The 144,179-nt window shown below is 39.8% G+C and overlaps 3 protein-coding genes and 1 long non-coding RNA gene across 11 annotated transcripts; all 4 read left to right on the top strand.

The window, feature by feature from the left end:
• Window positions 1-16,936: 16,936 nt before the first annotated feature.
• Window positions 16,937-35,255, top strand: PLSCR5 (phospholipid scramblase family member 5). The gene is made up of 13 exons (XM_031596205.2): window positions 16,937-17,095; window positions 18,901-18,993; window positions 20,163-20,456; window positions 20,605-20,658; window positions 22,075-22,169; window positions 24,316-24,389; window positions 25,426-25,674; window positions 26,240-26,465; window positions 28,348-28,499; window positions 31,847-31,889; window positions 32,692-32,912; window positions 33,937-34,098; window positions 34,992-35,255. Exons 8-13 carry the CDS (start codon window positions 26,453-26,455, stop codon window positions 35,253-35,255), a joined length of 855 nt encoding a protein of 284 aa, XP_031452065.2. The 5' UTR covers window positions 16,937-17,095; window positions 18,901-18,993; window positions 20,163-20,456; window positions 20,605-20,658; window positions 22,075-22,169; window positions 24,316-24,389; window positions 25,426-25,674; window positions 26,240-26,452.
• Window positions 35,256-47,615: 12,360 nt separating this feature from the next.
• On the top strand, window positions 47,616-60,311 carry PLSCR1 (phospholipid scramblase 1). Of its 4 annotated transcripts, none has more exons than XM_031596275.2 (9): window positions 47,616-48,640; window positions 52,185-52,216; window positions 53,011-53,112; window positions 54,622-54,782; window positions 55,800-55,842; window positions 56,904-57,124; window positions 57,577-57,738; window positions 58,773-58,934; window positions 59,893-60,308. In XM_031596275.2, exons 2-9 carry the CDS (start codon window positions 52,210-52,212, stop codon window positions 59,950-59,952), a joined length of 918 nt encoding a protein of 305 aa, XP_031452135.1. In that variant the 5' UTR covers window positions 47,616-48,640; window positions 52,185-52,209; the 3' UTR covers window positions 59,953-60,308. The 4 variants fall into 4 exon arrangements, with proteins under 4 accessions (XP_031452135.1, XP_031452136.1, XP_090003475.1 ...); XM_031596276.2 differs by lacking the exon at window positions 47,616-48,640 and adding an exon at window positions 48,648-48,947; XM_090147349.1 differs by lacking the exon at window positions 47,616-48,640 and adding an exon at window positions 49,041-49,487.
• A 17,821-nt stretch (window positions 60,312-78,132) lies between these two features.
• PLOD2 (procollagen-lysine,2-oxoglutarate 5-dioxygenase 2) lies at window positions 78,133-126,580 on the top strand. Of its 2 annotated transcripts, XM_031596279.2 has the most exons (20): window positions 78,133-78,448; window positions 93,072-93,163; window positions 94,503-94,639; window positions 99,684-99,847; window positions 101,186-101,298; window positions 102,947-103,010; window positions 103,737-103,834; window positions 105,226-105,327; window positions 109,373-109,498; window positions 111,194-111,315; window positions 115,865-115,969; window positions 117,371-117,496; window positions 118,616-118,757; window positions 120,181-120,243; window positions 121,574-121,687; window positions 122,072-122,137; window positions 123,110-123,214; window positions 124,082-124,228; window positions 124,449-124,574; window positions 125,396-126,580. In XM_031596279.2, the coding sequence occupies exons 1-20, from the start codon at window positions 78,346-78,348 to the stop codon at window positions 125,549-125,551; spliced, it is 2,271 nt and encodes a 756-aa protein (XP_031452139.2). In that variant the 5' UTR covers window positions 78,133-78,345; the 3' UTR covers window positions 125,552-126,580. The 2 variants fall into 2 exon arrangements, with proteins under 2 accessions (XP_031452139.2, XP_031452138.2); XM_031596278.2 differs by lacking the exon at window positions 120,181-120,243.
• Window positions 126,581-133,060: 6,480 nt separating this feature from the next.
• On the top strand, window positions 133,061-143,893 carry LOC149916609 (uncharacterized). 4 transcript variants are annotated; one of them, XR_016469635.1, is made up of 4 exons: window positions 133,061-134,065; window positions 134,784-135,710; window positions 140,391-140,784; window positions 141,048-143,893. It is a non-coding gene; the product is annotated as an uncharacterized LOC149916609 (long non-coding RNA). The 4 variants fall into 4 exon arrangements; XR_016469636.1 differs by lacking the exon at window positions 134,784-135,710 and having other exon boundaries at window positions 133,075-134,065; XR_016469634.1 differs by lacking the exon at window positions 133,061-134,065 and having other exon boundaries at window positions 134,098-135,710.
• Window positions 143,894-144,179: the final 286 nt, after the last annotated feature.

Raw genomic sequence — 144,179 nt, 5'->3', positions numbered from 1 at the left:
AAGGCACGGTTAATCATTTATCGTAATCAATCTGTGCAGCCTAGCAGATGTGTGGGGAAACTATACATAAATTGCATATATTAAAAAAAAATATATTTCACGTCTTAAAATGAAGGAAATGCATGCTCAGAAGTTTTTTTGACGAGGAATGTTGGGTGAATAGAAGCTCAATCTGCTGAGTGTCCTTTTGTGGCCTTCATTTTTTCCATATTTTTGCATAGTGCAATTGTAGTTCAGTATCTCATTTTTCACGTTTTTGATATTGAATACTTAGTTATTCCTTTGATGCACTCTTCTCTTGGAGCATGTTGGAGTGCTACATCCACAGCTGGTTGGAGCTGCCGAGCTCCCTGTTGTTCCACCATATCCAGCTTTATTTATTCACCTTGGAATCAGGGCCTGAAGTCATCTTTTTTTAAGTATGAACATAATATGTAAATGTTCTGGCATATATTAATGCTAAAGGTCACCTGGCTGATTTTGTTCTTTCTTTGAATTGCAGCAACCGTTTGAAGAATGTTAATTGATTGTAATTGTTTTAGTTAATCAATTTCAGAGTATCAGGAGCCTATTTTACATGCAGGAGTTGTTTGCTTTCAGGCAGTTCACAGAAGTAGTGAAAACTATCCTAGGTCAATTGTTTCTTTGCTGGAGGAGATTGTGTTTTGTATGTATGACTGTAGCTGTGAGGGTAGTATGCCTCCTCATATACAAGTTGAAGAAAAGTGTTCTCTGACAATAATTCCTAAAAGTTTAAGTTTACTCTGAGAATAAGAAGTCAAAGATATGGAGAGCATTAATGTGACTCTTCTGGATTCAATTTCCCTAAAGATGATTTATTCTGTTTTTTTTTTTTTTATTGAAGAACAATAAAAGTAGAAAAGAGGAACCCTCTCCACCTTGTTTCTTCTAATGTTTAAGGCTGCTTTACCAGTGCAGGCATCAGTAGTTTACCAGTTTTAAATCATCAGTCTTGTTCCTTGAGTGGAAATCTGCAGATCTCAAAATGCTTTCATTGGAAATCCAAAAGATTTCTGTACAAAAATATACTTAGCCATGCAGAGCTGTTTATTTGCTTAGGACTATACGTGAAAGATTTTGCAATGTGTTTGTGAAGTACAGTCAGGTAGTAAAATCTAGGGGTGAGTTTTTGATAAGCAGATTTAATCTATTCCATCTGTTAGTCTAACATGTCTTGGAATAGAGGAAAAATATTCTTTCCTATTTCTCCATTGCATTTTCCCTGTCTGCAAGTCAAAGTATGTTGGCTGAGAGAGAAGATGCTAACTAAAGCACATTGAAAGTAGTGTTGTATATGAAATTAAATAGAGCTTCGTTGTAATTGGAAAGTGATATTGCTTTTAAAAGTCTTTGGCATGTGAACATTTCCATCTATCAAAGATACTTGCCCCAATAGGATAAACTTCTTGGTTTCTGTATTTTTATTGAAGTCCACAATGTAACCAAACAGTCTTTATGCCTCAGGCTGGAACTATGTACCGTAGTTTATTTTTTTATTTGTGTGAAGCTGACACTTATTTAATAAAAAGCAAATAAGCTGTTTTCTCCTTTCCCAAGACTGTATATTCTGGATTTCATTAATTGTTCTTTTTTCCTGTGACTTTTGTTATCTCTGTAGTGGCTTTCCAAACTGGCAGATGAATTAAATACCAAAATTCTGAAGGGAAACAGAAAAGCTTCTGACAGAAGTATGGGTTGCTCAGTGAGGGGCATGCTATTAGTAGAAAATGAGAAGGAAGGTGGTTAATGCGAATCCCAGATTTCTGGTAGGAAGAGAAAAACAGAAGTATCGATGGGATGAAATTACCCAGATACAGAAATCTTCAATGGTAGGCAGAATAACATAAATATCATGAAAGGGGGACTACAAATTAAAGGTAGTTAAGTGTAAATTTGACCACGTAACTGAAAATCCCATACATGAAAGCGGGGGAAGATACAGAAAGGATTGACATTCTCTTTAAGATAATGAGTAAAACTGAAAGGTATGCACTGCTATGTAGGAAAGGACAGACTGCAATGGGTACATTTTCCAGGGCTGCTGAATCCCTTGTTCTCCTCGGACTGCTGTGGTCACAAGGCCCAGGGGCTGGGCGGAAGCTGAGCTTGGAAGTGCTCAGTGAAGGAAGGAATGGCTGTACCTGGGACCCATCTCGGTCTTTTTTATAGGAAAAAAAATATTGCGTTTTATGGGGAAAAAGAAAAATTAAACTGCTTCTAGTCTGCTAACTTCCAGAAACAAACAGGAGTTACAGCAAACCTCCTGTATATTTCTTCTGAATTTGCCTGCCTCAAACAGTCTCAGGTGCCTGACTCATTTTATATACCTTTCTGTTTTTAAGACAGGCAGGAAATTCAAGAACAATATAATTGTCAGTATGATAAATGAGAAGGCAAAATACTCTTGAGCAGTAGAGGACACCGGGTGTTATTATGGCCTATTGTTGCTATGAATAGAACCACCCAGACACCAATTAACATCTCATTGCTATGATTACTTGCCATAGTATCTATTCCACTAATCAAACTTGCACCTTTTTAGTCCATATTTTGATTTCAAAAAGTTATACTAAGAACAGATTACATTTATCTCAAATGCAAATAAATGTGAAGCTTAAGAAGCTAATTAAGTTTATAACCACTGAGAATAACATTAAAAAGAAAATTAAATTGCTTAGTTTGGAGGAAAACCTTTTAGGAAACATTTGTTGAATAAACATAAAAGAAATTCTCTTAATGTACTCTTATGCAAATAGTGTTCTGTTTATATTTTTCCATATGCCAATCATATATAACTCATATAATTTTTCCTTCAGTAAGCATTCTTCTTTATAGGAATATTTGCTATCAAACACACAATGTGTAGTAAGTATGAGAGCTACATGACAGCAATCTGCTCCAGATTGCCAAACTTTCTGAGAACAGTTTCAGCTTTATAAAAATAACAGCATTAGAAATATTTAGCAAATAATGGCTGTAGGCAAGGGGACAGAAATGATGTTGCAAGCACGTGAGATATTCCTTCTCTCATTTTTCTGTCTTTTTTTTTAGTGGTCATAAAAGGTACTAGATTGAAAGCCCTGGAGGAAGGAAATGCTTTTTATGCATAGCACAAGTAGCAGTACCACAAAATTTCTTGGGCTGGGCTCCATCTTCTGAAGTGCTGTGATGTTGTTAGCCTAATAGCTTGCTGAGTTGCAACTCAGTGCAACTCTCTTTAGTCAGTGGGAAAACAAGAGTAGTTGAGCAGACCGGTGTTTTAGTAGGTTGTGCTGCTCCTCTGCCCCAGGACCTACGCCTGCCTTCTGCTGGGAGCAGTCCTGGCAGGTACAGCTTTGGCAGCAGCTTGCTGCCCAGGGGACTTGGCTGAGCACCCAGTGCTGCTCTCATCCTAAATGGATTAGCTGCTCTCAGGAAAGAAACTTCTGCTTACAAATCATGCCTCCACCTGGTTTGAGGACAAACAACTTTTGAAGGAGAAATAGTAATTCATACTCCAGAAAACAAAAACCAGGATTGTCTTGATTTCTCCTTGAAGAGCTCTTCTGTCAAGGGTATTGACTCTCCTTCTGTTGCTCCTATTCCTCATTTCTCACTGCAGGTAAAATTAAAATATGTGCAATATGCACCCCTTCTTTGCAGAGAGGAGCAAAGCAAGGCTTCTGTGTCGTCTTTGTGAGAGTAAATCCCAGGAGGCCAGGATATACCTTCCGTCTTGTCCCTGTGTACTGGTTCAAGATTTTTTGGCAGCAGAGTTGGTCTCAAGGAGAGATGCCAGTACATCTGTCTTGTCCTATGGGGTCTGGGTGATCTGATAAGCTAGGAGGTAGTTCTACCCTCTGCTGGTAACATCTTCATTCTTGTGAGCTGGGCTCTATGCATACTGGGAGGAGAATGTTGTGGTGGTGGTGATTGTTGTGTCATTACAGAGGACTTGAAATTATCGTTTTGTTAATTCTTAACACGCGAATTTAGCCTGCTAGTGTACAGATAGCATTCCTTTCACTGAAAAGGTTTCAATTACAACTAGAAAATTTTATATTTTGAAATGAGCCTCCAATGGTCCACCACTCATTTTTAAGGCTTTGGACATGGAAGACCAATGTTGAACTTGGAGCTTGGATGTAGGTATAATTTTTTTTATAAGGCAGCTGACAAGTTTGCTGGATTAGTGTTTATAAAACTTATTGACATCCCATGATACCTTTCCATAGCTGAGCAGAGTTTAGATTGACTCTGGAGTATTAGTACTTGATGAAGGTAATCTGTTTCCTTGGCTGAAGCTAACAAACAAAGCAGTTAAATCCCCATTACAAATGGCTAAACAGGGACCCATTAAACTTCTTATAGGCCTGTCTCATTTCTGTAGCCCCTGAAACATTTATAAAGGGCACTGTTAAAAATTTACAGAACCTTGAGATAGTTTCTTAAGCAAAGCTATTCTTTGCGTATTACCTGAAATATGCAGTCTTTCCTTAAAGAGTAAAATAGAAGTCGTTAAGAAAAACTTTCTCCCTTTATCCTTTAATCTGCAGTAACTGTTTTGGCTTTTAATGCTTTATTTTAAAGTTTCATAGAAAAATAAGTCTTGCAGTAGAAAAGGCCAATTCATGCTGAAGCTATCATAGGAAGTAGTGGTTATTGGGATTGGTTATTGATAATCAAACTGTCTTTGCTAATGTTTATTTCAATTATTATTTCTTCAATCACCCTTCATATGGAAGTCACTCTGGAAATTGCTGGCACCAAATTTGTGATGAATATGGTAATAGTGGATGTATCATGTTAATGAGAATTCTCATATTAAGAAGTATAAGAGACATTATTTTAATGATTCTACTGGCATCAAACGATGGAAGCCACAAAGTTGTTATATTTTTTTTAATGAATCAATCCCCACAGGCCTAAAATAACTGTGTAAAAACTGTTTGTTTGGTTTTTAAATAATTCTGGTAAAAGACGACCCCAAATTGAAATTATATTTTCACTGTTTTAGTCACTGTTTTGCAATAACAATACCAGGTATTTTGTAAACCTCAAAAGACAGAAAATGCTTTGCACAGCTCTGAAGTGGGGAGGTTGATTCAGGCCTCCCAATGCATGTCAATAAAGAGGTGATAATTAGAGAGAGAAAAAGCTAAGCCTTCATTAGGCCCCAGATTATTTGAGTTGCATGGGCAAGCTGTCAAATTGAGCTCACCAGGGATGGCAGTATCTTGTGAGACAGCCTGTACCTTAGCGTGTGGGGATAGTGGCATTTGTTTGTATAATGGGGACATGGTACTGGGAAGGGGGAGGGGATGGCCAAGGATAGAAAAGCACTATTGTCTGGTTTGGGTCATAATACTTTTATTCTGGTCATCCTTTCTAAGAGCTTAAACTTCTGTTCAACTATTTTAAAAAATAAATAAGCAAAAGATTCTGTCTTTCTAAATATGGGAGGTGATGCAGGAGGGTAGGGAATAATGAAACCACACTGTGTATATATTTTCTAGTTCCTGTGAATTTTGATAATTTCCAGATGGTGACTTGTAAGCATATTCATCAAACGCGAAGAATGGTTTTACAGACCACAATACGTATTCTAAGAATATGTTCAGAAACTTTGAATCTTTAGGAGCTGTTTTTCTCTCTACCCAACCACTGTTGTTGCAAGGAACAATAATAAAGAAGTGAATATGATAGCGTACTTTTTATTTACATGGATCCTGAAAATATATGCTAAGCCATCTGCAACATCTGCTCCAGTAAGGTCAAAGACCCAGCTGTACAAGCTTTAGGAGTAAGTACTGTAGAACTGATATTTTGTACGGGATGTAGTTGATTTTTAAAGTGATTTGAAGCAAGCTTTTCACAGAATTCAGGGATGCAAATAATGCATGCTAGTCTGTTCCTTCTTGTGACATCTTGGTTGAAAAATAACAGACCTCTTTACCAGGCCCTTAAGGAAGATGCTAAAAAGTTTACATATGATGCAAGCTGAGAGATTAAAGTGGCTTGTTCCCTTTACAGTATATAAGGAGGGATCTGCTGGTCCAAATAGTCACCTAAATGTCCATCATCACTTAGCAGAGCAATCTTCTAGTTGAACAGTTTCTACATGCCCATCTCCAGAACACAGACCAGTTCAAAATGCAGCCCTGTGCTGAATTCTTTTCCCTTCATTTTGTGCTGATCTCTGTCAATTACTCATTAGCCAAGCAGAAGACACTAACGAATTATACAAGCCCTTACAGTGCTTATCTTTGTTCCAGGTACCTGTTTCATCCCTGTGTCCTTTCAAGCAGATAAGTCAGACCAAGTCATCAGACAGAGGACCAAAAATATAGGAAATTAGTATCAGCTCAACTAAAAAGATCCATTTTGACTATCCTTGGCCTAAGAGAGTTAAATGTCCTAGAATATTCTGATAGGATCATCCTTATGCTAAGCAGCTTGTGTTATTTTGACTCTTCTGAATATTTTTGGGTATAAGGCACAAAGAAAAAATCACAGTACTTCACACCAGTTTGATCTTCTTTTATATTGTCTTGAGTAGCTAACATCCTAGAGGATCCTCTTCTCATGTTGCGTTTACTTTCAGAAGCTTAGTGACCCCAAATATTTTTTTCCAGAATGGTGAAGTACTTTTAACTAGAAGAATATTTCCACAAGAGCATCATAGCCTTGTAGACAGTCTATAATAATAAAAAAGCACATCTTGAGAACGTGACAGTTGTATGTAAAATTAAAGGGTTAATCTCCTGTTCTCCCACAGACTTTGTGGCTTCTCAAGTTTTTCTCAAACATCAGCTTTCAATTCCAGAATTTAGAGGAAAGCCAGAAAAGCTCACCCATTTCTATATATCTCCTCAAGTGGGCACTCATAGGTATTACCAAGCATGTCAGTGGTTATTTCTGACAGTCTACACTTGAAGGCAATGATGAAAACAGCAATGAAAATACAAACAAAATTTAGAAATAGTACTGAGGGAGAGGCAGGGAAAAGAGCCCTCACATACCACAGCTTTATTGTTCTGTCTGTTTAGCAGTTATGCCAAGTGCCAATATGACATACCAGAATGTTTCAATCATCAAATTATTATTGTTATTACCGAATAAAGAATTTTAAAAGCATGGCTTGCACTACTTCTTGAAATGTCATCATAATTGCGTATCTGATGAAGTGCTATTGGTTTTGTACTTGCAGGGCCATACTTAGACAAACACTTCTGGGAGCTGAGACTGCCCATTGGAGCACTATTTTGGTACCAGTAGTAGTTTGGAATAAGCCACTTGAGTCCTCTGTGCATTCTTCTGCAAATCAAATTACCTACTAGCTGACTGAGAGAGCAATAACAGAAGCCTTTGTCTGAAGAACAAGACATAGAGAATGATGGGTGAAAGGTACTTGGATTTTAGAGATCAATCAGAACTTTCAATCCATTTTTTAAATTTCATGTCAGAAATGAATTTTCAAAAATTACAGTTTTTGAAATGATGCTTTTCAGAAAACGTTTATACCTCTAGAATGGAGTTTCACAAGAACTGACAGTGCTGTCCCAGGAGGTAATTTCCCACATGGTTTGCCTTCCTTTTCAGGAGGAGGAGACAGCGCTTCAGATTCCTCTCTTCCACCTTAAGTTAGGATCTAGACTAAGAGTTCTTAATGTCTCTTGTATTGCACCCTTTGAGCAGACAAAAACAGGTGTAATCACTTTGTTTCTCCTAGGATTCCAAAATTCTAGGCCTGATCCAGAGTAGGAATAGCTCTGGGTGGTCACAGCTGTAGATGTGCCCAGGGGGTGGTCAGGTTTCCTTCTTTGCCTATTTGGCAGAGATGTTGATGTTCAAGCCCTTACAAGTCAAGAAAATTATTTCCTATGAGTTCTCATTTCATTCATGTTGCTCTTTTTCAATAGAAAATAACACATTCACAAGTGAGTTTCTATGAAACAGTTCTTAATGCAATTCTCTATTTGGGGAAAGGGGAGAGGAGAGTACGTAGTGGACACCTGGCTTAGCTTGTTAATGGAAGATTCTCAACAATAGCACAGTGGGAACACTCAAAGTATGGTGTAAGTTACTGTAAATTTTGTGGTTGTGCCTGCAGTCTACTGGAAAATATCCCAGACTCCCAGCCTGTGAATTTTTACTGCTGTGCTCTGATTAGTACTGTAACCATGAGGGTTCATAAGAATCCTAGTCTGGCTAAGCCCCTCTGCTGTGGTCCCAGGGAAGACAGGGGCAGGTACCACATGCTCACCCAGCCTTGAGCATCTTTCTGCACTTTAGGGTATATTTTTCTGCCTTTTTTTTTTTTTTTTCTGTTGTTCAGGTCATGCTTGCTTACCATTACCCCAGTGCACAAGTGATTGATTTGTGTGGATGTAGTTAATTTCTTTTCTTTTGCCATTCTTCTCTATTTTCTAGATATTTCAGTATCCTTTACAAGCAGAACAAGAATTTCCATTTCCCAATTCATGACTGCAGGTGCTGTGAAGAAGTAGGAGCTTTTTCTGGTTATAAGATACCTACTCGTATGAGAAATGTGCATCTTTGGCAGGCTGCTAAAGATTGCTGCTTAAATCTATTACAAGGAAGCACAATTTTCTGTAACTTAATTTCCTAAGCCTAATGAACCTAGTAAATTTCCTTTGATGTCTTCCCAAGTTAATATGTTAAATCTAATTTATTTGGCAAAAAATTGGACAAATTTCCTCGTAATTGAATTAACCTAGAAAAAATGTATTGTTATGGTAATCTGTGACTAATAATTCCTGGGTTTGGTTCAATTCATTTACTAGCTTGCAATTGCTATTTTTGTGAGCTGTAATTTAAATAGAAGAAGTTGACTGATCCAAATATGTATTTGAAAAGTTTGATAGATGATCCTGAATTACTTATTGCAATTTAATGTTGCAGAAGGTTTTCTGTCCTACATCATTATTTACATACTTAGTGAATATTATGTTCGCTCATTGATTTTCTTGATGTGTTACTGGTATTTTGTGGACAGTGCTAATGATTTGATGATACATTTTCATCAGCACTAACACATTCTTAGTGCAGAGAGAATTCCATCTGTTTGGCTTAATTTTTTTAAAAAATGAAAGCATTGAGCAGTTCCATCAAAAGCTGAAGCAAAACCACAATTGGGAGAATGTCCTGGGCAAGGTTCAGTGGCAAGACAAAATATGAGCTTGTCTATACATCCTTACTTTGAAGTTTTGTGAAGCGAGTATATATGAGATAAGAGTTCTTTTCTACTGGAAGGTGATTCATAGTCTTCATGCCAACAATGATGCTCCTCCTTTCCTGCCACTCATTTGTTATGTGTGGAGAAGTACGGGATGATGTAAGCAGTAGAGCCAAACATCTGACAAATGTGTTCCATGGGCCAATAATGAGTGCAAATCCATGTATGACCTTTGGAGATTTGTGCAGCTGTTTCCACCCTCAGATGTAGCTCACGCTGGAGGAATCTTGATACCTGATGGTACAAAATGACTAGGTATATCAAAAGAATAGGGCTGGTTTATTTTGTTTGTATGTTTCTGCCAATTTCAAAATTGCTCAGGACAGAGTTTGGCTTTGAAATCACAGGCCAAAGATCTTCCTAACATTCTTGTATTTTAAATTGAATCTTAGTGATATCCAGTAATATTTGTAAATGGCCCAGGAGTTTTTCTGCTGTAAATGTTTACCCTGATGCTTATATCTTTTTCAGCACATCTGCAATTGCATGAAAAATAGTCAACAAGCTGCAATAGTAAGGTCAACAGTTTTAGTATTAAAATCAGTTTACAGTATGTTTGCTTGAAGAGCACATAAATTCAAAGAGGCAATAAGTATAAACAGAATAGCTGATTTCTTGGATGCACTCCAATATAATTATAGCTATTCACCCTTGTGACTATTTGTGTGTGTAGCTTAAAGCTATTTGCCTGCCCTAAGGTACAGTAGCAGTATTTTTATACATCTTCGTATCTGATTGAAATGCAAAATTCAGTAAACCTGGAAAGGATGCTTAACAAGCTTAAAGAAATGCATGAGTAAAATGAACCAGCAGATTGACAGTGTGTTTTGGTGTTTGTTAGCAGCATCACCCAGTTCTTGGTGCAGGTACCTCTCATTCGCATTGGTTTTGTAACTGAGATATCCCTAAAGGATTTGTCACCAAAATAGTGTATTTCTAATAGGCAATTATGAAAAAAAAAAAAATCATCATCAATCACATTTATTGCAAACATCTCATAAAACAGTAAAACATTTATGTGGCTATGGAAGGCAAGTATGTTGCCATGTAATATACTAAGATTTGCATATAAAGAACAGCAGGCAGCAAACAAGTATCTTTTCCTTTCTTATTCCATTTATATGAGCGCCTTTGATGCAATGCATTTATTTAATTCACATCAAAACATTACAGCTGCAACACCTGAGTGATATTAACTGCCATTAGGTCTGGGAAGCGCGCAACATGGAGGTGGCTGGTAGCGCTGCTCTCTGCAGGTAAGGTCCATCAGGCACATTGCACCTTGTCACAGCCTGTTTATCACCGAGCAGGCAGGGTTTTGTCTCAAGCTGATGTGCACCTGTCAGGGATTTTTCTCATTTTTGCTCTCTCCCTCCCACAGTGTCACCAAGGATCATTCCTGTCAGGATTTTGTTTTCAGGCTAATTCCAAGGCTGTTGGGACTCTGCGTTGTTTCCATGTGAATGAGAATAAAATGTAGTTGCTTGGAAAGACACAGGTCTTGATTTGGGGTTGAGGGAAGCTTATGGCAACTGACTGTCAATACCAGGATCCACTAATCTCCCCTGTAATCATGTGTGCCGTGTGCTCACAAACACTCAGAAATCATTTTCTTGAAACTTTTTTTAATAGCGCAGAGTGCGTCTACTGCAGTGCTGTATGATACAAAATGACTACTCAAATGTGAGGTTATTTGTGTGTCAGAGCTGGTAACAACTGTCTTTATCTGTTGTGTTTTTTGTTTTTTTTTTTCTCCTGCAAGCCTCGAGGTAAAATGAAGCAGGCAGAAAAGAGAAATGAATGACATCACATTGTATAAATCTGTGGGATTTTTTGACATTTGACTTTCAGCTATCATTTTAAAAAATTCTGCCTTCTATTTACTTGTCAGAGCCAGATTTAATTCTTATATGCTGCAAGGAATTCGCCATGTTAAGATATTGATATAACAAATTGCTGAATGTTTTAGAGATTGATTCTTGCTGACCAAAATGGGCTTTCAGATTGGAAGTCTTTTTTTCTAGAAGACACCTGCTGAGATAGAAGTCTGAATGCTACACAAAAGAAATATATGGTTTGTTTAGTCTGCTTCTATCTAGCAATTTAAGGATGCTATCAGAAATTGCATTTTTTAATGAAAATTACCTAAGGATTTGGCAAAGACCCTTGGTTAAAATGGATGGAGTAGCCAGTGCCAGGTGAGTATTAACATACTGATTGGTTGTTACTGCTGTCAGTCTTGTTGCAAAATTATGACAGGCCACACAGCAGGGAGCAAATGATCATTAATACTTCATCTTCTGGGACACAATAAACTGCCATTCACTTGCATACAAATAAAATACGTAATGCTTGTCAGGCAATGTGACAGAAAGAAATGCTTTCTCAAAATGATTTGTACTATAGTGGGATGTAATCATTTAAGACATATTTTTATATTGTACAGTGTATGATCTTGGTAGCAAAGTATTTGAATTTGTTCCATTCAAAAAATATCCTTTAGTTCTATTTCCTGGTGTTTATTTCATTAGAAGACCACATGATTTTGAACAGCGTTCTCAGCTGTACAGTGGAAAGTTAACAATACCTCTTGCAGACAGCAACGCTTCTGTATTTAACTCAGTTCCCGAAATAATCCAGACTCTGTATGTGTGCTTGTGTATGCAAAGTGAATGCAAAGTCTGATGCCAAAGTTGCCAAATAGAACAGATATTTCCAAACCAAAAGAAGCTGTTCTAAACTTGAATAAGCTGCTTCCACAACTTTTTTGTTACTGAAAACGTGCTATGTTGTATTATACTCTTGGTAAGGGCTAGAATTTGAGGTATTTGTTTGGCCTGTGCTTCCAGTAATGCTGCTTCTGTTCTGGGAAGTGCACTGAGAGAAGATAATTACTGATTTATGAGGAGATTTTGCATGTTCTGCCTATAGCATTTTCTGTTTTGCTTTTTTTTTGACACATCCAGCAATGAATTATTAGCTGGTTACTGCACTGAAAGCTTTGTGCAAGCAAAAGGCATAGGATTGCTTAACCAGGCAGTGTGGAGCCTGGTAATCTCACAGTATTGGCAAGGAATTCCTTAAAATTTGCTTGAAAAAAACAAGTTCTCTCACACACTTTAAATGTTTCAACCCATTTTCCTGCTTTAGTACTTCCTGTAACTCACCAAAGGCAAGCATTTGGTGGAATGTTTCAGAGTTAGCTTCTGCTCAGGGTTTTATTCTCCTGGTCTTAATGGCAGAAGTTTCACTAATGAATGTCCTCTTTTGATGGAGATAGAAGTAAGAAATATTGGAAGTTTCACATGAATGCTTTGCAGATCTGTTTGTGTTCTCTTGGATTTCTGCTCCTTCTATGTTCCTGTTAGTGTTTCAGTTTCACCTATGTGACACAGTGCTGATTAATGATGATGAATGGTAGAACCTGAGAATCAAGCATGTGTGCCACTGAAAGGGATAGTGAGGAATCTCCCAATATTGTGTAGAGAGAAAAAGTTAGATGTTATTGAATCCACAGGGTGGTGTTGTTATGTGTGTGGTTCGGCAGGCAAGGAAAAGAAAAATAGTAAAATACTTCTTATATCGCTTGTGTAACTTCTCTAGATCCTGTTTTTGGATTAAATTATGAGAATGAAGCAGCAAAACTAAATAGCGCTCTGGAAAAAATAGGTGGAGAAAACTGTGATGCAATGTGTTCTGCTTTTTATTTTTGCCTGCAAAGTACATGCATTGAGCACTTGTGGGTTGTTGCGTTTCTGTTATTTAGAAACAGAAAAACGCTCAATTGTCTCGAAGACAGAAATAAACCTTCTGTTTTGATAGAATGTTATCTTTTATATAGACTTTTTAATACGTTCTGATATTTAAAATCAAAGTCTATATTAAGGGGTAAGCTCCACAGGGCAAACTGCAAGGCTGAGAGCAGACTGTCTGAATTTTGTATGATATGTCATTAAATATCATGGTTCACACTGCTTGGAGTTTATGAAGTTCAAATGAAATCAGTATTTTTTTTGGCACAGTAATTTCCCTTCACCTTCCTTGTGTCCTATTGCTTCTGGTTTGTGCATGCTGAAGCATGAAAGTTAGGACTGATGAGCTCGACTGGCACTGCAATATCCCAAGAAAAATACTATTGTTAATGAGAATTGTGCAGATAACCACCTGCGTACTACGATGACAATTCACTCCCTATGACTCTGTCAAACATTGCAAAAAATAAATAAACCTCATAACTCAATAATAAATAGCTCAGGACACTTTAAAGAAAACTTTAAAATGCAATAGCCTAAAATCCCCCTCCTGGCTGAGTCCTCCTCTCTCACTGAGTTCAGGGCAGATAAACTGATTTACAGTGGCTGGGGAATTAGCTGGTTGTGAGTCAGACTGCAAAGTATGCAAAGGTTTTGGGAAATTCAGTTGGAACATGGATGGAAATGAATATGGGGGTTTCAAATGTTAAAACAAAGCACCCTTAAACTACTGCTTGAAAATCCTAAACTACCACTGCATATGTTCCAGTAATTTGTTCAGCCATGCATTATGCTGTATTCACTGAACGAAGGAAACTTCTCATGAGAATGTTTGAAATGTCACTGAAGTTCAGTGTGGATCAGAGTGCAGGTGGCTCTACAAAGGCTTTGCGGAGAGGATGTGTTTATACAGTTGCTGCTGACGGATGGTATTGATTGGTTAGGCAACTAATAAAACAAGCCACTTCACTTTCATCTTTGTGGTTTCTGTTCCTTCAGTACATAGAAAAGTGGTTTTAATTATTCACATCATCCATTTTAATATATATATATTTTATTCTCATCCACCCACTGTCTTACAATCAAGTCATGTTCTTATCTTCTGAGTATTGAATGAAACTTTCAAAAGGGTGGGGAGACAGATAATGCATTTTTAAGAATAGGAACTTGTTGCAGCCTCGTTGGTAAGGTGAGCAGAAATCTGCTCACATGAGATCGTTCGGGCAAGCTTTAGGATGGCAGCTCTTGACAGCAATTCGGATTTTGGCATCACTGTAGGTTCTCAAGTGTTTTGTGTATTTGTGACCTGTATTTCTCAGTCTTATGGTTCTACATCTGACACCATTTCTTCCATAATATTGCATGTTTTTCAGCTTTCATACAACTTGGGAGATGCGTACAGGAAGGTGAGGTCACTCAGTGTTCTTGGGTTTTGTAATGTCTGGTTATCTTCAGAATAGAAGATGTGATCCATACCAGAAAGGGTATTAGAGACTTTCAGTTTTAATTGTCCATTCTTTCACTAGGTAATGGCTGCTGAGGAGGAGATGTAATGTGCACATGTGCAAACCAGCAAAAAATGTCCTTTATTTGTTTGCATTTTTTTAGTAAAAGGGTGAATATATTCCTTTAATGTTTATAGATGGAAAATTATCGCTATTATTCTTGAATAAAACAGTTTACGGGCTGATTTACATCTGTCAGCTTTAGTTAATGTTGATGTCTACCATCATCACAACCTGCAGGTTTTAATGATTTTCACAGTCTTAGAAGGAGCAGAGCATGGACATGATGGTTAGGGCTACTTGCTGGTTCTGTCCTACAGTGGATCTGAGTCAGACTGTCTGATAGAAGAGCACTTAACATCTTCTGAAGTTGTCATACTTTGCACGTATACATTTCCCTGCTAAAAATAAATAAATGCATTTATTGGAGCACGGAGCCAAAGCACAGTTGATTTTTTTATAAATGTTTTGTATAAATATGGGCCTTTCAAAGTTTCAAAATCCTTGCTGCTCTCTGGGTTTGTAAAAGACAAATGAGTGAAGTAAATAAATCTGATAAGCCTTGTTGACAGCTCCAGGAAAAGGAAAAGCAGAAGATGATGAGCATTTTGGTCTCTGAAGTGGCCCAGCAGAGCTGTGAAGAGATTTCTGGCAATGAGCATCTGAGATACATAACATAAAAATACACAATTATGCTCCAGTTCAGAAAAAACATATGGTGTATGTTAGAGCTGCCTTTTAAGCACCTTGGACTTTGCCTTATTTCCCCGCTAATTATTGTTTCTGGTACACTTTTTGCCTGCAAATCTAAGTGCTAGGATAAGGCTTTCTATCTACTGTTCTCTTGCACAACAAGTAAAAAGAGAAAGCATAGATGGGAGAGTTCCTTACTCAGCTGTTGGAAAGAATTGTTTGGAGAAAGCACTGCAGTGATGACCCTTTCTTTTTTCTTTTTGAGATGCTCATTTTTCCTTCAAGCTAATTTTAACTTTAAAACATCTGTGATTATTTTCTTTTTAAATCAGATTGGGCTGTATGGGGAAGGAAGGGTGGGGAAATGAAGCCCCAGGGCTCAGAGGTGGGGTCTCCCACTGCAACAGCCACTGGTGGGCACAGGGTTGGGGTGGGGGGGGGTCACCGATGGATGGATGGCAGCACAAGCTGCTTCAGTCTTCCCATGATAAACATGGAAGCAAAACCTTGTTTTGTGCTTCCTCCATATTTAGCAGCTTAATCTTGAGTTTACTGGTAGCAGTTCACGCTAAGTGCATATTCCTTTTATGCTTTTGTTTCCTCTGTAGCATCAGCCTGTTTCTCAGAAGTAATAATTTGAGTGTGAAAGAAAGAGCTGAATTGATTGCAGAGGATGCATACTCCCTATCCTCAGTAAAATAAACTAGGAACCCATGGAAATGAGGCATACAGTTTAAAATGAATTGGGCTGATCATGATAATGTGTTCGAATGTGTCTCCCAAAGTTCATTAACTTAATGTAATATACAGCAGCAAGTATGACACCTATGATTACTCCAATTCAAATGATAGTTCTGTACTTTTCCATTAATGCTGTGAGAACAATGAAACACCTCATGAATGCCCCCCAGCTGCACAAGTGGCAAAGTGAATCTTCTAGCTTGTCCCACACAGCATTGGGAATGACAGAGATAAGGGCTGTGGTTGGGTGCTGTTAGGGCATAGCAACACCAAGGCAATACACCTGTGATAACATTGTTCAACAAGTTATTAAAAAACATAGGGAAACATGAAAATATAAACTCTTAAATGGAAGTAAAAGAATAAAGCAAATAGAATTAAATATGCCACTAAGAGAAGGCTGTAAGCAAGAGAGGAGTGCTCACCATCCTGCTCAAAGGAAGTGCAGGATTAAAGTCGTGCTCTGTTTTGAGCTCACTGCTTATTAATAAAGAGTGGATGGGAACTGAAGAGATGAAGGGACTGTATTGTGAGACACCGCAGAGCACCGAGTATGTGATGTTACTTCTGAAGCCATAATAACCATTTGATTTCTGACCCTGAGGTGAATTTTGTATACTCATATGCATGAAGGAGGTGAAGGGATGTGCACTGAGATATGCCCTTCCTTCCAAACGGTGTTTTTAGAAGTGACATAATTGAGGTATAAATAAAATAACAAAGAAGCCTTTTTCATATATGTATGATTATTTCAAACTACCAACAGTTGTCTTCACATTTGCTGGTATTTTAGAGTCCTGAATTTTAAATGGCACAGCTCTCCTTTACCAGTTCCTGGAAAATGCACTCAATAGAGAATGCATCTTAAGGGAAGGTCTATAAGGAACAGTTCTCAGAACTTTGCTGGAGTTCCCTGCTCGTCTCCTATTTGTCCTGTGACATCACTGCTAGAGAATACAGAGCCCTAAAATTGGCACTTGGCAACAGGCGAGTCTGTATCCTTTCCCCAGATTTAGAGAGGGGACCTAGTGCACGGTAGTTGCCATTATGTGGGATGCCAAGAGGCCACCCCCTGCTGTTTTCCATTCAGATGAATAGGAAACCTATGGATAAATTACCACCTGCAGCGTGCGATAGCGGACATTGTAAGCAGCTGTCACTGTAGCTCTGTAATTATGCAAGTATTCTTCCAATATTATACTATTAGATGGCCCCATCTCTCTTTCTTTCTCTTGATGATGTTTTTGTAGGTGTCAAGAGCAGTGAACTCTCTCCTTTTTCGTTCACTTGAGCCTCGGTGCAGTACAACCAGTGCTTTGCTGATGGCCTTAGCTGGCATGCCAGAGGTTGTCTTCTGCTGCATTTTCAGTACTGCATCACATTTTTGCATTGTGAGACAGATGAAAATCATTGAAATAATCATCAAAGAAGTTGCACCTTACCTTTGTGAGAGATATTGGGCAGCATTGGCTGATAGAAGCATGCAGTTGGCTTTATCCTTGTTCAGCAGAAACTTCTTGGAAGTATTTTTGGCTGAAGCAGGTTGTGGGAGATGGACCAAAAAGTATTCATGCTTTGTTTATGTGTTTGAGGGGTTTTGAGCTGAAAGGACAGGGGAACTGGCTGGCACAGAACAAAGGTGCTTTTTCCAAAGTAACAAAATAGAGTTCAGTTCTCAGCTGGGGGAACCATCTTGTTAGCAAATGGTTAGTTTGTTCCTTGAAGCTGGGCAGAAAAGCATGTTTTACTACAGAATGCTTCTGCCTTTCTCATTATGCTCTCCTGTTCCTTTGCTTAAAATGCCAGTCTATAATTAATGATGAGCTTATGAATAATAAAAACATGCATTTTCCTCAAGATTGTTGTTAAAAATGGCAGGTATTTTTATTTTTCCCCACCTCTACTGCCATGTTTCAATCTCATACTTTTGATTTTGTCCATTTCTTCTGTATAGTGTTTCTGCAAGTCTTTATTTGAACAGGAAGGTGTGGAGATTTCTTGAGTCTGCACAGAGTATAGATTTCCATCCTCAAGAGGTGGTCTTGTTTCTGCAAGGGTCTAAATATTTATTGTTAAATCAAACTACGGAATCTGCTGAATTTTTGTCCCCTGTGTCCTTTAACTTAAGGGAAGTCTGTTACAGTAGATGCGGATTTGTTCTCCAGTGGCAATCAGCCTTTTTTTAAATTAGACTGAAGTCTAAGGTGATTTTAGATTCAGCACCGAAGTTGGTAATTAGTACTGTTTTTGTTTTTTTTTTACCTAACTTTGGACTATGTCCCAAAGAATATTTCATCTGAAAGCCTTCCTTTTTTTTGCTGCCTTAAAGAAAATTCCCATTAACAAAAATTGTGAGCCAATTCTGAAACTGCCTTTAATTCTGCTGTTTACAAGAGCCTCAAAAACTTGTCTCTGCAGAAGGCATGCAAAGATTATTAAACTGGGCTCCTGAAGCAGCTGTGCCGATTAACACATTAACCCTCCCCACGCACTGACATGGCACCCAGCTGTGTGCTGTACAGCCAGCTCTAGTGCAGGCTCAGAAAGGTTGTACTGAAAGCATTGACAGTACAGGGCTGTGCTCAGTGCTGGTTACACGGCCACAGGAGAAGAGAACAGGGATAGTGACGTTCCAGATCACTGTTTGTGTAGGAACAAATGTGTGTCCCTGCCTAAAGCCACCCAGAGTGTGTCCTGCTGTGAGTCCCTGGGGTTTGTGCTGGCGGTGATGGGTGTTCACACCTGGTGGTCACAGAGAACCAGAGGGATGTTTGCAAGGTGATGACAAAGAAAAAGCAACGTGTCTGGAGGTTGGATGGGGCTTTGGACAGCCTGATCTGGTGTGGCAATCCTGCACTCAGCAGGGGAATGGAACTGGATGGTCTTTAAGGTCCCCTCCAACCCAAGCCATTCTATAGCTCTGTGATCTATATTCTATTCTATGTTGCAGGCTGCAGGTTATCCTGCTTGTGCTGTTCAAAGGCACAGGTAGATCAGGGCCATCCCACTCCTTCCCACCATTGAAGGTGCTGCTCTTCTCAAGGTAACAGTGAGGGAATACTGTCATGCTGTGATATTTTTGCCTTTTTTATCTCTTTCCATGAGTTCGACTCTGGCTTGTTTTGTACATTCACTCAACATCGTGTTTTGGGGGACACACATTACAGATTGATCTATTTATGTTAGAGTATGTAAACAGATCTTTATTAAGTTGCAGATAAGAGGAAAGAGTGGATATCCCATGTTTTGAGTCCTGCAAAGGATATCTTAAAAAGCAGAATATGTAGAGTATAATTTCTGCATTTATTGATTGATTTTGTGCAAATAAATATAGGGTATCTAGGATGATGAATCTGATGATAACAGAGCATCATCCCAAACTGATATATTAGAAGAAACCACGGTAACATAATGCCCCCTATGGTTTACAAAGCAGTATGTACAAAAGCAGTAAGAGGAATGCTTCCCTACTTTTCTTCAGCTGAATCAGAGTTCCTCAGCTACAGAGGAAAACAGCTGGCTAGGTTTTCCTAATAAAGAGGTCAAATGCTGCTAATTTAGGAGCTCTGATTCTCCTCTTCCTTTTTGGAGGCTGAAGGCAGTCAGGATCAAAAATGTCTGTAAGTGGTGGAACAGCCAGCAGCATCTGGGCAATACATTTAGGTACCGGCCAGGGGTCTGATGGAGGAAAGCTGAATGCCTGCCCCAGTGGGAGGATGCTCTGTAATTGAGTAAATGGCCACTTGATGGCAACATTTTACCACACATAAGTAAAGCCAGCAGAATTTGACAGTAGAAACTATAAACCTGACAAAAAAAAAAAAAAAACAACGAACAAACACTGCCAAAATATGTTTCCTCAAGACTCAGTTTAAAAAAGCTCCAGGTATTCATACAGCACTGCTTTCTAACACCTCCTGCAAGTAAGACCTTTTTATCCATCATATCTTGTGTATGTCACAGCTATGTGTCCTTGTAAGTGTTCTCTTCTTAGAAGACCTCATTTAGCAAGTTAGTGTTTCCTTCAGCAAGACAGCCCTTTCAAGCAGAAGTAGGTGTACCATTAATCACTTTGCAGCTTCAGTAGTAAGTTATGCAGAACATCCAAGCACAGACAAGATGTTTTGCTGTTGAATTAGCTGTTTTCTGTTCAGTTTTTATCCTTCTTCGCTACATCCAGTCTAACTGCAAGTCTTCCACTTGCCCTACCAGTTCCTATGGAATTCCATGATCTCAACAAGAGCAGAAGCACTACTGTACCTGGGAGAGGGAAGCAGACCCATCAGACTTCCTGTGGTCTGCATGGCAAGATTTTCTGACCTGTGTGACAGCAGTTTGAGTGGGAACTGTGACCATGACAAGCAGAGCTAGCCAGCTTACCCAACACTGGAGTGGATGGAATGGCTCCTGCCCACCTCTGAGCTGTTGGGGGAAAAGAAACTCTCTGATTCTTGTATGATGGTGAACCAGCAGCAATCAGGGCACAATCATGGGTGCTGTGATAAGGTATGAACAAACATACTGTTTGCTGTCATCAAGGGTCTGAACAGCATATTGTGAGTTGGTTATTCAAGTCAGGTAGTGATGTGGCTGCAAAGATGTGTCTCCTAGATCCAACATTTTACGTCTGTCTTGTATTATTCTGTGTTTTCAGAATTGATGACACCTTTCCTCTGCTGCGGTAACTGGAAAAGTTGTGGTTTTTCAGGTAATTGTCTTTGCAACCTGGGTGGGAGAGGAAAATGCAGGGACAAAGTGGAGCGACTTGCTGCATTTGGCATTTTGTCAAATTTTGCTTTTCTGCTTTTAAGCTGGAGCCTAGGTAGCAAACTTAAGTTGGCTGATTTAGCAGAAAGTGTATTTAGAACTCAAGAAGTTCACTTCACTGACATTACAGCATGAATCCACTGGCTTCCACTCAGTGCCAGTGCTGGAGTGGGGAGTGTCTCCTTTTCCTCCCTTCTCCTGCAACACCTGCTTATCTACTGGACAAGGACTGACACCCACTGAATTCACTGCTAAATTTGCCACAGCTAAGGTTAAACAAAAGGCTATTTGTTATTTTGGCTATTCATCCATCGGTGTACGTACAGTTACTACTTAAATTCCACAAAAGTACATGTTCAAGAGGCTTGTGAAAAATGAAGCAGTTTTCCTCCCTGTGATGGCAGGGATCTCAACTGAGTTGTGCTGTCAATGGGAGCACAAGAGGTTATCCAGTTTTCCATAATCTATAAAGCTTCTTCAGACTCATGTCATTAGCTTTCCTGTGGTAGCACGCAGCAGAGCTAATAATGCAATTATGGTTCATGTAGTTAAACTATGCTATTGATATTTTTTTTCCCAGGAGGCCTTCATTTCTAGCAATTCTAATCATCTTCATTGTACAGCTGTATGGATTCTACGTTTCACTATGAGGGAAATAAAATTGCAAATAAATACTATCTTTCCTAATGTCTCTGTAAATGCCAGATTTAGTAACCATTAACCAAATGTTAGAGTCTATAAAATGTATAATTCTTTGCCTAAAAGAATATAGAAGAGACTACATTCATATCCTAGTCACCAGAATAAACTGTCTTGCTGGAGTAAGCGAGAGCAGAATTTCATCCAATCCTTGATTATTCTCATTTTTTGCTGTTATGATTCATTACATTTTTCTAGTTTTTGGTATCCTAACTTTTCCCCTGTCTATTGTATTTAAAATGTAAGTATTAGAATAAGTTAGTATGATTACTGCATGAAAACAGTACTTCTGTTCCTCAGTAAAGTGGGGAAAATATTCAGCCTGTCAGTTTGAAACCTATCTAAACAAAATGCTACTCAGATGTACCAATTGGACAAGTTGTGCATAACTTACTGCTGGCCTCTCTTGCTCCAGTTTGGTAACAGATCATAGAATCACTAAAATCACCCAGTCCAACCATCAGCCCAATGCCACCGTGCCTGCTAACCACAGCCCTCAGTGCCATAGTGCTAGGGGAAAGAAACAGGCTGTACTGGGGCAAACAGTTCTGAAATGGTGAGCATCCATTTCACCTGTGCAGAATTTTTCTTATTTTGCTAACCTAAACCTTTGGCAGTTAGCTAATATTTTCTTCTCCCTTCTTGTTTCATGTAACAGAAATCTGAAAAGAGCTTCACAGTTATCTAAAGTGCAGATTTATCACTTCTGGCAACTGGAGAACAAATGGGAAAATTTGCTCTGATTTTCCACTGGTGAGTGAACTATGATACAAAAAGACAGAAACGTAAAACAATTTAGGGAGAAAAAGATTCAGCTATCCATATCTAATGTTGATTTGTGCAGAAGAGTGGATTAGCATGCATACAGAAACGTGATTTGAGCGTTAGCATTGCAGCCTTGGTGACCACTGAATGGGCCAGGTAACCCGAAATGCAAAACAGCAGCTGAGAAGCTTGTGTCCCTAGAATTTTGTAAGTGCTGTTTTGTGAGTTTGTTGGAAAGAAAGCAGTAAAGAAGGATTTTTAAAAATCCATGGCTTATCAGTTTTAATAGTAGGAAATAATATGAGAAATAAAAACAACTGTTATCCCACAGGAACTGTTTTCTTTGGTAAGCAGACCACGGTCATCCCTTCAATAGAGCATAAGAAAAACAATGAATGCAAAACCTAAAGGTTTTCAAATTTAAAATATGAGCAATAGTTTTGCTGTAGCATCGGATAAAAAATTTAAATGTTGCTACTAAATGTAGAAGAAAAATTGAATGAGATTCTTAATTCCTTTTATTCTTTCTACATTATGAAAAGCTTTATTAGAAATAAGTTCATCCAAAACCTATTATTCTTTCAGTATTCTAATTAATAGAGCAGGATTGTGAATTTATTAATTAAAATAAGATACCTCAGGGAAACTGAAATTAATTTTGATGTCCTAATAGAGTTACTGTTATGTCATTCAATTTTGTGGATATCTTACCCCTTTCTCTTCTCTATTCCCTCACATTTGTTTTAATTTGAATTTGGAATTTGAATGTTGACTAGTGACTTTCTAAGGATGCAGTGGAGATTATCTTAGAATGTATAATTTTAATTTTACTGATAATTTTACAATAGCTGCACCCTTGCGAGGGTGCTGGGGCTGCACACCTAATGAACACTGAGCGTGCTCTAAAGGAGTTTGGTACAAGGTACCTTCAGGTCTTCCACACTGCTCCTTTATTGACTTATTTTTGCTTAAATCACATCGGTCTGCTTAAATAAACTAACATCTTCATGGTCACATTTTCTCAACCATGTCTAATAGGATTCAAACTGAAATATTTGGGTCTGGTGTTGAGCTCAGTCTTTTCCATATATTGGGTCACTATATGGGCATGGAAGCTACTTGATGAATTTCTAGTTGGTTGTTGAATTTGCTGGCATCTATAGGTTTGCTAACATCTATACTTGGACTCTGACCCAAATCAACATGTGCTGGAGGTAGCATTAAAATTTCTAATACATTTTTCAGTGCAGAATGTAATACTAAGTAAAAATCTGTAGGTTGGGGCTTACTGCACAGTCACATTTGATTCTTGCACTCACACAGTATTTCTTCTTGTGCTAAAGGGTAATCTAAGAAAGAGATGGAAGGCCACATAATTTCCTATAAAAATGGAAAATGACAATGTAAAGCATTAAAGCTGGTGACAATAGATATTTTAGGGAAAGGAAACTTAAAATGGAAATTGGCGTTAGTTATCCCTTTTCCTAGCAGCCAGGAAGCTCTGGAATTGGTGGTGATGCAGAGTGAACTGATGAGAGCAGGCAAAGCACCCTGCACTCTGCTTTTGGATGGCACAGCACGTCCTGACCTCCAGAAACAAACAGCTTTCTCTTATATTCTACACTTTGCCGCTTTCTCCTGTTTTTCTCCTGGCACTTTGGCCTGGTGGACACAGCCTGTGAATGTGTTGCAGGTGTCCAGCACCTTCACCCAGCAGAAGGGAGCAAACTCTGTTCCTATTATTCAGTCTCCCTGCAGTAGAAGAAATGTAGGCAGTGACCCACAGTGTCTTCAGTGGGGGGCGATAAGGCTGAGCACAGTGTCTTGGCAGAAATTGGGTGCTGGCATTTGACTTCTGGAATAAAAGTCAGCTAGAATTAGTTGTATGCGATTAGTTGTTTGTATGTCCCTCCCTTGCTTGTCGTTTTTCCCTATGTGTTTTTAAATAGCACCAAAGGATGGCTGCATTTGTGGATAAATATGATTAAGTCTTCTGTTCCTGCAGTCCTTAGCGAGGCTGCCTTTAATCACAGCTGGAGCAGATTTTGACCAACATGTGGGTGCTTAATATAAAAAATAAATAAACTGAGATTAAATAACATAATTTTAATTGTAAAGACTTATCTCATTACAGGACTCGTTTTCAGATCCTGCAGAAATTGATTGATATAATCTACTGAAAGGATTGTTTCAGTCTAAAACAATAAGGTAAGAAGGGGGCATTGTGAAAGATATGGAAATTTGTGAAAGAAATGGGGGAAAAAAAAAAAAAAAACACACAGAAAATTTACTTCAGGCCAAATTTTATGTCTTCCTATTACCACTTACTGCAATTTTGTGAATAATGCCAGGAAATAAGTTCTTTGGGGCAAAAACACTCTAGGGAAATGTTTATTTTATGAGTAGTGGAACACTGAAGCTTGGCTCCTGCTCACATCTGGACCTGCCCCTGCTACCATGGTGCTCCTGGAAGGAGCCCACACATGTGCCTCAGCTCTGCTCTCCTTTCCACTGCCCACTGTCCAGGTCAGGCATCCCGCTGCAGACACAGTGTGGATGTGGGGATGGGCCAGAGTGCTGTTTGGAGCTCACAGAAAATGCTGTGAATATTTGAAACTTTTCCTTCGGTATGTATCTCTTAGTGTGTGTTTTTTGGTTGTCTGTTTGTTTGTTTGTTTTTGTATTGGGCACGTTTCTCGAACTGCCCTCTTGCTTTATGCATTGACAAAAGTACCGGGATGTTTTTGGAGTGGTTTTCTGAGAGGCAAAGCAGACTTTTTTCCTTGTTAAGGCTGGATGTCATACCCAATCTGCCTTTTGAAATTTTTCATCCACCACTTTCAAAGTTAGGTTTATGATATTTACCTGGGGCTTTCTCTCTCCCTTTCTTCTTCAGGAAGTTTGTTGGAGCTTTGTGCCTGCTTCCCAGGTTAGATCTTCTGCTCTGAAGAAACACATCTTTGACAAGGAGAAAGAAGCAAAAACTTTTAGTCATTCCTAATCTTTATTTCCCGTGATGGGAACTTCTTCCCAATCTGAAAGGATTTGTTCAGTGCAGAGTTGTTCAGCAACCAAATTTCCTGTGTCTGTAAATAGGGCTGTGCTGCTCAGTGACATCTCAGTGCCCAGTGACAAGCTCCCAGGCAGTTTTACGCAGCCAAATTTTCACATGTTCCACTGTGGGCTTTGCATTTACTAATATACTCAATACAAATTGTGTTCCTACTTGCGTCTATTCTTTCAGAGATCCTCATCAGTATCTCCCTCAGCTGCACCCTCCAGAGATAAATCTGCTCGGTGTGCTCCTGTGGACTGCTCCAAAGTGGCAGGACCCGCAGCAGCAGAGCAGAAACGCTCCCCAACACCTCGTCCTGCTCCTCCGTGCGCTCTGCTTAGGCTCTGCCATTTTGCAGCCATGCATCATATCTGTCTGCAGCTCACATGTGCATGATCTCCATGGCGACTTGGGCACTTGAGGTAGAAATATGAGCTGGTAAGTCAAGGTTACCCCCCCCCTCCTCCCTCTTTGCTCTCGGTGCAATGCGGGTAATTGCGCGTTATGTGTTGGCATGGACGGTGCTTGCCCGCAGCAGGACACAGGCAGCCCATTTCACTTCCCATGTCTGTTTAAGCACTTCTCAGTGATCAGCAGTGGAGCCCAAGGGGTGTGGAGGGGCTGCATGGGGCTGTTCCCGGGGGTGAGGTCTTGGGGAGGGGAGACTGAGCCCCACAGGAAAGTGCAGGGAAAAAGCCCACACAGCTCATCCTGTTCTGAGCACGGGATGTGTTGAGTGGGTGCCAGCAGTGGGGAGATGCAGGTAACACCTCCTCTGTCCTTGCAGCATACCTGCAGAAATGGAAACATAAATATTGAATTATAAAGGCAGAATTTGTATTGTGCAGAATACATACATATATTATAAAGTGGAGTTTGAGGTTTAATGCGTTCTGTTTCCCAGTGGGTACATCGAAGTTTTACCTCTTTGTATGCACAAAACACTTCTTCTTTCCATTGGTGCAAACGACTTGAAATGAATAATGTTTTTCTTGTTTGCTAGCATCATCTCCCCCTGTTGTCCATCGACATAAAATGCAGTGTTCTGGAACATGAGAAAGGCAATACGTTTCCTCCAGTTCTTTGTAAGCTGATATGAAGTAGACAGACACCTTCTGAAGTTTTGTGCATGCTGTGCTCTTTTTTTCTTTGCTGCAACAAGAAAAGCCTTTTCTTTTAACCTGGCTTCCTTTGAAGAAGTAACTCAGGAAGCTTCATGGCCTCTCAAGGTAAGTGCATCTATAGTCTGTATTTTTAGATCATGTTTACAGAAAACTACAGTCTCGTACATTTCCAGCAATCAGCAGTCTGATGAAATGAGAGTTTCAGGCTAAAACCACAGCAGCCAAAGCACGGTTGTTTGGGCTTCTTTTAATTTTTCAGTATTCAAGAGGCTCCTAAGGAGACTAAAATCTATAATGGAGTGTTATTTGAATAAAGTGCATTACAAAATGTTTGCATCTGCAATCAGTCAGGAAATGGTGCTTGTATCTTTGTGCTTAAACCTGTCAGTATGGGCTGCATGGGAAGGGCACGTTCTGATCCAAGATTCACACAGATTTCGCACTTCTTTCCTATTCCACTTTAAAAATATGAAATCAGCAAATGCTTTTCACTTTCAAAACTGGCTAGAGTTTTGCAGGAAAAACAAATATCTGAAGAATAAATGAATCCAACCAGATTACTTCTTTCTGGGTTCATTTCTGTCACGTATTGTCTTTGAGCTGCAGCGCTTGGCTGTTCAGGGCTATAGATAAACACGGGAGTATGCTGCTCTCACAAGCCATCAGCATTCATTTTTTTTCCATGCAGTCAAATCCTAAAGCTAAGCAGAAGGACACAAATCTGTTTTTTCTTAACATGAATGCAACCCCACAGGGATTGCCCTGGTGTGACGTACGGAGGCAGATGCTGGCCCAGGGAGCTCCAGCAACGTAATGCTTACCCCTTTATTCCCCCACCAAATACTTCAGACATTCAGTATTTACAGCACTAGAAGTTATGCAGCAGGAAACAGATTTTAGAGCATTGTTGTACTCTTGGAATATACGTTTTTCCCCTTAGGGAAAAGTATACATTTCACCATGTAAAAGAGATCTGGTTCTGTATATTTTAATGCACAGTAATTAACAGGAGCAACAAAATAGTCATGTTCTGTAATGCAGTTTTCATAATGAAGGAACTTGGTAATATGCTTCTGTTAGGAACCAGTACCTCTGCAGATTGCTCACTGCATCATGTCATAACTTTCAAGTTCTCCCGCACTGTAAATGAAGTAGGAAGCAGCCATGAAAATAGACAAAGCCTCAAAGTAGCTTAGGTTGTCATCAATATTTAATGCATCTACTGTTTGATTTTTGTATACCTTAAAATTTGACAGGTAGAACTGCAATTTGTTGTCTTTTTTCCTTTTTATTATCTGAGAATAACACTAACACTCGGCCACTTCGTGGCATTTCATGTAACAACAAGAGTTACGGCAGTAACAGAACCCTGTGAGGTAAAATGATGCAGAAGAGCATATAAAATATTTATCCGCCAGTTATACATTTTTAAAAGCCAGCTACAAATTCAAAGGGGTTTCTTCTTCCTCCTGTGGTCTCTGGCTTTGAAGGAAAGCAGTGGCTGCAAAGGCAAATTAAGATCAAAATATGATTAAACGATGAATCAGCCACAGTGGGTTCAAATAAAGCTAAAGGACCTCAATTAAACCCACAACTGCAAAAGGCAGCTTCAGACCTAAACCCAAAATTACTTCTGGAGCTCAGACCATGCTATACCTGAGTACTGTCACGTAGGAGAAAAAAATGGTTGGTTTGGTGGCTGTTTGCTGCCGAGGCGTAGGGGCTCAGTTAATGTGAGGGCTTGCCATAGATGTGCTGAGAGCTGCAGCTGGCACATGCTGCACGAGCAGAGCCGGTGTTATTGCAGCAATGGGAAGGTGCTGGCACTGAGACCAGCTGCAGCAGACGGCCAAGGTGCTTGCTCCTCATCCGAGCTCAGATGCTGGTATAGGCACAGGCAGAATGTGATGCTGGTGTCCCAGTTCTACCGGCTGCTGTTTGGCACTCCTCATTTCTTTTTTTTTTTTCTTTTTTTTCCCCCCTGCAGAATCTGAAGGACAGACAAACCCAGTCTTTAAGGACTACCTCCCTGGTTCTTCTGACCTGCCGGAGCAGGACAAGCCTGCTGAGCCTGCAGGCCCGTGGAAGCAAGCCTCACACACGCATAACTTACCACCTGGACTGGAGTACCTGAACCAGGTCCAGAATCTTTCCCAATGCTGGAACTGTTCTGTTTCATCATGGATTCCTTTGGTATTTGGGGGGTGGGAGTGTTTGGGGTTTTTTCTTGGGGAGCGGAAATTAGATATGAAGAGGCTTTTCTGTTGTTTGACATTTACTATAAGATAAGGAATGTACAAATTATAAGCTCTTCATTGCTGCTATTCATCTCTGCAGAAATCCATTTGCTGTGCATGCAACTCTCCTTGCCCCCAGACGTGATTTTTTTTCTCTCTAGGACTTTCTCTAGTTCATACTATGACTACTCTCATTGTCCCTCCAGTTTCTTTCCAGCTCCTTAAATGAAACCAGTGCCAAAGCCTGGCTGACTTCAGAACTCGTCTGGTTGACTAAAACCAGCAGTGTGTGAGGGAATCACACCCCTCTCCCTGAGGAACATGGAGGTCTTTGGAGCAAATTCCTCGTGCCCACAAGGACAATATTCTCCAGCTCAGAGGGAGAAGCAAGTTCTCAAGAAGACCAAGAGAAAGCCTGAGCAGCTGCAAACTTGCACCTCTGTTTTGGGCTGTGAGGCAGAAAAGGGGCAGTGCCCAAGCAGTGTATTGCAGAGAAGTGGGAGCTGAGGAGTAGTTATGAGGCTGTGGTTCTGATGCATGACTTGAGGGCTGTATTTAAAATATGCTTTTCTGTAGTTTTGTATGGAGGCAGAAATTGAATGCATTTTCTATTTAGAACCTAAGACAGTTAACAAAACTGGGAGACCTTTCAGAAACCATCTTTCATGTGGAGTTATGATTTTCATTTCATGGAGCCTGTGCACAAAATGATATGTGTTGTCAATTACAGGAGCATTTGTTCACAGACTGTGGAGCTACATTTTTTAGTTGAAAAGTGATTGTGATAGTCAATACTTGGCAGGTTACATATTCAGCTTTCTGCATGAACACGAATTACACCTTAGCTTTATCTGTACAATGTGGGCAAGCAAATTCTATTACTCCATTTTATGGAAGGATTACATCTGACATAAAGTCTTCATTCTCAGCTCAATAACCATGTGTCTGTGCTGCAGCCCTTACTAATTATTCTCAGTTTGCTCCTGAGATGACTTCTGGATCCTTGTGTGTTTGGGTCCCTATGAGGCTGCATTTGTGGGGGGAGGGCATCAGTCTGGCCCTCAGTGTCCCCTTTTCTGGCCAGAGGAAGTCCTGGGAATCCATGGTCTGTGTCAGAACTTGCAGGCAGAACCACTCATATAAATGGTGGAAGGTATTTTCTAGATGAACTGGGGATTTTTGACGGAGCGTACTGTGTTTGCTTCTGGTTTTATGCGCGTTATGGATGTGGGTTCCCAACTGCAGTGGGCACAGAGAAGTGCCATCTAAAGGGCACAGGGAATAGAGAACCTGCTTTAAAACAAGACTGCAAATTTTTCATTTTTAGATAAAAATAAAATGCTATCAGAGCAGGAACTCTGACAGCTGTCATCCTTGGAAGTAAAAACAACCTGGGGGGGGGGGGGGAAGGCATTTAATTTAAAGAATGATTTCAACAGAAGAAGGATTATATAGAAAGTGGTTGTGAATAAATAGAAGATTACAAATAGAAATGAGGTTCTGGGATTATCTCCAGCAGGAGCAGGGAAGATAGCTGGATAGATTTATTTGAGAAAGTTGAATATATTTCTTAATAAGGCCGTAACACGCTTGCCTCTGAAAGCAGGATCCAGCCCCAGTGAATCTCATAGAGATCCCCACAGTCTTATGCTAAACAGGAACTCAAGGGCACAGCGTGTAGCACTGGATGAGAGGAACAGAAAACATCTGTCACTATGCAAATGCACGCTGAAGTCAGTCGGGCTGAGGAGCGATGCATTTGGCTCTTGGAGGTGCTTCAGAGCATGGCGATAAACTGCCTCTGCCCTGCTGGACTTGCTTTCTGTAATCATCACAAAAGTGACACTCTACGTAATTTTTTACAAAATGGGTTACCCCCCAAAAATGTGATCAGCTTCCAGATCATAGCTGTAGTTCTGGGAATTGTGTGGAGCCCATCATAAAAGTGGGGAACCTTTGCCCAAAGAAGGAATAGATGGAAGAGACCTGAGAATTTTCCAAGCAGCTCAATGTTGTGTTGTGCAGTAATTCAGGCTTTACCAGTTTTGTAAGAAGCTTCTTAGTTTAGACTTGGTCAGACTGATGAGTCGTAAATTTAATGCCCACAAAACTAAATGCTAAGGGTTAACTTTGCATAAGGAATTTTAGCACATTCCTAATGTGCTAAAAAGTTCAAGAGGACTGAGACCCATGTAAAGCAAAGGGCTTTCCATGCTTTCAAATGCAAGCACAGAATTCCCTTAATCCACAAGTGCCTTAATGAAAGATGCATCAGAATGGCTGCCTTGCAGCAACAAGGCAAAACAAGCAAGTCTAACAAATGGTACTGCCTGTTGGCTAAACATTGCCTATGCTTTGTTCACAACAAACTGGTACACAGTGCAAAATCACTCAAAGTTTTTAGCAGTTCAGGCTCATTATTTTTCTTTCCTCCGTGAAAGCCTGTGTGGGGGAAAGAAATCCATATTAAAATCAATACTAAAATATTAAAATATCCCTGCCATCTTTAACCTGTTTATTCATTTTTCATCAGCAGAGCTCTGCACTAACTTCCCATGAGCTCCAAGGCTTCTCATATCTCATGAAATCTAAATGACAAACAGCAAAGCTTCTTGGGAGAAGATTTTTAAGTCCAAATATTTTTTATTATTTCAATTACTGGCATGCACATTTTAGAGATTAATGAAAGGGATCTGGAAGTTTATCTATTACCAGCTTTTCTTTGCTGTCTGAACTAGCTGCAGGAGATGACTGGAACTGATAAATTGCTGCAACAGTTTGAATGTGTACAAGAAAATATTTATCAATCGTGAAATATACATATGCTGGAGAGCTGTGACGTGCAGGTCTCAGATGTCTGTCGTGAGCTTTCTGTCTTCAGCTGTGAGTAATGGCAAAATTCAGTATCAGGCGTCTGATGCCCATCTGGAATTTAAGAAGAAGAAACCAGCAAAGGCTGAATTGTCACATGAAACATGCATTAAAAAGTCACATAACACTGAGAGGTAGGCTGAAATTAAGATTTTGCAATAGTAATGATTATTTTCTAAAGCAGAGCATGTCAGAGGGACAGTAAGCACAGAAAAGTGGCAGTTTGTAACCAACTGACAGGTGAGGATGGTTTCAAGCAGAGGGTTTCTTTGGGGAACTCTGGAAGGAAAGGAATGCAAAGAGACAGGTGATCGCCAGCAGCCCCAGACCTTCCAACACCCACTAGTTTATATTTTTGTTCTTTCTTTTTTGAAACAGCTTGACCGGATCATTATTCATCAGCAGGTGGAGCTCCTTGAAGGTATGCTGCAACTCTTGTGCTCCAACTACTGCTGTCTCTAAAGGGCTTCCAAGCCCAGCTTCATGCTGACCTTCTATCAAACCTCCAGCATGGTGTTAGTGTGGTGAGATGATGAGAGGAAAGTTAGAGTGCTCCAGCCCTAAAATCCTTCCCTCAAAGTTACTAGAGATTTAATTTTTCCATGGATTGGAAAGACGGTTATTGTTTTAAACAATGATGAATGTGCTACAAGTGAATAAAGAAAGGAAGGTCAGGAAGCATTAAATACAGCATAATAGTTTGATTTACGTGGTTCTTCAAAATTTCAAAGTTTCATGTTCAACAATTAAAACACTTTAAAATGTATTCCTTGGTTGTATTTCTCCTTTTTGAGAAGTTTTGGCCTGGTTCTTGGGCACCTCTTTGAGTGAAAGTTGTGTCATGGCAGTGGGATAACCTTGTATCAATATTTTTCCCAGTGTGCAAAGTAAGAAAAGCCAAAACCAAAACTCAGTGTATGAATTCTGTTTTGTGATATATATACTGCAGTTTACAGCAGATTAAAGTATTTGATCTAAATGTTCTTTCAAAATAAAACTTGGCATTATTATTTCATTATTATCATACCTTTTCTTTATCTCACCATTTAAAAACATTTAAAAATTTTTAAACAGTCTCTGTTCATAGTTTTTTAGAGTATATACCACAAAGAAGACTGGAGCTGTAAATCTGTATGCAGAGCAGAATTCGGTGAGTCTTGGCAGAGGCTCTCTCTAATCTAATCTTATGCTAAGGTAACATCCAACTTGTTTGGCTTTTTTAGCCATACTTGGCACAGAGACCTGCAGCAAATATGAGATAAAAAACCATTTGGGACAAAGAGTTTACTTTGCAGTGGAAGAAAATGGTTGCTTCAATCGTAACTTGTGTTCACCTATAAGGTCTTTCACCATAAGGATTGCTGATAACTCTGGCCGAGAGGTGATTACAGTGAATAGACCCTTGAGATGCAACAGCTGCTGGTTCCCTTGCTTCCTGCAAGAGGTGAGTGTTGCCTAATTGCCTTTTGTTCGAGCATCTCACTGCATGTGCTCTGCGTTAATTAAGCCTTGCATGACCTCGGTGAGGATGGCAGGAAGGAATTTCCAGCCGTGACCCAGCCTGGGCTGCATGGAGGCAGCTTCTTTTCTTGCTTCTGCACTTGCTGATGCAACACTTTGAGTGAGAGAAGAACCCAAAGGCCTTCATTTAGAAGCAATTATTGATAAACAAGGCCCTTTTAGAAGTAATTTAGAAGTAATGTTCCCAGCATGCCTCTGATGGGCATCCCAAATAGAGTCCTGCATCTGATAACACAGATCTCCCTCCGTTTAGGGACTGCCCTGAACCACTGCTCACCCTGCTCAGACTGACATCACTTAGTGCTGTGGATGTGCATCGCTCACTGCAAGCACAGAGTGGGAAGGAGGGACTTTTCCTGGGGCTGGCAGTGCAGGCTGTGGCTGTGAAGCAGCTCTCAGGGGAAGCTGGTGTATCATGTCAGGGCTCCACCTCTCCAAGGCCATAGAAAATTGCAAAAAAAAAAAAAAAAAACTGCTTTGAGTGAAAAACAGACCATATTGAGAATAAGATCTTTTCTCCTTATTTTTGACTTTCATTCATAGATATTATTTTAGGAAAATGTTTTATAGGGAGACTTTTCTACCTACGTTCTCGGTTCTGCATCCACATTTTCAGAAGAAAGATTCCTGGGTAGCACAATGACTGCATAAAATAACCTATGGGATACTCACACATTACAGGTTTTTTGTTTTTCACCACAGCATATAACTTTTATCAAATCTTACATTTGATGTAAGATGATAGCTTCTAGTGCAGCTTTTGGGTTCTCTATTGTTCACTGTATTTAAAAGCACCATTAGATGCAGTGAGATGTCCAGTTCATGGTTTGGTAAAATTATACATAACTGCATTAAATAGTTTGTAATTACATAAATGATAAAGTGTTATGGAAAAATGTGCAAATACAAAATTAGTTTGTAAGATTTGATTCTGTTTTGTTTGTTAGTTAGAAGTTCAGTCCCCCCCAGGTACAGTAGCTGGTTACGTTGTACAGAACTGGGACCCATTTCTGCCTAAGTTTACAATACAGAATGAAAGTAAAGAAGATGTACTAAAAATAATTGGCCCATATGCAACTTGTGGCTGTTTTGAAGATGTTGACTTTGAGGTATGTTACGTATGAGTGTTAAAGAATTTTACGGTTTTGCTGCTTTGAATAAAATTCTTAATCAAAAATCCTGTCATTCTACTCTTAAAAACATTACGTACATTGCAGTAACTTGGGAACAGAATCACAATCACGTGCACTGGAGTTCCAAACTTCTACATGCAGATTTCTGCAGATGTTTTCTGGATGGGATTGATAATTTTGCATCCATTTATCTTCATTTGTCAGGGCAAAAAAAAAAAAAAAGAAAAAAAAAGTAATTTGGAGGAGCCTTTGAGATACTTAGGGCATGAAAGAGAATGAGAGACTGTTGAAAAAATTGTGAACAATTTTCTGATGTAAACAAAGCTCTTCCTCTTAGTTACATAATCATAAGAGAACTTCTGTGTTTCTAGTCACATCAGAAGACTTCAGTTGGTAATGTTCCTAATTTTGTTATTGTGTGAGGAATGGGGAGATGGCTGTGTAATCAAGAACATATCCGTCAGTTGTAGGAGACAGCAGACCACAGCAGTGCTGCTGCTGTGACTTGGAGCATATCTGAAACTGAAAAAAAAATCCCTGTGAAAGAAGAGCAAAAGTGGTGTAAACTTTCATAATTGCTTCCCCCCATTTTTCTGTCAGCTCTGAAGATTCTGATGTCTCCAAATTTGCAAAAGAGAGCCTTTCTTGAGTGCCATTCCTAAAGGCAAATCTGACACTCATAGAACATTTCAACAACAAGAAGAAAAGAACAGCCTGACAACTATAGAGTACTCTGAATGTCAGGGCAGAGTCATTAATTCTGTGGAGATATAATCAGTGCGTATTTGATTTATTTACATTTAGGCTTATTCCTGTTTTTTTTTGTTTTGTTTTGTTTTGTTTTGTTTTGTTTTTTTTAATTGGTGCAGGTAAAAGCCCTCAATGAAATGTCAACGATTGGCAAAATTTCCAAGTACTGGTCTGGATTTGTAAACAATGTCTTTACCAACACTGCCAACTTTGGGATCCAGGTCCCAGTAGATCTTGACGTGAAAATCAAGGCAGTGATGATTGGTGCATGCTTTCTCATCGTAAGTATGAAAAATCAAGAGGTAGTCCCAAGAGCTGGACAGACTGGGACCAAAGAGGTCCTTGCTGTTGGCTGTAACCCTACAAAGTCATACACGCAGTGAAAAGTCAAACCATTGCCTAAAAGAGAGCTTGTGCTGCTTTTGACGCTAACATGTTAATATTCGTATGCAATGGCTTCAGCCATCTAGAATTTGTACCTCACAAAATATACATAAAAGGACAAAACTATTTAAATTATTCATTGCTCTAAAATACCAGCAACCTATATATTTTGGATTTATTAGGTTAAAAAAAATAACTCGTGTTAGTAAAGATTTTTGGATTGTCCTCTGACATTCTTATTGCTCAGTGGCAGAATAATAGAAAATGATTGACTAATCTAATTAATTTATGTAACAAAAGCCTACAAGCACGACTTCTGATATTATTTGTTGCATTTTTGTACTTCTGTTACCATTCACTATTTGTTTACTTGTAGGACTTAATGTTCTTTGAAAACTCTCTGGATGGCTTATAACAAGATGACAGAAACAATAAAATATGCAGAATGTGTTTCAGTAAGTAAAAATGAACATAAATTGATCTTCTTGCTTTGAAGACTTATATGTTAGATACTTTCTAATTCTTTTTCATTTTCTTCCAGAAATCTCTTGAGCTTTGGACATGATTTTGAACTGCGCAAATCCTTGTTCCTTATAAGAAAAGAAAGAGAGCTAATGATGTTGTTTATTAAAATATATGTCTTGTAAATAATAATTTCCCACTTACATTTTACATGCGTTGTAGCTAAACATATACTTTTCCCACAGAGCACTGTTCCAAAGGAACAGTGCTATTCTCTTCTTTCTCTTTTGATCTTCCTGCATGGGAAATCATGAAAGATTAGACGAAGGCTTGCAGCGTCACTGATGAAAGTCTCTGTTTAAAGAACTCTTTGATGCTCTGCGAGTGCTGGTACCAGTTACTAACCACATGAGGGTGTGTTGTGGGGGATTTGGTTTAGCTTTTTCATAATTTTAGAAGTCATTTTCTGATTTGTTATTTAATTAATAGTAACAAACTGAGTTTGAAAGCAACAAATATAAAGACATCACCCAATGGGAAGTTCAAAATGGTATCTATTTCAGTGAGTTGAAAGAAGGGAAGTGATGTTTGCTCGCAATTTATTTTATGGCAAAGATTTATTTAATGAGCTGTGGCCAGAAATTTGGCTTCCAATAGTAGATGGGGGAACTTAAATTCCATTCAGAAAATCTGGACTTTTGCTGCCTGTATTGAAAGCAGGCACTATGGTTTGAGAAAGTCCCCTATGTGCACACAAATCACTTAACTTCTGAACTATCCACTCAAGAATTTCATTAAAAGGTTTTTTTTTTTGTTTTTTTTTTGTTTGTTTGTTTGTTTGTTTTTGTTTTGCTCTTCGTAATATCTGATGGTTGATAACTTCTCAATTGGCCTTGCATGAGGCCATCCGAGAGCAAACACCTTCTTGGAAAACAATTATCTTTTTTCTTTGGGCTCAGGTATTCTCTATGGTAAGACTGTGCAATAGGAGTATACGAGTTTTCTGTTAGGTAAGTTTTACGTAACTGCTTGCTCCTGCAGTCACAGTATTTCATAATACTGTTCCTAAGCATTCATGCCAATACAGGCTTTTAGGGACAACCTGGGGATTAGGCCCAGCCAGCACAGATTCATGACAGGCAGGTCCTGATTGACCAACTTGATCTCCTTCTTTGATTAGGTGACCCACTTACTGGATAAGGGAAAGACTTTTGATGCAGTCTACCCAGACTTTAGCAAAGCCTTTGACACTGGTTCCCACAGCATTCTCCCACAGGAGCTGGCAGCCCATAGCCAGGTGTACTCTTCTCTGGGTAAAAAACTGGCTGGATGGCCAGGCCCAAAAAGTGGTGGTGAATGGCGTTAAATTCAGATGTTCCTCAGGAGTCAGTTTTGGGGCCAGCCCTGTTTAAAGTCTTTACTGATTATCTGGGTGAGGGGATTGAATGCGTCCTCACTAAGTCTGCAGATGCCACTAAGTTGGGGGAAAGTGTTCATTTGCCTGAGGGTAGGAAGACCCTACAGAGGGATCTGGGGAGGCTGGTTTGTTGGACTGAGGCCAGCATTCATTATATACATGCAAGACATAAACAAAAACATTTTGTTGCAAAGTATTTCCCGTATGAACTTACTTATGCCTCTCTCAAAAACTTCAATGGGTTCTTCAAGAAGCAGAGAAGTACCATAAAATACTGGTGGTAAGAACAGTTTCCAAGGGGAACACCTTACAAATCGCCTGGAATGCTAGATTTTGTAACACAAACTGGTAATTCAATTCTTGTAAATAACCAAACACATCAACGGAAGGGAGAGGAGATGATGAATAATTCATAACAATGAAAAAGAGCTAAATTTATCAGGTGATTAATTCTCAACAAATATTTAGACTAATTTTAATTTAATGTTCACGGGTATGAATTCAAACACAGTAAATCCAGGAAGCTGCAACTAACGTTCCCATAGTGAAATTAACTCAGGAACGTTCATAGATTTAAACAGTATGTTTTAGATTATATACCACACTTAGGTATTTATACAGATTTACATATGTCTTGAAAATAACTGCGGTTAACAAGCTCTGACAATCATCATTATTTGTTAACCGTTTCACTACCAGCTCTCGCTATAATTCCTAGCAGCGGCTCAGGCTACGATCGGCAGAACAGGAGAACTGCGGGGAGCGCTGCTGTTTCCTTTCCCTGTACACTAGCAGTGGGCTTCGTGGGCAAGAAGCTCCCTCCTGTGGAAATCTAAGGTTTTGCAGAAGGACACAGGTGACGCCAATTTGCTTTTCTCACTAGTGTAATTCTGTTGAATTCAGTCCTTTCACTCCTAAGTTCCCCTAATGCAAATTGAGAAGAAGACCCAGATTCCTATTTTATTTTATCCCTTTAAATCACTTTGCTACCTTAGACAGAAGCAGCTGTTCTTGCATCCAGTCTTGCTTCTCACACCAAACCATCTCTTGCACTGATGCTGTGCGTAGCCAAATGCAGTGCCTGCTGAGACCAGCAGCTCCCCTATTCTTTGCCACTTTTCACCCCCAATCTCCACTCTTCTGATAGCCCTTAACAAGTCAAAGACATCTTTGAAACAAATGTGTCCAACTCACGTTGAATCTAATAAAGCTGTCTTTACCTACAGGGCTGAATTTGGCCATCAGTGTCGTAAGTGAGCAATGTGTGCTTGCATACGTTTTGTTATATATTGCAGCCAGATGATGGTATTGTAGTTCTTGCACTTAGTGACTTGGTTGCTGTTTTTGTGCGTTAGTCTTCTTTATTCTTGGAAAACAAACAAACAAACAAAAAACCAAAAAAACACCACTTGCATATGTGTATGTATGAATGCCCTGTTTAAACCCAGTGGCAGCCTCTGGTATGACCCAGAACTGCCTCAGCCTCTGGACAAAGCAAAGCATGGGGACTGGGACAGCTCTTGCTACCAAGGAGAACTTCTTTGGCAGCCTGCTTGACCTTGGTCCTACCCCTCAGTATCCTGGCAGAAATACAGTGCCAATGCCAGCACTTTTTCAACTAGAATTTTATGTGAGGATGGGAATTCAGGCTCACCAAAGATGGAGTTTAGTGTGTTATTACGAAAGAAAATTAACATTATTAAAAAAAAATAAAATCTGCAGCTGTACAAACTTTCTTACTAACAGCAATGCATTTCACATTTTGGGTGCTCTTTACAAAACTCACATTTCTCTGTTCCTCAGTGGCTCCAAACCCCAGACGAGAATTCAGTATTTCCCACAGGGACAGGTACAGTCTAAAGCAGATTCACATCCTGAACATCTATACAGAAACACTTTTGTTCTAGTGAAAACCTTAATTCAGCCAACTAGTTCCCCATTCTATGGCTAGCTGCTGTGTTGATCTGCGTGATGTGTAGCTTTTGTGCTCAGTAGATGGCAGCAACAGTTCGTTAATAGAATGGCATTCACAGATCACAAGGTGTGCTCAGGACTCTGATTAAAGTTCAACACACTTTTAACCTCTTATTTCTCCCTTAGCTGGAGAATTTTTTTTCTTTGTTGCCTGATATAAAACCTTTGGTGCAAGATGCTAGCTTGTTCTTATCGCCTGCTTTTTACAGCTGGATTACAGGTGACAAATATCTCATGAGGTAACATGGGCAGGAGCCAGTCTACATCAAAGAGAGCATTTCCTTTGGACAGCCTCAAACCTATCTTCTGCACCCGGAGTATCTCTCAATCTTCCTCGGGTGGATGGAAAAGCTCTGATTCCAGGGCACTCCCCACCTTCTGCAGAAACAAAGTGCTGTGTCTAAAAGCAGCTGCTTTGTGGTGTGCTCCCTGAAAGAATAGGGAGTTTCTATGGGTGAAATACCTTTGTTCCTGTCTCATATCATCATGGTGCATTGCAGTGTGCTGTCCTGGGGCAGAAGGTGGAAACCCCCAGTACTGCCACAACCCAGATGACAACAGTACCTGGGAAGAGAGTGACAACACAGCATCTCTGTTTCAAATGTTGAAATAGTGATCCCAACTCAATATTTTCTAATTAAGGTAAGTGCTTCCTGTACTGAGAGAAAAAAATATATTCTTCCTATTTGACTCTCTTCTTAGTTGAACTGCTTTCTTTTCAATTAGGATGATATATTCTAAGTTAGAATCATACATATTACTTTAATTCAAAGAGCAGCTCCAGGTTTTTATGTGTACTTTTCTTTCCTGAAAAGTGGCACCCTTGGTGGGGGTAGGGGGGACCTAAGCTTTAGATCCTTAGGAAAAGTTATTCCGTATTCTGTGAAAGGAGATTTGTTGGGTTTTTTTGAATGCAAAATGTTTTGTTAAACTCAATCTCTCTTAGGAATAGCATCCTCAAAGCCAAATCACTCCCATTAGCAATTGCCATGAGACTGACTTGCTTATTTATCAGCAGTTAATTCCTTCACTCCTCTCACAGTGAAGCTAAGAAATAAGTTTACTAAAGAGATGAATACTTATTTTTTGACTGAGGCAGCCCAGGCTAGATACAATTTCCTGCTTTCTTTTCCATATTTGTTAATGTTCTTTTATTAGCACAATACTAACCTTTCACAAAATAAAGTTCAGGCTGACGCGTGCCTCGTGATTGTACCTCGAGTACATCAATTCCTTTAACTAAAAGGATAGGAAATTTTTGGCATTGTGGAAAGAGACCTGTAGGTGACTTTCTGATTGTGCATCTCCAGAATTGCCACTGAAAATTAATCTAAATTCACAATTAGGTCTTGCATTCTACTCTCTTGCAAAAATGATAACAGAGATCTCTCATCCCCATCATCTTCTGTTTCCTTCTGGCAAAGGATTAGTATTTCTGTAGGAATCAGAGCCCTGACCTCAAGTACCCTGATAGCCTCAAAGTCTACTTGAAAGCTTCAGATTTGTATTGAACTTTCTGTGCCACAAATCATGTCAACAGGATGTGTTACCTCGGTGTGTTTCTCCACACTGAGGTACTTCAGGGATTTTTTTTTTTTTTTTTACTCTGTGACAACCACATCAGGTAAGTGCTCTACTTGCAGTGCAGTTGTTTTGTATTAAAAGAAAAAGACACAAGCTACCATTGCTCCATACAGAAATACTTCCTGGCCAGAAATTGCTGGATACCAACAAGCAGTGTGAAGGAGTAACTTGAACAATTCAGGACATTCAAAAATGTAAGAGACCAGAAAATAGCTGGGAATGGGAAAGGGACTGCAGGGAACAGTGCCTGTGTAAACAGGCAGGGTGTGTCTTCTGGCATGCTTTGTTCCAAACAGTGGAGAACCTGGGGCCGATGCTGAAGTGAAGCGTGCCAGTAAGCGTAACACCTGAAGAAAGAATACATATGCAAGTCACAAAAGCTTTTGTAAGCTAAAATTGTTTGCTTTAGCTGCAGGAAGCAGAAGTGGTGGCACACAGCCATTTTGCCTTGATTTTCATGTGTTTTTCAACAAAGAAGTCATCTCCTCTAACAGTTGTGTGCATGTGATTCCTGCAATGAAACTGGCTGGAATGCTATCATCATAAGAAGATGCAGTTACATGACTAGGAGAAAGACTCAGCATACATCAGACTTGACCCCATAGTGACCTGTTTGCACAAGCAGCCTCTGCTTTCTCTGAAGCCTTTAGGTCAATTGTTCTGTCTACCCTTGTCAGAACTGGATTTGGCACATTTTAGGAACAGTGTGTTTAGTTTGAGCTGTCACCACCCTGGTTAGCATTGTCCCAATGTTATGAAAGGTGGAATGACTAGGAAGCCGAGAAGCACTTGACCAAGATGAATAATTGTGAAACAATAGTGTAACTTCCAGGAAAGACTGAGACCATCACAGCACAGAGTGGGCAGGGAGTGCAGAAGGACACGGTGAGAATGAAATATTTATGGCAAAAGTAAAAGAATGCTTTCAGCTACTTGTCAAGTCTAATTACATCCTTAAAAATATAAGCTCAGTGGAAAAAATATGGCAGAGATTCATTACAGAACAAACATCTGCTTGGTGAAGTCATTTTTCTAGTGCACTGCTGATCTGTTCAAGCCATAATACTCTGCTCTTTTGTACTTAAGAAATATCGCTGAGAGAAGATGATGAAGAAAGAAAAAATGTTTTAAGAAAATCATTGACAACTTGCAGCTCAACAACTGAATCAGGTACTGGATGGCAAATACTATTTATGATACCATGTGTTGACCAAGACCATCAAAAATGTGAGTAACAAATCTGACATTCTTAGTTTAAGAACTAATAGGACTAAATTTAAATCTCCTGTGCTCAGGATTTCTAAAGAACAGGCCCAGAGTAAGAGAGAGGTTTCTGCTTTGATAAACAAGTGGAGAGTTGTTAGGGTAGTATGGTTAGAGTAGGGTAGTATGGTTAGGTTGTGGTTAGACTTGATGATCTTCAAGGTCTTTTCCAACCTGGGCAATTCTATGATTCTGTGATAAACAATCTCTTCACTCCACATCCAAAGTAATTCCTGAGATAAGAGAGTTCACTGTACCTGATGTTGACATCTAAGTAAGACTTAATAGTAAATAGAGTTTATGTCTGATGTAAATATTTGTTTTCCTTTCCAAAGTTTTCCCCTTTCTGGCCTCCTGTATCTCTTAGCTCTTGTCCTGGATTTCCTTGAAACTGGCTATGTGTTCAGGTATTGCAAAATTCACACTCGGGCTGATAAAAAGAAGTGAGTGCACAGTGTACATTATGGCACAGCCCTATTAGCCTCATTTGTGACTCTTCCATGTTTCAGCACCTCCCTTACTGACCTATGGCACCTGATTAACTATCACATCATATAGTAAAATCACTGAACAGTTTGGGTAGAAGGGATTGTAAAGCCCATCTAGTACCAACCCCTGCCACGGTTGGCTGCTCACCACCAGCTCAGCTGCCCAAGCCTCACTCAACCTGGCCTTGAGCACCTCAAGGGAGGGTGGAGCATCTACTGCTTCTCTGGGCAGCAGTGCCAGGGCCTCGCCACCCTCTGAGTAAAACATTTCTTCCAAATATCTAAATCTCTAATTCAAATGTCCCCTGATTTAATTTAACAACTAGTAATGTCAGAGTGAACTGTTTTTTTTAGAAGCTCAAATTCAAAAACAATGCTAGGATGCATAAGAGTAGCTAACTGTAAATTAAAACAGGCGTGGGCTGAATGCTTTCAGATACTCTTTGTTGTGCTGGAACAAAGTGAGGCTGGGCAGTGGAGGAGAACTGTATGCAGACCCCTTCATGCCTAACACCAACCTATTCACTGCAGCCATGCACCCATGTGGTGTGGATGGCTGCTGTCTGCAGTGCTTTTTTTCCATGTGGCTTTCAAAAATGGAGGTAAATGCAATTCAAGGCCCCAGGCAGCCTAACAGAACTGACCAGCTGTGATTCCCTGTTTGTGCACTGGCAGTGATGCTGGTTCTGGAAGTATCTGAATGGCAGCAGGGCAGCGCGCAGGGGCACAGGCATCTTGTCAGTGCTAGGAACTCTGAGGGTGCCTACAACAGAGCCTAAACAGAAGACCTCGATGGTGAAAAAAGCTTAAACACAAATGCAAGCAACTCTAAACTGCCTGGAAGGCCAGAATGTGCACTTTGACACACACACTGTGTGCCTGCAGGATGGGGAACAGGAGCTGGCTGGACTTGACTTTCCTGATTTATTGCTTAAACCTGAATTACTTACGCTTTTTAGGTAAAAAATCATGCCTATGGGAATGTTGCTCATAAATACCTATTTGCAGGATAAGGAACACTTTAGCAGAAAACAGGATTTACTCAGGCTGCATTTAACATTTGTACTATCCCAGTTAATCCTAAATGTTGCAAGCTGTAGCGGAGTATTTCTTTTTGCCTAGTTGTTCTTTTCCACTCTATATCCTGCTTTCCTACTGTAAAGCAGCTTATGCCCGTTCATTTGCAATGCTGGCATTCAAAATTTTGTCTGGCTGGCAGCAGCAAAACTTCATTTAGCCTTCTCCTCGGTGTAAGAAATGGGTTTGGCATAAAAACATTTAGTAGCAAAATCCACTATGTTGTGTTGATTCTTTCATTGTTCTATTGTTGTTTTTCCCCTTGCATTCAAACATTTTGAGAAAAGATACACACCAACACTTGCTTGTTCACTCTGGGAATTGCTTTCCCTGTTTAAATGACCGTCCCTGTCTGCCTGAGTGGACACCTAGCAGGTCAACATGGAAGAACCAAGCAATTCAGAATTCTTATCCATACCACCCTGTTACTAGAATGCTGATTTAACAAAAAATGCAATGGTGTTAAAAGTATTTTCTCCATTTCCCTTCTCAAAAAAGAACCTGAAAGTGATTAATCAGACTGCAGGTTTGACGCTGACCTGACATTGTTAAATGAAATCAAATAAGCCAACAGTCCTGTTACCACAGCTACAAATCTTTAATACCGAGTTAATGTGTTAGCTGCATCTCTAGTTTTGTGAATACATCTTCTATTATCTTAGTCAAGGCCTAGTTACTGAACCAAAAACAGAGCACAGCTGGGACGTGGGAGACATCGGCTCATTTCTCTGTCTGTCAGCTGTTGCTGCGAAGGAATCTGTTTGCCCCAGTTCCATACCAGAGAAATAATAGTAATTGATCTGTTTTTCATATGTTTAGATTTAAGCTGCTTTTTGCTACATGTCCATCATCTCTGACACACTGGTGGTGATCTGATGTTACTCTCGCCATGTTTCATCAACAGGGTTGATGTCTCATCATTACGATTGGGTACTACAGGATCCACCAAGGTGCCAGAGTTTAGGAGGACTGGAGGTTGAAGTGGCTGTAAGTGATATTCTGAGCACTCTGAATGCATGCAACATACCTCAAAAATGGGATCAGAAATCTACAAATAATGTTTAATTCTAGTTAAACATGATAAACCTAAAGAAGGAGCGTGGTGCATTTCTCACTTCTTTTGAAGCAATTCCAACTTCTCTCTCTCAAATGTTTAAGGCACTGATTAAATCTGCTCACTGGAGCAAATAAAGAGGCACTATGTGATCTAACAGACAAGCACTGACTGCCTGTTTTGACTCCAGTGATCCCAGTTGGAGAAGAAAACAAGCTGGGTATTGTTCTGTATGGCAGGCTGGCCATTTACTCTGTGCTGTGTAAAACATGGCATATTTCTTCTGCCCCTGCAGGTGAGTAGGTTTCTTCCAGAAAAATATCTGAGAGAAAAAGGAAGGGGTATGCTGCTGTTCTCCTTGACAGGACAAAGATATCCTGATTTAGAAAACTACATTCATCTCCATGTCAAACAGACATGTTTGTTGGAATAGAGTATTTAAATCTCTGCACATAAGTCTGAACTGAGCTAACAGCTTCATTCCTGTTGAAAAGCAAAAGTATTATCATATATATATACCATATATTTCTCATTTTCCAACTGTATGAAAATATACATATACTTATTTCTGACAAAAATTGGTGTCCAGTACTAATCCTCTTAGTGCAAATATGTGGAATAATGACAACTCCAGATTAGATTTTTATGTACCTGATAGAACCACCAAAATAAAATTCCCATATCTCTGACTTGCCCACTGACTAGATGAAATTCAAAATATGGCCTGAATAATATATATATATTTATTTATACAAGTTGAATATTCAAATGAAGACTTTATTTTGGGAGATAGAGAAGGGCAGCTGTAGAATATACAAGGTTAAAAAGTGATCTTCATTTACTCATTTCTCTTCTGTCTGCTAAGGATTCTGATTTAATTTGCAGTCTTGGGATTCATGCATGCACAAATTACTGTGAATGGATGTGTCTGTTTTAGATTAAGTGCAGCTTGCTTTGCAGAGATATAGATGGAAACCAGCAGCCCTAGCATGGATTACAGGAACTACAGATCATCCTGAGTGCAATCACACGGCATGTGCTTTGTGGCATCAATCAGGGAATCAGGGAATCAAGCCCAGCCAGCATGGGTTCATGAAAGGCAGGTTGTGCTTGACCAGCCTCATCTTCTCCTATGATGAGGCGACCCATCTGGTTCAGCAAGACCAAGTGCCAGGTCCTGCACTTTGGTTACAAAAAACTCAAGCAAAAGTATAGGCTTGGGGCAGAATGTCTGGAAGGCTGTGTGGAGGTCTTAGTTGATGTTCAACTGAACATGAGCCACCAGTTTGCCCTGGTGGCCAATAAGGCCAGTGGCATGCAGGGTTGCATCAGAAATAAAGCAGCCAGCAGGAGCAGGGAAGTGATCTTCCCTCTATCAGTTCTGGTGAGGCTGCATCTTGAGTACCAAGTTCAGCTTTGGGCCCTCACTTTAAGTATAGCACTGAGGCCCTGGAGCATGTCCAGAGAGTGGCACTGAAGCTGTGAAGGGTCTGGAGCACAAGTCTTATGGGGAGCAGCTGAGGGAACTGGGATTGTTCAGTCTGGAGAAGAGGAAGCTCGGTGGAGACCTTTTCACCCTCTACAACTCCCTGAAAGAAGGCTGTTGACATGGTGGGAGTCGCTCTCTTCTCCCAGGTAACAGTGATAGGATGAGAGGGAATGGCCTCAAGTTGTTCTAAGGGAGGTTCATTAGGAAGATCTCTGAAAGAGTGATGAGGCACTGGCACAGGCTGCCCAGGGAAGTGGTGGAGTCTCTGTCCATGGAGGTGTTCAAGAACCCTGGAGATGTGGTACTTAGGAACAGTGTTTAGTGAGAAATATATGTATACATATATATTTCTTTTTTTCCCTAAGCAAAAAACCAAAATAATTTCAGCTATCATTTATTTCACTTTTGATGTGGGCATACAGCTTGAAGTTATTATCTGTACTTAAAAACACATGGCCCAAAGGTGCTGCAAAGGTGTTCAGAGCTGTGAGATCTGACAAAGAGGTGACTGTTATGCTGCTAAGGTGATGGTGATGCCATATGTAATATATTTCAGAATAGTGCTACTTCTTATTACATCCTAGACACACTGAAGAATCAGTTGTAAGAATCAGTTAGCTTGTACTTAACATAAAGGTGCAGAATATCTTTTTCCTGCTTGTGAAAAAATGCATTTTTTTTCTAGTGATTTATCAAACAATTACTTTCTATTACTACTTGTCTGAAAATACTCTTAAGCCTTCTGAAGTAGGAATGTATAATGAAAGAAAAGGATTGTAGCAGCCTAGAGATGGAATATGTATGTATGCTGCATGCAGGCTCTTGTTACTGTGCTTTTCGTACCTCTTACAGTTTTCATAGAAATAAATGACCTACGTACAACGACCTTTATAAAACCAGCCCTTCCATAAAATACATCCCTGGCTTATCTATGTGACATTGATGTTAACTGCATCTTCGGGTAACCTTTAACCTGAAAACATGTGGAACATACAGCATGTTTTGTAACAAAGCAGCTTCTATAAAAGTAGCTGAGCTGTAAGGAAGTATTTAACGCTTTCCTGTCTAGATCATCCTCTAACAAATTTTGATGAAATATAACTGTCGTCTTCCTTTTTTCTTCTTCCTTTTTTTTTTTCTTCTTCTTCTTCTTCTTTTTTTTTTTTTTTAATTTAAATATAGGCATGGCAAGCCTTTGGGCCCCAAACTACAGCTGCTCTTATGTGATAGACCATTAGCAGCTCCCCTGGTACACTTTTTGAGCTTCCCCATTCTCCATCACCAATGGGCTGCTTATGGATTAGGGACGGTGAGCGGTTCCCCAGGGTCTACAGGGAAAGCACAAGAATTCAGGACAGCTTTAAAAATTACAGGAAAGTTTCCAATACTCTCAACCTGCTCAGACTGAAGAACAGCATTTCTCCAAGCAGCATAGATCCTCTCTGCTATCTGTATTTCTCCAGCTGGTACCACTGTATTGATAAGCATTAATGTGCTACTTATCAGACATCAGAACAAACCAAAGGCAAGCCAATCGCTTCCTTAAATCAGCAGTGTTTTCATAGAATCATAGAATGGCTTAGATTGAAAAAGACCTTAAAGATCACTCAGCTCCAGCCCCCTGCTGGGAGCTGGTTGCCACCCATCAGCTCAGGCTGCCCAGGGCCCATCCAACCTAAGCATCTCCAGGGCTGTGGCACATATCACCTTGATGTCTTTCCCACAGATATGGGCACGTGAGTATTAGGTCTCCCCACAGCCATCTCTTCTCCAAGCAGAAGCAACTCTATGTTCTCTGCCTCTTCTCACAAAGTGCTGCAGCCTTGATTTTCCTGGGACCCTCTCGTAACTGCAGTCTAAAGTTAGGAACCAAGGTCCTTCTGGCACAGAGCGGTTAGGGGCAAAGCCAGGCACAGCATTCCAGCTTGAACCTTAGAATTACGAAGTATAGGAGTGCAATCACTGCCCTCCAACTACTGGCTGTGCTCCTGTTAGATCAGCTCAAGATGCTCATAGCATTTTTTTCAGGAAACCATCCAGAAACAATGCATTCAGGATAAGCACTAATCAACACCAGTTGCAGTTTGTTTTCTTCCTGAGCAATGTTTCCCGTAAACCAGCGGGTTTTGCCAAACAGTGTTTGAAACAAGTAGCTGAAATGCCAAACCTCCTTAAAGAGCACCTGCGTTACTTCAGTTCCAGAAGTTACACCGAGGGAGCTATTACCACTTTAAATTTCAAGCCGTGCAAGGCCTTCTAGAAATACTCAGGGTTTTTTTAGTGTTTGCCCTCGCGCTCCGCCACCAGCGCCGAGCTCGGGTCAGCGGCGGGCCGAGGCCGCTCCGCTGGGGAGCCGCGGGCGGGGCCGTGACGCACGCCGGGCTCCGCACACGCGTGGCCGTGCCCCTTCCCGGCCGCGCCGGTCTCTGCTCTGCTCGGGGGCGGCGGCGCTTCCCGGCCGCACCCGCCCCGCTGGGCTAAGAGCCGCGCTGAGCGCTGCGGCAGTGCGGAGCGCTCTCCAGGTGCTGCTGGGGCGTTTGCTCGCCGCGTAGGATTTCCCCCGGGTGCTTCTGAAGGTATGTATTTTTGTCGCGGGGGATGATCAGAAGGGCCACGTTTTCCCCTGGGGGATTGTACAGTGAAATAGAAAATCACTGTCTTCGAGGATAGCCGGTTGTTAGAAGTGGCACAGTAACTCCTTCCGAAGGTGGGATTATGGAGAGGTCTCGTTTCTGGCAGTGCTGAGGGTGCGTGGTGGTCCCGGCGGCACTGGGGGCTCGGTGGTACCTGGGTGGGGCTGAGCTGGGATGCTCTGTATGACGTCCCTGGGGCTGTGTGCTGCAGGGCCCTAGGGGTCAGGGCAGTGTCTGCGTAAGGGAGGAGGTACGTCACTGCACCAGAAAATATTTTTTTGTCAGCTTGCAGGTCATTAAATTCCATCTTGAAAAGCTACTTTGTTAATTTTGACAAAACAACAACAACAACAACAACAAAAACCTGTTTAATGAAGTAAACAGGATGATTTTTAAGTCTAGTCTTTTGAAGTCTAAGTCTAGTCAAGGTTAAAATCCAGTATTTGAACCGTGATAATAATGCAGTGATGGAAAGAGGTGCCATAAAGCTAGCTGGGGTGAACTAATGCTTGCCTTACGGCTATTTGGCTCCTCAAGTCTGTTTTCTAAACCACGTGCTTTTTCAGAAAGGGCCTGTTCGGGTCTGTAAGTGGCACTGTGCATAGTGTTCGTGTCTGGGGACACGTGTTAATGTGCTCTTGGCAGCATTGTGCACAGCTGGGTCAGAGATGGAGCTGGTGGTCATGAATGGAAGCAGTGCCGCTTTTCAGACAGAAAGCAGAAGCCCTGCAGTTAAGTGAATTAAGGGGTCTTGAAAGCAGTTGCATCATTGCTGCAGACATGCATCAGGGTAAGATCTAGAAACTGAGGCTGTGTAATGCAGTTCTGAAAAGGAGTAAGGGGTGGGAAGGCAGCATGGGCATTGTGCGGCCCATTAAAAGGGGGTGGTCTCAGGGCAGCGTTCCCATGCCATTCTCTAAACTGGAACTGCTTTGTTCTGACTTCCTTCAGAACAGATAATTCCACAGTTTCCTTTCCAAAAGTTTTTTTGCTGACCTTAGGTGCCTGGGCTCAAACTTCCCCGAGAGGGAAAAATACAGCACCTTGCACCTCAGTGCCACTTCTGTGGTACTTGTTAATGATTTGAGAAAATAAAGAACAGGTTGGGTGTGTTGTTGTTGGTTGACACAGTTTAAGCTGTGGAAGCTCCTGAAGCATCATGTCAGAGCAGAGGGAGAAGCCTGGGAGCTCCTGCTGTGCAGGCAGGTGGGCAGCACAGTGCTTCAGGGCATGGGCAGTGAGTGAGGCTGCTGGGCCTGGTCCCTTTCACTCCTGAGGGCACGGAGCCTGTTCCTTCCACCCTTGCTTGGTGGCAGGACTGGCTCTGCCTGGAAATGTCAGGTTGCCCAGTGATCCAGAAACCATTTTCATGGGTGTCATTACTGGAGCCTGCCAGCAAAATCACTTCTGCTTTTCTCTGGGTAAACTGAACCCTGAGATGTCTCTCCTCTAGCAGGGGAGGATATTTATATCCCCTGTGAGCCCAGAGCTATGAACTCCCGTGGGAACCTCAGCCAGGAAAGGGCAGTGCTTGACCAGAACGGAAGAGGTCTTCCGGGTACATGGTCCTGTTCCCTGCCCTGGCCCCAAATAGCTCCAATGTGGGGCAGACCTGGAGCCCCAGCCAGGTCCCCTACTCTCCTCAAGGATGTGTCATCAGCGGGGCTTTGTGGCACCCAGCATAGCATTGAAGGACCCTTAGAATCCTGGCATAACTTGGGTTGGGAAGGTTTAAAGCAACTGGTCTGCTCATTGCTACATTTTCATCACCAGGTGGGAATTTCCCCATGCACACGAGAGTGGCTGAACAATCTATTGTGTAATACAATTGAGAAAAATGAGATTTTGTTCCTTGTTCCTCTGGTACTTCAGAATTTTACATTATTTCACAATCGATGAAATCACACGGATGAAAAGCAAGGTGTGACTGGCAGTGCTGTGACATGGTAGCTGAATCACAGGTGGCAGAAGGAGTCTGGATAAAAAGCAATAGAAAAATAACGTTAGTGAAAGAAGTAATGTCAGCATTAGTGTTGTGTCTGATGAAATGGGAGGTGAATTTTGTAAAGCCTTTGCTAGCTGTAGAGCACATCTCAGTATTTCTGAATCATCAGCCACACAGAGGAGTGTGCAAGTGGCTGTAGGGAGAGAAAATATAAATAATATAATATAAAGGCTTTTTGTTGAATAATCATATGATTCTGTCTCTGCTTGACCTTTACTAAAGAGTTCAGTTGTAATTCTTAGTACTTTTCAGAAGTTCAGGTATGCAGAACATCTCACAGTGTGAGCTGATATATTGAAACTTGCAAAAGATCCATTTATGTATATATTTAAATCATCTTGAATTTGTGTATTCCCACAAGCTGGAATTTTTATCAGCATATTTTAATATGGTCATATATTAAATGTGACACACCAGATTATCATCAGCAAGGACAAGGTTTAAGTAATGTAGTTTTAAAGCATTGTTTCAGATTTTTCTTTTATTTTTAAAGAAGATGCATTTTTTTCAGATTACCTTTTTAAAAAAATCTATGCACGTACTGAACTAGAATCCAATTAAAATACATAAGCAGCATGGTATTTTTATTAGCAGGGTATGCTAGTAAAGAAGAAAAAGGATATAGAGAAGATCACTTTTAAAATTAATTTATTAAACAAAAAGGATGTTGTGTGTAAGCTGGGGAGTGAGCTGGATGCTACATTGCCCCACAGCCGTTCAGCATCCTCTTATAAGCTTTTGCTGTGTGAATGAGAAACAGGAAATAACTCCTTTCAGATTAAATTCCCAGTTTTGTATGAGTGTCTTTGCTGAACTTAACTAGCTGGATGAACTGTAACAGGCAAAATGTATCTGTAGGTTTTACTGCATTCTTTTGCTTATTCAACTCCTTTTGGAAGCCCTACAAGAAGGCAAACAGCTGGCCCTTTTGTTGCTGGCAGTCTGCTGTGGATGCTCACTCACCTGTGCTAGCCCATCTCTTATCATATATGCAGTTTTTATCTTCATGTATAATATCTAGCAGGGCCACTTGAAAAGTGAAACAGCATAAGATTGATTAGTGGCAGCTGCTTCAGGATTTACCCAAGCAGGTTTTGTTGGACGCATGGATAACTAAACTAATTGCTCTGAAATTACTGTTATACTCGTTCATATGAATTGCACGATGACTTTGGATAGTTGCACAATGTCATCCTGTGTTGCCGTTGAATTAATGATGCTTTCCAACAAATTGAACATGGTTTCAGGATACACAAAGCAGGAGTGCATCAGGCAAAGGCAATGCAGGACTATTTCATGGTGGAGGTCTGGCCCAGGAGGAAGCTGAGATATTCAGTTATTTAAGCTTCTATTTGTAATTCAGCAGTCCCATATAATTTAGTCATTCAGATATCTTTTACTGCTAATTAATAGAGAATGGTGAGTGGCCTTTGTGTGAAATTGTATATTCAAAAACCAATAAATAAATATGTTGTTTTGCAGAACGGTTACAAGCAGATCCATAGCAATGCAAGGTGAGTAAAACAGGCCAGTGTTGTCTTGTGTTAAAGATAACATTCTTTCTTAAGTATTCAAGCAATGTTAGTTTAGATATAAATTTGCCTAATAATTTTAGGAAAGATGTCTGAATGTTTTGAATTCAAATATTAAAATTTTAATAATTTACACAATGTTTTCAAATCTTGAATCATCTTGAAACCTAGGCTACTTCTGCTTACACGCTGACATCGGTAAACGTTACTCAATTTATAACTCTGAAGTCAGCAGGTTAGCTGACAAATGAGCAGACTACTAGCAAGAAGAACTTGGGAGAAAAGTTTTATGTAGTGGAGAATGGGTTGTTGACCAGTCTGTTCTGTACAGGAGTGCAGCCTGTCAGTTCCTGGGCAGTTCTTTGCATTCCCTGTGAATGTGAATGAACAAAGGTCCCCGTGGTCCAGATGGACAGCGAGCTGACCCTGCTTGGCAGGGCTTGGCTAGGTGACCTCTGGGTGTGCCTTCCAAGCCAAACAATTGGAATCATAGTTCTGTGATTCTGTGATATTCTTCGTGATATACGTGACAGTGCAGTAACTGTCTTTTTAAAGCATGCTAAGAATCAGAACTTCCTTAAATTATGTCATGCTTTAATACAGATTTTCAAGAGATAAAATACAAGCTCATTATGTGGTTTTTGCTGTTCAGGAAACAGCACCTTAACTTCTGTACACCTGCTCTGAAAAAAGAAGGCAGTGTTGGGGATCTTTCCCCTACCTGTGAGAGGAAATAAGTGAGAGCAGTACTCAAAGGGTGTGTTGCATTCTTACAGCTAATAACCCGGCACCAGCACCTGGATTCTCCAATACTGGCTATGCACCAGGAAACCAGGCCCCATATGGCCACCCGCAGTATGCAGCTGGGAACTTCTACGGTAGGTTGCCTGGCTACAGATCTGCTGTTTGGTTAGGAGATGTGCATGGGAAGCAGGAGGTTTCATCAAGGCAGCCGTCTCTGATTTACAACTCTGTATTAATTCTGTAATGTTTCTGTTAATATCTGTTCTGGTGGAAAGTCATACTCTTTCCTTCTCGGTGCTCCATGTTTATGTGTGCTGAGCAGTGCCAGCAGTGGAGGAAGTCTGCAATGCTGGCTGTTCCTCAGTGGTCGCTGGGGATGAGTTTGTTAGGGAAGCGTTACTGATGCAACACAATTCATGTGTGGCAGCTTCTTGCTGATGATCAGATTTATTTTTTTTTAAATGTTATTTCAGTTCCTTAGTTTCTTTTTCTCTGGTAATCCAAAACTGCAGGATTGTTTTCCTCTCACAGTTCTGTCGTTTGCGTGGATCCTGTTTGTTTCTTTTCCTGCTGCTGTACTTTGCATGTGGTTGTACCTTCCATTTATTTCCTCTTTTTAATGTCATTTTCTGCTCCCCATTCAGAACAGAGCACTCACAAATAGCTTATCGCTTTGGCAGCGAACTGCTTTCTGAAAAGCCAGATCACACTGAACAGTATCTAACGGGCTCCAGGCATAAATTATTTATAAAGTGCAAAGCGTTTGGCTTAAGTTTCTGTGCTGTGCGTACATTAAATCTTGTACGTCTTTCAGCGAGGAAATCCGAGTTCTGTGAGTAGGCAGCCTTCAAGGAATGAGCACGTGCTCCCTGTGCCAGGGAGTGGCTGTCTTATCTGAGTGCTGCATGTGGTAACACACACTGATAGCCGTCAGCTCTGCAGGAGGGTGGGTCCTTATCTGCGGGGCTGTACGCCGCGCCTGCACACACTGTATGGTTTATGGCCGCGGCGTCACCTTTCACGTGAAGCAGTTTTATGACAGTATGAGACACTGGTGCTAAGGGTAACCACGAGGTTACCAGCATCTCTGGAACCACTTGTCTTCGGGCTTTCTGCGAAAGTATTCGCGCTGGTTTCCCCTTGCAAGCTCCTGCGGGCTTCTGAGCAAAATGCAGAACTGTGCATCAGACCGGAGCCGTCACCAGTCTGCCGTGACGGCGATAAACGGGGGCAGCCCGCCCTTCCCGTTCCGCAGCTGCTGCTACCGACGTCAGAGCTCCCCGGCACCGGGCTGCTGGCGCCACCTGGCGGCGCGGCGGAGGGCTCCCTGCTGCGGGAGGAGCTGCTGCCGCTCCGGGGGGAGTCCTTCAAACAGTTCTAACTTCTTAATCTCCGTGTGAATAGTACTTCTGCTATGCTCAAGAGAGACGCGTTTGTTTATTTCATTTAGTTTTGTCTGGTGTGATTAGAGCATCCCAATCAGGCATAACTTCATGAGAGTTGCAATATCCCCATCTGAAATACGTTGTAGGTATGAGAATCATACCTACATAATCAAAATGATTTATGTGTTTTGAATGTCCACGATACAGTTCTTTTTTCAAGACCTCAGTTCCCTAACTGCATCTCTTCTGTCTCTTCAGGCACTACTCCAGCAGGGCCCTATGCTTACCAGGTACAGCCCATGGGAAACCCATCCGGAGCTGCTGTTCCACCCATCCAGAACCAGCCTCCTGGGGCCATCTGGATGCCCATCCCTCCTCCTATTCCCAACTGCCCTCCTGGACTGGAATATCTCACGCAGGTACCTGCACCCTTCATCCTTCCCCAGGAAACAGGTGGTCACTTGAGAAGCAGCCTGCACCTGGGAGAAAGCTAGAAAACACATCTGTCTTTATTGCAGCTGCACGAGTTGCTGCTTTTAGGCTGCTGTGTGAGGCCTCTTGTAATGTGAGTGATGCACATGTGAGTGTGGAAGTGGCTCTTACGGCCAGAGCACTTTGAGGGATACCCACTCTTGTTGAGTGCTATGCTAAAGGACAGTGGGCACAGAGCAATTGCATATCTTTACCATTTCTGAAGCTACTGTTTGTGGAATGTCAAGATGCGTCACATTTGTATGTATACGTATATAGGCACCTGTAGCACAGTATATGAGCTTTCTTTCCTACATGATGCTTTCTCAGTGTCTCTAGTCAAATGTAACAAACTTAGAAAATGTTTGCAGCAAAACGAAAATTGCTCCCATGTTGCAGTATATATCACAGGAAGCACCCTTTGACTGTAAAAGTGTAGTTTATCTCATCACTGGGAGCAAATACAAAGGCCTTATGCTGATGTTTACAGTTGTGCATATTTCTCAGAAAATAAACCAATACCAAACTTGGTGTTTCCTTAGTTTTCACTCAGAGCTGAGCAGTAGCTGAGCTTCTGCTTTAAAATTTTTGAATTTCCTCCTAGTGATTCCTGCTTTTCTCTGTGCAGACTCTTGATGCAGGCATCTGACATGGGGATTTCAGACTCTGTAGTGTTACTGAGTCACACCAAGTTGTGAAAGTAGCGTGTTAGACCTGCATGCCTGTAGCCAGACCAATCTGGGTACAGCTTCCATCATCTGCTCTGGTGCTTGTAACACTGTTCTGCTAAAATGAGAGAGAGACATGAGTCACGTCTGCAGCTTTACTGATAAATATAAATTTCTGAACAATGTATTGATCATTAACACTGTATTCTGAAATGAAACAATGCTTCTTAAAACTAAGTATCTCCTAGTTACAACTTGCTAACTATTTATTCTGTTTCATTTTTCAACCATGAACAGATTGACCAGATATTAATTCATCAGCAAATTGAACTTCTTGAGAGTAAGTGAAATGTTTTTATAGCAGAGAAATGTTAATAGTACCAAGAACTGTAAAATTTAGACTTTCTTTGATACGGCTTCTTTAAAATCCTTTAATGGATTGCCACCTCAGTTTTCCCTGCTTGTTATCATCTCAATTCCCAAAGAACTTGTGGAGGAGAGAAGAGAACAGAAAAACAGGAGGCTAGAAGTGGATTTTTATCTGGTTCTGTTTATTGTAAGATAGACGTCAGTACTGTTTATCTCAGTAGTCTTTGTAGCTGATTATAGATGAAGTCACAAATCTCCCGTGTTATTCATGTGATTTCAGCTTTCCTCTTTTCCCTGTTTAAATATCTCATGTCTGTTCTTACTACACCTAATTCCTTAGGCTACCTTGCTGCTCTGATCTCATTTCCAGGAGATCTTGTTCTTTCACTGAATTGGACTTCTTTCCTTCTGCTTCCCTTGTTCCATTCACTTTAAGAATATGACGATCATGTTTTTAATGTCTTTTGAACAGGATAAATAAAATGGAACGCCCAGTTTGGTTGATACCAAATACTGTTGCATCTGCTTTCCATAATATTTCAAGGGTATTTTTGTTGAAGAAACTAATCAAAATTACAGCCCTGGCTCTTGACATCTTGTATTTGTTTAGCTATGAATCTTGACCGTGAGGCCTTTTTTGTGTCTTTCTGAATCTGATCATAATTGTGCCCTCTGGAGCCCTTTTCTGCTTCACCATACCTTCTCCTCCTCCCTAAGAAACTTCCTGCTGTGTGGCTAGGAATGGTGGTGCTTGCTCTTGCAGCAGGCACCCACGATTGGAGGGAGGGGGACTGATGGATGTCTCCATGCTCTTTCCATATCACTGTGTTTACAGTGGCTTGTCCTTTTTGAACTTCTGTTGGGCTGCTCTGCTTGAGGGCCCTTCCCCACCCCTCCCTCTGTCAGGGCTGCCTCTGATGGATTCCAAATGGGACCTTTCCAAGCAGTAGGTTAGGGTTAGCTTGGTACTTTTATTATTTGTTGTTCATGCAGATGCACCTCAGGAACTAACAGTTCTGTTACTTTTTTCAGTTTTTATTGGATTGGAATCAAATAACAAATATGAAATCAAGAATTCACTGGGACAAAGGGTGTACTTTGCAGCAGAGGACACTGACTGCTGCACAAGGAACTGCTGTGGGCCAGCACGACCTTTCACCATCAAGATTATGGACAATCTGGGTCATGAGGTGATAAGGCTGGAGAGACCCCTCAGGTGTTCGTCATGTCTTTTCCCCTGCTGCTTACAGGAGGTGAGTCACTTCTCACCATGAGGGATAAGATCTTCTTTAATATTAATGAATCTCAGGTGATGATTAAGGGTAGAGTCTCAAATCTGAGCCTTCTCAGAGCTCTTACTGACAGATGTGTAGTAGCTGCACCCTATGAGGCCTTGACTTTCAGGATGCTCAGAATCTTTCCTTCTTCACTAGACATTGATCTTTGCAACGTAGACACACATGTTCTGTAGCTCAGGAGTATGCTATTGATTTCAGTAAAGGTAGAAGTTGCATATTAGTTTTGGAATATATGTGCAGATTTCTGAAATTGTTTGCGGAAAACCTAGTGCAGCTTCATTGGAAAGCTGGGTTGTTATGGAAGAATAAGTTCTGTTCGGTTTGCATATTAGTGTGGATTTTTGTCTAATGAACACCTTAAAGCACAAAAAACTGCTTCATGTGGGGATTTTCTTTTTCCTGTGAAGATAGAAATTCAAGCACCTCCAGGAACACCAGTAGGTTATGTTGTCCAGAACTGGCATCCCTGCTTGCCCAAGTTTACTATTCAGGATGAGAAAAAAATGGATGTACTGAAAATTAGTGGCCCTTGTGTCGTCTGCAGCTGTTGTGAGGATGTTAATTTTGAGGTATGTAATGCTAAGAATTGTTTGTATACATCTTCTTTCAAACAGTATTATGATAGTAGTCTGTTGCTTCTCTTATTACAAGACAGTTATACTGTGGTAGATACAAAATAATTAGAACATAATCTTTTAATGCTAATATAGTCAATTCAGTTCTCTAGGTAGGTAGATCATTCTGGGAAAGCCTGGCAAACTTCCAGAAATCACATATGAAGGACACTCATCAGCGATCTGATTCCTTGTGATTGCATGCAAGTCTCTTAATGGAAATTTGGAAGCAAACTCTTTTTTAATCCATGGTGTTACTTCCTAACAGGAAAAAAAAAGTTATTATCAGTTGTTTAGCTGTTTATTAAGATGATTTTCCACAGCCACTCATCCAATAATTTAATAGTCATTCACTAATCAAGTAAGCCATAATTTAGACCTAAAATATACACTTGAATGACTGAAGAATTACAGCTTTTATTTAAAAACAATGCTGATTAATGCATTAGCATTTTCATACAAATTAACTAGTAGACTAATTAAACTTTGTTTAAAAGGATGTAAATTGCTGAAGCAAGTTTAGTCTGATTTTATTTTGGGAGATTACACTTGCATAAAACTATGAACACTGGGTGTAACTTTAGGAAACAATGTTAAGGAAGGGCTAGCCTCTCTTTTGGAACAAGAGAATGTTTATTTTTCCCTTGAGCTGTTCCTGGTGCATGGCAGGATATACTAATTCACTCTGTTGGCTAAAAGACAACACTCCCCACAGTGTGTGTGTGTATATACACGCGTGCATGTTTGCATGCAGTAGCTGACTTCCAATACAATTAAAACATTGAATTCCAGTCAGATTTAGAATTAAGTTGATGCCTGTGTTGCTTCACTCTGACTTTCTGGTGGTCTGGTTTGTCTTTCAGTACCAATAGTTGCATTCAGTGACTGCATTAATTTAATAACACAATTTAAAGCTTTCAAATGGATCTATAATGAAAAGAATTTGGGGATTCTTGAATAACTTCCTTTTTAATTTTCTGTTAAAACAGGTGAAGTCTTTGGATGAGGTTTCTAATGTTGGGAGGATTTCTAAGCAGTGGTCTGGTTTTTTGAAAGAAGCATTTACAGATACTGATAACTTTGGAGTCTCATTTCCAATGGACCTTGATGTAAAAATGAAAGCTGTCATGCTCGGCGCTTGCTTCCTTATCGTAAGTCTGTAGCTTACTGATATTTGAATATGAACTGACTTTATCTCAGTGTTTAAATTGTGCTGATGAAGGTTTTGATTCTGGGCTTCTCAAAGTGCTTGAGAGCTTTTGGTGGATTTCTTGTGTGTAAAACTAACCCTGGAGGGAATATTTTGGATAATAAGCTTATTCTAGGCTACATGAAGTGCTGACTATATTAAGAGGAACTTTATACACAATCAGATTAACAAACCCTGTAAAAGACAACTCTACAAATGCATAAGCAGAGACAAGCATGTTTATGTGGGTAGTAAGACCAGAAACGTACAGAACAGCATTAGCCAGGAGGCTCAACAATGCCAGAACACCTGACTGAGGTTGTGGACTGGACAGATAGGTGCTGCATCCAGCTCCAAAAGTGCACTCTTTCTGTGTTGGTCAGGCTCCAGAAAGGGAGGAAATGGGCTTATGCAGCATCTGAGTTTGGAAACTTCTCACCAGCTTTTATTGCCCTGCGTATGGACCAGATTTTCCTTTGCTGTGTCTGTTTAGGTGCAAGGATGTAGGTGAAGAGTAGGGAATATGAAGAAGCAAGGACTTCAGACACAGTATATGGGTCTCCCGTATGTAAAGTAAATGGTTATGGTAGACTCCAGTTTGAGGTGAAATTGAAGGGACTTGAGTCAGGCTGAAGGAAGTTAGGATGGAAATCCTAAGTAAAGGAAGCATGCCTTCTGCTAATGATAAAGTTAAACATCTCAGTCTTTCACCACTTTTTTTTCTCCTTTTGTGAATGCCTTGTTTTCTCTACAAGAGACTCAGGGATTAGGTTGGAGAGAGGTACTTCCAGCTGCTTCTCATCAGATAAGGTTTCTGGGGGGAATTGCTTTGAATACCTTGCAAAAGAACCACAAACCAAGATCTAGATTTTAAAAGGATCTTTTGTTTCCTTTTTTTTTGCTTTTTATTTCCTTCCTAGGATTTCATGTTTTTTGAGAGTATTGGTGACAGCCAACAGCGAGCAGGAGTGTGGCAGTGAAATCTAGAACTTTGTATTTAGAAGGAAGAAAACAAACCACCCACTTCCCAGTGGATTACAGAGCTCCGGTGAGAATGTGAGAAGCGGAAGAAGTGGACCTCTTACACTTGTAATTATATTTCTATAAACTAAAGGCTTTATTGTCTAGCTTCTGGTTCTGTAATCTAATGACACTGTTGTATTCAAATAAGCACCTTTTATCTGTACAGATCAATTCTGTAATGTATAGAAATATATAGCAGCCTTTTTTCCAATAAATTTGGAATTGTTGTATTAAAAACTTAATTCTTAAAAAAAGAGATCTATTTCTTTGTTCAGTAATAATATAATAGCAGTCAGCCTAATAAAGAGGTTCTGATTGTTTCCTGTGTATCCTTCTCTGGTAGTTTTGGCTCGATGCTGATATTCTGTTGTTTCCAACTTACCAAGTATATATGTTCAAAGGGAAGTCATTTAAACAAACAGAACTATCAAAATTCACTTTAAAAATTATATTAATCTAGTGATGAGTCTGCTGTCATATGATTCAGTTAGTGTAACAGTTTTCCTAATTTTTGAAACTTAAGCTTTTGATTTTCACCAACAGAAGTTAGAGGAGACTGCTAAAAAGAAGCAGCTACAGGCATTTGTTTCTAGTACTTGCTGAAAAGCATCTTGCCATCAATTTTTTTATCAAGGGACCAATTTAAGAGTGAATGCAAATGTAAGCAAGGTATTAGGAACCTTGGGCTAAGGGAACATAACTGGGAGCCTATATTCATTCCTCCAGGTAACTCAAAATCTTGTGTGTATTGCTGTGCTTAGATGTTCAGTGTAAGGCTTGAAAGCATCCTCAGTCCAACCTGCATGCAAAGTTAGACAAAAACAATCACATCTGTCTCTCAGATCAAACTACATTGGGAAAATATTGATTATATGAAAGAAACCCTGGCTAAGCCTCACAGATTTGCCAGAACTGGTGTAATAACAGGAAAGAACTTTTACAGTCTTGATTCATTAAAGCACACAGGGACCACTGGACTAGGGGAGCTTTCCATCAGGTGGCTAACGGGGTAGTTATGGTGCTGGTTCCACAGCTCCTTTGCCTTGCAGAATGCTTCACAGTAGTTTTCTGTGAAGCTGAAAATATTACTTGAGAAGTCATAGCTAAAGCTACCAAGGGATAACTCTTCTGTTCACCAAACAGTATGTTACCACTGTCATAATCTATTACTGTTTCCTAATGATATTTAATTGTGGAATGCTTATTCATTTATTTTTTCAAGAACTTCAAGAGACAGTGTTTGCTTGTGCATTTTTGAAATTGGTTGTGCTAAATGCAGAATAGATCATTCTTTAAGCAGTTTGTCTATATTTCGAAGAACCCACAGTAGCGTCCATATTTGATAAAAAAAACCAGGCTCTAGAAATTTCTACTTTCATCTATCAGACCGTAAGCAATACAATGATTTATCTCTTATCCATATTCCAGGCTTTGGAAAACATGAGAAGTTTTTCAGCACACTGCATGTTATTCAATTCCATCTAGGTTTGAGAAAACCGTTACATAAAACCTTTACAAAGTGAGATTTGCAGATGGATTTCTTGTGTTCTGTTAACGACCTTTCCATCTGTATCATCCCTGTAAGTTTTTCATCTCCAGCTGTTCAGAAGTCGCAGTCACTTAATGAAACCCTAGGGTCTATATGTCAGAGAAGAACATAATTTATATGATGTTTCTCAGTAAAATAATGTGTAGATAGTTTGGGTTTCTCAGAAAATGAAATTATAAGAAAGAGAGAAGAAAAATCATCTATCCCTTCAAACTCTTAAAACAAAACTGGGGTTTTGCTACTTGATCAAAGATGATTTTGCAAACTGGAGGAGGGCCACTGTTTTAAAGTATAGTATGTTACAGCTTGTCTTCTAAAGATGAACTCGGATGAGTTTTATAAAGGTGCTTTTGTAGACCCAAAGCCAGTCTATATATGCCTTAAATGCCTTGCCTTGGTTTTACTAGCAAGAATAACTTTCCTCAATGCTGAAAAACTGAGAACGGGAGCAGAAACTGAACAATGAAAGTTTTTTAGGAAAGAGAAAAGCAGTTGGTTTTCCTGTCTCTTCTGGAGAAATTTAGCTCATTTACTGTAGTTCGGGTATAGCTTATTGGGTATGCTGGGGTTGATAAAATCTTTCTTCAAGGAAATGTATTATAAAATGTCATGGCATAAATATTTGACTGCTAATGGGCATTGTGTGAATAAGAATGCTAATGCTGTGTGACAGAAACACATAGGAAGTGATAAATGTGAATGGTGATTGGAAGATGCTGAGGAAGAAATTGTGGAGCTGGCAGGACTCACAGGAAGGGGAACTCTTGCAGCCAGGGCAAGGAAACAGAGACCTGCTGCACAGAGAGAAAACTAGGCCATGAGATGAAGAAGCCAATTCAGTCAAAAAGCAATTATGTAATGAGACTTGATGTTGGAATTGGTGAGACAGAAGGTAAGAAAGATGAAAAAATAAACATAAGCAACAAACAAAACAAAATCTGCTGCCCTTCTGGGGTGCAGCAATGAACCCAGCCAGCAGAGAGATGTGTTGTCTTATATCAGAGCTATGTAAGCTCTCTATACGTGCTTTCATGACACATGCCTATATATGCTGTGCCTATGTACCGGGTTGGATCACTCTAGGATTTGGATGTACTGTTCCACGTTATGCCTTTTTTACAGTCCTAAACTGAGCAACAGTATAGAACCTAGCCCTAGACCTCAAAAAATTGCTTCTGAACCTTCATGTCACTTGTACATCTTCTGCTAACTGGATGGTCAACTAAATGTTGCTGCATTGTAGAGAAGTTACAAACAAGTAGGCTGAGCACCTAAAGCTTCTGTTGGGCCATTTGGTATAAGGCTCCTTTTGGAAAGGTATGTTACGCCATTCCTTACACTCTCTCCTTTTTCTCATCTTCTCTTTTCTTCTGTTGTTTGCTGACAGCAATATTGCAGTAACACAAAGCAAAGCTGCCTCCCAGGGGCCTCCTACCAGCGCACACAAACACTGGAGAATCTTTGGGCCAGTGGACTGGTCATCTCTATGCATTTGGTTCTGAATGGAAGGCAAGGAAAAGAAGGGAAGAAACCCCAAACCTTTATATAAAACATAAAATGTAAGGCATCTTGATACCTATTTATTTTTCTCAGGACTTTTCCCAACCTTGTTTCTGTGATCATTTTGAAGAATCCTGAGTGTCATCTGCAAGTTAGAAAAGACACCTTACAGATTTTCTCCCAGAGAAACATTACCCTGTATTTTACAGACATTCGACACGCCGCTTGGGGTAGGTTTGTTTCCATTGTTTTCCTGTTAGCACTGATACAAGCAGGTCCGCGTGCAGTAGGTGGCAGTGCCGGCATGGAAATGGCAGCTGCAAGCCTAAGGCCGGCACAGTGAGCTTCCCTCTGGTTTTCTCTGGAAGAATTGCAGATTACACTATCTCTGAAGAATGTATTCCCTGCACGTGTGTGCAAAGCGAGATGTTTCCCACCAAAGCTTAAACATCTTCAGCTGCAAATGGAATGATGTGCCACTAGGCAAATAAAAAATGCACGTGAAAGTATGCGGGAACACACTGCCAAAAACTGTGTAATGCCCTTAAAGTTGTACTAGGCTTATAGCACATGCAAGAATTTGGGTCTGGGCTGTGATTTCTGACATAATTCACAGCTTTACAAAAAGTTATGAATGTATCACAGCAGTGTGCATCAAAGGAGTCAGGCTGGTTTTGTTGCTGGAATAATGGCATCGACTTTCCTTTGAGGTGAGTTTGGGCCTTAGACACAAGACATGGCCATGACACAGGCTGAGAACCCCAGGGCCATGAACACTTGGGAAAGTGGACAAGAGAGAGGCAAGCCAGGCCAATGACTGTCTTTTTTTTAGTTTATTTGTTGGTATTTGAGCTTGCTGCTAGTGTTTCTGCTGGTTTAACCTTTAGCTGACCTAGTTATTGAACCAGAGCAACTGGAAGCAGACAAGGAAGTCAATATTTCTCCAGTGATAACTTGTACTGAGGAGCAATCAGGCCCTGCTGAGGTGAGCAGCATGCAGGGGCAGCCTGTGCTGGATGGGAGGTACATGGCCATAAGTAGCTGTAACGTGGGGCTGTGCTGGCTTATAGCCAGCTATGTGTGCCCCAGATGCCAGTCTGATGGTGTTTTGTAGCTGATGCCCTAGTTGCATCTTCCTGCTCTAAAGTGCAGTCCCTTTTGTGTGACTGTTCAGTTCCATCTGAATGCTGGAACTTTGTGGCACAACTGGCATTAGCACATCCTCCCAAAGTAACTGGGCTTGCATGAATGTGGCTTTGATAGAATGAGAGGGGATGGTCTCAAGTTGCTCCAAGAGAGGTTCAGCTTGGTTATTAGGAAAAACTTATCCAAAATAGTGGCCAGGCACTGGAACAGGCTCCACAGGGAAGGTATGTAGTCACTGCCCCAGGAGGTGCTCAAGAGAAGGGTAGATGTGGCACTGAAGCATGTGGGTTAGTGGGCAGTATTGGTGATAGATGGTTGAACTAAATGATCTTAGAGGTCTTTTCCAACCTTTATGATTCTATGATTCTATGCATTCTGTTTCACTGCAGCGCATCGCAACCTGAGCTGTTGTGTGCACTACTGTGGAGCTCAGTTCCACACCCTTTGCATTTTCTTTGTGACATTTCCCAGCCACTTGATCAGCTCGAGTGCTGTCCCCAGGTTTTGCTGTGGCTTTCCAGTCACGTGGTATGAGACAGAGCAATGCCTCACACAGGGAGCTTGGGCAAAATGAATCTTAATGATACAGGTGCAGCGTACGTGTGCCAGAAACCTGGACCTTAGCAGCTAAATCCTGTTGTCTTCCATTACTGCAGGCAGTCCTGCTTTTTAACTGACGCACAACAGTGACTTCAGTATCTTTTTTTCTTTTTAAAATCCCATTGAGTATGGCTGTACAATGGAGCAAAAGGCTTTATTGTTTCAGCAAATTTCTCATTTTTCAGGAAGCAGAATGTGTGGCTCCTGGAAAATGTAGGCCATTCAATGGACTGAGGCTAAGCTTGCCGGCATTTTGTGTCTGTATTCTGCTTGTTGCCAGGCTGGGTAGAAAAGAAATACAAGGAAAGTTGTTTAACACAGACAAGGGCTCACTGTGCCCTGTCCTCTCCTTCCATTGAACAAACTTTGGAAAGGCCATGAGAGGTGGTGAGCTAACATTAAAATGCACCAAGCAATAAAGCCAGCTATTGAAATGAACAAGAACTTACCTGTGTGTTGCAGCACATATTTTCCTGTGGGGGAAAAAAAAAAAAAAAAGAAAGTAAAAAAGAAAAGAGCAAATAGTCAATATTTCCATGGTAGAGAACAGAGCAAGAGACAGAAAGGTAAAATCTCTGTTGAATAAATCAACTCACTTTATGTTCACTGTCTGTGCTCAATTTATGGCATTAAGTTGCAGAAGCAGTTTATGCAAAAGTGCATGTTAAATTTATGAAAAATAAATTATAAAATTCATCGGTGGTTATGTATGATTTGAGGGAGCTACTACCAAGCAGTACTGAAGTAAAACATGAACTAATCAGCACCTCTTCATCTGCAGATATGAAATCTTTACAGCAAATAGTTTTTTCCCTGGGTTTAGCAATTCAATAATTCTGTAGTGAAATTCAGCAAATGCTTTCACCGTCAGATAAACTGAAAATGAATTTGCAAACAGAAATAAGCACTAAAACTTGAGTTTTTATTTTTTTAAAGAGGTAATGAAGTGTAAACATTAATGAAATATGATTGACCTCAAAATCCTACTGAGCTCAGCAAAGTCAAAGGCAATTAACTGCCCAGGCCAGAGTACACCTAGCCTCAGCTCAGATCCAGCCACACCAATATTTCTGCTAGGCACAGTTGGGGATTTTAAGTTAATATAAATTTAAAAATTCAATATACCTGCTGTCAATGGATAAGAAACAAGAGAATGATGCTAAAAGTAACAGAGCTTGGAATTACATGTTAATCAAGCTGCAGCCTGGGGCAATTAAGAGAGCAAGATGAGTGCTCTCCTTGGAGGCACACTTTGGTGCTACTTGATTACAGGTACGTAGAGAATTGTCACAATTCCTGGACCTTCATCCTTTCCTTGAGGCAATTACATTTCTCTCCACCTGAGCTACCTACCTGCCATTCATACCAATTAAAGTGCTCTCTCTTCATCCATGAACATGGCATATTCATCCTGGTCAGGCCACGAGAACTAATGCTGTGTGTCCTTTTTGCTGCTGAGGTAAGGCTGTACTGATAAGGTATTTGCCACTAATAGCTGGTGACTGCTGACAGGCTGTCAGCATGGCATCAACACTTCAGTCTGCTGAGGACCAAAATGTGTTAACATAACTCATGTTCTTGGCTATGATACAAAGGTATGTAAGAGGAATATTGTGAGTGATGTTCAGGTGATCAAATACTTCTTCTTGCATCAGAATATAAGAACTATGATTCCCCCCCCACACAAACAAAAAAATAATAATGAAAACAAGCAAATAGAATTATGAAAGTGCTGCATTCCTTTTAACCCCACATCTTAGGTTTTTACTATTTCCATGTGTCAGGGAATTCTCTAAATAATGACACTTGAATTAATGATTTCAGAAGATGTGGTTAGACAGTGGCCTCTTTCTTGGAGATCCATGTGCGTATAGAGCAGTGACTAAGCTGAGTTCCATTAGTCCTTTGCTAATAACTGAGCATTTGGCAGTGCAAAAGGGAACTTTGGTTTGAAGTGTATGTATGTGATTCCTGGATGAGATTTAGTGCAAAAGTAAAAATTTATTCTGTACATTTATAATCTAAGACATTTAAAGGAATCAACCATGTGAAAGCAGTATTTGCATCCTCTGTTAATACTAAAAAGGCACAGGATTCCCTATAGCATAGCTGCCGGGGGAAGACATGGGGCACCTGAAGAGGACAATGGTGCTGTGCAGCATGGCTGTAGTGCTTTGCTGTCTCCCAGTGACCTGTCATGGACAGCCATCTCAGGCACAATATATGTGGAGGAGCAAACCCTTGCTGATAACTGTTTTCTGAATCTTTGCTGACTGCCAAATATTTTTCAGTGGGCTAGGAGGAGACCGTATCACGGAGAGTTGCTCTTCTTGCTGTCAATGACTCATCATCTAAATTAGGTGTTTTTACATGTTTACTTGCTGAAATATCAAAGCCTTTCTCTGCCCAGTCATGCCTTGTTTATGGAGCCCCAAACTGATGGGAATCACAGACTGAAGTCTGTATGGAGTTTGAAGTAGATGGACAAACTCAGAATCAACCTTCTTGCATGATGACAGACTGATAGATCACAATTGTTCTCTTCTGCAATGCAAAGAGGCAAAAAGGAAAGGAATGACCTAATTTAGTCATAGAGATGTATGGTGTGACAGGAGAGTTTTCCTAAAAATGCAAATAAAATGTAAATCCATCTTTCCTGTAAGTGGCTTGGGCAACAGCTGTCTTCTGTGACTCACTTCAGAGAAATTCCTTAGGAAAAAGGTTAGCTTTCTCTAGGACAAAAAGAAAGAGTAAATGATATAAATCACGATTGTAAAGCAAATCCTGGCGTAGTATTCCTGTTTGCACTGGATCAAAAGCAATCAGAGCCAATAAAAATTCGATAACTTTAGTAAATTCACTGTCAAAGGATATATGCTCTCGCAAGCAGAGCTCTACCTTGGAGGTCAGCCTGGGAGTGATGATTCCTTTTAAAGGAGAGGGATTGCTGGCTGAAAATCATGAACATTTAACCAGTAGTTTTTTCCTCACTCCAATCAGACTAAAATGTGGAGTAATCTACAGTGGAGTTGTGGCCAAAATATCTTCCCCAATTGCCTGCAGAGAGGAACAGCCAGAGTGGAAAAAGTGTGTGGATAGCCTACGTGCAGTTGTGTTCAAATGTACAGGGCTTGTTTATGGAAGCTTATATTCAGCTGCACCATAGATGTCTCAATTATAGTCCTAGAGCATAGGGGGAACAAAACATTAGAATTATGTTGGAGAGTTCAACACATGCCTCCCCTCCTCCCCCATTACCCAACCCCTTTGTTGAAAAAAAAAAAAAAAAAAAAAAAAAAAGTCATCTTTACTTTCTTTTCCAACAGCATAAACATTGCAACATTTTTCCATCTAAGTCCTAGAGAGTGGAGAAACATTTGTAATAACTCGACAGAGCAAATGCATTTTGACATGTAGCAAGCCGGGCTGCTAATGAACAGCAGAAGGAAGATATGAAGAGCATGATTAAGTGGCCTGCTCTTATTGAAACAATGGGAATCTTCATCCTCTGACCATAATCTGGAAAAGCATATACAAGGTACCAAGAAGCGAAAGAGGCTGCAATTGAGATTTTGCCCAAAGCAGTAAATGATTTTTCTTGGCTTTCTGTGATTTAGAGGGGATTTTCTTCTGCCTTTATCTTGCCTTTGTTTTCCTTTGGAAATTGCATCATAATGTTCTCTCTGGCTTTAGTGGCTGCTTCAAGCGTGGTACAATTTTAAGATTATATTTTGGTTTGTGAGCAAGTGATTTCTACTCTTTGACTTGGAAAGCCAGAGTGGTTCTCTAGGGAGGTGAACCTTCAAACCGGGTAACGTGTACAGCCTGTGGCAATACTAATACTTCACTCTGTCTTTATATAGTGATTTGAGAAGTCCCCATGTCTCAGTAAATATTTAGCATTAGATTTATCATCATTCAGATGCTAAGTTCCCTGCTAGCTAGGGTGCTGCTCAGTGTGCTTTTGCATACTGCCACTGCAATGCTGTGCAGGGTGTCTGATGCTCCTCCTGTGACAAGCACTATCAAACTGACCACAGTGATGGCAATAATGATATTAATAATCTAGAGTGATGTCTTAATGTTCCTGTCCGAAGGATGGGGTTCACTAATCACTTTTTGTTATCTTGAAAAGCTTCCCAAGGGGCTAATAGCATCAATGTGCTATTTAGGAGGGTGGGATTAAAACACTTTGCCTTCAGTTGACAAACTAGAATCATTGATAATAGTTCCTAGTTTCTTGTGTGCACTACAGTTTCAAAATGGCTTTCATGGATGCTATTTTGAGAAGCAGAAGCCATGGCTTTTATGTTATCTGGCAGCCTGAAATTCTTCAGATGGCACTGACCTTGGAGGCCAGATCCAACAACTCCATCGAGCTGTGTTCCACTTAGGTACACACACTCCATCTGGCAAAAACAAAACTCCAGCCAGAGGGATATGATTAAGTGATATATAGCCTTGGGACCTGTTTCTTGAATCTCATGAACTAACAACTTCAAAAGGATCTTGAAAAGAGATGAAGGCCACATGACTGGAAATGTTGTATTCGTTTTTCAATGCATTTACCAAAGACCTGGAAATGAATGCTGCTGTTTCTGAGCACCAGTCCAGGTTGGAGCAAGCTGGCAGACTTAGAGACTTTGAGTCATCTCTGTACAGAGCTGGCAGAGCAAAAGAGAATGCAGGACAAAAGGGGACTGAGCTGAAGATAGTCACGTGTCTCTGTCCTGAAATGCAGAGAACAGAATATGTACTGACCCTCAGAGCTTTTGAAAGAGGCATTTATCTTGAGACAAGGCTAATGCAGTGCTAGCGCAGCTCTGCATACACAGGAATTTTGAGGAAAATAGATATTTAGTAGCAAATGTGAATAGGCAACATCTTGAAACTGAGAATATATGTAACAGAAATGATATGAAAATGTTCTCTGCAAGTGATGTATGTCTTTATAATTTGTATCAAATCTATCTGGATGGAAACAACTTAGAATACAAGTTTTTACAGTCTTTCCAAGCAATGTAGCTGGAACAGTATTATCCTCCACCCTTTTTTTTCCCTTCCTTGGTTCAGGTGTACAAATCCCACTCCGGGAGCTCAAATAGAAGAATTAAGGTCAATACTCCCCACTATTTGTGGGCAGCATTGCAGCTGAGCTATCCTGAATTTTGCTGGCCTTATTGCAGCGGGGTTCTGCATTCTAGGAGGAGATGTAAGCACAACATGAGAGTCATGTTAATAAGACTTTCCTGCAAGTAAGGGTTTTGTGGAGGTGACAGTTTGCTAGGTAGCTGCCTGCCAGAGTGGCATACAGAGGCTGTAAGGTTTTCCTTACTTCCTTCTGGCTATGAGGCTACACTTTAACAGAGTGTATCTACCCTTTTTCTGTGCTATGATAACATGATTGCTTTTACCTGGCGATTTACTAGGAGTATGCTGGAGATGTGTGCTCAGTGCCTACCAACTTTGCTTCCTCATTTAAGCACCCTGGGGCAGAATCTGTCTGCACAGCTTACCCAAGGACAGTATTAGGTTGAAGTTCTGTGAGTTCTATGCTTCATTGTGAAAGTGATTTTGGCTGCAGCCTTCTGTACTGTACATATCCTCTGGATGGCCAGAGGAAGAAGGAACAGCAGAAAAACAGTGACCCAGGCTTGTCAACATGTAATTCTCAGGCTGTGTCCACTTTTGACCACATTCTTAATCCTGCTTGTGATTTTATGAACAGCCATTCACACAACTGGATTGCTGCTGGGCTGCTTGTGACTCCTGCTGGTGATCATGGTGCTCTTCCATTCAAAAGGAAGTTGCTGTTTATTTTTCTTTAAATAGGAAGGAATTTCATTCCATCACATTCCCTAATGTAGAATCAATCTGTAGGTTGCCTTGTACATTGCAGGCCTGGGATTATCTGGAAGGGAAGCAGCCAGGTCATCTCTGAAAATACCCTCATTCAGCCCAGAGTAAAGGAGCAGAATGTACTGCCAATGTCAGGTTTAGCCAACCTGAGAAATCATCAGAATTATCAACTTTCTCAGCATCCAAATGAAAGCGGCACAAACTGCAGGCTGAAAAATTATTTCAAAGATTCAAAGTGGCTATTATTCTTGCACCCACTGAATTATATGCTAAAATATAATTAAAATTATAAAAATTTTGAAAAGAGCCCTCTTGAGGCTCCATTGGAACTTCTCCATTTATTCCAGTCATTCCCTGGAGATAGGTGAACACTAACTATGTATTGTTTGCCCTGAATGCAGAGCAGATTGCATCAACCAGAACCATGCTTCTGCTCACAGTGTGCCTCCCAGACAAGCTACCAGTCCCAAAAAAGGTATCTGTGCTTTGGCATGTTCACAGTACACCACTTGGAACCTAAAACTTTTGCATTATTTCAGCCACTCCTGTCCATTTGACTGTTAAAGATTTGAATCTGTGCCTATCTCAGGCTTGCTCTGAAGTGGAGCTCAGTGCTTATGTGTACTAGTATTGGTGCAATCCCTGCTCTGCAGAAATGTTTTTCTTCTACTTATCTGAACACACCTTCTCTTCAAATTCCCCTTTACCAAATAAAACTATAAAACAATGTGCATATGTAATAAAAGATGAAGAAAAAGATGACAGGAAAAAAAAATCCACAAAGAATTTAGTTCCTAAATGTTTCTAAGCAGAAAAGCATATTCCCCTACTGCTGCAGTCATGAAATCTTCTTGCTTGCTTTCTTGTGTCAGGGTCTCCAACTTTCCTAGTAGCAGTATTTAACCATTCATGTAAAGATAGGTGTTTTTTTTAATTTTTTTTTTTTTATTTTCACAATCTGTTTTTATTGGCTGCCACCTCTCTTGCCCCATAAAAAGTTTTCTTGTCAAAAGGCAAAAGAGTGAGGTGTGCTGCAAAGACAGATGGTATTTTGACCAACCAGAGAGGCACTAAAATAAGTAAGACCTGTGGCTTTCAGCTTTTCCTCACCTTTCCTGTGGTCAGCCTGTCACACAATGCCTGCTGAAGGATGGAAAGCTGAAGGCTTTCTGCAAAGGCACTCTGGCAGAGTGAAATCATTGCCAGCCCATCTCCTGTCTTTCTCAAATCCAGCTCTGCAGAAATTCTGCCAGGAGTTGTTCTGGGGCCATCTGGGATTCCTCATTTAGGTCACACAGGAAGTAGGAAATAAAGCTAAATTGATGCCAATTTTGTTTAAATTAACTTTAATTACTTCTTAATACTACTCAGAAAGACTTACCTGTCAAAACTAGGTTTTGTCAGACAGCAGTTTCTATTTACCTTAAATAAGACAGCTGGAGAGAATGAGATCACCGTGGACAGGCAGAACAGCCATAAAACTTGCAGAGGGCAGGATCAGGAAAAGAAAATCAGACCAAAACCCATTCCGGTAACAGAGAATATGAAATCTGATGTCTACCCTTAGGGGAATACTTGTGGGAGAAGCTTCCCTGCTCCAGCGGTTTTCCCAAATTGCCACTCTAGGAGACTGGACCAGGCTTCTGAAATCTCAAAAGAAAAGAGAGCTTTAGGGTAACTCTTGGAAAACGCATACTGACCTGCCCTCCCCTATTGGCTGAACACATGGGATGCTCTTCAGTCTGTTTAATACCACAGACTTATTTCAGAGGAACATTTTTTACATTACGATGGTTTGTTGACAGAGACATAAATGCTCACATAGACTCCCAGTTTCAGACAAATTCATAAGTGCATTTTTCCACCAGTTCCTATTCATCCCACAGTAAATGTTTAAAACTTCTTTGCTTTAAGCCTGTTCTCTTGAATGTCAGCTCCTTTTCAATTACATTTTTTTCTGCATCCCTAAACTTTAACAAATGAAGCCTTTAAATTACTCATTATGATTAACTGTCCATTTCAACACCACTCATTTGAAGTCCTGCAAAGCATTTTCCAGTTTATGGGGTGATGGAACTGAAGTTTTTACAAGATCAACCCTGGTCAGCAGGGTTTACAAGATGCACTCTGCAGGGCTTAATTTACAGCTTTTGGTGCCTACATAAATCATGTACGAATTAGTGCAATGAAAGCAAAAAATGGGGATCAGACCTGGCCTTAGGCCAGATGCCTAAGACCTCCCTCAGTGCAGAAGGTCTGGCTTAAGGCACGGTCAGCAGGATATTTTTCTCTTATGGTGCACACTGACTTCGGTAATGCAGGATGGGGCCTTGAGGCTGGAGCAAGCATGTCATAAATACCGGAGGATGGACCGCAGACAAAAATCGTAGCACGGGTTTTCATGGGCACTCATGTCTTGCTGCTCAGTCTCAGCGCAGGAATGTAGCTCTCCTTGTAATTTCAAAGCCACTCATTCGATCTTTTGAGTAATTATGGGTCGACAGCTGATTATACCCTGGAAATGTTTGCTAGCACTATTAATCTTTTGCTCATTTGGGCTGTTCATGGCTATAATTATGAATGAGCGAAAGCAACAAAGTGATTTCTGATTGGATGGCTTGGGAGAGACATGATGAATATAGCCTGAATGATGCACGCCGTGCTCAGCAGTGCAAGGTGCTGGACATCCCCTGAAATGAGTGGCTCTGAGCAGTGTGGGGCCCCTCGGCCACCGACTGGATCGCGCCCATAATAACAAGACTGGGGTGGCAGCTCTGTTCTTATTGGAGCTGAGGATAAATTAGAGGGAGGCAACCAAAGAGAAACTATTTTCAGACAGCTAGAGTAGAATTTCAGTAACATTTAGCCTGATTCTTTGAAAATAAAATGGCTATGGAAGATTTCTCATCGGGGTTGAACTACTTAAGAGGCCCTTGTTAAGGAATCACATGCACACACTGGGTCAGGCAATGCGATGCATGTTTAAATGCTATATTACTGCCAGATGGGCCTTTAAGCTCATATTGATGTATTTGTTAAAGAAACCAACAACACCCATGTATTTCTGTTCATTTCATTCTAGCTTAGCTCCAGTATTTCATAGGCTTGTGGAGTGAAAACAGATGTAATCATTTCAGTGAGATATACCTGCAGAACGTGATTTGCTATAACTGAAAAGAGATTTTTCAAATTTTACTTTGGAATATTATTTTTTTTAGTATTATTCTATCACGAATCCCTGATATTTTCAGATAATACCCCTAATTCATGTAAAATACTGATCAGTTGAATTTATCATTCAAAAAGGTTAATCATTTATTTGGAAAAATAGGTATGAATTACTAATCTAAACTCAAGGGGAAACAGTCAGGTTATCAAGTATTTATGACATGAAACTAATAACCTTACTTGCATGATGTTTCTTTTTCATTCTTGGAGTATTGCTGCCAGTGAAGGAATTGCTGACAATTCCTTCTGTCCCATGGTTTTCCACAGACTAATCTTGTATTTTTTTTTTTCTTTTTTTTTCCCTTTTATTATTGCCTGATGATGGACAGTAATGTTGTAATATTAGGCAAGGTAGCTCAGCGCTTTCTCATTTCAGCATCTGTTAAGAAGATATGCTAGTGGGGCTCTTGAGTGAAGGAGGTTTGGACTCTTAGATGTGCAGAGTTAGATGAGTTCAAGGACAAGCAAAACCCAGCAGGAGCACATTCTGTGGTTTTATGTTTTTCTTAGAATATAATAAAAAGTAGCTGGAAGATATGAAAAAGGTCTCTTAGAAGAAGATGTAAGTAATCTCTGGTTTGCCTGGCTTGTTTTACATGTTAGGTTTTACAGCTTGTCTGCAAAAGTCGTTGTGGAAGATGAACCATGCCTGAGTGCAGGAGGGCTGAAGAAGTGCTTTGGAGAGAAAGGCCTTGCAGTCACTTCTTCAGGGAAAGGTGATGTTTCTGCCTGAAATGCTGGAGATGGGGAAAGCTCATCTTCCCTTTCTTCTCTTCTTTAGCTCAGTTTGCAGCACATGGCAACTTCATTCATTTCGTGGGATGGATGTAATGAACAAAGGGTGAATATTAAAAGAGAGCTGCTATTCCTTTGTAAATTCTGCTAAGGCTTTGCCACTTTCATCACTGATTTCCTATGCCTTTCACTTTTCCTCCTCGTTAACTGCACTGCAGGTGACTGCTGATTAAACACATCTGAAGCAACAAAGCTCTGACTGCTGCTGATTTACATGGGCAGAGTAAGGTCCTTCCTCCCTTGCTGCAATTTCATCTTTATGAAGCATAACTACAACTTTTATAGTTCAGAAAGCAGCTTCCTGTGATGGAACCTGCTTCCATCTGGCTGCAATGATGGGCTTGCAATGTAATGAACTATGTGTGCTTCCATTCCACGTTGCAATAGTTATCCATATGTTGAAACATAACCTTGTTGGTGGTTTAGGGAAGATGGAAGTTGCCAGCCATATGATGATTCCATGCAGTTAGGAAACAGATGGGAAAAGGAAATGGGGATAGAAAAGAGTATCTGAACATTTGAGGAAAAAGGCACTGAAGGAATGGGTATTGCAAACAACTCAGGGAGATGTTGTCTCCTGCAGAGGTCCCCGAGAATTCTGCTCAAATATCTGCCAGCTGAATCCTAGATGTTATTGCTGATCCTTTGAAAATGCACCACAGTGAAAAAAGAAAAGAGAAAAAAAGAAAAAAGAAAAAAAAAAATAGTTTGGCAACTGGCTGATAGTTTACACAAAATCACTTTTCATGGTAAGTTTCTGAAGGGAGCACTGCTTGCGGCTGCTCGATCCCTTTTCTGGTGCTGCTTACTGTTTCTGGAGTTTTAGGACAAGAAAATCCTTTGGGCTCCCATGCTCAGATCCACGCAACTAACAGGAGAGTTGTCTCCCCTCCGCCATGTCTGCTTCACAAAATCCATTGATTTCCCATGGAGAAATTACTTTGTTTCAGAGAAAAAGGAAGGTTTTTTTCTTTATGAAGGTTTGATAAGGTCAGAAGTCAAAGGTGCAAAGGGTGACAATGTAAGACTATGTCTTGGTATACTTGTACAAATTGTTTCTGGAGTTAACCTCTGTAGCACAACATGCATACTTGCATGATACAGAACACACTGCCTATATTATTCTTCAAAAGTCTTAATTTGAGGACAAGTTTCTACTTAGTTCAGAGATTTGGGAACACTGTAACAGCACTAACCTCCAGCTGCCAGCTCAGGCCTTGAAGTTGGTATTTCTGGACAAAAGCAGCCCGTCTGACCCAGTGTCTGCAGAGGCAGGGCCAGAGAGAGCTCCTGGGCATTCTGCAGCCAGCCGCACTCAGCGCTGGCATTTCACAAGCATTTTCCTTTCTGTTGGGCAGAGCAAAGCTCTGGGGATAGGAGATGGATTCACCACATCTATTGCCTTGCATGCACCGCTTTCAGCTCTGTGTTCTCCTGGGGAAAAAGCTTGAATTTTCTAAGAAAATTCTAAAATAAAATTAGTTTAGAAGAGACCAAGGAAAATAACAAGAAAATGTAGAAGTCTTTAGTCAAATTCTGGGCATGAACTTGCTATGCACATGTATTTTTTTCTATTGCAGTTCTCCATTTTTGCCATACATTAGAAATGTATCCTTGCCAGCTTCCTCCTTTCCTTTAATTATTGCATATTACATCCTTCTTTCATTAATAGTTTTCATTCTTTTCTATTACTGCCTACATGAACATTTGGTAACAAAATGCTTCCCGGGATTTCTCTGATACCTCCTCCTCTTTTGCAAACTATTGGTGTTCACATCAGGGTGTAGTTCCAGGACCTGTGTACTGCTGTCTATTGAAGCTGTGCTGCTGCCAGGGTTGGACTGTGGGGAGCAGTTCCCTGGAGCATGGATGTGACGCTCAGCTGATGGTTTTACCCTCGATCCTGAGGGCTGAGCTTTCCTGCTTCCTGTCCGTGGGAGCCATGACCTCAGCTCCATGCTATTCTGAAATGATGCCCAACAGTCTTTCTTTTTCCACTCAGGCTTTATTGAGGAAATCTGTCCTTTCTTTCATGGTTGATGACATTCTACATATCTACTGTGATTTAATTCCTTTCCAATGACTTCTTATTTGTCAGCCTTGTAATTACATGTTCTTTACATCTGTAAGTGTTACTGTTACCAGACCTGAGATGAGGTTTGATCTGTTAGGACCTCTTTCGAAAAGTTTCTTACCTGTATTCTACCTTAAGACTATAGCTGTAACTATTTTTTTTCCATCTTCCCCCAGTTTCTTATCTAACATTTGAACTTGATTCTTGAAATGAGTGAAGAACTGCTCACAGTGTGCCCAGGTCATGGCATTACTCACAGCCAGCACAACACTCGTGCTGTGCAGCAGTGCTGCTCCTTGGAGGCCAAGCAGCCACACAGCGATGTGAACTGAGCAGTGCTCATCCGTCTCAGATAATGTTTGTTTTCTGCTGAGTCTCTGTGAGCCTGATGGAGGTGGCAGGAGAAAGTCGGCCATGAGTAATTGTCCAAGAAGCAAAGGGGCTTTTATTTTTTTTCCTGTAATTATCAACTGCAGCTTCACTGACAGGTTCCTTCATTTTCAGCATTTCCCTGTTTCTCCTGCCTAGGCTTTCTCTGTGCTCAGAGCTACTGGGACCCAGGGGTGAACTTCTGTGCTCTCTCCCTGCCACGTACTGCCTGATGCAGTTCTCCCAATTAGCCATGCAAGCATCTGGGCACGTAACGCTGGGCCTGATTTCTGCTTGAGATTCCAAACCAAAGGATGGCACAGTCAAGTTTTCCCTTCTTTCACCCTTATTTTTCACTCTGTGGATCCAAAAATCACATCTGGTAGGCCCATAGAAGCATTTAAGATTAAAAATGAGGTGTCTACTTGACTGCTATATAGGTGGATCTTAAATACATGAGTCCTTCTTTCAGCACGAATTTTCTGTTTGGATGATGCCCTTGGTCCTCCAGTAATGTTTCCAAAGCATAAACCCTTACTGATGTCAATAGGCCACCATCTGCTTTTAGGATTATATGTGACTTATTAGCACTTAAGTTATTATTATTTTGAATACAACTTGTGTTGCAACAGGAAGAAAAGCACGGGAATAATGCATCTCAGGACATCTCCTTCATTCCCACCATGGTACTGGGTGAAAACGATGGCACCCATGAAAAATGAATTTGGTCGGTTTTGTTTGGCGTTTGGATATGGAAATGCGGACGATCCTGCGATGGGTTGTTGGCAGCGATGCCGTTTCCAAGCAGAGCGGGCGCGCAGTGCTGTTACCGCCGCCCCGGCTGGCTTTTGTCGCAGTAACGCCTTCGGACGCGCTCCATCCCCGCACAACGCCGGGCCGGGGCGCGCCCTGCCCGCGCAGCACTGCGCTCCCGCGGCGCCCGAGGGCGGAGCTTGGCGGCCCCGCCCCTCCCGCGGCGGTGTGCGCCCGGGCGCGGAGGCCACGAGCGGCTCCTCTTGCGCCGCCGGGCGCCCTCGCCGCCCGGGTCCTCCCACCGCCGTATAAAGCCTGGGGCGGGCGGCAGCGCCCTTCGCTCTGCCCGCCGCGGAAGGAGGAGCGGCATCCCGGGCGCGGCACCGGCTGCTCCTGGCGGCGCTTTTCCCCTTTCTCCCACCTCCTCCCTCGGGGCTGGCGGCGCGGGGAGCGGCGGCGGCGGTGCGGAGGGGGAAGATGGCGTGGAGCGGCGCCCGGCTCCCGCGGCTCCTCCTGCCGCTGCTGCTGGCCTTGGCGCTGCCGGTGGCGGGGGAGCGGCGCTCCGGGCCCGGCCCCGCAGGTGAGGTGCGGGGCGGCGGGAGGTGCGGAGCGCGGCGGGGATGCGCTGCCGGCGTGCGCCGGCGGCTCCATTGTGCTTCCCGGCTCGGGTGCGTCCGCCGGGAGGGAACCCCGCCGGTCCGCGGTGCGCGCGTGGGAGCTGCCGCTTCTCCCCGGTTATTTCTGTGTTTCTTCTATTCGTCCCCCGCCCCGCGTTTTTCCTTGCCGCTCGCGGCCCCGGGGAGGGGTGCGGCCCCCGGTGTTCCCCAGGTTGTCGCCCGGAGGAGCTGAAAGCGTTTTAAATCGCCGGAGTGAGTCATGCGGCGGTAGACGCAGGATTCAACTTCGGAAAAAAGTAAAAATAGATTCCCCAGTGGAAAGGGAGCGCCTCTTTCTCCCTTCCCTCCCCCCCTCCCTTTCTCTTCCCTGCTCCCGTGACAAAGTGCTGATGGGCAGGGGGGTTTTCCGTGGCAGGGAAAAGCACGGTGTCATTCGCTCCTTGCCTGAACTTTGTCAGCTCGGGGTGAAGTTTCCCACTTCGTGAGAAAAGTGAGCTGGAGGCTGTCGTGACTTTTGCTGGCCCTCGGAGGCCGCCAGATTTCTGTTCCTTGTTTTCTGTAGTCACGTCTGTGAGTAGGTAGAATGCAATTGTATCTTCAGCATGTAAAATAAAAGAATGCACGCAGGAAATTCCCTCAGAGAGGTGTCCAAACATGTGCGTCAAGCTATACGCCAGAACCGATTTCTTATCCAGTACTGCTTTAGCATCTGTATTTCTGATTTCTGTTCTGGAAATAGAAAGGTATTCCATCCTGCTGAACTATTACCACATGAAATCAAAGTAGTTTTATTTCCTGGCTTGTTTACTCAAGTGTGTAATAAAGTTATTTTTATTACCTAGCTTGATTTTCGCTTTGGTGCACTGAAGGCAGCTCGTTTTTCTGAGAGACAAGTTTATTCCAGCAACTTCTGAGTTTGGAAGTTGCTGCCTTAGCTGATAACCAGTGTAAGACAAGTTGGCATTGATGAACACCAGGCTGCTTGCCGTACTGGTCTCTCCCAGTTTTCTCCTTTTGCTGCTTTCGGTCACCCTGCAGAGTTCCCTGCAGGCTGTGTGTGGCTGTTGCTTGTGCTCTGGGCGGTGTGAGCATCACTGTCCCATGGCTGTGGGGCTGCGTCTTCTTGGGTTGTGTTTTGGGCAAAACACAGAGCTCCTGTGTCTCTGGCAGAGGGGCTGTGAGGATGCTCCCGTGGCAGTTGGTTACTGCAATCAACTGCATTTTTTCCCCTCTAAAATATCTGTGCAAACAATATATTTTTTAAGCTACTTGATCTAGGTGTGAGATCTTGTGCTGATATCAAGTAACGACTGGCCTAGTAATGACTCTTGGTTTTAAACCCTGTTGCTGCTCAAAGGCTTGAGAAGTACAGAGTGCATAGATCAGTGGTACACAAAGCACTGTGCATTATAGCAAACCAGAAATAGACTGGTATATCTAGATAAATGATAAAAGTGATGCTATCCGAATTGCAACACTGTTCTATTCTATATGAATGATCAAACAAGAAAATCCTATTCCCCTTAATTTAAACGACAGTAGTCTGTATTGGACTGTAGCAAACTGCTGAGTGCAGGCTGCTCTTTGGGTAGCTTCTTGACCCTAGTGCTGCCTGCCGTGTTACTTGATTCTGTACCAGTTTTAACCCTAGATGTTATCCTGCAGTCTTTGCTGTATTGCTTGGTGAGGGATAGAGCATAGGGTGCCCTCCCTTGTAGAAATCCATACACGTGCGTGGGCTCAGACTTCTGTGGAATAAAGATGCGAAAGTTTTGGTGTTAGAACAACATCATTAATGTATTCCTGCTGTGCTGCAGTTACCGAGTACCTGCTGCTTATCATGTAACACAGTGCAGGAAAAGATATTTGTCGTTATTTTGGGTGTGCCCATGAGAATGGTTTTTCAATCAGCTCTCTGCACAGGAAACTACCCTGCTTTCTCAGAGTCTGTTCCTCAGTGGCTGTGGACTTGGCTGCTTGGCTGTGTGGCCACGTAGCCACCATGCGTTGTAACAGCATTGAGCAGGCCTGCTGCATTGCTGCCGTCCTACTACACCCAAAACATGAAGAGTGGGCGGGGGTCATTGTCACAGGGAATGGAGGTAGCTTCCAGAGCCGACGTGGCCAGGATGTGTCCTGGAGCTGCAGCAATACCCGTGGCCAAGCTGCCGGCTATGCTCCGCCTCAGGGAGCCTTCCTTGCTGGCCACGAGCACGCAAGCAGTGATGAGTATTGGATGTGGCTGCGTGAGGGCCTGCTTGGAGGTACACTAGGTGCTGTTGTGAATGCTGTTGACTTTTTTAGGCTCAGTCAAAATGGATGCTGTGATGGCAGTGACTGTAAGCCTTTCACTGAGGCAGTGCAGTAAAGGAGCAAGGGATCATGTAATTGACCTGGTGTACTTTCTGAAAGAACTGGAAGGCTCAGCCTGTTTTCCCCTTGGAAATGATGTGATGAAGAACTCAGACTGGTCTCCTGAAATTGAGAGGCTGTACAATGCAGAGGGAAAAAAGTTGGAGCTTTTTGGCCAGGTTTTTTCTTTCCTCAAATGATGAAGGTAAGTCACAGTAGTGGATGTGACTTTGCTTTTGTCTGTGATAGGCATTGTGTTTGGCTAAGGTCATAGGAAATTTGACCAGAAAAATGCATTTCTAATTAAAACAGCTGTGACAATTCTTATCTGTATTTGATACTCTAAATTGCTGTTTGAGTCAGGATGGTTTTGCATGGAACGTATTCCTGTCAAGAAACTAACATTATTTCTGAAAGGTTTCTTTGCACTGATTGCATATTCTGGAGAGTCATGGTTTATGTCCAGATTCCTGGCTTTTTTTTTTTTTTCTCCATCATTACTGCTTACTTAAGGAAAATTGACTCCCTCTTCACAGGGAAATGTTTTGTCTGTTGAATTACCATTATTACATTGCATGATCAAAAGGAACATCGTTCCATTTGTGTAAAGCCACTAATCTGTTTAAAATTTAAATTAGTTGACGCTCTGCTCCAGTGAATTCCCTTGGCACAGATGGTAGGTAGGATCACAATAAGGGCATTTTTGTTTTCATTCATAACATCTGTTTTTATAGTTCTTGAGGGACCAGTTGCAAGGAGAGCAACTTTGAAAGTGAAGAATCTCTGTTCCTTCTTAACTTATACACAGAGCGTAGTTCCTTTCAGCAGAAAGCACAACTTGACAGGAATTTGTCTGTATGTGTAGGAATGTCGTAGCTCTATAGGATAAATGACAATCTTTGAGGAATACGTGCTTGCGAGCACAGTCTGACATTGCTGTGTTGTTCAGACTTCTGGTTCTTTAACAGAACTACTTCTGAAGTATTTCCTTACGATTAATTAACTTTTCGAAGTAAGGTTTATATTGTGCATGAACAGACTAAATATGTCAAATCTCTGGTTCACCCCCAAATTATTTCAAGCAGCTGGAATTTCTATTAAAATTTGCAGTAGCTGGGGAAGAATAAGCAGTCCGTTAAAGAAACAGGATATATCTTTGTTTTGATGATCATGAGAGTAACATCTTTTTCATATTTTTAGTGTCTGAGTATATGGATGTATTTTAATTAATATTTTGATGAAATGTTTGCAAATGTGACTGCAGACACTTATGTACCCACTGATCATTAGCTATTATTGGCAAATTACGCAGTTAGCATATTCAATCATTTCAGTCTGTTTCTACTCAAGTATGGTTTAAAGATGCTGTGGATTACTTTGTAATTTCTTTGAAATGCATAAATGTGTTCGTAATGGAGAACAAATTTAATTACATATTTGTTTCCTTAATAATTCAAAGTTAAATAGTAGAATCTTTTTTTTAACTTAAAACATCCGAATTTATAGGGCAACTCTGAAGAAAGCCCCTATCTTGTAGTGGTTGTCCCACCAGCTCTTACAGGCTGTCCTTTGAAAAGTATTCTAGTGTTCTTCCCAGCACAAGTTGCAATTCTGTTGGTCCACTGTTGATTTTTTTTTTTTGGAAAAAGACACTTGGGATATAGAAAATAATTGGGATATAGAAAATAAATGTCTTTTTGATGGTAGTACTAATTCTTAAAATATAACTGCAAGTAACCCTATTCTTGTATTAAAAATCCATGCTAACTAGAAAACTAAAGGTTAAAAAAAAAAAAAACCAACAAATTTCATTTGTACTATCTGCATAAGCAGCTTACTAATTATGTTTTATATCACTGTGAAACAGCTATACACACATCATTAGCATGAGATTACAACCAGGTCCGTTAACCTAATAACTGAAGTTGCTAGCCCAGCTGTTCTTTGTTAAAAGCACTCTGAAATATACGTCATAACTTACACGTCTTTAGGTTTTGTGTCAGAAGCAGGATGGGTTTTTAGTGCTGCTCCATGGGCTGAAGGACAGGTTTGTTTGGAGCAGACACTGCCCTTCTTGCCTAGTGTGGAGCTGCAGTCTGCCCTTCATGCAGAAAAGGGCTCTTGGACAAGTGTGGTTTTTCTCTTCCTGAGGTTTGTTGGCCTGCATTTCTGTCCAGTTACTGGAACAGTCGAAGCTGGGCTGTGGAGATCTGGGGCTATGTGTTGCACAACCAGTGCCTGGAAGCAGGGTGGTATGCAGAGCTGTGGGGTGGTGGCCCCTGCTGACAACGTGGGGACAGTTATGTCTCCTTCAGACAGCTCCAGTTTAGCTTCTCCTTTGTTAAACAAAGTTTTCTTGGAGAAATCTTTATTACAAATCTTAATTGCGAAGTTTCACTGATGGCTTGATTAGTTGTCTGAAAGCAGGATTTAATGATGCCTGGTGCAGTATGTCACTGCCTGTTTAAACAGCTGGATATGCTGAATAACAGCTTAAACAGAAGCATGTTCTTCTCTAGACACTCATTTATGAGGGACAGCAAGGGCAAGGCTACTAAAAGGCAGAAGCTGAGTAAACTTTCTTGCTCGGATAGCTGGGGTTAGCTGTCCTGGTCACAGCCTACAGCCCTGTGGCAGTGTATGGCTGAGCCATTTAATGGTTGCAAGCACCCATGGCCGAGCTACTGCCATGGCCCCGTCCCCACTGCTTTGGAGACTTCTGAAGCTGAGCTGCCATCTGTGTGCTAATAAATGGCTGTAACCGGACCCTCTCCCACTCACCAGGATCTGGGCAGCTCTCCCTGGAGAGTTTGCTTCATGCATTACAGTGATGTTATGTATAAACATTCATGTCTGGGGACTAAGGAGTACCTCTTATCTGTGCTTTACTATGGAGTAACCAATTCAATAAACAGAGTCTCACCCAAGCCTACTGCAGATAATGGGGAGAAAAAACTTGAGTGCTGCCACTAGTGCCTGGTTTTGCTCAGGAAATCTTGCATTGGAAGGAGCACGAGCCTGAGCACAGCCAGCACTGCGGTGATTGATGAGTGCACACACAGGCCCTAATGAGCCTGTGTTGACTGTCTGTGGTACTGTGAAATTAAAAATAAATACTTTAAAAAAAAAAAAAAAAAAAAAAGGTCTGAGCCAACCGACTTGCAAACAGTTTCTAAAAATGGTAACGAATTAATATTGTGAATAACTGCTGGCCTTTATCTGGAAACGTGTACATGTATAAAAGAGGTGGTCTATGAGTGGTATTTCATTATTATTAGAACTGGCTATATTCAACAATTGATTGTTTCCGTGTAGATGTTTCACATGCTATATAGAGGTTAGATCAGAACTGATTGGTATAAGACAAGCAGCAAGCTGCAGCACAGCAAGTTTCTTGATGGAGTCAGGATGTATGAGCAGTAAAATGGCTGTTCACATCCTTTGAGACTGCAAAAGAAAGGGAGAGAATTTACTTATATGAAGAATCTTTAGTATTTGTGTACCATCCTTCAGACTCTGAAATGCACTGTTCAGCACTTTTTGCCTCTTTATAAATGGTTTTGAATTATGGATGATATTTAACAATAATTGGACTCCTGAATGTTAAATCTTTCCTGAAGTTGTAGAGAAAATCAATCTGCATTCATTTAGTAGGGAGAAAAGGAGTGGTAAAATTCAATACCCTGTTCAGGAGCTTTGTGTTAGCAAACACTAATCTAGTATATTTTCTATATTACAAGAAAACTCAGAGTTAAGTTCTGCTTATTTTAATGCACTTCTGCAGGTTCTTTGTTTCTTTGAAAACAAGAGAACTGGAAGATTTACACAGGCAATGATTATTGTTGCTGAGGAAGTTGCAACAGTATCAGCTGCTCGAAAGTAAACTGAGAAATTACACCTTCTGTATTTCTTTCCTGGGAGAACTGCTGAAAACTTCCTGCCCTTTCTAGTTCTGTACCGTGGCCAGGATGGTGTCGGAGTTCTGTTACTGAGATCTGTTGCTCTGTGATTTTTAGGAACATTTACAAATAACCCTGTGACACAAGTTCTACAATGGCTATGCTTGTACTATTACAAAGGCAGAATTATATCTGCTTTAATTTAGTCAATTTGGTTTAAAGTGTAATTACAAATCTGACAGCAGAGTAGAATCTGGCACTGTTTTGCAACTGACATAAATATTTGTTCTGCACTTTATGTTTTGTAGTAAGATATGCAAGTGCAGAAATGCAGTGATTAACAAGAGGATTTTAGAACAGGAAAACTAACTTTCAGAGAAGTCTGTGCAGAAAGATCTGCTTCTTCTAAATCTGGCACTCAAGTTTAATTTGAAGCATTGACTCTTAGAAATCCCTTTCACAAAAGGCATAAGTGAATAGCATGCAGCCCATGTTTGGCAACCCATGACTGTACTTGCTATCTGTTAATTCTAATCTCATCTTTTGTTATAATTTTTTTCACTTTCCTGTCATTCTTGAGGTTTTTCAGACACATCTCATCCACAGCAACTTTTATTTAAGTATGGGAGGATACAGACTTACAAGGTACTTGTGGCTGTAGCTAAAGAGACTTTGATATGAGCCTGCACCTTTGGGTAGCTGTAAGCTGTGGGATGAGTGGTGGCATGCAGGAAAGCGTTCTGTGTGGAACAGAAGTCAACTCTATATTATATAGATCAGATTTAAAAACTAACAAAACAAAAACCAAAAGCAACAACAGAACTTCCAAATAAGAAATAGTGTTCTCTCTGCACTAATCATCTCTTTCCCTCCTGGAGCATGATTCAATAACTCTTTCTCAAGGGGAAATACTGTGCTTGCTAACTCAGTACGTTTGTTCAGAATCCTAAGGGAAAATAAACAGTTGTCATATAGCTCTATCTTTTGCCTCCTTATGCCAGCAGCTTTTTTTGTCCAGAAACTGTTCTGTTGGCCTACTGCTTTCTTTGACCATAAGTACATCCTATAAACTGACACTGGGTAGATGTGAAAAACACAAACTTTAAACATATGTATTGTGTACTTAAGATCTTGTTTGTTTGCTGCTGGATTACATTAACCAAGTATATGTATGTAGGTATAACTTATAATCATAGTTATATTGCATATAATGGGTTTCTGCTGTTTCCATTTGTCATCTTTTTAAAGTGTGTGGGTTTTTAAATGTTTGTTTGATTTAAGACTCTAAGTCTAGGCTATGACTCTGGAGGAAAAAAGAAATAAGAATATTCTTTTCAAGAAGTCGAATGCAGTCTTACTGTGCAATAAGTAGAAACTCATCTTGTTCTAGAAATCTGAACTGTGGAAGTACTCTTTGGTATTCAGATTTTGTAGATGACTTAACAGTTCTTTGAGCTTTTAGGGCATTGTGTGAGCGACGTATCAACATCAAAAGGGCATGGCTGTTGGCACCACCAGTGACCTCCTATCTACAGAGCTTCAACACGTCTCAGGAGCATAAGGAATAATCAGTTTTAGTGAAGTCATCAAAACTGCGTGGGAAGAGAATTGGTTATCATGACTATAATTATATTGAAGCAGCAATGGTGTACAGTTTTGCACAGGCCAAGGATCCATTTCAGTTTTTACTTTTCTGTTGTGGGCTTAAAGAAAATAGCACAAGCTTTAAAAGCTCTTTCAGAGTTCAGGAATTAATTGATAACTCACTGTGTTTAGCTTTTTTGGGTGCAAAACCAGAAAATAGCCTATAAATGATATTTTTAAAAGTCTGTATTGTTTGAATTCCCATGTTTTTATCTTGTTTAGAATACACTGTAAAGTATTTTACTTTTTCCAGTGTATCTTCCAAAAATATAACTCATCTGTCAGAGCCATCACAAGAGGTTAGTTGTACAGTTGTAGTCTGCTACTAAATACCATTTAATTCTTCCAAAATTTAACATTTTATCATGAGGTATGGGAAGAATTTAGGTCTAGAATTCCAGTTGTGGATCATACCTTCACTGCATGCTGGTTGATCTGCACTGTGATTCCTTTTTTCGAACTCAGGCCTGTGGTATCATGTTTATCAGGGCAACGATATTAAAGTGATGTATTTCCCAAACAGGGCTGGTAACATGCTGGGACATACCTGTTAGGAGCTGGGAACGTCAAGCTCCTGTGCTGTGCGCATGGCTGGAGACGGCAATTTGCAATTCCATTTTCAGTTGACATAAATATGTTACCTGTAAATTTCCAAGTGGAATGTATAGAGTTGCCATCAGATATTCAACTCAAGCATTTGATCATGTCTCTTTACCAGAATTCTATACCATAGAATAATATCATCACTTTTTGGCAGCATGCACACTTGAGATCAAATGTTTTCAAGGATGAAGTGCAGAAAGAGCAAAACTTCATCAAAAAATCTTTGACAAACGTCTTGTGAACTGCAACTTCTGCCATCAACTTGAGCTGATGCATTGGTTTCCCAAAAACAAGGTCAAATATTCTAGTGGTTTTATGTTTTTGTTGCTCTTTTAAAAATGTTTTAATGAAAAAAAAAAAAAAACTTATTTGTTTTTTTACATGCCTTAAGTATATTATGTTTTGTATGCAGCCCAGGACGATTCCTTTTCACTGTATGTGGCCCAGACAAGCCAAAAGGTTGGAGTAGGTTGTCTGCCTTGGGAAAAACAGGCAGATAGGAAACTGTAATCTAAAACCAAACAAACTCCCTCCCCCCCCCCCCCCCCCCAACTAATCTGTGGCAAGAATACATAATCAAAGTTTAGTCAGAAGTCTGAAGTTGCTAGCTAAGGCTGTTTAGTGTCACTCTTGATAACTAATTCTCAGTTGAGCATAATTTTAAACATTCCTTGTTACTACGCATTTGAACTGAGACAGAGGAGGAATCCAGACTGAAAATGCTTTTTCAGCTGTGGTGCATTTTAGTGCATCTCTCCAGTGATGGAGAAGCATGCTCCAACATAGAGTAAAGGCAAGCTAAATCCAGTCTGATTTTTATGGAAAACTGACCACTGTTTATCTCCCACATTTATGGAGGTGTGGAAGACATAACAGACACAACCACAATAGCTTCATTATTGTGCTTGAATGCATTCACATGCCTTCTGCCTTCCCCATAAATGCTCTGACTATGCCTTAAATTAAGGACACACAGATAACTGCCAAGGCTACCTGGGATAGGATTGTAATAGTTCAGCTTTTCTTTGACTTTGTATGTATGCATATAGTTTATTTACTTCTAAATCCTATTAGGTTTTCAGTTCCCAAGCCTTTTCCGTAGCCTATAGCAATTTGTTCGTTTGTTTGCTGGAAGCCTTTAGTGGATCATTTTGCAATAAGGCTGTGTTTTATAGGCACTAGGACACGGATCAAAAACCAGTCATCGTTTACTATTTTACAGATAGGCAAAGGTTTTGATGGCATAATGCAGCATTATGCACATATATCCTTTGATCTTACTGCACGTTCCTATTCCAGAGAAGTCCACGGCAGTTGAATCCAAGAGCAGAATGTCAGCTCCCATATGGCTGCAAGCAATATCCTCATTTTTGGCTGCTTTAAAGCTACTGTACTAGTGCCCATAACCCCTGGTAGAAATTATGTAGTAATCTCTGTCAGTGTTCATTCATGATAAATAAGAACCATGTGGGTGTACAAGGAGCAACTGCAGCTCTTTGTGTGTTCCTCTGCCAAGGTATGAGCAGAGAGGTCACTGCAACTGAGTGCAGTCCTGCCATAGCAGTGCTGGCTGAGACCTCCACACAAATTGGTGAAAACAAAGGCACTGGTTTACAGCTTTTATTTCTGGGAATACGTATTTATGAGGCATATCCCTGATGGTGGCAGCACAAAAGATTGAGTGAAGTGTTTTGATAAACAGTCATAGAGTTTGCTAATATGTTGCACTAGCTCTTTATGCAGTGTTGTCTTTCACAACTTGAATACTCAACTGTTTCCTAATTTGCACATAAAAATGAGTTCTGCCTGACGCTGGGTATAATTCCCGTAGCCAAACATGTGCTCTCAGGCTTGTTTTCAAAACATAACAGCTGCTTTGTGAACATAACTATCTGAAAGCTGTCTGGAATAATTGCACTGTAATAACATCGGCACCCTCATATCTGGCATGAAGCTCTTCCGAATTTTTTTTTTCCCATGCCTTCCTGTTGAACCTCTGTGTAGGGTTTACGTTTCCTTTTCACACAGACTGATTTCACTTGTGGCAGAGAGTGCCAGGCAGCAATCCTCTGTGTCTGCCATGGTGGCTGTGGGCTGCGTGCTGCTGCGCAGCCCAGGCTTGAGAATGGGCAGGGTGCTGGCTGCCTGCTGCGTTCGTGGTTTCATCTGTGTTTGTATTTGGGGGATGCTGTTACTTCTGGAAAACACTACTGAATGTGCCTTCATCCCTGCTGTGAGAGGGATAGTCAGTCTGAAGGAACTGGGTAGCTCAAGTGTGGATGTTAGACCACACCACAGAGCTCCTTGTGGGCAGGCTGCTGTGTGGAGGACAGGGTTTGCTCCTAAACAACAGTAAAGTGAGAACTGTACTGCTTCAGTCGGAAGTCATCATGGTGTTTGAGCGAAGGATTTTTTTGTCTCTCTCACTGGAAAACAAACACCTGGCCACAGCCATAACTCAGGGTCTGAGAAACTGGGGGCAGCTTTGTACTGCAGCCATGCAAGTCAGGTGCTGCTCCTGCCATCAGAACTGCTTGCTGTGGCATGGGCTGTGATGGCATCTAAAACAGGTGTAGCCAAGCACATGGTGAAAGTGGAGTGGAGGCTTGGATGTAATCAATCCCCCAGAATCTGTGTTTTACTTGCACACTTACCTTATTGTGAGTTCTTGAAAGTTGCTTTGGATACGTATTATTGGACGGAAACCGTTAGAACACTGATCCCATTCATTGTACCTAAGTGGGAATGAGGAATAGATTCAAAAGTGAATGATGTTAAAGAGTTAAAAAGGAGTAAAGCTCAGAAGCATCCTCTTTGCTCACTTCCGCAGGAAGAAACATACATCTTTTCTGCCAGCAAAACTGGTGCAAGTTATCACTTTTAAATCAAGTCAGAGGAGCCTGCAGGAATTATGTTAACGTTTTTGTAATATCTTGCTAGTGAGATGAAAAAGAAGCTACTTTCCTCATTAGGTTGGTAATCCCCTATATAATGTGCCAAGGTAACTGTCATTTAATGTACTTTTCTTCAGGCACACTGTTAACAGAATAAAATCATACTCTGTGTGCTCTTTTATTTAAAGCAGATGCATACTCACACGTGCACACACAACCAAGCAAGAAAGCAAAATAAACAAAACTCCAAAGACTAAATATTCTGTGAAAAGTCTACTTAGAATCTGAGATTCTAAATTCTGTAGTTACAGCGTTCTTCTTCATTTAAAATCTGTTTAAATACCAGATGCACACAAAATCCCGTGACACTGAAATAACACCTTTTAAGACTCTTCATCTGTAACTCTAAAAAACTGACCATCGGCAAGTATACTGAAAGCATTTCCAAAGTAAATAGTACCTTTATAAAAATAGCTTCCTGTCTGTTCTGTGACTATTTGCAAAACTGACTCAGGCAGCTTATTTAGACTTACTGGGTATAAGCACAATACAGGTTCCTTTTGTTTTTGTGTGAATTTTGCAGTGAATCTTGAAATGCGTGAACAAGGTATAGGTGGAATTATTGAGAGTTTCATTAAAAAAGAGTAACAGTATCCCATAAAGAATAGTAGATTGTTTTGCCAAAATGAATTTGTACATTTGTTTAAGACAGTCTTTGTTACGCTTAGTGACTGTGAGGGAGAAAATAAAATCAATCTGTTGTAGCTCACATTTTATCACTTAAACCATGTTGTCAAGTACTGATTTTGAAATCCTTGCTTTGAGCATTCCTCAGGAAGCAGGAGGTGTGAAAAATGTCTATCCCAAACCAAACTTTGCAGTTACAGTCAGTGCTTGACTGTTCTCCTAGGAAACTGTCAGCAATGGATTCACTTGGCTTGGTGGTGCAGTCTAGTATGATCAGACTTTCCTTAATCTGTTCCATAGAAAAAAATCCTGCCCTCTGTCTCCAGCTGTTTTAGCCATAATCTAAGATGTCATGTTCTTCATCCATTCTGTGGTGACTTCTGTAGAATTACTTTAAATTGCATAACCTTTAGAAGAACATATCATACCATTATCGCTGAACTTACGTCCATCTGTGAGTCAGTGTGTCTGTGAGTGCACTGCACTGGAATTCTCTGGGATGGCCCTCCTACTCTTTTTAGGTGTGCACATGGGATTTTCTTCTGACTCTTGACCACAAAAGGCTGCTAGCACTCAAGCTGGAAAAATGTGGAATAATATACCTTTTAAAGCTGTCTTTCCATAATGTTTAGGTGTCCATACCAAGTTGATTGAAGAGTTTCAAATACTCCCAGTTTCTTTGATGCATGTTGCACTGCAAGAGCATCAGTGTGGTATGGTAGAGTCAATAATTAACTTGGGCAGCACCAAGTAACAGCTGTAGAAGGCCTGTTCATAACAAACAAGGTAGTGTTTTCCTTTGAGTAGGTACTGGTATGCGGGGCTGTCCTTGTGTTAGGTTTACATCAATTTGGTGTCTGACTGGCTAAGAGTGAGGTTAAGAAACAATCTCATGTTTGAAGACTTGGAGAAACCGTGTCTACATCAAGGAAAACTGAGGTTGGTAAGAAAGCACTGTATATGATTTCCTTATCTTTGCTATTCTTCATGGTACTCTGATGGCTACAGCTGAGAATGGACTACCACATCACTGGCTGACCTGGCTGGAGTGCTCGTGGGAGTAAGCTGGTGACTCATACCTGATCTGTCTCATTTCACAGGGAGAGGGGGAGGAAAAGAAGAAATCAGTGGCTCCTGAGACCAATCTCCATAGATTTCCTGCTGCAGTTGTATTAGACAGATTTCATAAGAATTTCATTAGAGTGTGTTTTTTTTTGTTTGTTTGTTTTTTTGTGGTGTTGTTGCTCTGCAAGTTATGTCTGTGTTAATACAATTATTATTGTTAGCTTGACTGCTCATCGCTAAGTGAAGTACACTGATACCTGTCTGTCAAACATCATCATCTCTAGCAAGTGCATTTCTTATATGAAGAAAAAGGGAAGCAGGCTGCTTCCTTGTGTGTCAATTTTGTGGGCTTCAAACAAAAATAAAATGGCAGGCTGTGACAGACTTGAGTACACTCAGGATGAACTCTTTTGTGCCTATAGACTTCAAAGTTTGAACTAGTGGAAAAGACCAAAGGGTTAATAGGAATGTTTTTTCACAGCAGCCATCTCTAGCAAACGTTACTGTGCTGGGCAGGATAAACACAGAGGATGTTTTATAGAAAAGTGAGGCAACAACTGGTGCTGTGTCTGGTAGAGCGATTAGAGGTGATTCATTTTACTTTCTGCATGGATTGGTCTCCTGGGCTCTGTTTAGAGGGCAGCCATTGCTTGAACTGAGACCAAATGGAGGAACTACAATGTGGTCTGGGATCCAGGCAGATCTGATTAAGTACTCAATGTTGGATAGGTATCTTATGTTTTCGATAGCTTTGAAATTGTGTACCATGATTATGGAGCATATTGCAAATAGTACAGAATGTTGTTCAATAGTATAATCAGGAAAATATCAAGCTGTTTAGTGGGAATTCTTGGCCCTGCTTGAACTGTGTCAAAAGCACTGGGATATAAAAAGGAAATTGGTTGCACGGTCGTTTGTTTGCATTCAGTAAGAAGGCAAAATTAGCACTAGTATAATTCGCCGACACCAGATTCTGAATAAAATAAAAACCCATGCTCTTTTGTCACTGTCCAAGGACTTAAAAGCAGTCAGTGCAGCCTGCCGGACTCTGGTGTCCACTGTTCGCTGCTGGGTGAAGGGCTCTGCTACCACTCACTCGTGAGACAAGAGGTGACAGGATTAGCTCAGATGGAGTAGTAATAAATTATTTTTGTTTCAAAGATTCCTTCCTGTCCAGAGGTCATACTAGCTTTGTTTTTATCTCTTGAGCTAGCTGTTTACAGAGCAGATACTTTTCTGCTTCCTCTTCCTGGAGATAATTTTAAATACAGCATCTTTGTAGAATTTCTTGTCTGGTGATGTCTCGTGTATAACACGACAGTGTAATTGCCTTGTCTCTTGAAATCAGATGTAGGCAAATTGTGAAGTCACTTGATACAGTGTGCTTTTGTTGTAACTGTGGCCTGAAAACTTAATATATGTTCCTTGTTTTTCTCTCATAGATAACCTCCTAGTTTTTACTGTAGCAACTAAAGAAACCGACGGCTTTCATCGCTTCATGCAAACTGCAAAGCACTTCAACTACACAGTGAAGGTACTGTATGTTCTCATGCCAGATAGTCATACTACACAACCTTTAAGGTAGAAACACTGCAGTAATAACTGAATCTGTTGAAACCTTCCCATGGGAGTGAAAGGAGATTAGTAGATACAGTGGTCAGGTCCCTCAGTCATTCTGTCATGATTTATCATCTAGTCTGGCCTTGCAGTGCAACTTGTTTGTTTTGAGCAGCTGCACAACTGCTGCTGGAAGCTGTACTGGCAGCACAGGAGGTGGTGAGTGTTCTCATCCTGCTTAACCAAGGTGGGAGTCCTGCTGTGGAGAAGGAGGGAGGGTCACAACTGCAAGCTTCCTTCTGTTTCCCAAGACCCCGTAACTATGAGAGTACAAAACATTTTTATTGATTTTCCTAGCCTCTTATGTCTTGTTCCCCATCTCCACGTACTGAAGTTGGCCTCTACATGACCTTGGGAAAAAGCAAAAGCCCTAACTATCTTGTAATTTTCCACACAATTTTTGTCTGCAAAAGAAAAAATCCAGGAATTCGGATTATATTATGACATTTTTCTGCTTGCTTACTCACCACAGTGTCTGAACTGTAATTAAGAAATGATTTGGTCTCTGAAGTTTGACTTTTGCTGTTGAACTTGAAAACCTGAGAAAACCTTTCCTAAAGTTAATGTTGTTCTAAAGCACTTGAGGAGCCCCGGCTCTGCATACACCTATTAGCTTTGCATATTTGTCTGAAACAGCGTGCAATTCAGTTCTTTCAGGTTTTAGGAGTTCCAAAAATCTTTTATCCTTCAAATGCTCAAAACCCACAAAAATATTAGGGTAAAATTGGCACTTGGCTACAGAGAAATGTTGTTTAGCTGATTTTAGCAGCCAGTTGTAAATTGGGGAATCTATCTTTCATTTATATGAAAGTGTTCTGGGGGTATTTCAGGAATACTGGAGCTTGGAATTTGTATTAGTAATATCCTGACCCCTCAAGCTCTTTGATACTTCCTGTTCCTAAAATGATGAAATTGTCTTCTAAACATCTTATTCAGAATGTTCTTCTAATACAAGTTTTGAAATGATTATTCATTTTTTCCTTTTTCTGATGGAAATGTGTTTAAATAAACAGTGGTAGCAGGCAATTGCTTGATTCTTATTTGGTTAAGAAATTTGTCTCATGTTTTTGCAGTGATGTCATCGTGCTGAATGCTGCTTCAGACATGGAAAACTTATGATGCTGGAAATGCTGGCTTGCTGTGCTTTAATGCATTGCTTCTGCTTTAACATCTGTTTTCAATAAGGGTCTGCTTTCAAACGCCTCTTGTTTTTTGGTACCAGCAAAAAAAAAAAAAAGACTTTTTACTTATTTCAGGTACTTGGAAAAGGTGAAGAGTGGAAAGGTGGTGAGTTGGCAAACTCCATTGGTGGAGGGCAGAAAGTCCGACTGCTGAAAGAAGGCATACAGGGCTATGCTGATCAAGAGGACTTGATTATAATGTTTGTTGAATGGTGAGCAAACCTGGCTTGTTGTCATTACATTTTAGCTTGGGTGTGCACACAGAAGTAGCTGATGTGACGTGCTGAAAGCTGCATGCCCCTCTGTTTGTTTGAGAATGTTTGCTCCCATTTTTTTCATTCATAAAAATAGTAGATTCTGCTTGGAGCAATCACTGCTTTTTAAAAAGGATTTACAGATGTAAGAGTTGCTCATAGTTCTGCTGCCTCAAGGGGGTGAAAAAATGTTGTTGGAGCTGACAAACTTTCAGGCAATCAGGCAAACGTGCATCCATCCCTCATTCTGCTGCGGTAGCGTGGGATGTGGCTGAGGGCTGGGAGCTGGGGGACTGGCAAAAGCAGCTCCAGAAATAATATGGCCAAAGAGACCAGAGTGTGATCTCCTTCCATGAAATAACAGTGACATGGAGAAAGCTGGAAAACAGGCTCTTGAGGAAAGCACTTAGTGAGAGAACTCCGTGTACGTGCTGGAGAGCTGAAGTGAGGCACTGTGCCATACAGCCCCCCAGTGCCTGCTGTGTCTGCAGATGGAAGCACGGAGACAGGGCTGCTGTGAGTGCCAGATTACTGCTCACAGCATGGCTATGCCTGAGCATCCTTGTTGGAGGCCAGATAGCCTTCTTTCTATTGTGGAAAGCAGGGGAGCACAAGGGGTTTTGAACACTTACTTTTTTTTTTTTTTCTTTTTCTCTTCCTGTGTGTGACAAGAGAATGCTGAGAGCAGCTAAGGGCCCAGCTCATGGCAGCCACTAAGGCCTCTCACACCCATGCTAGGGTCACTGAAGGAATCCTACAAGGAAGATGCAGGGCTATGAGGGCAGGCCTGGAGCTTGTGCATGGTTCAAACTCTGTTACCAGCTCATCTTGGAATGTCTGCTACTGAATTTTCCTTCAGCACTTTGAGCAAGCTTTATATGGGAAATGGATTTTTACACTCTGTAACTTTAAAAGTTACATACAGTTTGGAGCTACACATTCTTCTTCATTTGTTTATTTTCTTACTAACTTGATTAGCAGTTTTCTGTTCAATAACTAGAAAAAGTAACTATGTAAAAATCAATATGTACATGCTCGTGGTGTTCTAGTGATCATGCAAGACCTGAAAGGTATTTGAGAGTGATGTGGGGAATTGTTTTAATCTGTACTAGAGGCTCAGATAAATCATCTGTTTACTTAATGCTCACTGCTTATATTGACTTACTGTTTTCTAACTTATTATCTCAATACCTCAGTATTTTTCTCTATATGGTAAAATACTTAAATTTGTTATCAGATTTGGGTATAGCTCAAATTTCTCCAACATAGTTTATTATCTCCAGGATGGGCTGTCTAAGGGGAGGGATGGATGAGAGAGTACAGCGGACTATGTGTGTTCAAGTGCAGATGTCATAATCTTTCTTGCCATGAAAACTTGCCATTTCAAGCCTCCCGGGTTCTTGAAGGCTATAATCCCAAGTAATGTTGATTTAAAGTTTTTGGGACAGGCTCCAAGTAGGAAAAAAAAAAAATCTTTCTGATTCTAGCATTATGTTTTAATTATAATGAGCCTTTTCATTTCCAGGAATCCTTGTTATTGATTTAAACATTGAGAAATGTAGCATGTCTATAGGAAATTGCTTTCTTTTTCAGGTGTTTTTCTTTATATTCTCTGTGAAGCATTTGGGATATTAATCTTGGTGGGGGGTGGAAGGAATCTCCTGGTTTATTTACTGTAACTAGGCAAATAATTTACAATGAACTGTTTGTGCAGCTTCTTGCTATTTTTTGAGCAGTGTTTTTTTACGTGATTCGCAATTCTGGAAATAGTTTCAACTTTTTCAGTGGTCAGTTTGTGTCTAGGTGCAGATGGAATACAATTTAAATTAGGTTTGTTTTTGTGAGAGCTAGCTGCTGGTTTATTTTGGACTGTTTCAGACTGAATTGGCTAACGGCCAGCACAGACTGGGCTGAAATGGTTGGTGCTGTGACTGTTCACCCAGAACTCCCACAGCAATCTGCTTGTGCTGTAGAGGATTGTTGAAGTCTCGATCATTTTTAAAAACATTTGCCAGGAAATGAGGGATAACCGTTTTGAGATATGCAGAAAATGCAATTAAGGTGCGATTCTGGTGGAAATACTTTGTAAACAACAAAGAGTGTGGCCTAACAGTCCACTTAAATAATAAGAAATATGGGACCTGCATTGCTAGTTGCAAATCCCACTTGTTTGTACATGGAATTCTTTAACTTGCAGCTCAAATAGTAACAGGTCTTCATTGTTATAAAGCTGTAGATGCAAAGTTGCACGTTCAGTTCTTGAAGATCTGCACTCTGGGATCACTTCCCAGCTGTGACAAGGCGCTGGGTGCACAGAGGGTGTGACTTGTGGCCAAAAAAGGAGGAGGGCTGGGTGGATTCCAATCCTGAACATCAACCGTCTGGGAACTTCAGGAAATGGGACTGGAGTTGTGGAAACTTTATTTACCCTCTCCACCTCCTAGTTAATCAAAAGGATTTACAAAGAATAAATAAGAGTATCTGAGCTTTTCCAGCTTGTCAAAATGATCTGCCTCTTTCTGGATGTGTCTCTACTTATTCTTCTCTGTCCAATTCTAAAGTCCTATTCAAATCTGGAACACAACTCATGTGCATAATTGTCAAAGATAGTCCTGGAACCCATTTTGTGATGGTCTCAGTGGAGTAGACCTCAAATGGATCTTTCTTATGATAGGCATTTGGTGCTGTGTCTGACATAGTAGGGAAGTGAGGCAAATAGATAGGTTTGAGCTTGGCTCAAGAATTTCTCCATTTGTCAGAGACAAATGGAACTGTGTAAAGCCACAGATGCGGACTAGCAGTGAGGAGCAGGAAGCTGGTAGAGATCCCATTTGGGGAGGGGTGTAGGGTAATCCTGCAGGTTACTTCTTGATGAAACAGAGCCACAAAAATTGGTGGAAAATGTTCATACATGATAGACTCATGCCCCCGCATAATATCCCTGTGTATGTAAAGTTTACAATAATTTCTGATACAGTTTAGCTGTTCTGAGCTGAGCTCTACTGTGTTCTTATTATGAACTGTGCTGCACTAAGTAGCATATCCCTTTCCCAAGCAGAGCCTGTGGCTAGCCCAGCGTGTTGCTCAGCTTTGGCTACTTTTCCAGAGTGACACTCATTGGGAAGCAACGTTCCAGGGGTGTTTGGTTCCTTCCTGCAGCTGCAAATCATTGCAGCAGCAGCACTCTCCTGATCAAAGAGGAGAAGCACAGCCTGCCATAAGCTATTAAGTTAAAGCCTCAGACAAATCTCTGTTTTTGTCTGTCTTCAACTCGTCTCCTGTTTCTTGCTTGTTCTTCAGGCCCGTTCTGGCTTTGAATCAGACTGCACTAGCTGAATGGGAAGGGAGGAAAGTACTGTTCTGTATATTTTGGGCAGAAGCAAGCAGTTTTTGCAAAACTGGGGAAGCTCCAAAATGTACAATACATTTTTCTTTTTTTTTTTCTTCTTCTTCATACATTCTTCTGCCAAAGTTACAGAAAAACAAAACAGTGAAGGTTTGCAGAACCCCACTTGCTTTATATAGACTACATAACACACTTCCTCTCCAGGGCTCATGCTTTGCTCTGTGGTGGAGATCCGTTGCATTTGTAAGCCAGCTGTTGTTCAATTTTCTTAGTCCAATTGCATGAAATCCCCTTTGAAGAAAGGACGTTTTAAATAATTCGGAACTGTAACAAAGAAGCACCAGAAGGCAGTAAGGGTTGGTTTCTTGGCACTATTGCTGAGTAACACATTGCAATGCAAAAAATTCTGTTTACTGCTTGTGGGGTACTGCTGTCCTATCTCCTAGCCTGGCTTAAATACTTAGCAAGAACAAAATCTCGATAAAGATGAGACCTTCGGAGATGGTAGTTGTACCTTTCCTCTGCCTTATTTCAGGACTGCAGATTTTAGGTACCCAAGGCAGATGCATGAAATAAAAATATCCCCATAAACATAACAGCTGAGACACTACCATTAAATTCAGATATTTTGTTTCTTCAGCCAGAGATTAGTCTGTTACAGTGTGATCCCAATATTTCCTCACTTCATGCCATGTGAAATGAACCTTGAAGTGTTTTGTGCATTAATGCTTTTATATGTTGATCTCAAGCATGAACGAAGGAGCCTTATGCTCTAAATTATTTAATCATTTACATTCATTTTGTGGTTTTTCAGGGATTTGATTTAGATTTTGTTCTACAGCAAGGAACCGCTGGGCTCACAATACTCCATCACTATATGACCTTTGCCAAAACTTCACATATTCTGCTTTTGGCTAATGCTGACCTCCTCTTATGGATAACTGCTTGGTTTAGATATCACCCTTTCCAACTTTTGGTCTTTGTGATTGAGAATCAGGAGTTAAATCTGATGAATACATAAAAAATAGGCGACTTTTATAAGTAGATATGAAGTTTAGGGTCTTCTGAAGTCTTCAGCACATCAAAAAAGTTAAAGCAGAAATTTAAATATTGTGAAGATGTAGCACAGTTTAATGATAGTTTGTATTGAGAAATAATATATTTTGAGAAATAAATATATGTGCCTAAGGAGATGTCAGATAGAAGTCTGTGCCAATGTGTTTTGGAACAAGATCATCTCAAGTTTCCCAGTAAGTCATCAGTAAGTTCTCCTTCATCTACAAATATGTATGTTTTTTCTTTTAAATATAAAACACCTTTTTTTAAAGATGCATACTTATATATTACTCAAAATACATGAAACTTGAAAATCAGTCTCAGGTAGAAAAATTCTGAAGGAAGAAGTGTAGAAGGCTCAGAAAAATAAATGGAAATAGAAGGGGAAACTGTTGGTTAAATAGTATTTATTGAGGACTTATTTTCCCAGAAGATTTTAGGATTTTTACATATGATACAGCAGGATTTAGTAAGTCACTTTTCAGAAAAAAATGGCCGTCTGTATGATTTTAAAAATTTGAATAATCAGACCATTTGTTGCTTTGAACACAGAATCATTAAAATCAAACCAAACAGTGGACATCTTTTCTTCATTTTCAGCTATGATGTAATCTTTGCGGGAGGACCTGAAGAACTGCTAAAGAAATTTCAGGAAACAAATCATAAAGTAGTGTTTGCAGCAGATGGATTAATTTGGCCAGATAAAAGGCTAGCTGACAAGTATCCTGTGGTCCGGAGTGGAAAACGATTCCTGAACTCAGGAGGTAAGTGTGATTTGTGAATATGCTAAATCTTGAACTTGAGCATGATGCTTTCATTATGTTATATGTATTTGTATGTGTAGGTATTCCTGAACTCCCGAAGAGCTCATTAAAGATTGCTTTTGCTGTTTACCACTCTCTGTCCCTTGAAAATGTCTGCTCTTTTGTTCTCAGGAATAGATTTCCTTCAAAGTCCCATGGTATTTTTGGCAATGCCGCTGTGTAAAGCATGTAAATCAAGTGAAGCCTGGGGCATAAATGCCTTGCAATGAAATGCTATGCAGGGACCACCCAGTTGCTGGTCTAGGGGTAGAAGCATAAGGTAGTACATGCTGTTTACAGGGACAGATCATGAGCTGGGCCACAGAATTTCCTGCCTTGTTGGCACCCTTGTTTCTAAGGTATCTCTGCACCTTGTACACAAATGCTGGTGATAACCGCCTGTCCCCTCAGCACGGCTTGGATCATTTGGTTCAAGAGAAGTGTGGGTTATTCCCATTAATCTCAATGCAGTGTTAATTCTGAAGTCTCCTTTAAATGCCAACTTTCTTAATCGTTTTGCAGGTGATTAATACATGTGTGCATTGACTCTGACATTGTTTATCTGCTACAGAGCACAGTACTTCCCTCTACCTGGGTAAACAGTCTAGGCACTCTGCAGATCTGAGTGTCCCCACATTTTTCTCTCTTGGCCTAGGCTATCATCCCTATTTTTCTTTTCTTTTTTTTTTTAATCTGTCTGAGTTTTTTTTGTTGTTGTTTTGATTTGGCTTAAATGTAATGCATTTCAGGTTCAAATTGAATTCCACTTGTAGATCTGGCAGAATTAGTTTCAGGCTTCTCTGCCAGTAGGAAGTGATTCCTTCAGATATTCAAAAGCTGTCTGGACACAACCCTGGGTAATGTGCTCACAGGGACCCTGCTTGATCAGTGAGCTTGGACTAGATGATCTCCAGAGCTCCCTTCCAATCTCAACCGTCTGTGATTCAGTGACTGATGAAAATAAAGCTTTTTTTCTACAGTGGGCTTCTTTCTTGGGAATAGTAGTAGCCTAGTCTCATGCTTTGGAGTTTGCTGGACCATCTGAAGCATATCTGTTTCCATCTTGGACATGTGTCTTTGCTATTTTTTACTTTAAAATAGTGTTACAATAAAAATAACCTGTAAGTGCTAACTCTTTAGAACAGAACTAATGCATATCACAGAAAACTAGATTTTTAAGCCAACCTGTATGAATTTCATACATTGGCACCAAACACTTTGAATGAAGTCCTTGACTGAGGGACAGCATTGGCAGAGAAGTGCTTCTTATGGAAATAACTTTTGTGTTTAATATTGCAGGATTTATTGGTTATGCTCCGTATATAAATCGTATTGTGCAGCAATGGAATCTGCAGGATAATGATGATGACCAGCTGTTTTACACCAAAATCTATGTTGACCCATTAGCGAGGGTAGGTAATGGCTGGCTTTCTCATTTCTTTCTGCTTGAAATAACATGCTTCTCCCCATAAAACATCAGGAGATAAAAATAAAAGGAATGCTGTCTCCTTCTTTCCTGAGTGCCATGTTGACAGTGGTGTTTGTTCTCCGGAGGTTCCTACTGTCAGAGTGATGAACAGTCTTCGGAAGGGTCATGACTTGAAATATAGTTTCAGGCTGCCAGCAGATCTAGGCAGGCTGCGCTTCGTTGTTAGAAATAATAGCTCTGAGGTATATGATTAGGCACATTCATCTCAATGAGGGTCCCATGTATTCTGCAGTTTGACAGCCAGAGAATGTGGCATTTTTCCAGGATTTCACTGAACTACTTGCTTATCCAGAGTTTTTAGATTTTGGGTTGCTGCCATTTCAGGTCCTGCCTGCAGTTGCATCCAAATCCTCAGCTTTTTATGCAGATATTTTCAATAAGTCTGCATCATAAATTGTGGGGGGAGACCTCTCCAAGCCCTGCCTTAACAAAGGTCTGTGCTGATTAGGAGCATTAAAACATAGATCAGAGGCATGGGCTGGGTACTGGAAAAAGTGAGTTAAAAAGGCTAAACAATATTTTGATGCAAGAAGACTTCTAGAAGCTGATATTTCAGAATTTTGAGATTGACTTTTGTCACTTGGGTGCTTAAGGCAGGTCTAAAAAGTCTTTGAAATATATGTATTTTCTTTTAAGTTCTGTCGAGTTATGCCTGTGATGTAGGGCATGTTTAGATACAAGTACAGAAATGTTTGAATTGTCTTTATGCAAATTAAGTCAGATGCTAGATACACAATTGAAAGGACAGTGTGTAGAGACACTCGAGCTGACTCTGCACCAAACTCACAAGTAATGTAATTAGCTGTCTGAACAGATTGTCTTCTAGACAGAAAGTGTGTACCTCTGCACAGTGCGTCACTGCACAATGGTTCAAACCACCTCCATTGTACTGCCTATAAAGGTACTGGCTACATACAGCACTGTGGAGATTCTGTATGCTTCTTCAGTACTGATCCTCTGTACAGTAACACACAGAACTGTAGAATATGCAAGGAAATCTTGGGTGATTTGAAACAAAGTACTCGTATCTAAATAACAGGTTTTAAATCTATTTTAAAGGATATGTCTTTTGCTCGACGTGTTAAAAACTTTTGGACAAGATACACTAAATGTGAATGTAGGTGAGTTTAATAATTTAGTACTAGGAATGTTTTGAGCAATGGTATTTTCTATTCTGACATGATACTTAGATTTGGCACTGTTATTTTGAAGCAGTGAAATGCAGTAAGAACTGCTAGTGTGTTTTGTTGGTGTTCCAAGAACTGTCAATATTTGTAAGATAAGATATAGATTTTCTTTAGTCTACCCTGCTAAACTGCAGTTTCTTTGAAGAGTTATGGCCTTTATCTACAAGTTTAGATGAGGCTTTTGCATTTGTAAAATTAATTGCTATACAACTGCACAAGTCAGGAATCTTGGAAAAACTTAACAGTGTAAAACTAAGAATTCCATTTGAAAACTGAGTATGTCAGGTAGCTTGGCCTGTTTAATTTGCTGTTACTTCAGCAGATCTTCAGTAAAAGCTTTGGCTTTTTTAGAATACCTCAATATCTTTGCTACTTTTATTTTAGGAAAGCCTGAACATTACTTTGGACCACAAGTGTGCTATTTTCCAGACATTAAATGGAGCTGTTGGTAAGCATATGCTTTGTATGTTGTGTTTCATTAACCATGTTATTAACAGTTTAATTGCATAACCATCGATACAGTTCCTTAAACATGTGCTCTTCTGTTGTGATGAAATATTTGGGTGCATAAATTAGATTTCCAGTTCAGCCACAGGTTGAAGTTGGATTTTAAAATAGCAAAAATAATTTTAAATAAATGAAGCTATCAGTATTTCCAAAATTAGGAACCAAATTTCTATCAGCCTTTCACAAACTTAATTACCATCTTCACTCCTGTAATTAAAATTGCATTTTAGATGTTATGTATAATAGTTTGCAAAATAATGAGTAATTTCCTTTCTTTAATTGTCTTGAATCAAAATTGGAAGCTACATTTGTACAAGCTTCCTTCCTTACCTTTAACCTACAATTATGTAGCAACTTTAAATTCAGATCATATCTAAAATAACTGATTTATTTATAAATTCCTTTGTTCAAGCGTAAGTTTTTAAACAGATTTTATTCAAATTTTTAAGGCTGCTGTTGGCAAACTCTGAAGTTTAATGTAACATGTAATTCTTGGTATAAAGCATTTAGAATTGAGGGTCTGTTTAAAAACTAAAAAAAGCTTCCATATAAATATCTTTGACAATGACAGCAACAATAGGATGTACAGTACCAGCAAGAAATTAGAGAACCCTGAAATTTTATCTTTTTATAAACCTGTTTTGGTATGATCCTTGTTAATTTGCAGATGAAGTTCATCTGAATTTTGAAGAAGGGAAAGTAAGAGCAAGGAATTCTGTGTATGAAACATTACCGATCGCTGTTCTCGGAAATGGTCCGACTAAAGTGAGTGGCATTTTCTTTGTGGTTTTGTGCAAAGACAGCAATTTTAGCTCAGGCAAAAACAGTAGAATGGTCTGAAAAAGTTATGACCACTACTAACTTCTAATTAATATTAATAAAAATTGCATGGGTAAACAAACCATTCTAGCAGCTCTCTACATCATTATTTGTTGTCACAGTAACTTGATAGCACTGCTAAAACAACTCACTCCACTCCCAAATTCATGATAGCATGAGATATTAGAAGTGAATAAGCTGATGTTAATTTGTTCATTACCAGAAAACAATTTTTAAAGCTAGTGAAGAATCGTAGAACTGCAGAATACTTAGAGTAGAAAGGGATTTCTGGAGGCCAGCAGGTCCAACTCCCCTGCAGTGAGCAAGGTCACCACAGCTACATCAGGTTGCCCAGGGGATCTAGCCTCGCCTTGAAAGTCTCCAGGGATGGGAAATCAATCACATCTCTAGGCAAAAACTGTTCTAGTGCCTCATCACCCTCTCTATAAAAGACTTTTTCCTTATGTCCTATCCAAATTTACCCTCCCTGATCTTGAAGCCATTTCCCCTTGTTCTTTTGCCACAGACCAAGCTAAAGAGTCTTACAGAATCACAGAATGGCCAGGGTTGGAAGGGACCTCAAGGATCATGAATCTCCAACCCCCCCTGCCACAGGCAGGACCACCAACCTCCCCATTTAATACTTACTAGCCTGCTCAGGGCTGCATCCAATCTGGCCTTGAACACCTCCAGGGACAGGGCATCCACAGCCTCTCTGGGCAGCCTGTTCCAGCACCTCACCACTCTCTCTGTAAAGAACTTCCAGGAGGACAGTGCAGCCCAGGCAGTCCATCCACAGAAGTACACGTTTTGTTCAGCACCAATTCTGAAAGTGTTAAGAAGGTAGATGCTGCTTTTGAAGACAACCAGTAGAATATGTTTTCAGTCTTGGCATAGTTTGCTGTTATACATCATGGAAATATGTCTTTTAGAATTTCTATGTTCTTTTCATGTGGTTGGTCTCTGCATTTTGTTTAAAGTGTTGATTTTAAGATTTAGGAGAATTAACTAGAATCATCTTTTGGCATGAAAACATGCACAGCAGCTTTTGAGAGCTGGATCTGTAGTTTGTTTCTTGTAAGTCTTGCATGTATTTAGTTGGTAGTTCATCCACTTACAGTTTTTTGTTTGAATGTAGAAATTAGGAGGATATCACCTCTGGCTTGTAAATAATAAGAAAAGATAGGTATTTTTATGTTACTTTCTTTTTTAGATAAAAAGACAGACATTTGCCTTTAGGTTTAAGACATTAAAATATTGAGCCTGAGTTCTGTAAAGAGTAAAGATCACCAGCTGTATGCACATCTCATTAACCTGAATTGATCATTTGTTACTAGATTTACTTGAATTACTTGGGAAACTATATCCCCAATGCTTGGACACGGGAAACTGGATGCAGTATTTGTGATTTAGACATGCTGGATCTGTCAACAGTAACGGTAAGAAAACTTGTGAAACAAGAGCAAAACCCTTTTGAAAGCATCTGATGGGTATATAGGGACTTCTGATTCGAAAAGGCTTTTGTATGCACTCTTATGTTTAGTAGGCACCTGAGGATATTTTGTCTCATATATGAAACTATAAGGAAGGAAGTTTAATTTACTGAAAATGCCAATACTTGTGGAAATAATTTCATGCATGCATTTTAATATAGGTTTCCCCAGTATTACTGAAACTAATCCCTTCCCCAAAAGCCCTCAGATCCTCTGTTCACTGAGGATGAATGCATCATTTCTGAATCATGCAAGATTCAAGTGAATAACTTGAATTTTTGGTAAGTATGGAAATACTTCAGACACTTCAGAGTTTTACATGAAGACCTACAAAAGGAAATCGACCTAGAATATATTTAATAATCTCTGCTTACACAGTTGTTGTCTCTGAAAACGTACAGTCAAAACTTCTTTGCCTTTTTAAGAATGGTATAGATACCTGTATTTGCAAATGCATATATATATGGAATAAATTTGATGTAATTCAGGGCAGATGTTAGCAAAGTCCCTAGACTTTTCATAGGACAAACCTATCTGAACATATGTGTTTGTGTGTGTATGAGTTTGTGAACTTACTTTAGCTCTGTGGCTCCATACATGACATCTGATGTCTTCGTACATTTTTCTGCTTGTATTTAGTAAATTTTAGGCAGAGTAAATATGAAGATCTTCAGTGTGAAAATGTAGGGCTTGCACACAAAAGAATGCTCAGATTATTCTTGAAAAGCTGTTTCTGACAGCTGTTTCATTTCTTGTCTGTAGTGAAGATATGAATGAGAACAGAGCTTAGAGGGTCATGAGGGTGTAGGATAGCACAAAGAAGTGGTGGTTTGTTTGGCACTGAAAATAGTGTGACAATTTCTGGACAATAAGAAGCTTGTAGAATGGGATATAAATTCAAAAACTTATTGCAGAAATTGTAATCACTTTCACATCCTTTTAATATACGCATGTATTTACACATACATCTTTAATTTGAAGGTAGAACGTTCTTCTGATGTTCTGCTGAAAGTTTTTGCACTCTCAGCTATATGTTAACTTTTTTCCTCAGGTAAACTTTAAGTTTTATCTGAAGGTGTTGCCTAAGGGGTAGTTTAAACTTAAAGCCATTAATGGAGAGTAACTTGCAGTGATTTACTGGATAGCTTTTTGTATAGTTTAAGTACATCTACTTGGAATGGATCTTCCTTACTGTAGCTCATTTTTTGGACATCATACCTCACTCACTCTGCCAGCAGAAATAGTGAGACTTTTCCTTGGCCTCTGTGGAAGTGTTTACCTCTGGCATTTCTTAGTACAAGCAGTATTTCATTTTCTGAATGAGCTTTCTGTTCTGGCCTGGCTGGTTGCTACTTAACAAGAAATCTTTAGAATAAAAAGAAATCATATAATCACAGACTGTTTGGCGTTGGAAGGAACCTTAAAGATCATCCAGTTTTAACCTCCCTGCTGTGGGCAGGTTTGCCACCCACTAGATCAGGCTGCTGAGAGCCCCAACTAACTGGCACTGGGGTTGCAATTGCCCTTCTCATACTGCTTTATTTGATTTTATGAACTGGTGCGCTCATATCTCCTGAAGACTTTTTCATTCTTGCTCTTTCCACAAGAAAGTCAGGATCAGTTTTGTTGACACCAAGTTGTTATGAGCTTTGAGTTCCTTCAGATGAATTCTGACATAGGTTCTTGACTTGATGAACTTAGCTGCTGCTGTTCAAACATCTTGGGCTGAGTCTGGCCTGCAGACCTTGACTTGACAACAGAGGAAGATGCAATGGCCAGGCACCTGTTTTTCAGCCCATCACATGAATTTAGTAACATTATTTTCTGAGGACTTCCACTGTGAAGGCCAAGGTGGTATGTGTTAGGTGGAGGGGATAGAAGCATCACCTTGGGCCCTGCTGGTTGAGCAGTAGCATCCAAGGTGCTCCCTGGGGACAGTTTGAGTAGTAATACAGTTCTAATAGCCTAAATTAAACTGAACAACAAATTTAATGTTCCTTTGGCTAATGCTTAAATCCTGAGGTTTGTTAGTAGTGTAGAAAATTTTGCATGTGAGCAGCAAGGGTGACTTCACTGCTCCTTGCGTTGCACTGGCAGCTCCTGGACTCTTTCGCAATATGGCTTCAGAGTGCTGTCCTGTGTTTCTTCAAACATTGTCACACACTTTCTTACTGCTAATGAAAAAATAAGCTTTAAAAGGTGGAATGTATGTCCTTAGTAAAAGAGTGAAAATCTGTCAGAAAATGCAACATCACCTAGAGCAGCCTGGGTGCTTCTGAAGTGTTTTTCGAGGGTATAATTGGGAAGAACCAAAGTTCAGACTTGATAAGCTCACATACTGGGGATTAAATTTGTTCATTCAGACGTAGATTCAGGTAATGCAGTCACACCCTTTATAAGTAAGGGGAACGATGTTCTAGATCAATTAACTCTACTTTGAGGAGATATAATGGCAGTGCAGTTTGCAGGAATCTCAAACTCTAATCCTTTAAACCCTTTTGCTTTTGTCACACTCTTGAGTTTTATTGTAGACATTGGAGCTAATCAGTTCATGCTCCTGTATTTTGGAGGATTATTAATAATTCGTTTTTTCCCCTATAATCTTTGCAGATCCAAACATAATTTGCTTCTCCTTCCTCAGGAAAACATAGCAAAATGGCTTTGAATTAGAAAAATATGCAGAATAAATTGTGATAGCAGCACGTTTGTTCAGTAAGCCTAATGGCACAGGCTGCTTTCCTCATCACTTGTGATCAGTGTTATTAGTATCAGTTAGTCCAATTCCAGTCACAACGGGGTGGTTTTCCGCAAAAGCTGTGGCTGCTGCTTTCAGGACTTGTGGGTGCACATACCTTCATCAGTTGTTCTGAAATTATTGGGCTGTCTGTGTAAGCGTCTGCTGGGTTTGCAAATGAAGTCATAAATAAGGGGCATTCTGGGTAAACACTTGGTGTTGTAATGTTTCCTAGCGCACTTGCCAATTTGTTTCTGGGCTTCCAATGCAGACAGTGATACTGTGAAAACTCAACATGCACTGATTGTTTATCCAGATGCTTTTCAAGCAAGTATGGGCTTGCTCAAGGAAAACTAACTTTCAGTCTTCTACATGTGTATAAGTTTTCTCTCTGAGCCCCTGATAGGCTTGGATATTTGTATGGACTGTGTACTTTGGAAGGGGAAAGAAGCTTTGTTGAATCAGTGCATTTGTGCAGGTTTGAAGACCTTTGAATGTTGAATTTCTTTGTCTCAAATAATGCAATAATGTATTTTAGGAACACACGAGTTCTGTCTAGTTTATTTTAGCAGCCATGATGTCTGCATCAAACACATGCAAAACAGGATTTTTAAAAGATATGAATTGATATTGGATGGTGGCTTCCTTGGGTGTAAGGGAAGATGCTCTGGTTAGTGTTTATTACAGCTCTTAATAAAATCAATAAGCAGGGAAGTAATGCAGAACTCATTTATGATAGCTAATGGGGTATAGTGTATATAAAAGGATGTGCAAGGCTTTTGCAGTCTTTGTCTTAATGACTGAAATAGTTTGAATATTCTTTTTCATTTAACTACTTTTTAAAAATAGTTCCCTATGCTTTCCTGTAAATCTCTCATGTATATACAAGTTATTCAAAAACAAAACAAAACCACAATGCATTTCTTAGGTGTATTTAGTTTTGTACTTTTTTCTATTAAAATATATTTAATAGAGAAAAAATTACAAATCTTTTTACGTTAGTTTTGGACTTCAATTTCTCAGTTTCTGTTATTGGAATTCAAAAAGTTTTCTAGTGATACCGAATCCATTATCTTTGCTTTGTCAGATAATTCACAAAAACATGGGTAGCAGCACATCAGAGCTAGTTGGCTTAGACCATATCAAAACTGTGCGGTCAAGTTTATTACAGTATGACATTAGTTGCTTTTTAATAAAACTAGTCTTAGAAACAAGGCAAGTTACTGGTTGTGTCAAAATATCTTTTTTTTTTTTTAGGAATATCCCAGCGTAAAAATTGGTGTTTTCATTGAACAACCCACTCCTTTCCTACCTAAATTTTTAGACAGACTGTTGACTCTGGATTACCCAAAGGAGGCTCTCAGTGTTTTCATTCATAATAATGTAAGTATAATGTTACTGTTCTGCAAAGCTTGATTTTATAGAAGTCATGCTATGAATTAAAATGCAGGTGAAAAGTATATAGATTTTCTGTATACATATTTCTTAACTGCATGGGAAGAGATAATGTTTCGTAATTTATTATACAGAAGTGGAAAAAATACAGTAGTGAAATGAAGTTCAGTCAGTGCTTGCTGAAATCTATTGGAACAAACTACTTAGAAATTGAATTTTAAGCTCTATGCTTCTGGGAGAAGTACTAATTGTTGTAATAACAATAGTTGTCACTGGATTTGCTTTTCATTTTGTTCTTGATATCCCATTTACATTTCTTTTGATGCTGTTGCTGGGTGCCAGGGGAAAGACTGTTGTGGCCAGATAGGTCTTGAATGGCAGTATAGATTAGTTGCTTTTTGAAATATATTTAATGGTTTCTGCTATTATCTAATGATCTGGTGATACTAATACTTCACTAGTGACATGCATCAGTATTACTGTTTGCATGAGAGAGGTGATGGATATGTGCAAGTCTCATGGACAGACAGGGTTGCAAGATGAATGTCTGGAGAAAAATAGAGTTTTGTTTTTTTAATTAGTTAGACATCACTGTTAACATAGCACAACAGTTCTGAGTAACAGAAGCAGAGCTGAGTTTTAAAGTTACCAGTGCCTTTTGGAAAGGAGTTCTTAAAGACACAAATATGATCTGCAGATAGGAATTGTAGACTATGCTAGGTTTCATTGCTTCAGCCAGAAGTTGGAAGGTGTTCAAAATGAATTTAAGACTGAATAGCTTTTTAATTATAGGTGGGAAAGAACCATTACCTTTAGTTACTATGAAGTTATCTGTTATAGCAAAGCCTAACAATGAGCATTAGTGGTCTGGAAGTATTGTCTACTACTGAGACCCCTTAAATTAGGGGTAGGGTTATGAGAAATTAAAGAGACAACCACTGGGACTACTTTTCTGAGAGGATGAATGTGCAGCATTTTTAGTTGATTGAAAAAATAAGATTTGGTTTTATCACGTTAGAGCAAGATAATAGACGAATACCCCTGATCTGTAATCTCAACCTCTTCTGCCACCATTGTTACTTCTAGAAATGATACCACCAAGCTGTTTTGCCTACTTTGTTAGCCAAGACTGATGACATTCTAAATTTCCTTATTGTAAGCACTCTTGAGTGTGGTTTCATCCCCGGCCACCTTGGTAACACTGAATGATTTCTTCCAACTGGCTGCTCTCTTCTTAGGGAGAATAGAGTAGGAGTTGTGGTCTGGAGCTGGGGCACTGCACAGCTGTCCTCTGGCTGGACACCACAGGTGGCAACTCCCCTGTCTCTAAAGTCCTTCTGGAGTGACATAAAAATCCCTGTGTGCCAGTGAGGTTGAGGATGGAGTTTGATGTTTGTAGAACAATTATCACGATAAAATGCTGCGTAAACAGTTTGTGAATTGCATAACTGGTCTGAATATACAGGTTTGATTTATGCTGCTGATGTGTTGGATTTTCTTGCTAAAACTTTGGACTGAAGCACTTGATTTTTTTTTGATGATAGCTATACTGGATTATCTTCAAATACTGCTTGCCATCTGTTTGCTTAGGATAGAATACAATTTGTTCTTGGACACTGTGTTTATGATTTCACAGCAATTTGTACTTTTCATTCACTATAAACAATGTTAACATGATTACAGGAGGTTTACCATGAAAAGCACATCAAGAAATTCTGGGAAAAAGCCAAGAACATTATCAGAAATATAAAAATTGTTGGACCTGAAGAAAATCTGAGTCAAGCAGAAGCCCGGAACATGGGAATGTAATTTCTGATTTTTAAATCCTTTATAATGGTGCATCCACTAACATTTTTTTTTTCTTTAATGTATATTATTTTGCATATTAAATACTAACAGTCTCACATCTTAAAGTACAGAAGTGAAAGCTTTTGTCTAGAACAAGCCCTGGATATAAAATATTTACTGTTGAGTATTTTATGGCTTCTGTTTAATAGAAAAGCTATTGGTTATTTGTAGGAAAACATCTCCTTGTTGGACTTCCCTATTTCAGTAGTCTACAGCCTTGACTTCTGATGAAGGCACGGACAAGAACAGACTGAAGAAATAAGAGATGCCAGTTTATTTTTACATTATACTCAGCACAAACATGAATATATATTAAAATATCTGACATTTTTTGTTATATTCAGAGCTTAAGAGTATAGCATGGCATCAATTGAAAAAAGGGACTTGTCTTCTTGGTGTTCTTGGAATTTTGTTTGTACAAGGTTTTGTTGCTCAGAAGCCACTGCGAAACTGAAATTTGGCTGTGCTCCAGGCTGGCCTCTCCCATAGCCTTTCTAGGAAATATTACCCGTGTCCATGGCAACAGAAGCAGCCATTCACATAATAAAAAAGCATTATTTTTAGTAAACTCTAGCTACACCATTCACAAATTGTTTGAAGTAGAAATAAGTGTAATGTGTATGAGATGAGATCATCCCAAAATTATTCATTTAGAAGCTAAGTATGGTCTTATATGTGAACAATGTAGGCGTCACCAACAGTTGCTCCTTTCCTTTTGGCTGGGATAGGACAAAATCAGGTCATCTGCAACTTCCTTTCACTCTTGCTCTGCTTGGCCAGCCTCCTCATCGTCATCAACTTCTCTGGAATGATTACATTTTTCCTCAGAAAATCTACCTCAAAATTTAGATTTTCATGACAATGACAGTTCCAGTAAAGCAAATTATTAGCCTTCAATTCAGATACCTTCCAGTGTAACCTCTCTTGTTTCTCACTAATATTGCAACAGAAGTTGCTTTGTAACAGAGATTCTTCAAATCTTTTTTAATGGTTTGGTTTGCAGACACTGATATATTTATTTCTCCTGCATCTCTCCACACATTAATTTTGTTTTGTTTGCATCAGACATGTGTATTCTCTATTTCTCCAAATTAACTGATTTTAGTTTATTTCTAGTAGGTTTAGAGTGAATTTGGTATTCTTACTGGCACATTTCACACTAAAAGATATTTATCTGATGCAGCGATTTTTTTATTTTTTTATTTTTTTAATGCAGTTAACACTTAATGCAATTAAAGGTGCAGTTTGTTTTCAGGAGAATACTTCTGAGTATATAATGTAGCTACTCGGTTTTACATCATTTTGCCCCATTTTGTCTTAGTAAAAACTGGTGAGAAGTCATGATGAGGTTCTTAGTGAATGAGACTTTCACATTTAATATACATGTGAGTAGAATAACTTTTTTCCTCCCACCTATATCCATGCAGCAAACTTCTGCCTGCTTTTCTTGTTCATTTAATAAGTAATAGCAAGGTATTTACTTTCCAGTTGTCTATTAATATGGAAAAGCCCTCTCCTGAGCTTTGGATAGTTGTATACATTTTGGAAAAGGCTCCAAATTGCATAGCCATCAAAGAGTTGTTACGATTCATCAATATAGACAAACGAGTGCATAGCTTAAACAGGCAGAAACAGAAGGAAGGGGATCAAGGAAAGAAGAAAAATAAAGGAGGATATAAAGAAAAAAGCTTAGTTGCAAATTGAGTATTTTGTCTTTGCACGTATATTCCTTCAAAATGCTACCTTAGTGGTTAATGCTGGTTGGATTTTGAAATGTATTTTGTCTCTCTTGTACGCTTCTTGAAAATTAGAGGACATTACATCAATGTCTCAGAGCTTCCATTTGGTATTGATAAACGATGGCTGGGATAGCCTGTGAGTAGGGCAAATACCTTGGATGTGGTTTAAAGGAAGAGCGAGGATTAAATCTCTCTCTCAAATGTCAAGTATTGGAGACTTGTATTTTCCTGCTTCTGCTTCTTTTGAACACTTCGGCAGTTTTGGGTTTCAGTCTCAGCATTTAGAACTTTCAGTGTTGCAAAAGAAATACAACTTTCCCACCCATATCTGCTTACAATAGCTTCCAGTTGTAGTAATTGTGCTGATGTTACCTAAGCCTGAAATGCAAAACTAAAGGTTAGTGCTTTATCTATTCCATGGCCACGTTTATTTGTTTTTAGTGATGATGATAGGAGTTCTGCTGGGAGGAGCAATGGCTGTGGCTGGGATAGTGAGCAGTGCAAAATGAGATCCTAAATGACAGCAATGTCTGTCCCTGTCACCCAGGCACCTTTTCTGTCAGAGTTCTTTCTGATGGCCTGAATGCCCTCCCATTGACTCACAGTCCACATCTAGAGCTGTACTACCAAACTGAGAGGGATATGAAAATGATAAATTTTTAATTCAAATTGTATCTAAACAACTACAAATGACTTAATGCTAGAGAAATTGTGTAGATGATGTGTTCCCCCTATAAGGAGGTAAGGAGATCTCAGGGGAAGGTATAATGTGCAGAACAGCAATTCTGATCCTTCTTAAATGAAGTCAGAGTTCTGGATGGGCTGCTGTTTGCCAGTAAAGTTAAGCATTTTTCTGACTGCAAAATACTGTAAGCTAATCTGCTGAGCTTCAGACTTCCAACAAAATAGCTTCGTGTTCTGTTAAATTTACTATATCTACTGAATAGCTGCCCTGACAAAAATAATATATATTTTTGTATTTATGCCTATAATATATTTAATATTCTTGCTTATAAAAGTTGAAGTTAGAGCTTTCACACTGATTTGTGCTGTAGCTACATTTCCAGACTATTTATGGTAGTAATGCTTTTAATGACTTCTCAGTGTATTTTTGAATGACCAAGTACAACTACTTAGACTGAAACTTTTAATTTAGGGTGTTTTTTTTGTTGTTTGTTTGTTTGTTTGTTTTATAAATTAAGATGTAAGTGAAGAGCAGAAGTTTTGTCAACAGTGAGCACATTGAAAGAGATTTTATAAAACTCTGGTTATTTGAAAAAGGGCAGAAGCTGAAGGAAGGACCATACACTTGGAAATAATGTGAACAATGGAACAATTTTTCAGTTGTATTTGCTTACAAGAAAATACAAATCTCTTCTGTTTGTTTGTTCTCATTGTTTATAATTAAAAACATCAATTCTATTCATATATTTATGGCAGCAGATGATACTGCAGCTTTTGGAAAGGTTTGTCAGTGTTGTGGCTGAAACTGCAGAGCAGTGCAGAGCTGTCACTCTCAGATTTAGGTTCCTCATTAGTGGAATGGGGATAAGGATGCTGGATATTTCTGGAGTGAATTTAACAACTAATGTCAAGTGCAATATGAATGGCTACTATTAATAATTGTAATTATGCTAATATAAAATACAGGTGAATTGCATTCAGTAGTTGTGAAGCTTTGAATGGAATTTGAAAATGCCATAAAGACTTAATTGCTGGGCTGTGTTATGGCAGGAATAAAACCTGCCAGTTTCAATTGGGGCAATTATGTGAGAAAGTGCTGATTAAGGAATTGTGGTCATATAAGCACGTATTCATAAGACAGGAAACTTTCAGCAAATACATTAGTTAAAGCAAAGCCAGACACTGAGCAAAGATTTACACAATGTATCTGTGTCCAAACACTGGCTTTTGTAGCAATGAGAATGCCACTTCTGTCACTTCAGTTTTTTAAAAATTTGATTCAAGTCAGTATTACATCTTGAGTGACTGAGTTTGAAGGGAAGAGATTGCTAAAATTTGTGGAGTAAAGAAGCTCTGCCTTATACCATAATGTCCAGAAAGCCATTAATCCAAAGTCCTTTAAGCATAAAAGCATTTGATTATCAAGAAGTCTTAGAGGACCATAAAGGAGATGAACTAAGTGCTGACCTGCTAGGTTAGGCAGTGGAAGGGAATGAAGGAGGTGTAAACAGGGAGCCATGCCAGCGGTCACTGACTTGTATGTAGTCTGTCACATCCACCATTTGTCACTTCCCCTGAAGTGACAGAGTTCTTTTCTATTGCAGAAAACTAATCAGAAATGATCAAATCAAATAGAACTTGAACTAAAACTATGTTTGTAGACATTTTACAGCATGAAAGTAAAACAATGTGAACACCTAATGCTATGATGGAACTAATGCAAGTTCAGTGAATTATACTGGGGAGAACAGACAAAATCAATAATGCCATTTGCATGACAGAAAGCTGCTGCTTTCGTATGACTTGAGGAGTAGTTCCACTTTCTCAAAAGTCCATTTGATCTTCTACCATTCTGTTGGTGTAGGGAGGCTGAATTCATTCTATTCTGCTGTTGCCTAACAAGTATACCCTGCCAAATGCATAGATGTGTGCTCCATCTATCTTACATTACGGTGTCTTTGACTGTTGTAACATATGTATTAAAGGGCTGTTTATGAAATGTACAGCTATGGTATTTATGCATTTGGCATTTGTGAACCTCTTCTGGAAACATGTGAGGTAATTGTTCTTTTTGTCTTTTTAGGGACCTTTGTCGCCAGGATGAAGCATGCGAATACTACTTCAGCATAGATGCAGATGTTGTACTGACAAACCCGAAGACTTTAAAGATACTGATAGAACAGAACAGGTGCAGTATATCTCCTGATTCTACAAAAATTCTTCAAACTTGAAAGGATTCTCTGGGGCCCTTCCAGAGAAAGTAAAATCCTGTCTGTTCTTGCAGATTTAGATCCTCTTTGTTTACCTGTGATATTTGATTGCCATGGCTCGTAGCGGACTTGGAGCCCAACAATTCATTAAGTGTTTTGTTCCTGTCAAGCAGCAATTGCTGATAAGAATTTTAGATGCTTCAAAGTTGCTATGGCAAAAATGGTATGGTCTTAACAGGTTCTATGAAATGAGTTAGGGTCTCAGGAACTAATGATTTCAAAGTTATACACTCAATTACAAAAAACAACAGTAACAAAACCAAAGCAAAAAAAAAAAAAAAATACCACAAAACACAAACCTGTAGCTTACTGCTACCAGTAATGTTACTTTTTTTTAGAATCATAAATGTGTTACAGTAGTAGACACGTTTTCTTGGAGATTAAACATCTGTAATGATCTGTTTCTCCTCACTGTGGTATGATATCTGAAGTCGTGCTGAGCTGTGACTTTGCAGCAGCTTTTGGCAGGGTGCAGCCAATGTAAATGCTATTTGCCACACATTGTGCAGCAGTGTGGCCAGCTGATATCCCACCTGGGGCATCCTGATCCTGTCTCACTAAGTGCCGTTGCTGTGGCCATCGCAGCTTTCCTGTGGGCTATGGCCACGTGTCTGGTTATCCAATTTGGGCACCTCAGTCCTGCCAATCAGTTGTTCCCCTTGTTAGGTTAGTGGTGTTTGCCTCTTGGCAGCAAATCTAGTATCTCAGGTGTCTCACAGAAAGGTGAAAGGGAGAAAGGATGGATTGTTGTTGAAGGTGTGGCTGCCAGTCCTTTGCGTTCTGTTCCTTGTAATATTTACTGCTGTGGGAAGAGAGGATAAAAGCCAGACATACTAGGTGGAAGAAACAAAAACCTTGCAAAATATACCTACTAGTAGATACCTCCTGAAACAAAGAGCTTTTTTATTCTTTGTGTTCTTTTGGACTTCCCTGTTTTGACACTAAATTTTGGGTAGCTAATTTTCAGACTGAAGTAACTTCTGTACCTGAAGTTGCACCATTTTTATTTTAATATTTTTTTTCTTGTCTCTGGCATTGTGATTCTTTTTATGCTACCATGCTGTGGGGAGTATTTCTTGGCTGACAGAAATACAATCTGCTTCTGCTTTATAGGAATCATTGCTTCTGTTACGGTGATGTTATTTCTGGGCTGTAGGAGCTTGAATAGTTTTTCTTTTTTTGCAGCTGAAATTCAGAATAGCTGCTCCAGGGCTTGATAGCGTGTTTGGACTACACTCAGCAAGTCAGAAAAGCTGGTATTTTTTGACATATCTTCATATCACAATTCATATCTTTTTACTGAATATGTTACTTCACAGAAAGATAATTGCTCCACTTGTAACTCGTCATGGGAAGCTTTGGTCCAATTTCTGGGGTGCTTTGAGCCCAGATGGCTACTATGCTCGTTCAGAAGATTACATTGATATTGTCCAAGGGAACAGAGTGTAAGTAACTCTAAGCTGATTTTTAAAGTCAAGGGATTAATGTATGATTATTAAGAACATTTTCTTACATTTTCATACAGTCTTGTGTTATTTCTGAGAAGTATAAAGTTAGTTGCACTATTCAACTTCTAGTATTCCATTGAAGCAATGTGTTTAACATGACAAGCTATCACTAAGGGACATAGTGATGACTAGTACCTATGTGAGTGTCTGGACACTCTACTCTGCAAGTACGCAATGCAGAAAATGGCAAAGCAGAGAAATAGGAAAAAAAGAAAAACTGTGCCCCAGGAACTTTAGTCAAAATAAATGATTCTTGCATTCATTACTTTTTGAGGCAATTATTTAATCAGTGCAAAACTGAATGACTGTAATTTCTTTGTTCTTGTGTTGTTTCTTGTATGCTATCTCGGGTATATTCTATATGTTCTCTTGACAAACACTTTCACTGCATAGCTTTTAGATTTGTCCTTCCCTATGCTTTTCTTTCCCATGAGTGATATGTTTTCATTGCCTTGAAAGAACAAAAAGATCTGAAACAGACTGACTGCTTGAAAAGGACTGGATTGTTCTCAACAGCACTGAAGGATGTGTTCATGGCACAGGAGGCTTGGCTCTGGGAGGGAGGGGATCTGTAAAGCATGCATTATAGCAGCACTGCTTTGTTGTTGATAATGGCCCAACTCACATAAATATATAGCCTGCTGAGGTCAGTGGGTGTTTGTCTGAGGAGGTCGGAACAGCTATGCTTAAGCTCATTAAAAAATCTGTTTTAGAATTATTTTATCCATCTGGCAGCGTGGAATAATATTATAATATAAAAGACTTTGCCTTAAATCTGGAAACACAAGGTACATTTGTAGTTAAAACTCACTTTAGGGAATTTGACCTTTTTATTTTTTGTGGCAATACTTTGTAAAAATTGAATTGCTGCCTATGCCTATGTTTGAGATTTGATTTCTTGCTGTCCAGCTGTAGTTTTTCAGATGTCTTGGGAACATTTCAAGTTTGTTGCCTTGAAACTTGGTTTGTCTTGTCAGCAAATACAGAGATGCTGAGTTAGTGGAATGGAGAACAAAATAGTTTTTGCAGCTTTAAATTATTTATTTTCTGTTACAGAGGAGTATGGAATATACCTTATATGGCTAATATATACTTGATTAAGGGCCAAACTCTCAGGTCAGAGATGAAAGAAAAGAACTACTTCATGCGTGATAAGCTGGATCCTGATATGGCTCTCTGCAGGAATGCCAGGGAAATGGTAAGGTGTATCTATAATGACTTGCTTATTAAGTGCACACAGACTACTTTGTGTCTTGCTACACTTGGTTGCTTTGCTTGATTGGTCTTAGATTTTATATTTTACTTCTAATTCAAAGTACTGGCCAATTTTTGTGACATGAAACATTTTAGATGTATTTGTTCAAATTGTTGAGTGGAAGTTTTTCCAATGTCTGTACACTGGTTACATAGTGGTTTTTATTTAAACTGAAATGTCCTGTTGAGGTTAAAATATCTTCCTAGTTGGAGCAACCTCAACAGGATGAAAGAAGACTTGGCTTCTCTGCTATGTAGAACTTGAAATTTATCACTGCATGTACAGAGATGTATTGCGTTTACAGAGAGAATGGTGAGGTACTGGAACAGGCTGCCCAGAGAGGTTGTGGATGCCCTGTCTCTGGAAGTTTTCAAGGCCAGATTGGACGGGGCCCTGGGCAACCTGGTCTAATATTAAATAAGGAGGTTGGTGGCCCTGCCTGTGGCAGGGGGTTGGAGCTCCATGATCCTTGAGGTCCCTTCCAACCCTGGCCATTCTTTGATTCTGTGGTGTAGAATGTCTTTGTACACTTTCACAGAATAAAGAACTTCTAGCAGATTAAATTGAAGCATTCTGCAATGTAATGTATAAGTTTTAAAATAATAATGGACAGTGTTGGTATAAAAAGCCTGAGTGATTTATGAAATGGTAGGAATCTTCTTGGAGTACAGAAGTTACTCTTTAATTCTTCCAGGTTAGATTAAAACTGTACCAGAAATTTGTTACTTTGAGCTATAAGTAATGAGAGAAAGTTTATTTGTACTGTAAAAATATGAATATGTAAACCCACATTTCTACTGATATTTACACTAGTTTCAGCACAGAAACAAATAAGAGCTAAACCAGACCTATTTCCAGACACTTTAGCATTGAAAAATAATTTTGCTGAATTGAACAAGAAAAGTTGGCAAGTATTAATTTTTTTTATTCCCTCATAACAAGGCATGATTTCTTTTGTTTGTACTGATTCCTCAGAATGTTCCCATCCAATTCTCTTGTATTCAAACCTTCTCAGCATCAGTTATTGCAAACCTGTGCTTCCCATCCGCTCGTTCAACTAATCTGACTGTGGCTCATCAGAAAACGGCTTTCTCCTTTTTTTTTTTTTCCCCCTCTCAGTCTGTGCTGTAAGATGGTTCCGTACGTGCTTGTTTTTGTATTGCAGCAGATAAGAAGGGGCTGGTGGAAACAGCTTTGACATGTACATTGTGAGCTTTGCTTGGAGATGCATGTTGTCTGTAAAGGCGTATCAGCTTTTGTCAGAGGCTGCTATTTTCCTATTATAACTGTGGAAATCTAGTAGTTCTTGGACAAACAGAGAAACTATGTATCAGAAAACTGATGTGATGATTCTCCTTCATTTTAGACTTTACAAAGGGAAAAAGACTCCCCTTCTTCGGAAACATTCCATATGCTCAGACCCCCAAAGGTGTTGCTTTATTTTTTGTTTTAAATCATTAGTTCTTATTACATACAGTGTTATTTTACCACAGGAAGATCCTTCTCCTCTGTCCTTATTCCTCATACAATATCACTCCATCTTTCTCTTCAGTCTTGTTGGGTTCAAATTAGCACCAGGAACAGTTTGTTTACGACCAGCTCCAAGTGACATAGGCTGCTTATTTCCCTGGGGAGGTTTCTCATTGCTGAGGTCAAGGTGTGTTAAAGCTGTGTTCCAGCGGATAAAATTGATTCAGCAGTCCTAGTAAAGCTCAAATGGCAAGCAGGTCAGCCAGGGCCCCTCGGTAAACATAGGGCTTTTGTGAAATCGGTGTCATTTAGACTGTTTTTCCTGAGCCAGACCCTCCTTATTCTCCCTGCTGCAGCTACTTTATGATTTGATAGGTGCCCAAAACAAGGCACGTCTGTAACAATCATTATCATTCTAACAACTTGACTCTCTTTCAGACAAAAGAATAGATTAAAAATAAGAAAATATCCAAGGGGATGCCTTCTTGCCACAAATCTTGATCGCAAATGCTTTTCAAATAACATTTGAATCTGAAAAGCGGTGAATAAAATAAATATTCAAGTTCTTAAAAAAAAAAAAGTAAAAAAATAACACCAACAAATCACAAAACCACCTTATTTTCTGCCATCAGTTCTAATCAAATGAGTTCTGTTAACATCTTAATAGTTTGATAATGAAACCGTCTTACCACACTTTATATTCTGCATATAATTTTCCAGTATTTGCTAAGGGGAACATACTTCAAAGTGCTCACTTATTTTGCACCCTGATATGAAAATTCTTATATTCTGTATTCGCCAAAACCTTTTTATTTCAGGCACAAGAAGAATCATGTAGTGAATACTCTGAAATATGTTTCTTGTTCTGCTTTCCAGTACTTTTTCTTGTTTAGCTTGTTTTTTCAGTATTTAAGCAGAAACTATACTTTTCTTCATCAGTTTGAGAGTAGATACTGCCAGTGTGTCTGCTTAGATTTTCTGGAAAACAAGCAATCACTTCACTTCTGTTTTCTCTTTTCTTTGTTTTTGCATTATGAAGAATATATGTTTTGGTTTAACTTGCTTAATGAATATATTCAATCAATGCTTATAAACAAGAAATCATGAACTCTAGTTTGTGACTATTGTGAACCATTTGAAGAGTTAAGACATTTAATGAACAACACTTGTATAATGTTTTTGTATGGATGTGATATTTTATTAAAGAATTGCAGGCATAGAGACTTATAAAACATTGATTTTGCTACGATGGACAGTTTTGTTAATGATGTTTTCTCTGTTTGGTGTAGGGTGTTTTCATGTACATTACAAACAGACATGAATTTGGAAGACTTATCTCCACAGCCAATTATAACACCTCCCACTACAACAATGACCTCTGGCAGATATTTGAGAATCCTGTGGTATGTTCCTTACAATCGATTAGAAAGTTATTTATTAAAAAACCAAACAAAAAACAACCTTATATCATTAACTACTTTGGACTTAAAGACTTTACATGGAAAATATTTAAATAAATAGCGCACAGCATACATCTAGTGCAATAAGTGGTGTTCTCCACCACCCATTTAATATCAATTAATCAATTACTGATTACAACAGTAATGAGAAATGGCCCTGATGAAACAGTTTTCACAATTTAGGTATGATGAGATCCAGTTCTTCTGTGATAATAAGAAATGGTTTAATTGTTTCTTGTGCTTTCAGTAGGGCCCGTGAATAGAATAAAATGATTTTCTTCTTTCATTTGAATGAATTCTGAATATTTTAAAATCATTCTTTTTCAGGACTGGAAGGAAACCTACATAAATCCCAACTATTCAAAGATCTTCACTGATAATATAGTAGAACAGGTGGGTATAAATACTCTTTGAAAGAGACAAGTAGTAGTAGTCTTATTTGTGAGTCTGACGTAATAAATTGGCATACAGCAATTGTTTCCATGTTAATGCTATTTTGGTTTGTGGCTGAACAGTTTGAGGTTTTGGACCTCTAGTGAATTTGTCACTGAGAAAACTGAGATAAGTCCAAAAAATAATTGCTATATTGCTCAGGATAATGGAATTGTCCAAGTAATTGTTTTCTTCAAAGTAAAATTGTAATTAATTCATTAGAACAAGCTAGTACAACCAGCAGAAAACATAATTTTTGTTAAGAGATTGCTGTTGCAAAGCAAATGTAAGGCAAGCTCTTAAATACGCTTTTCTTGCAAGGTTGTTTTTCTGCTTTGAATTCTGTAAGGTCTGTAGCTATGAAGGCTTTTGCCGGATACTTCAGTCTTTTTCTGTCTGGCTGGCTGCTTTCACATAGCTTGTCTGTAAATAGCACTTCCAAGATAATTCTTGAACCAGTCTTAGACACTTATTTCTATGTCAATTATCCACAGTCATTTAATGAACTTTGTTTAATTAAGCAGCCAGGATAAACTGCTTTTGTATTTAAAAGCATACTAATTTTAAAAGTATTTTTCTTAATGAGCCTTGTGTGAATGACTAGATTCATCACACAATGCACAGAATGTTTGGGTACAGTGACAGAGCTGATAATGCTGGGTTATGACTTATAAGGTAGCTCTTAGTTTTTGCTTCATTCTGTCAGAGTACACTTGTGGACCATGTCAAAATATAATTATTTAAATGTGTGCAAATTATGACACAGAAGAGAATTGCTGATTTTTTAATTTTTTTTTTAAATTTTTTTTTTTTTAGTGACAGAAAAGTGAAAATATCCTTGGAATGAGATGTTTAGCAATTGAAAATAAACTTAACTGTTCTAACAACTTCACTAAAAGAGATTAATATAGATTTCATTTCATCTTTCCATAGCCATGTCCAGATGTTTTTTGGTTTCCCATATTTTCTGACACTGCTTGTGATGAATTGGTAGAAGAAATGGAACATTTTGGACAATGGTCTGGTGGAAAACACCAAGTAAGTGTCAGCCTTTATAAACATGTCCATACTAAGAGAGTACATTTATAATAAGCCACAGCATGCTGCAATAAACAAAGTGTCTAAGAAATGCTAATAACCCAAGACATCTGCTGTGTAGAGTAAAATACTGAATTTTGTCTGCTATGCAGTTTGATGTTCAGTATATTTAGAGACATCCTCAGTTAACCTTGAACTAGAAAATTCAGACACTAACAGCAACAGCTGCTGTAGTAGTTATCCGAGTTACCCAGTGGTGGCTGGTCTTTAATAATTCTTCGGACTTTCTCTAACGTCTTGATTTATCAGACTTGTCCCTTGTATCCACAGACATTATGAAGTACTGTGTTAGTACTTGCACCAGGCTTGAAGTATTAACTACTGCTTAAATCAAAGTTTTGAGAACAGGAACATCTGTCATTTTCACAAATATTTGGAAGGAGATGAATTACAGTCAAGGTTTTACTGCAGATTGGAGCCCCCAGAGAAACTTTTTTTTTAGCATACTTTTAAGATAAAAGCATTTTAACATGTTTATTATCACGATGAGTTGATGCCTGTACTCTAATCTAACTTCTATTGCGTCTAAGTCTCGATAATTAAAAATGGTACCTAGTGAAATCCTTATTTACAGGCAGCATGTCCAAATATTGACTCACCTTCTAAGAACTGCCCAGTTCTTGCCCATTGATATCTCAGCAATTTATATCATGGCAGTTGGCTGTGAGATTATTGTGCATCAAGCTCAAATACGCCCACTAAAGCATTACTCTGCAGTTTTGTGATTCTGCAGATTCTACATATTTGTAGAAGTGCCAGAAGCATTCCATGCTCATATTTCAAAGCTATTTATGGTGTTTTCGTTAGGACAGCCGTATTTCTGGTGGTTATGAAAATGTCCCAACTGATGATATCCACATGAAGCAAATTGGACTGGATAACGAATGGCTGCACTTCATAAGAGAATTCATTGCACCAGTAACATTAAAAGTGTTTGCTGGTTATTATACCAAGGTACGTGTTTAAAAGCTGCAGATAATTTCTAAATGGAATAAGTAGTTCTAAGTATTTTATTGAACTGTATGCTTTGTTTGGTGAGCTAACAAGTAATGTAGAAGTATTACAGATGAGTGTTGTGTTCTTAACTGATTTTTAAATAAGCAAAGAAAACCCACAGCCCTTTGTATGACAATGAAGTTCACGTGTTGAAGTCTGACTTTATATTTTGTTGCAGGGATATGCTTTATTGAATTTTGTTGTAAAATATAGCCCTGACAGACAACGATCGCTCAGACCTCATCACGACTCCTCTACATTCACAATCAACATTGCACTCAACAAAGTAGGAGAGGATTTTCAAGTAAGTTGGCAAGTTATTTATTGAGCTAAAAAAAATCATCCTTTAAGTGTCTAATATTGTTTCCAAACAAGAACCCAAACAGACATGCTTAAAGACAGTGCTGAAGGGGAAAATATGTGTGACACAAATTGAGATATACTATTGAGTGGTGTTTTGGAGTACTAAACTTTCTCAGTTGCGGGATCCGTACCTGCTGATGAAGTCAGGTTGAATTAGTCAAAATGGCTTCAGATGGTGCTGAGAAGAAGTTTAAGAAAAACTTCAGAGATGTTCTTTTTAACATTTTTGAAACGCTTCATCTTTTTGCAGTAGAAAGTAATTGTTTCAAATAATTAAAGTATTAGCAGGTTGAATAAGCTTCTCTTTGCGGCATCCTTTTTTTTAAGTATTTTCCCAGATTTCTTCCTTTAGAAAACAGTGCTTCAGTTTGAAACTGACAGTTGGAATAATTTATTTAAAATTTAAGTGCTGTCTTGGGTGGAGGTGGATGTTGATTTGCTCCACTCTTATATTGCCTACACTACTGTTATTGATGAACTGTTCCTCAGAGATGCTGATTGAAAGAGGGAATGTTAAAGAGAATCAAAAAGAAATCTTTTTTTGTTGCTATATCCTGCTTGTTACTTATTGTTCTGAAGGTGATGTCATTTTAACAATATTGCTGCAGTGGTTTTTTTTTTTTTTCTTTGCTTTTTGATTAAAAAGGACAAATCTTAAAAAGTCTATTATTAATAATTGTGGATAAATATAAAGAAGTCATATAAAAACACAGGTAAATGAGTGTAGTGATGGGGTTCTTTTTGTTTTTATTTTTGCTACAGGGAGGTGGATGTAAATTTCTTAGGTACAACTGCTCCATTGAATCACCAAGGAAAGGATGGAGTTTTATGCACCCAGGAAGACTCACTCATTTACATGAAGGACTTCCTATCTTGAATGGCACAAGATACATTGCAGTATCATTTATTGACCCTTAATTTTATTGTTTTGCCCTCTTCAACATCAGTGTTTGGTTCCTTACATAAACATTTATTTATAGTTTTCTTCTGGAAGATGGTGATACACGAAGTTACTGTTCCCAGACAGCAAGGTTACTTTGGGCTAAAAGAATGAAAAAAGAAACTGTTTTTAAATTGTTGAACATTTCTCATATGTGCTCTGAGCCTTGAGTTACAAAGTAAACGTGTCCTGCTTATTTTTCCATTCTGCTGTCTTGAAGAATAGGTGAGGAGGGAAAATGGAAAAACATTTTATAATTAATTCATTCTTTGTTGGGAAAAAAAAAACATCCTATATGCAAAATTACCTGAAAAAATTATTGTGGTTTCCATTCTGTAAGTGACCCACCTGAAGTTGTGTGATATGTGTATTTGGTACCAATCGATTAAAAAACACAGCATAAAAACAGTATGGAGTGAATGTCATATACAGTCATTGGGAGTCAAGCAATAACTCCATCAGCTGGTACATACTGAAGGGAAAACAGCTTGGTAACATGTCGTCTTAATTCATTTTTGTCATTAGAGGAGAAAAAAAAATTGCAAAGAAGGAGTAACAAATAATTTAGCTAAGAAAAAATGTTTTTATCATTTGTTTTAAGAACTCATCCTCTTGGAAATTTATTTTTCTTCACCAAGTGACCTTCCTTTCAAATGAGTTATTTTTCTAAATGTGTAATTGCACCCAATTGATGCTAGAAATCTGATGTTTATTTTCACAGTGCTGATAAATTCTAATAGCAGGATATTTTGTAAAGACAATTTTCTATTATTTAAAATTACTTGAATTTTCTATCAGGAAAATGAAATTGCAGAAGCCTCTTTTAAACCGAAGGATCTTAACTTGCCATTTGTTTTAAAGAAATCCATTTCAAATAATCCTACTGTATCTACTGTTTGTAATTTAAAGAAACTTGAAGCAAACTATCTCAAAGTCTACCGTGCCAAGATGCACAATGTGTTGGAAAAACTTGTGAAAAATAAAAGGTAATTTTAAATTAAATGTAACAGCTTGTTACTTGACTGTATTAAGTAGTTCTTTATGTTGCCATTGTTCCTACAGTAATTATATTTATTGCTAAGTATTTTCAAAGGAAACGTAGATATATTTGGATTGCTAGGAGCTTCTTGAAGTGTTGCCAGGCTTCAGCCCATTTGCTGTGTTATTAAGTTGCTTCTGTTAGCTGGTACAAATGCACCAAAGTCAAACAGGTATATCATATCACACCTGGAGTTTGTTGAACTTTCAGAAGCAGCCCAGCAGTGTGGATGTTTCTCATCTTTTTTCTTTCTTTAAGTAGAAAAGTTTCTAATAATCTGAAAGGATCACTTACGTGCTAATATTTTATGATGCTTCGTATCAGGTTTCCTAAACAGAAGTTCTGTTTGGAGTTGATAGAGGGGTGAGATTATTCTGCTACCACAAAGTAGCCTGTCTGCTTATTTCCCTGTTCCGTTGCTCTTAGGGGAGTAGGTTGTAATGTGACTTGAAGTTACACTGAAGCAAATACGGCAAAATGTAGTGGTTTCTACAGTACACTCAAGTGAGCTTGTTAAGAATGGTTTCTCACAGGAAATTCTTTGCTTTCTTTTCATTTCTCTTACAATTTCAACCCTTCTCAGTTTCAGGCTTGCATTTGGAGATCGATAAATGTATTCCCAGCTCTGTTTCCATAAGTGAAACAGCTCCATCTTAGTGAGTGTCTGTGGACGTTTATGTAGCCTGTGCTTAGACTAATGTTGCAGAGCAGAAAGTCTTCAAGACTTCAGAATGAAAGCAGCTTTTGTTAATTGCCTCTTTCTGAGCATTTGCCTGCAGCCTGTGAGGCTGACTCAGAACGGGGGAATATTTTTACCACTGGAACAGTTAAAGGTAGTTTAGTGTTATGAGTGTTGAAAAATGAGCAACAAATGAATAACCAATCCTTTAATGAAAATATGGGAAGGTTTTAAACAGAGAGATCTTTTTTTTTTTTTTGTGAGTTCTTTTATGCATTATTTTTACTCCTCAGTTGTATTAGATATGGAATATTTTTTCTTATCTGTTTTTCCTCTCAACGTAAGTATTAGGACTTGCTTATTGCTGCATCTACTTGCATCTACTAATCAACTGTCAGATGAAGCACTATGTTTAATACACGCTGGTTGGAAGGGAAAATGTTTACCATGCTCACATTTCTAATTTTTTTTCTTTTAAAAGAAGTTTTTGCCAAGGTTATCTACTCTCAGGTGGACAGCAATGCATATGGAGTTGCCTGAATTTACTTCTTGGTAGTAACAAACACCAGAAAAAGATTTTAACTGTTCACCCAAATTAGTTCTGAAAGCTTTGCTGCATTGTCTGAATGTCTCTATGCTACCTCAAGCAATCAGGATTAGGAAATTATTGTTAATTTTCATTAATTTTAAAAGCACTATAAAAAAATTGAGTTTCCTAACAGTTTGTTTTGGGACATTTATATGTGCATTGGAAGGAAAGCAGCAGCTTGAGTCCCAGCAGTGTATGAGAGACCTTGGGAGTGCAGGGACATGAAGGTGCTCTGCAACAAAAGAGACATTTGTGAAGTATCTGGCTTGTTTTGCTTTCACCTAATTTATTTTTTTGCTGCTACGTACTTGAATTTGAGATTGTGATGGGGGTAAGAAGCAGGAGATCATCGTATTGATGAGTTCTCAGCTTTTAGCTGATAATAATACAGCTTGTCTTTTATTTTATATTCATGAACTATACTGACTCTGATACTCCTAAGAAGCGCTTGGGATGTTTACACTTTTAATATTCTTTAATATCACTGTTTAACAAGGAATTTCAATGTTTACTTGTAGCTTAATATTTTATTTTGTTTTTCCTGACTATTACTGTGATCTGATAGGAATGAGACTGATAAGCCCCAAAGGAAGACAGATTTCCAGTGAGGCAATAATAATGAAATCAATCGGATTGTACCTTATTTATTTAAAGGCTTTTCCCCAGTCTACTGTATGCATTAATTGAGTGTCAATTCAAAGCAGAGCTTTGACACTGTATGCACATATGAGTTTTGTTTTTAATTTTCAGTTTGAATGAATTTGTTCAGATTTTTCTGTTTGGCTGCTGTAATGAAATTTTAAAGGAACACATGCTTTTCAGTTACCTTTTGTTTCTACCTTTTGTGGTCTTCATGGGTTCAGTTCTGAATGGAGTAATTACTGTGAAACTTTATTTTCTTTTACTCATTTACTTGCGTGGCAGGGTAGAGTGCTCTTCTGTTTTTCTGAGTGCAAGGGAGCAGAATTCTCTGTCTCGGGAGCCTCTTGTGATTGAAATATCAGGTAAGGCACTTATTTCTTTATTAATTCTTTTTTATAATGGGATTGTTGTTTGATTTTATGGTGGAGTATAGATTAGTGGGGAAAGCCTTTGCAAAATGCATTTTGAGAACCAATATTGAGTTTTCAGACCTACAGCTTGCACTGTTGGATGAGTAACTCCACTTCAGACACTCAGCCCCAGTGGTTTTCTTCCTTCAGCTGCTGCCAAAAACTTAGCAAAACAAATAATTTGGGAACTAATGAAGCTTACCATCCTCCCCAGCAATACTGGAGAGCCTTGCAGTAACATTATTGATTTTTCAAAATTCAGTTCTCACATCCAAAAATAACATCAAACACAATTGGAGAAGAATGCTTCTAGCATCTTCACTGAAACGTATTATTTGATAGCTGTGTACTTTTTTCCTGTAATGCTATACCTGTTTGACATAGCCTGTTGAGACCTGCTTCAGTACATCCCACTTATGGATTGATGGGTATCTTTCAGTGCTTTTCTGGAAGTAGGGAATGAAGGAAGATGAGTCAGTGTTCGGTAACCTCAAAATTCATCCCAGCAACCTGCAGCTGCTGGCACAACTGCTAAGCACATTCCTTGACTGTGGAGGAGGTCTGAGAAAGCAGTTGATTTTCTGACTTGGTGCTAAGGCAGCTACACATATAGAAATGATCATCATTTTCTTTATCTCTAAGTAATTTATTGCTTTTGGAAAGTAAATGTTCTGGAGTGAACTTCACTTCAGAAAAGCAACTTTGGCTATGCTTATAGCAGTGCTATTTTGCTCAAGAAAGAAATGTGAGATAAACTTATCTAATAAAAGTGCATTCATCTTAAGTTATTTATTAGAGTAAGGCAGGAATCGAAAGGCGGTGTTTCACTCAGTGTGCTTACAGCCCATACTGGCATCAGCACAACTTCAGAAGTAGCAGAGCTGGGACCCAGCCGGTGTTGGGGGTGTAGATGGATTGCATCGCAGGCAGCGCTTCTTGGTGGTGCTGCGCCCACCGGACCTGCACAATTTCTTGTGTCTGGGTCCTGAGCGTAGCTGGTGTGCATGCTTGCTCTGCTTATTACTGGTCTGTGTCTGCTGAACGTCCCTAGTGCCTGGGTTGGCAAGGCAGCTGCATAGTCGCATAGCGAGAGGGTTACTCAGGGACTTGACTTTTGGCTTGAAACCAAAATTCTTTCATTTCCAAAAATTTTGCTTAGTTGTGAAAGGAGTTGCTTAGCTGCTAATGGCTTTATACCCTTCTGATTCCTCCCTTTCTGGAGAGAAGGTAGGAGAGTATATTTTGTAGAAGCTGCTTCCTTGCCATAAAGTCATTAGTACAGACAAGGCATGAAGATATTGCATTTTCACAGATTCAGTTGCAATGGCAATTAATGTGAGCAATGCTTTAAGCCCATGAGATGTTTTACAGTTCTTAATACCTTAAGACAGCGGGGCTTACTCTCCAAAATGGGCTTGAAGGCTTTAGGCTTTAAGCTTTCTCAGGCTTGTGTAGCTAATCTCTCACAAAGTGCACTCACACACAGGTGGTGTGTCAAAATGAGGTATGTAACTCTGTATTTAAAAAAGCAAACAAAAATATACCAACAAAACCCCTTTATTTTTAGACAAGTAATTTTAGTATTCTTCGTTTTTAAATTAAAGCATATTGTTCCCTATACATTAAGAAAATTGCCAACTTCACGTAGTATAGCAGCAGAACCTGAAGCATTACCATTCAGGACTTCATTCAAGTAACTTGTTGGCTGATAATACTTGCTATTGCTCTGACAGAGAAAGGTGTATGCAGCTGCTGCTGTTTCTGCTTGAGTGATAAGTCTGTCTCCATCTTCCCACAGTAGTAAGATGGAGAGATGGAGCTGGTGAGGGTACCTGTGAAGGAACCTGACACATATAAAGTGCTTATAGAAAATATATCTGGCTTTGTAAGGATAAACTTTTCTGGTATTTTAGCTCCTGACTTACAACAAGTCTCTGTATATATGGGAGGGTGAGGATTTGTGGAAAGGTGAATGCATTTATTTTTTTCTTTTTCCCAGACACTTCTAACTTGAGCACAGTGCCAACTGGAAGGCATTTCTGTAAAATGTCCCTTGCTGAGTTTAAAGTCCCAAAAGCATGAAAGTATTGCAACATTTCAAAGGAAGGATCACCAGCATGAAGTAGGCACGATGTGTGAGAAGTTGAGGCAGAAAGTATTAAGTATGAGCTGCTGAACGCTACATTCTATGTTTGGAAGCAGTGGGTGTTGAGTGGGCAAGTGCACAATGCTGAATACTGGCGCAGCCAAATTTAGAGACTTGTCATCTCTGAATCACTTCTGCAAACTGAGATTCATTGGAGATCACGAGCAACGTCAAACAGTTGATCGTTCTTTAAAACACTACCACGTAAATTAGGGCAGACAGTCACGGCCCTAATGCCTAAAACATTTTGCATTAATTTCCAGACTTGCATCACCTCAGACTTCTTTTTGTACTGTCATGAATTACAGATCTTAATAGTATTATTTGCAAGAAGAGAAAGTTCTCAGTTCTTGCACTTCAGCCATAGGCTTTAATCTCTGTGAGAGTGCTTTGGCCACACAAGTTATGAATGCTTCGTTCTCTGACTCTTGATCATCATTCAATTGTACACATTGCTTTCCAACCTGAACTGTGCAAAGTTGTCTCATACATTTGTTAGATGCCAGCATTCCAACTCAGTCAAAAAAAAAAACAAACAACAACACAGGTTTGGCATGTACAGTGGTTAGGAGCAAGGGAGGCAGAGACAAGGGATCTTTGTTTTAAAGTGCCCTTGAAGTGTAAAATTTAACTGCTGCTTCTGTGGCAATGAAAGATGCCTTAGTAGCAGAACTGATGAGCTATTGTATACCTGGAATATAGCTGTGATGTGATTCTCTAAGGAGCATAGAAGATATTTCTCAGTGACCTTGTATGAGCAGAAACCCATCTTTGCTCTTTTCCATAGCCTGGTCTTTTCAGCAGAAGAGATGTTTTTTTATTGCACTCCTCAGATTTGGAAAAAATGGGAGGCACAGGAAAGTACACAGCCAAGCTTGATTTTATCTAAATATCACTAGAAATAGAAACTTTCCAGGAACTGGCCATTTCACGTTAGAAGAAATTCAAATGGTAGAAGTAGAAAAACGAGGCATCTTTAGCTGAATGTGAAGGTATGGGATATGCTGTGCATTTGTCATCGTTAAGCAGACATAACATACCTGAAGGTGGATAACAGACGTGGAAGGCTGAATGGAGATATCAGCGTATTTCCAAAATAGCTGTTCAGGTGTTCTTGAAATGTTGCTTGAGCAAATAAATGGTTTTATTCTAGCCAAGTTGGTCCCGTTCTTATTTACTTTTAGTCTGAAAGGAACAAAAACACATTATGAAGCTATAATGCCACTCAAATGCCGGAAAACAGAAGCTTATTTAAAAAAAATAAAAAATAAAAAAATTGAGATTATATTGCAGAGGAAAGGAAAATTTTGGAACTATTAAGACATCAGAACTGCTCTCTGCATGGAGTATTTTATGAGCAGAGCCCTGAGGAGACACTTAAGGAATGTCGTCAAAATACCGCAGTCTGAAGGTCTATTTTTTATTTTATACAAACTTAACTTTATTTTAGAAATAATTCTCAAAATAAAATAAAATAAAATAAAAACTGAGAAAGTACTCCTAGCTGCAAGCTTTCTTTGTAAATGCTCTTCTCTTCGAGGACAACAAAAATGTGTGAGATGAAAAACATCAGAATTCAAATACAGGTCTGGATTTCCAATCTTGGTGCGGGTGCTTAATGGTGCTCATGCCTCGCATTAAAACTCCACAGTCAGGAAGTTATTCTATCCTAATAGTTAAACAAAAGATGAATGTTAGAAGTACGGTTTTCAACAGATTTAACATAAGTTTTCTGAAAATATAAAATTGAAACTTCCTATTCTCAGATATGGGCAGTGAAGCTAAAAGTGCAGGATGGCTTTCAATACATAGTATTGTTCAAAGTATTGATTAAAAATTAATTTACTTTTTAAAGAAGGCAGAGCCAGGAAAATGAAAAGTTTACTGAGGTTTGTGTTGCTTTTTATACCTTAATTGTGTATTAACTGTATTGTATCATTGTCTATTAATATTTTAGAAATACTTCACGTTAGACATTTTTCAAAGTTCATTTATTTTTCATGGGCTGTTCCAGTTCCTCTTCGGATAAAGAAGAAAATAAAGGCTTTCCTTTAGAATTTGAATAGTTTGATGTAATTAAAATGTTTGTTTTTCAAATTTGAAGGTGGAAATATTTCATAATTTATTTATGAAGTTTACCTTCCAGTAAAGAGAGAATTTGAGTAAACTTGATAAGAAAAAGAGTTATTAACTGAAGGAAAGTTCAGATAAGGTAAGAAATCTGGTTTTCACTGCATCATTATAGAGTGTTTTACTACACTGTGAGTTTTGCGTTGTTTGTTTTTTTTGTGTGCGTTAATTAGGGGACAAAGCAAGGAAGCACATATAGTTCTTGAGCAATATAAGCCACTGGAATACAGAAATGTCTTAACACACGAGAAGTAATAAATAGATAAAATACATAACTTAAATATGCAGACAGGAAGAAACTCCTGTAGGCAAAGTATATCCAGTGTCCAGCTGAGGTTGAAGGAGGTCTGCAATGAGCAAAGCTCATGTTTTGTGCTGGAGATGCTCTCAGAATTGTTTGATTTCCGTACCTAATGGGACATAAATACTATGTGAGAAAGAAAACTGCAGCTCTTTGTTAACACAAAAGGAGTTGGTCTCATAATGAAGAAAACATTTCCTTTCTTCACACAGAAACCTTTATACCTTTGTACATATTATAACTCATACATGAATACCACTACAGTACAGTTACTTTTACTTTATAAACATAGGTGGGATTTTCTTACCTATAAGTAGAAATACGAAATACTGTTTCTGTTGTTTCTTTTCTGATGTTTGTCTGTACATGAACTGTTGAATCACGGCCTGAACCTCTGATTGATCACCTGAGGCAAGCACTGAGTCAGCCGCAGGAGCACAGGTGAAGGCCTGGCTGCACATCTCCTGGACCCCACTTAAGGGCTGACTGCTGCTGTGGAAGTATCTCATCCTGGAGGTTGCTCCCTTTGGAGTTTTTTTGCAAGCCTAGGACATGGGTGAGCATTTTCATTTATTTTTGATTATCTCATTCCACTATGATAATCCTTCTAATTATGCAACATGTAAAATACCAGCCTAACCACACCACTCTACTAATTGTGTATTTGTTGATTGTACAGTCTTCAAGCTGAAAATTTTATGTATGGTATGCTATACAGTAGTGCTGCTTCTTTACTTTAAACTAAGCTAAAGAAGCTTTTCTGGACTGAATGAATCCCACTGAATATTTGCCTATGAAAAATCTTTATAGTCAACTTTACTGTTTTTTTTAATCTTTTCTAAATACCCAAGAAGAGATAAGAGCATTTATTCCTAATCATAGAAATGTTTTCTGTTCACTAACAAAAGTTGCAGATTCAAAATAATTATTGAGGAAAACTGGAAAGTGTTTTGTTTTGTTTTGAAGAGGGAGAAAGGAGGAGAAAAAAAAAAAAAAAAAAACAACCCGAAACTTTTTAATTCAGTGGAGCCAAGTGGTTGTGTATGAAGTAAAGATATGCATCTTCATGCATAAAAATGGAGTCCCATAGTAGTTAAAAAAAAAAAAAAAAGTTGAATGTAGTAGGACTGAGTAAGCTACTGACCAACACTGCAAATCATAAATAGCATTAAGTATAGCATCCTTATTTGTATCCATTTGCTAGACTGTAAGGAATGGTGCAATGGATTGCTACTGTTGGAATTAGATCCTCTTCTATCTTTCATTCTGCTTAGAGGCTGATTTCTCAGTGAACGTCTCTGCTGCTGTTTGCCACGTTTGGTCAGTGGGAGCGCTGAGGATTATCCGTAAGACAAACAATAGGAAATCTCAGAGGTGGTTTTGTTTTGCTTTTGCTTTCGTCCTGTAACATGTTTACATTTCAGCTTCTTAATCAGTTTGGTATATTATTATTGTTGTTACTTTTAACTTTACTGTGCTGATTTCTCCGTGTGTTGCATGGTGAAATGTTTCGAGATACGAGTACTAAGGCATGGCATTTCTTCGCATTTTGTGCCAACTTCTTTCCTGAATTCAGCACTTTCCTAAATGCTTGTGGTCCACTGGTAAAGTGATTACAGACATGCCTGCAGTCTTTTCTTACTGCACTTCACTTTTTTTCAAGTTCCTGGAAATTGGTTGTAGATACAGAGCTTCTTTCTGCATTTGCACCTGGCCTGAGCTCAGAATGTTGGTAGCCCTCCATATAAAGTGAACTTTGATAAAGAGAATATTCATCCTTTTCAGTCAGCTTTCTGACCTCCTAAGTATTGAATTACGAATGTTTTTCTCCATAGTAAAATGCTGTGGGAAAGGAGCAAACACTCCAAGCCAGCTAATAGCATTGGCAATATAAATGATACTTAAATGGGAAGTATAGTTTCTGCATAGAATGCTCCTCCAGGATCCAGTTCCTTTCTTTGTCTCTGTATGGAAACTGTTGAGTCGCAGCCTGAACCACTGATTGATCACCTGAAGCAAGGACTGGGTCAGCTGTGGGAGCACAGGTGAAGGCAATTCACCTGTGTGACTGGAAGGGGTGTAACCTGGTTTGTCCCCTCCTAGACCCCATTTAAGGGCTGACTAACACTGAGGGAGGAACATTTTCTGGAGATCCCTCCTTTGTGGAGCTTTTCATTGTGAGCCTAAATCTTTGGATACAGGTGAGCATTCCTTTTCTATTTGTTCCTTTGCCATCTCACTACAATACTCTTTCCAACTGTACATTTGTTGACTGTACAGTCTCCATCCCTTCTTCAGTTCAGACGTGTGTTGTCTAACCAAAAGCTGAAGAAAAAGTTTCCTTACCTTTCTAGACAGGAAATATCTTCCAGACAGCAGGAAGACTTGCACAGATACAGGGTGAATTCCTTAGCGCAGCCACAGGCTTGTACTTATCTCCCAGGAAGTAGTTTGAAGAAGCATTATAAGTGTCTGAACTGAGCTTCTGCCCTCTGTGAGTTGGAGTGTGTTATGCTTTGGCTAAACTGGAATGCATAGAGCTCAGAGAAATCCCTCTGAAGCGTTTGGCTGTGCTTAAGTGCTCATTTTATTTAGGGGTTGGTGCAGAAAGCTATCAAAAATCTCAAATTCACTAAGTTAAAGTCAAAAATAAAAGCAGCAAAGAAAAATGCTTTTAACTGTTGAATAACTTCTGAGGATTTTCATAATATTCTGGCTGCTGAGCTTCTTGTTATTTCTTATGCTTGCTTGGCTAGGTACAGAATAAATATACTACAACAGCATCTCTTAATCTGGTGGTTACTTAAGGCTGCTTGCAAGAATAGGGAATAGTGATACTTCTGGTGTCTGAAAACTAAAATTACTATTTATGAACAATGAAATAAGAAGATCTCTTTTGGAGATCGTGTCCCAGATGTCTGAATTTCAGTGTATCTGATCTGACCTTTGTCAATTCGATTCCATTTTATATTTATTCTATAAACTCTGTTCTGCATTTGCTGTATAGGTCAAAGTATTTAACGTGATTAATAAAAGCATGAGCAGATAGGGATAGTGGAAAGAAAAACTGCTTTGCCATATGTACATATGTTTCCCGGTGAAAAGTTGAAGATAAAATAGTGTCTTTATACTCTGCCTGCCATCCTGTGGCCAAACAGAATTTTACAGTTGCTTATTAAAAACAGAAAAGGCTCATCTTTTAGAGTAGGCGTAATAACTGTGAAAAAGCTTAATAGTTAAGACATAATTTTGAATTTCAAGTCTAGTAATGTTCATTTGTGGACAGCATGCATTTAGATGCATGTGCCTTCAAAAAAGGAAAAATACTCGTATACCCATTTTTTAGGTAGTAGTTGCAAGCTATTCACTGAGTGGGAATGAAGTAGTGTGCTCATACAGCAGTACTTTTATAGCCTTTCATCAAAGCATTTCATAAGTAGAAGGGAGAACTGAAGATCAGAAAAAATGATTTGGTCATTGTGTTTGGCTCCAGGTCTGGGAAGAGACAGCAGCGTCTGTTTGCAGCCTTGGCTCTGAGCTGCAGCTCAGTGACTCAGTAGCCAGGCGAGCATCCGCAGCCTTGCCCTGCTCCAGCCTGGGGGGACAGGAGGGGGCTGCGGGACGGGACGTGCCTCAAATACCAGACACAGCTCCCAGCCAGCTCGATGCACAAAGCAGGAAGTGAGAGAAACTCTCCCAACATGCTGCTGTCTAGTGCAGGCTCTTTTCCCTGGTCCCATTCTGCTCCTTTCTAAAAATGTCTCTTGGTATGAAACCAAAATCTCTGGTCTGCTGGAGCCAAGAGTGGAGCTGGCCAATGCAGTGGGAGCATCTCTTTCCTTCCCTGTCCTGTCTGTGGGCAGCACTGTGCTGCCCTGTGCAGCACCGCATCTTCCACACCCTGGTATTTATGCACTTGTTGGGCATGCAAGTGAAATCTCACCACTTCTGACACACCTGTTTGAATATTTACTTTATACAGGGGCTGTGTTGTACATGATAGAGTAAACAACTTGCTTATTATTTTCCTGATGTTGGTTGGATTTGTCTTTTGATGGTGCATGTGGTAGAGACATAGGAACCCTTTTGTAGATCTCTAACTATTTGTTCAAGAGAAAATAATTCATCTCTGTAAAACTTCATCTTGTTACTTACTCTTTTAAAAATCAAAGCCCTGTTTGGTTTTCTTTGGATATTTGAATCCTCTATCAATAAAATAGTATCAAATATTTTAAGTGACCACTGATACATATGTTTGTTGCTACTTTCTCAAAGCCAGGTTTAAAATAAATAAATGTGTACTTTAAAATATATCTGTCCTTAAAAATAAATTCCACAGAGCAATTTCTTAAAGTCTTTGACAAGAAAAGTTCAAGAGGTAGAGAGCCTTTGAGATCTGTTCTAGGCAGATATTTTCCTACTTATTTTAGTCAAGAAAAATCAAAGGGAGACTTTGTTACCTCTCGGTGAGCGGGTTAACAGTTTGTGTGGTCTGTAGACTGCAGAGAGAAAGACAAAATGGCAAAATGCTATGTACCAAAAACTATAAACTTCTTGGACTATTCTGTTTGATAAAAGTTCATACTTAATAAATAACTTTATTTCCCTTCTGCTCTGGGCTAGATTATGAGCCACTGACTCTGATAGCGCCAAGATTACTTTCTATCTCATACATTTTTCCCTTGGCTGAGTTCAGTTGTTTTAGTGTAATTTATTTGTCAGAGGAAGTCATTACTGGGATAAGAGGCAATTTCTTAGTAATTAAAGCCAGTCTGAATTTTTTGGATTGGAAGTTGAATTCACTAGTTCAGCAGATCAGAGTACACAAGTGTAGAATCTTATTAGGGATTAACTCCTTCTTCATAATGACCTGGTTTGGGGTCACACGGAACATATAGTAACTCTCTTTTAAGTTAACCAGGAATTGCTGTGGTTGCTTGTACTGACACAGGTTAAAATGGAGAAAGAACAGATTTCTTTAAAAAGAAAGCAGGTTGCTGAACGTGTTAACATATGCTGAGCAGCTTTGTGCCACATGGCAGCACTTTCATACAAATGCCATCCCCTCTGTCCCACTGGGGTCGTGGACACTGCCAGTATGATTTAGGTACTCTGAAAATACAAAGCAGTTCTTTAGCAATGAGAACTTCATTGCACTGGTGGCAAGTCCGGAGTTTCCAAGCAGAGCTGACGTGCACCCAGGGCTGGTAGGCTGGTAAGGCAGGTGTCCATTCTGATAGCCCTTCAGAGTGATCTGCAGCACAGGAGAGGTGGGAGCTCACAGCTGCTGCATCTTGCTAGAGGATCTGTTGGTATTTTGCTGTGCTGGGCCCAGGCAACAATGCTGGGCAACAACGGAAATGTCTTACTGCTGTCTTTGGGCCTTGCCAACATTTACAGCAGTAGGCACATGAGATGTTCTTCAGCTCAGAGTGAATGAAACCTGTAAATCAAGAGCTCTATGCCTTCTAATAAAGCAGCTGCTTACTCTTCAGATCTCACTTCATTTCAAAAATCTCTAATGTTCCATTTCCAAAATGTATGGGAAGTATATACCCATCAAGGCAGTGCTATTAAGGACAAATAAATGTCTTCACGTAGTATATTTTATTTAAACTGTAGTTTGGATGAAGTTACTTCCAGCAATGGCTTTTTAACTGGAGGACTGAGCTAGAGATTAAACGAATGATTCAGAGAAGGAATAAAACCTGTGGAACTCGCTTCGAGCAGGGCTGTGAAGAAGGAGTAATTTGCCCCCTGCTCTGTTACACAACCTGAAAGTAGATTAAAGCACCTTCAACTGTGCAACCAGCTCCTCAAAAAGCTGTTCCTATGGAGAACAGGCACTGTATTTTTGTGAGGGGTGCTGGCTCCTATGTGCTGTGTCTGCAGCCTGCAGGACCACAGTGGGAAGATGCAGACCAGGGCTTGTCTCAGAGGATATGGACTACAAGTTCCCCCAGAAGGGATAGAGAAGGAAGCAGCACCCACCACCACCCTCTGGAGCCCAAGTTGGGAGGTGAGCAATGAGAAGCAGGCAATGGGTGCTTTTACAGGCAAACCAGGCTTTTACAAACAAGCAGCAGCAAAGTTCTGGAAGTGGTGTGGATCTGCTTTAAACATTTGCCTCTGCTTCAGCATATTTTTCTTGCCTGCCAGTCTCCAGCATACGTTTTAATTTGTTCTATCCACCATAGTCATATATATTACAGAAAAAGTTTCCAGAGATTTTTCACTAATTTGGCTCTGCATTATCCTGATGCTTAATCAATGGATTGGTTGTTACTTACCATGTAGAGCTTAACTGTTCAAACAGCTGCCTCTTCTCTAGCTCTTGTGGAGCTTTTTTTTCTAGCACTTTATTCTTTCTTCATTCCTCTAGCCACGTATGTACTTTTTCTGTGAGTCTTATTCTGTACAGATGCCCCAGTGGTGATCTTTGAATGCAGACAGGGAAAAACCCCTTGTCATTAATACTTTCCCCCTCGTTGGCAGCAAAGCACTTGACTAAATCTCTGTTCTTTTCTGACAAGAATTGCTTCCAGATGTTTTCTTGGTGCTCCTTTGTTGGTTGTGTTTGGATTGTTGCTTGATCATTAGCACTCTGTTTTTGAGCCGGGAGCCTTTGACTTGGTAGCGACAAGACACAGACCCAAACCTCAATTGTCTGACCTCAGCTTCCTCAGCCTGAGGTTATGTTTGGCTTTGAGATTTTGGTTTGGCCTATAGAATCAGCAGGGCTCCGTCACAGAGTTCAATTCTGAATTCGGATGTGGCATTTACCAATAACACGACTACACAAGTCACTGCTTCATGTTGACTATGGGTAGAGGGTCAAACTTAATTCCTAAATTTTCAACTCTTTTTTTTTTTTTCTTGAGGACAATGCTATGGGCAACTTCCATATACTGTGACAATAAAGGGCCTAGAGGTCTGAGCCCTCTTGTTTTGCACCAGAAGTCCACGGATACCATCTTAGAGAGGAGGAGAGTGTCTGGGTAGGCTGGAAGCAGCACCACCTTTCTCTAAGGCCTGCAGCACCCACAACACAGAGCTGAACTCAGCGATGGTCCCACTTGGGGCTCTGGGTCAGTCTGTCTGCTGTCACTGAAATGTTCTGGAAGGAAAGTATAGCCAGTGGTGTTCCCTAGTAGTTTTGATGTGGGAAGAAGAACCGAAAGATCAAATGACTTCAGGTATCCTGTGTTACTCACAACTCTCACCATTCATGCATCACGCATAAGAAGAGGAGCATGTGCCTTTCTTCTATACCAGGTAATCCCATCCCATCTCCTGGCTGGGGCTTTCAGCATGCAGAACTCGCTTATTAGCTTCCCAGTCCTTAAGGGCTGTTCTTGATTCGCAAGTCACTGGGTTTGCAGCATTTCCTACTTCCTGCTGGTGGGAATTTTGCCCCTTTATCTTCTCTTTGCGAATTGGGAGGCTGATCTAGCTGTGTGCCATCCCCCAACAATTCAGTGGTAGGGAGGGGAGAGACCTTCATGAAACTGAGGAGAAAAAAAAAATGTTTTATACAGGGGCATCATCATGATTGAAGACACCATTGTTGGACACCAGCAGGAGGAAAAGGATGACACAAATTCACTCCACCAGTCAAATATGCTGAAAACGCTGAGAAGAGTGGATCATTGTTTCAGCAAACTTAAAGCATCACCTTGCTTCCCTCAGTTGGAAGAAAGTCTGCATAAAAATACCATATTGTAAGCTGTGGTTACTTTGGCAAGATGCAAATGCTTACTACTATGGCTGAACTGGAGCAGATTTATGCTGAGAGGAGCCCAGAAGTGACTAAATCTGGGGAAAGATATCAGGTTTACTTAATTGACAGGGACTTGAATCCTTTGCACACAGATGACTTGAGCTGGCAGAGGTGTGAACACAGCAGATTTGCCTTCTTTTGGCCCACAGGAGGGCAACGTTGAGCTGCAGCTGAAACAAACAGGACTTGCCAAAACAGGTGTGCAGTTTAATGATTTAAGAATTAATGAAATAAAGCAAATTAGCTAATTTAGAGTTGTTACAGGCCATGGCTATTTCTTAATGCATTGATCTGCCTCCACTCTGACTCTGTGTTTCGTTGATTTGTGGTTAATCTGTAGTTGCCCTAAATCACTTTGTCATCATTGACCAAAGAGAATATATTATGAACAATAAGGCATAGTTGTGTGCTAGATGGTTTGTTTTTTTTTTTTTAGTTATTGTCATCCTGAACTGTGTTGCACAGTAAATTGTTATACTGAGGGGGAGGAGGACTGGGGAAGGATTATGATTTTGAATTGTGGAATTACCTAAGAGTGCATGTGTGTTAAGGAAAGCGTTACAAGAACTGAGAACACAAACTGTATGGTATTGATAATATGAAATTAATATTTGGAGAGCAACATATCAGCTACAGTATTTTAATACAGGTGATTTTCAGTAGTCTTGGTAATGTAGCAAATATAACTGCACAAAGGTTTTTGTTCAACAACAGCTTGTAGTCTATGTACATACTGATCATAGCCTGGAGCCAGGTTCTCAGGGAGGCTGAAATTCCTGATGGAGGAGAAGCTGAGAATTGAAGTTTGAGATAAGCCAGGGCCTAAGTGGCTGAGAAGCAAGATCAGAGGGAGTTTGGCATCAACTTCTGTCTGATGCTTTATATATGTGTTAAAAACATTTTTTTCCAGGTACAGCTAGTGGAATCCCTTACAAATAGTAGGAGGAGCAGAAATGGAGCATAGAAAAACACTGGGAAATACATGGAGCATCCTGCATGCCTCAGAGCTAATGGAAGGAGATGGGAGCACCACACATCATGCTAAAGCATAGTGGACACAGCTGTGTTCTTGCAAGCTGAACAGGACTGATATGTTCTTAGATTTAGTTTTTAAATATTAATAGTTATTATGGGCATACAGAGATCACCGAGTTCATTGCCACCAACATTTCACACTAACACACTGGAACAGATGGCATTCAAGGCCAGGCTGAATGTGAAGTTTTTTTTCCCCCCTTCCCAGTAATAGAAGCTAAAAGAAAGACTTTCTCAAAGTGAGAACCAGGGGTATGTATCAAGGTATGAGTTTTATGCAAAGTTAGCTCTGCAAGAGGAGAATATTTGGAGTCTCTTTTTTACGTTCAAAGCAGGAATGAATGAGCTAGGGCCTCCTTCCCCCTTATTTATTTATTCCCTCCTGGAGGTGTGCAAGGTTTATTGACATACACTGAAATAGCTTTGACAGGGCATTCTAGAAGATGGATTGATGTGTAAATGATACCTTCTATTATTTTATTAGAGAAGTGATTGTTGGGGTATGAATCACTTCTAGTTTAGCTGGAAGGAGGTACGTAGGTTACTATAGACAGTAAAACCAGCTCTCTGTAGATGGATGTTTTGGGAAACTAGCAATCTTGCAAAGACTCATACTGAAGTAGAACAGACCTGTGCCCATTTCATTCCTTATCAGCAAATGCCCTTATTGGGTCCTTGGGAGCCAGATGTGTGTTTAAAAACCATTCCTAGTCATTATACTTTACTGGAGAGGAAAAAAAAACATTCTGTAACTGGTCTGGCTTTCAACCCTACCTCTGTCTCCTCAACAACAGTTTTGACTGTGGTATCCTGGCCACGACAGTAAGAAGTGTATGTTGTATCACATGCCCTTACTCATTATTAGCAAATGGTGAGTACATTTAAGAGATTAATCTGAATAAAGGCATTTAAGCATACTTTTCTCAATTTTTTGATTGCTTATGTGGTAGAAGAGTTCAGGGGGTCTATCCCAGTCATTTTCATCCTTTTACTGCTTTATCCAAATCCAGTAAAAGCATGATGTGGAGACCTTCCATAATCATCTACCTGGATTTCTGTAAAGCCTTTGACATGGTCCCTCACCACATCCTTCTCTCTAACTTGGAGAGAGCTAGATTTGAATGATGGACAGTGCAATGAATTGGCTGCCTGGACACAGCCAAAGGGTTGCGATCAATGGTTCTGTATCAGGGTGGAGGCTGGTGACAAGCAGTGTCCCTCAGGGGGAAGGGAAGAGGCAACAAGAAAGAAAGGGAGATGGGAGTAAGAGAAGCAGGGGGGGAAGAGCAACAAGAAGAAGGTTGGAAAAAAGGGGAACAATTAAGAGAGAGGGGTGGAGAAGAGAAGGAGATGGGAATAAGGGGGTGGTGGGGAAGGCGGCAAGGAAGAGAGTGGAAAAAAAGGGAATGAAACAGAGAAATGGGAACAAGAATGAGGAGAGAGGAAAAGGGGAGCAACCAATAGAGGGGTGGCATACAATCAATAAATACACAGTTTGTAGAGTGGTGTGGTTAGTTCAGGTCTTAGAATTAGAAGGATTATCATGGTGCAAAGAGAAAATAAATAAATGCAAACACTCACCCATGTCCTAGGCTTGCAGAACAACTCCAAAGGAAGTGATCTCCAGAAAGAGATCCTTCCTCAGTGGCAATCAGCTCTTAAATAGCATCTAGGAGAGGTGGCCCAAGGCTCCACCCCTTGGAATTGCCTTCACCTGTGCTCCCACAGCTGACTCACTGCTTGCCTCTGGTGATCAATCAGGTTCAGGCTGTGACTCAACAGTAACCATACACTCCACCTCTTCACAACATAAGAAAATGAATGAATTAACTACAGGGAAAGCCTTCCATAATAC

Source organism: Phasianus colchicus, chromosome 10, assembly GCF_987193195.1.
Source record: "Phasianus colchicus chromosome 10, bPhaCol1.hap1.1, whole genome shotgun sequence".
In the NCBI taxonomy this organism is placed as follows: domain Eukaryota; kingdom Metazoa; phylum Chordata; class Aves; order Galliformes; family Phasianidae; genus Phasianus; species Phasianus colchicus.
Note: the sequence above shows the minus strand (reverse complement) of the source record. Positions and strands in the feature narration are given on the sequence as shown.

Bases quoted from the DNA above. Each gene is read 5' to 3' on its own strand.
- PLSCR5 (XM_031596205.2), top strand. The intron at 31,890-32,691 runs GTATGCTGCAAC...TGGCTTTTTTAG, and splicing joins GCAGGTGGAGCTCCTTGAAG to CCATACTTGGCACAGAGACC. The intron at 32,913-33,936 runs GTGAGTGTTGCC...TTTGTTTGTTAG, and splicing joins TCCCTTGCTTCCTGCAAGAG to TTAGAAGTTCAGTCCCCCCC.
- PLSCR1 (XM_090147350.1), top strand. From the start codon at position 51,530: ATGAACTGTAACAGGCAAAATGTATCTGTAGGTTTTACTGCATTCTTT. The intron at 52,217-53,010 runs GTGAGTAAAACA...GCATTCTTACAG, and splicing joins CAGATCCATAGCAATGCAAG to CTAATAACCCGGCACCAGCA. The intron at 55,843-56,903 runs GTAAGTGAAATG...TACTTTTTTCAG, and splicing joins GCAAATTGAACTTCTTGAGA to TTTTTATTGGATTGGAATCA.
- PLOD2 (XM_031596279.2), top strand. From the start codon at position 78,346: ATGGCGTGGAGCGGCGCCCGGCTCCCGCGGCTCCTCCTGCCGCTGCTG. The intron at 101,299-102,946 runs GTAGGTAATGGC...CTTTTATTTTAG, and splicing joins ATGTTGACCCATTAGCGAGG to GAAAGCCTGAACATTACTTT. The intron at 103,011-103,736 runs GTAAGCATATGC...GTTAATTTGCAG, and splicing joins GACATTAAATGGAGCTGTTG to ATGAAGTTCATCTGAATTTT.